The sequence below is a fragment of the Haliotis asinina genome, chromosome 11 (assembly GCF_037392515.1).
Source record: "Haliotis asinina isolate JCU_RB_2024 chromosome 11, JCU_Hal_asi_v2, whole genome shotgun sequence".
NCBI classification, from domain to species: Eukaryota; Metazoa; Mollusca; class Gastropoda; order Lepetellida; family Haliotidae; genus Haliotis; species Haliotis asinina.
In genome coordinates, this window is record NC_090290.1 from 13,215,335 (window position 1) to 13,350,152 (window position 134,818).

Consider the following 134,818-nt stretch of genomic DNA (forward strand, 5'->3'; position numbering starts at 1 on the left):
AATGGTTTTCTAGTAAGTGAGTGAGTGTCAACCTGTGAACGAAGGACAGTTGAACAACTAGAATATCACAATGTGAATTAAACTAGCATGGGAAGTTAAAAATAATATCACCATTTGGACAATACAATTTAAAAACAGGCTATAGATCGCCAACAACACAGGATAGATCACCATACTAGGGACCATGGGGACTTACAGTGCCTCTGCAATGGTTTTCCAAGTGGCCGCGATTTCATTGTCACATGCTTGAACGTTATTTGCAGTTCACATATGGTATCTGGTAGCATCGCAACATCATCAAGTTTGTATTCTACCGGTGGGTATGAATGTTTCCATCTGTCTCTATATTTCCTTACAGTTACAAAATATTTACCTAGTATAATTACATGTAATGTTACTCGTAAACTTGTTGTCTGATGAATATATGTGTAGAAATCTCACTTTATGGCACGACAGATGTTATGCACAAATTTTTCACAGGACGAGTAGTATATACAATGGGGGTTTTGGCTCACTTTCAAGAAATGTCTCTACAAAGCCTTATTTACTAAATAAGGCTTTGGTTGGGACCTTAGCTCTTGCTACTATTACCCCTACTACAAAAAGGTTGGGTGCCTATGTCACGTTTATATCGATGAAACAGTTTAACGTGAACCGCCTACGATCTCTTTGGTGTTCATAATAAAGGCTTGCTGGGCTTTTTGTATCCCCTGTGCTATGTACTTTTTTTTCTCGTCCTCGCTGATAGCAGACTTACGAGACTTGGATCGAATATCTTGTTTCATTCCGTTATATTTTTTGAGTTCAGAGAGGATTGAACGAAACTCCTCTTCTGAGATCTTACTATCAGAGAGTGCCGTGGAAATACGCTCACTCACTGTGTTCAGCTTTGCTTCGGCCAGAACCCTGATCTCGTCGTGTTTCAATGCCTTACGATGCAGTCTGCGTGATACCAACTTAAGCGCCAACCCTAACACCCCCGCTATCCCAGCTGTTATTTCAAAACCTAGCACTATAGGTGCAGCCACGATGGTGGTTAACAACCCAACACCTGCAGCCCCTAGTCCCATGCTGGTTGCCGTAAGGGTAGTGTCAGCCCCGTCCACGATATTGAAAGCTCTATTGTACTTCTTACATAGTGCTTTCCGCGTGTCACGGTCTTGTTCTAGTTGACGTTTCACATCACATAACTGCCTCAAGCGGAACCCATCTACGGTTTCCAACGTCTTCGCTACTTCCTCTACGACTGGGTACAGACCCATCCTATAATATATATTATGAAAGATATTTTAATTGGGTTTCAGTTAATACTCTATCAATGTATTTGAAGTCTACAAGATTTAGACTATTAGTCAGGGTAATAGGTGAGAGGCTAATAGACTTTCCTGTTGTAACAAAAACCCCACTGAGGCTTATTAAGCGGTTTATAGGACCCATGGTATCCTGTTGTATAACAAAATGGCAATATTGGTATATATGTTGTTGGTCATACCAGTGTATTGACACCCCGGGTAAAATTTGGTGTACTCTTGAGATGTTTTCATTTTCTACAGGCAAAAAGAAGACTTCTATGATGAGCGTGAAAGGGGGGTATATTCTATAAGTATTATAGCTAAATGTTAATTTATTTTTTGATTCAGACTTTAACCCTATTTTTTTCCTGTCCACAATAATTATCATGTGTAATTCCCTCTCCGGAATGAAATCCCCAGGCCAGATACCGTTGTTCCTAATCTTAGAGACCAACGTATTGTTTAATGTGATATAAGGTGAGGTGAGTGTTAAGTTGATCAACCATTTGGGCTCTTTAAAATCTAATAACGACACCCGTCTGTACACGTTGTCTTTGAAGTGCAGGATATATAAGGCGTCTTCCTCACCAGGCTGATCGAATCCCTCCGTATCTCCTAGGTCGTTAAGCGTAGTGTTGGGACGATGACTGGTCATTATTATACTATTACGATATAATTTCCAACTGGTTTTTTGATAATAGTTCAGGGGTGAACTTCATACCCATGAAGTGTATGTTGGCAGGCAGGAAGATATTGGTTAGTGATATCTTGTTTTCCACGATCACGTTGACCCCCTGCAGACTGGTGTTGGAGTCGGAACCCACCCGAGTTTGATCCCCTTCACGATCTCGATATTATCCCGATGGTTCCCCTAGGTAGACTTTGATGATCAGTGTTGAGTTTGCCGGTAGACTCTCTAGTATAGTGACCACGCCTTCGAATTCAGACACCAACTGCAATTTCACGTTTTGTATGGCCGGTTTACTCGATAGCATGTGGGCTGCCATAGTGTTGAGTGGGCTGACGACTACGCTACGTCTCTGAGTTGGGACGTAAGCCACTATCAGGGTTTCATTGTTCACGACTTTGTTTAGGTGGTTGTCTTTGTTATCCGTGAACACGTAGGGAGAGACGAGTCTAATATTGAGAAACCAGTCGTCGTTATCGGGTAACAACACCCACTTGTCATCTTCGGTGAAGACGAGCATATATGGTTTGTTTTGGACGACGGTAGTGCTCTCAACATCGTCTAAGTCGAATAGTTTACCCCCGAACGATGGGTATATTATCCAGTTATTATTACCGGTGTTGACAAGGGCGTACTTAGTGTTGACTTTTGCTCTTGCGGTATCTACTATATCACTTAGGGCTCCACCGGAGGGGATTTCAACGCGTTTGTAAATGTTGTTTTTCAGTTGAAATGCGTACGATGTACCATCTACTCCGGGAGCGTCGAAACCGCGCGTGTCTGCGAGGTCGGAGATCCCGATATTAACACATTTTTTCACCCCGGGTCCTTGTGCGCTGGTCATTTTATATGAAGCGTTAAGCTGAGGTATCCTATATTTACAGGATTATGATTTATATCTAACACCGATATTGTCAGCTCAGGTATGTTGCCCTGGGTTAATCTCTTATACTGCCGTGGTGAAAACGACTCGGTTCTACCGTCGTTGAATTTCTCAGTTTTCACCGGCACTGCTCTCAGTATAGTGGAAGGGTGACCTCCTTGAATGTTGTACGTTGTGCTCACCTTGACCTGACGTGTTATCGATCGCGTGCGTCAGCTGAACGGCCTCACCGCTCGTTTTTCCTGGAAGTGTTATGTACATATTATAATATATAATTCATATATTATAATATGGATTTAGCACACTTGAAAATCGTGGTGAATGCAGATGGCATGGGGTTTAAAACAGCCTTTATTAATATCTTTGAAAACTATATCGTGTCCGTTAATAACGCGCAGGCGGTGGTAAACTGGAATCAAAACCCAATGCAGTTTTGGCAGAACCAACTCAACTTTGCTGTGTGGTGTGCGACGACAGGGTCGGGTGTGACACTGGACTACGGTATAGACGAACTGAGTAAGGCAGTCATTTTGTTTCATATTTATTATCAAACGAGACGAATATTGAAGGAAATAAGTGCTCCTCTTCCCCAAGATAAAGCGTGGAGTATGACGAATAACCCCTATGATAAACGCGCTTATGAACGTGTTTGTGGGGAGTTTGAGATTCCAACGAATAAAGACTTTCGCCTTCCTGGTGTGAACCATGGTCTCGGTATAGTTCTCGTGTACTTCTACAGGTCCGGAACATATCAGGCTGGTTCTAAAGATGGTTCATACAACCCACACCGTCATACATTTACAGGCCCCACAACGAATGAACAGATCCATGTCAGCTGTATAAAGCAAACCAATCCTGATGCAGCCACAGCCTGGACTAAAATGATCTCAAAAACATCGAAAGAATTCACTCGTGCTGGTACAATACGCTTGAACGACTCGATTCGAACGTACGTGTGGGCGCTGTTGGGTGCGCAGTCTATGACGCGTTCCAACATCCTCGGTAAGGGAACTGCTTACGACGCTCAGAAACAGTTCGTTTCCAACGTTGAGGATGCTATCAATTCTCCAGTTGATCTCCCGCGGGCCATCGAACGCTACCAAAACGTGTTAGAATACGCCAGATCGAAAGTCAATTACGTGTTCGGCGTGGGGTTGTACATGGCTCCGAGTGATATGCAACTGAGAGTAAAAAAAGTGGTGGGTTATAACAACAAAATAGTCATAGCCACGAAGGATCAAAAGTTGGGTATCAACCCCGATATTAACACCACCTATATCCCACACATCCCACCACGTGAAACGGGTATAGTGGCGCCACCCCCGGAGTCTAAAGTTCAACCACAGGAGGTGGCCCCCCATATTCAGGCCTCCTATCAGCAGCATATTGATAATAAAACGGCCCTGGTGGTTGGTGGGGTAGCTTTGGGACTTATTTGGTTAAAGATTTTTTAGCCGCTACGTACACCAGACCCGCCACGGCGACGATGGCTGCCCACAGGTTTTGACTGAGCCACAAGGCAGTTTTAGACAGAGCGCTCAACAACCACGAGACGATGCTACCCAGGATGCCGGGAAGGGCTTCGGCGGCTTTACCAGCCAGTTTAGCTAGGCCTTCCCCGAGTTTTTTTATCCAGTCTTTAACACCACCGCCTGTGGGAGTGGGAGTTCCCCCGCCGGCAGGTGTGGGGGTTCCCCCTGTCAGTGACACCACCAAGGTTGATATGATGAAACCAAATGCAGTCAGAATGCTGGCGATGGTGATCCCTTGCTCCCGGAACAATATCCGAATCCTGTCTGCTAACGTGGTGTCTCGGTAGAGGACTTGATTGATGGTTTCCCGCACACGGTTGACCTGGGATCGAAGCTTTTCTTTGTAGCCGGACGCTGTCTCCAACCAGACCTGCCTTTCATCTTCCAAATTACGTATTCGTTCCTCGATGGTGGCTTTCATAGACTCGTCCTCAGTTTCACCGAGTTTTTCCTTTTCACGGGCGATGTGGTCGTCTATCTCACTCACTTTGGCCGTGCTTTTCCAGAGCTGGCCACGAATGGTTTGCATCAACAGGTCCAACCCCTTCAGTTCCCGAAAGGTAATTTCGAGGCCTGGGAAGGGCTTGTTCTCGTAGTCGGCAAACACCTTTTCAATATTATAAGTCATGTTTTGAACCGATGTGGCGTCCCTGATGACTTCCAGATCTTGATTGACCTTCGGGGGGATCTTCTTCGGTCGCGTGCCACCGTACTCTGTGAAACCTAGTTCATCTTGGACAAAGCCAATATTATGGTTTTTTCTCAGTGTTGATAAAGCAAGCGGTTTTCTCGTTGTTTGATAAAAGAGATTGATCTCCGGGTGATCCTTCAAAAACAGCTTACCCTCGTCATCAACGGTAAACTTGGTATAGTCCTTTACCAACGGCTTGATTTTGTCTCTTTCTGCAACTGCGTTGTAATAAGCGTCGACGGCGCCCCTCAAGAGTGTGGTCCTTGGTGAGATCTCCTGCTCGACAGCCGGCTGTAGGCTGAATGAGGTCTCCTGATCGGCCCCTGTATCATCCATAGTATCATCCCACATCTCCCTCATAGGTATGTCTTCATCCATTATTTAGTATTAAAAATATATTTCATATATATATAACAATGTACGGCAGAAAATTAGATCCTTTCAGAAGATTGAGAGAGCCATTAGGAGCCAGAGCCGTGCGTCAGTCGGTGACCATCACCAACAATCCCAGCAAGATAGACCAGAATCAAACTCTGCTGGTTAGATTTCCAAACCTTGGTGAGAATGACCTCATTGTACCAGGCACTGTTCGACTGGCGTTCAATATCACGTTGACCTCCGACAACGACAAACGCGAGCTAGTGCGGAACGTGGGGCGAGCCATCATCAAGAAAACGACCGTCAAGATCAGCGGTAACGAGGTGCTGAGCATCGACGACAGCGACGTGTTTCACTGCTACAGGGATCTCTGGAAAAGCGAGGGAGAACGAGTCAATGATGTGTACCAGGGTATCAGCAAATCAACCCGGGCGCGCATAGGGTATGTCTTCACGCAAGAACAGCAAGACAAGCTATCGGACGGTGAAAAGGCCATCGCTCGAGCATACGGGAATCGATTCTGCGTGCCGCTCGACTTCGAGTTGCTCACGGGACACGCGCCGTTTTACCAGGCCGCGCTGGGTGATAGGCTCGAATACGAGCTCACGTTTAACGACTATAGCAAAGTAGTGCGTACGCCGAACGGTGATGAGGCCAGTTATGCCATAGACAACATCTCTCTGGAGTTCGACATGGTCACTAGCCCGGAGCTGGCCAGGCAGGTTCGAAGCCAGTACTCTGGGAAGATGGCTATCCTGTACGATCGCGTACTGAGGCATAGATCAGTCGTGCGAGATAAGAGCGACACTGTGTGGAATATCAACCTGAACGTGCCGGCGCGATCGATGAAAGGTATCCTGGTCGTCCCCGTGGAGTATTACGATCCATTCCGGAGGGACAGCGAGAAGTTTTTCAACCCCGAGATTGAAAAGGTGGAAGTGACCATCGAGGGCGTGCCCAACCAGCTGTTCAGTCATGGTATGAGGCCACACCAGCAGTGGGATGAGATAAAAAAGCTACCAGTGGGGGATTACATAACAAAGGACCTGGACCTCGGCTCCGTGCAGATCGATGAATACCTGACCACCAAGTACGCCCTATGGTTGGACATGCGATCCACGGATGATGATAAACTGCACGGTAGCGGGCGCCGTATAGATAACGGCAGCGAAGGGATAACCATCCAGATTACCAAGAAGGCTCAAACCGCTGGTAAGTTGAAATTATATCTGTAGGTTATTATGGACGCGCAACTTAATATAGACAATGGGAGATTCGTGCAAGCCATCTACTAGTGGGGGGTACCCACAACTACCCACTGACCCACACTGCGCCATAGTGTGCGGGCAGACTGGCTGTGGGAAGACCGTTTTCGTGTTGGATATGTTGGAGGGTTACTACAAGGATGTGTTCGATAACATCGTTATCATGTGCCCTACTCTGAGCATGAATAAAACGTACGCGCGACCTTGGGTGATGACGGACCCGGACGTACACAAAATCGACCCTGGAACACGCCTGCAGGACTGGTTGAAAGCTCTTCACGAGAAATTTAAAGGGGAACCGACGCTGTTCATACTGGACGACTGCAGCGCTAATCGCGAGATAACAAAAAAGAGAGACATGCTATCGTACCTGGCCTTCTCCGGCCGGCATGCAAATCACAGCGTCTGGGTGCTAACGCAGAAGTTCAACTCGGTGTTGAAAGACCTCAGGGAGCAGACGCGATGGGTGGCCTTATTTCACTGCAAGGACAGGGATTCGTTCGAGGAGTGTTTGAGAGAGAACGATGTGATGAGCAAATTAGAACGGGAACGGGTGAAGAAACAGCTCGCTGAAACTAAACACGCTAAGCTCGTACTAAAAACCGACCAACCAGTAGCATATATAGTATGCTAAAGCTAAGCAAAGCTAAGCAAAGCTAAGCAAAGCTAAGCAAAGCTAAGCAAAGCTAAGCAAAGCTAAGCTAAAGCTAAGCAAATGCTAAGCATATATAGCTATGATATTCGAAGTGTTTGTCGTGTGCAACTTAACCTTCATTTCTCTGTGTTTTGTCTGCATCGGGTATTATATAGTTAAAACTAAATCTTACTTGTTATATTATAAGATGGAGTGTGAGGAATTGCTCGAACAGTTGGGGGTCTCCCCCACGCCGCCGGCAGGTCCCACTGTGGGATGTACCCCCAAGCGAGAGAAACTGGTGGCGTTGGCTGTTGGTGGCAAAGCCAAACATTACTTTGGAGACTACACTCCGGATAAAATTCACAAAATGTCAGCCGAAGAAATCGATAAGCTGTACGCTAGATACGAGTCCCGGCTCGGAGCAGAAATGACAAAGACAATAGGATCGGCTATGACCCAGATATACACCGGTATTGTGTCATACTTCCTTCCCATTCCACCAGAGCGCCGACTTTACCTGTGGGAGGACCTAGATAAAGACCCTTTTAGAGAAAGAATAATAATAATAGTATAGATGGATGCTGCACAGGAAACCCCAGTGGAAACAGTGATGGAGGAGACCCCAGTGGAGGTACCCCCAACAGTGAGTCCCGAGGTGACGGTGGAGACCCCTTCAACAGTAACCAGACAGAAGAATCCTAAGAGAGTAGCTGCCGGTAAAAAACGGTGGTGTAACCAACATAAAGTGGCCAACCCAACCCGACTGTTGTTGGCTGTAGGTGTAACTGCTGCCTTGGCTATCTCGTGGTTATACGTGGGGGTACCCTCCCACAGTGATCCACCACCCAACAGTGAGCCCCCCACCCACACGGTAGACCCGCATATCATGTTATAATTTTAATATTTTTTATCATATACATAATGTCTGAGGGGAAAACGTTCGTCAACGACGCATACCACGCCACAGTGGTCGCCAGTCTAGCTGTAGGGTACGCTCGGTTGACTAAAATGGTGCTTAGACAACCAACTATCAAGCTAGATTTCACCCTGCAGGATATGGGTATGCTCATAATGAACCTTGGTATGGCGATGGCCACAAAAGACATCCTAGTAAAACAAGGAATAATACCTGATAATATAATGAAATAAATATAGGGATGGCCACGATAGCTATGATGGTCGGTGGGGCGTTAGTGAATGCCCTGGCATTTTCCGGGAGTAATTTCCTCTTCTCGAAACTACGAGATGATCACGCGGCTGAAATACAGGAAGAAAGGAAGCGGCATGATCTCGCTACTGAGAAATTACAAAGAGCACAGGCCAAGTACGCTAAAAAACGTCTCCAGAGGATCGATTTTATTAACGAACAACTCACGCGTGAAAACCATGCCGTTCAAACATTCAACGATGTCGATGAAGCAATGAAAGAATACTACCTACTAACTGGTAAACAATTGGAACCGCTCAATAAACCCACACTCGCTCAGTACTACACACCATCCAAGGGGCAAATGAATCGTGAACTGGGCTTCATAGTGTTGGGTATAGCAGCTACTGCGTTGGTTGCGAAGCAATTAAATTAAAATACCTATATAAGTAAACATGAGACCCGCTCCATACCGATGCGAATACATACTTATGGGGAAGACCGAGGCCTGTGGTAGGAAATGCAGGAATCAGGGGTTCTGTTGTTTCCATATGGGAAGTCCTAACTACACGTGTTCTGTGTGTGGTATCGGGGTTAAAGGACACTACTGTCTATGTAAAGCTCACGGAGCGAACGTAGTCAGACATCAACTCATCTACGAGAATAAAAAAGGCTACATAAAAGAACGTAGGCGACTGCTCAAGATAGACTCCAATTACAGTGCGTGAAAGGGTTACCTCCCTTTACTGTGAAGCAATTAGACATTGGTTCTCTTAGGTGTAAACACTATGTCTACTGTACGCGAGCTGAAGCGGGTCGCAAAACAGAGAGGTGTGATCGGGTATTCTCGAATGCGGAAGTCAGCATTGTTGAGATTACTAGGTTTAGAAGCCCCTCCTACGGTAACACAATTAAAAGCTCAAGCAAAACAGCTTGGATACACGGGTTATTCAAACCTGGGGAGAGCCGGGTTAACCGCATTGTTATCACATGCCCCCGTAGCAAAACCTCCCACTGTAAAACAACTGAAAGCCGAGGCACACGATTTGGGTTTAGGCGGGTATTCCCGTATGAGAAAACCACAGCTTGTAGAATTATTACGACAGAATAGAGCTATTGACCTACAGTTCGTGCGCACTGAGCGCGCTGTAGGTAACTATTTGAGAGGTTGGCGCATGCACGTTGATAGAAACATAGACATTACAGATATCAAGCCTCTGATAGCTGATAAGGTCAACCAGGAACTAAATAACCTAGGAAGTATCAAGTTTCAGATCACAGTGAAAATGTCGCTCGATAAGCAGGTTGGGAGTACCACTGAATATGTTCAGCCTTACTTCCGAGGTAAACAAGAGGTCGTCACACATACAGAGACCATTGACGCATCAATCGATACCAGTTTTCAGCAGATACGAGAATACCTAGAACGCTACACACACTTGGGGTCCGGGTGGGCTGTAGATAAAATCGATAATGTCTATCTAGACATAGCTAACTACGTGCCGTTCAGAGGCGGGTCATACCTAGCCTTGCCTCCCTACTATAGGAACAAACATGCCATAGTAAACGTTAAGAATAAAGGAAACGATTGCCTGAGGTTAGCTATCAGGTCAGCCTTATTTCCAGCTGGCGCTAATTCAGATAGGCTTTCTAGCTATCCCTAAGACGATGGGCTCAATTGGGATGGTATAGATGAACCCACCCCCATATCCCAGATCACTAAAGTAGAAAAACAGAATAATCTGGCTATAAATGTCTTTGGACACGAAGGTAACACAACAATAGTACACAGGGTCAGCCCGGTGAAGGATCGCCAAGTTATCAATATATTCATGATCCAGCGAGGTGACAAGTATCACTACACGTGGATAAAACACTTTAGCAGGCTGTTGTATGACCAATCGGCACACAGAGAAAAGACCCACTTCTGTGAACGATGCCTACATGGCTTCACACGAGCTGATTTATTAGAATCCCACCGGGATGATTGTCAAGGTGTGGGGCAGACGGCCATACGAGTCGACATGCCTAAGGAAGGTGATAATATCCTAAAATTCAGTAACCACAAGAACCAAATGTCTGTGCCTTATATCATATACGCCGACTTCGAAGCCTTTGTTGTGGGTGGGGATTCCACCAGTGGTGCCTTCACCCACAAGACACAAGAGCATAAAGCCTGTTCGTTTGGATACATTGTCGTCCGTTGTGACGGGGAAACGAAAGCTCCGGTAGTGTATAGGGGCCCTGACGCGGCTGAAAGGTTTCTAAAGTGTTTGCAGGTGGAAGAAAAAATTATTAGGAATGCATTGTATAGAATCGCTCCCATGCGTCTGACCCGAGTCGACAAGCTAGCTCACGCTAGTAGCACTAACTGTCACGTGTGTGACTCACCACTTAACGGTGATTCGGTGAGAGATCACTGTCACATAACTGGTAAGTATAGAGGCGCCGCTCACAGCGCGTGCAACCTCAAGCTTAAAATCAACCCTAAGACAATAAACATCCCCGTTGTCTTTCACAACTTGAGAGGGTACGACTCACACTTGATCATGCAGGCCATCGCGAAAATCGATGGTAATATAACGTGCATCCCCAACAACATGGAGAGATACATCTCCTTCAGCTTAAACGGACTTGGGTTCATTGACTCGTTTCAGTTCCTCCTGTCGTCACTCGACAGTCTGGTCAAGGCCAACAATACCTTCCCTATCACCGATCGATACACAGACGCCGAGACTAGACCCCTGCTTATGAGGAAGGGTGTGTACCCCTATGAGTACATGGATAGTTGGGTCAAGTTCACCGAGACCAGACTACCCCCTATTGACTGCTTTTATAGCAAGCTGAATGAGGCGTCCGTCTCACGAGATGATTACTCGCACGCGACTAACGTATGGAATAAACTGGGTTGTAAGAACCTGGGTGATTATCACAACCTGTACTTGAGGACAGATGTACTGCTGTTAGCCGACGTGTTTGAGACGTTTAGGCGGACGTGTTTCAAGCAGTATAAACTCGACCCCGCATGGTATTACACCAGCACAGGTCTGTCGTGGGACGCCTTGCTTAAAAAGACCGGAGTTAATTTGGAATTGCTCACAGATTACGACATGCACCTATTCATTGAGAAAGGCTTGCGAGGTGGGATTTCCATGGCATCCAAACGATACGCTAAAGCAAATAATCAATACGTGAAAGGTTACGATCCTAACAAGCCAACCAATCACATTCTCTACCTCGACGCAAACAACCTGTACGGCTGGGCCATGAGCCAGTATCTACCTACAGGGGGATTCGAATGGGTACCCCACGTTGATGTTATGGGGGTTGCACCAGATTCGAACAAAGGGTGTATCCTCGAGGTTGACTTAGAGTATACCAAGGAATTACACACATCACACAACAGCTACCCCCTGGCCCCCGAACGTATGAGGGTTAACCCAGACTGGATGTCTGAGTACCAACATAACTTGTTAGGTGGGCATGTGACAGACGTTGAAAAACTCGTGCCTAACTTAATGAATAAGACCAAGTACATCGTTCACTATCGCAACCTACAGCTGTACCTGTCGTTGGGTATGAGGCTGACCAAAATACACAGGGTGCTCATGTTCGACCAGAGTCCATGGATGGAGCCCTACATCAGAATGAACACAGACCTACGAAAAAAAGCCACCAGTGATTTTGAGAAAAATCTCTACAAGCTCATGAACAACTCGGTGTTTGGTAAGACTATGGAGAACCTGAGGAAACGCGTGACCGTGAAGCTGGTTCGGTCGAGTGAGGAAGACAAGCTCAGGAGATTGATAGCCAGTCCGGCATTCAACCGTAGTAAGATATTCACAGACAACCTGGTTGCCCTACACATGAAGAAAAGCCACATAAAATTCAACCGGCCTGTTTACGTGGGGATGAGCATCCTCGATTTATCCAAACACCTGATGTACGACTTTTACTACAACGAGCTCAAGAAACAGTACGGCGACAGGTGTGAAGTGCTGTACATTGACACGGATTCCCTGCTGATGGAGATTCGAACCGAGGACGTGTACGAGGACATGAAAAAACACCTCGATTTATACGACACCAGCGACTACCCTAAGACCCATGCCATACACAGTACGGTAAATAAAACGGTCCTAGGTAAGATGAAGGAAGAGTGTGCTGGCACGCCCATAGCCGAGTACATAGGTTTGAGACCTAAGATGTACTCCATACTGAAAGCCGACAATAGTGAGATCCGGAAGGCTAAGGGGGTTAAGAAGTATGTGGTGAAACAACACATCAAACACGCCAGATTCAAGGAAGCCCTGTTCAAGACCCGTACCTTTAGACATAAAATGAACACACTTAGAAGTGATGGACATAAGATATACGGACTGACTATAAACAAGACGTCCCTGTCGCCTATGGACACGAAACGTTGGATAGCTATTGATGGGATAAACACATACGCGTATGGACATGAAAAAATTTGAGGCTATTTACTACAGCCCGCGTGGGTACTGGAAAGGAGCTAGCGCAGTAGATAAGCTAGCTAAAATAGCACGAGTACCCCCGGAGGAAGCCAAAGCGTGGCTTGAAAAACAAGCCCTGTGGCAGATCTATTTGCCGGCACCACGCTACGTGTCTAGAAGGAGGTTCGGTATTAACATACCTAATAGCTTTCACCAGGCAGACCTACTGTTCCTACCCCACGACAAGAGGTACAAGTATGCCTTAACCGTAGTGGACGTAGCCAGTCGTTACAAGGAAGCCGAACCCTTGACCACGAAAGATTCGGCCCAGGTAGCCAGAGGATTCGAACGCATATACAAACGCAGCCCGCTGACGTGGCCAACAGAGCTGCAAGTTGACCCCGGACGGGAGTTCATGGGTGCCGTGTCACAACTGCTAGCCAAACACGATACAAAGGTCAGGCGTGGCACGGCTGGAGCCCATCACAGCCAAGCCATAGTTGAGAGATTTAATAGGACTTTGGCTGAGCGCTTGTTCGGCTATCAGTATGCTAGGGAGATGGCCACCCCTGGAAAACGATCGACTGAATGGGTCACGAGGTTACCCAAGGTGGTGTCGGCAATCAACCATGAAGTTACCCGTCTCACCGGTAAGAAACCGGCAGACGCTATCAAACTAAAATCAATAGTTGCAGAGTCGGCCGCTCCATTGCGTGGGAAGGAGAAACAGATACCAGATAGGGCCCTAGTGAGGTATCTATACCAGCCGGGGGAACACGAGGGTGATAGCCGTAAGCGGGCCACCGATCCTATATGGTCAGTCAAAACTTACAACATAGATAAAGTGGATATGAAAGCCGACGAACCTAACTTGTACTACTTGAGGGATGGGCCGGGTAGGGGGTTTGTAAGAGAAGAATTATTGATCGTACCGTACGGCACAGTGTTACCTCCTACCAACACACGGTAATAGTCATCGATATAAACGTGACATTTGGGGTAATAGTAGGGGTAATAGTAGCAAGAGCTAAGGTCCCAACCAAAGCCTTATTTAGTAAATAAGGCTTTGTAGAGACATTTCTTGAAAGTGAGCCAAAACCCCCATTGTATATACTACTGGACGTAATCCGCATGTGTGATTGCTGGATTAATTAATACTTTTTTTAATAAGCTAATTATGATGTCTAAACATTTCTGTAATGTGCAGTCATTTCTAAGATTATTGTGCATTTTCAGGTCTTGTATCTGACTGTATGGAATGGTCTGAATAAACCACACTTCACCCTACAGAGAGTTACGTGATTTCTGATGTATTTCTCAATCACTAAAAATGTTTTAATTTTTCTTATATGTATTGTTTTCGTCACGATATGGCTGAGATATTGCCGATATGACGTTAAATATTAACTCACGCACTCATGTGATGTATTACTTAGCGACTTAACACGCTCTCACATGTTGCCGTGTAAACGACTACACCGACTGAGCGTGATGTGCATGACACCCGTGCAGTGTTCTGCAAGCATGATCCCCGTGTAGTGTGTGTGACGTACATGATCCCCGTGTAGTGTGTGTGACGTGCATGATCCCCGTGTAGTGTGTGCGACGTGCATGATCCCCGTGTAGTGTGTGCGACGTGCATGATCCCCGTGTAGTGTGTGTGACATGCATGATCCCCATATAGTGTGTGTGACGTGCATGAACCCCGGGTAGTATGTGGCGGCCAGGGTCGACGTCTTGTGTATATGTATTCCATGCAAACGGCTTGGCATGACTTTTAATTCTCGGCTGAATTGTTCATATTCTGGTTTTGGAATGTATTTTTAGAGTTCTGCTCTTTGCCTAGAGTCTTACGCGCAGAAGGCGATGGCTCATGGACCAATCTGGTGGATTAATTACTTAGAATTCTTCTGCTGGCGTATATCATCCGGGCATCCTTGGTGCTGCAAGCTGGAGGCCCGCTTGCTTTAGCATTGTCCTTGCGATACTCCGTGGGGGTGGGGTGCTCGGATGATGAACCATATTACACTAACCATGCCTTATGAAATCCCAAGAAGAAAACAAAACGTCCACTTGATATTGACCCTGTTGATACTGACTACAGACCATCTGCATCCATTTAGTATTGGCCGCGTTTCGTTGTGATTGAGACTCCTGACAAGACACCGTTAAAGCTGAACCCCTTTGCTGTATCCAAAGGTATTCAAGGTATAGCTGGCGATGTTGAAACATTTGGACGCTTGCGTTCGGGTGCGCTGCTAGTTGAATGCGGAAAAAGGCAACAATCAACCAAACTGATGAACACTGAATCTTTCGTGGGCTCTCTCCTCACAAAACCTTGAACACGAGTAAAGGTATTGTTAGAGATCGGGATCGATTGTTTGATGATATGTTGGATCTTGATACAGTATCAGGAATGAAGGATCAAGGTGCGTTCTATGTCAAACGCTTTTCAACTCGGAAAAACAATGAAACCATCAAAACCAATACATATCTGTTTACTTTTTCCTCTCCAAATGCACCCAAATCAGTGAAGGCAGGCTACTGTAACATTCAATTTGATACCTACATCCCCAACCCGCTCAGGTGTTTTAAATGTCAGAAATATGGACACGGTATAAGTACTTGCACATTGTCTGTTGTGTGTGCTGACTGTGGTGAGAAAACACACACAACAGAAGATTGTGACGGTGATTTTTAAAAATGCACCAACTGCTCAGGCGACATTCCCCATTTTCTAAACAGTGTCCTATTTGGAAAGAGGAAATGCAGATAAACAGAATAAAGTTTACTCTAAATATCTATTTTTCTGAGGCAAAAATAAAAACACTGGTAAAGATATCTGATCTTCCATAAATTTATGCTACAGTAGCACAAAGATCATCTGATGAGATGAAAAAGTAAACAGGTACGTATTCACTTTGGTGCTTTCGTTGTTTCGCAGTGTTGAAAAGCGCTTAACATAGAGCACACCTTGATCCTTCATTTCACATCCTATATCAAGGTCCGACATATCAGGAAACAATTGATCCCGATCTCTAACGATACCTTTACTCGTGTTCAAGGTTTTGTGAGGAGAGACCGTGACCGGAATGCCCACAAGAGATTTAATGTTCATCAGGTTGGTAGATTGTTGCTTTTCCCCGCATTCAATTAACAGCGCACCCGAACGTAAACGTCTAATGTTTTTCACATCCCCTACAATACCTTGAATACCCTTGGATACAGCAAAGGGGTAAGTTTTATCGGTTTCTCGTCAGGAGTCTTAATCACAAGGAAACGTGGCCAATACTCAATCGATGCAGACGGTCTATGGTCAGTATCAACAGGGTCAATATCAAGTGGACGTTTTGTTTTCTTCTTGGGATTTCATAAGGCATGGTTAGTGTAATATGGTTCATCATCCGAGCTCCCCACCCCCCACGGAGTATCACAAGGACAATGCTAAAGCAAGCGGGCCTCCAGCTTGCAGCACCAAGGATACCCGGATGATATACTCCAACAGAGGAATTAGAAAGAATTAATCTACAAGATTGGCCCATGAGCCACCGCCTTCTGCGCATAAGACTCTAGGCAAAAGTTCAAAGCTTCAAAAATGCATTTTAAAATCAGAAAAGCTCAATGAACAAATACGCCAAGACCGAAAATGAAAGTCCAAATAAACATTTGTGCAAGGACATATATATATACCTATATATATATATATATATATATATACTTCATGCACAGGGCTTGGCATGACCAGCCGATTGGTTGAACCGGGCCCATTCAACCACCCGTCTAGGCGAAGTCAGGACCAAAGTGGTGTATTGAGCAACAGGAACACGGTCACAGGCCCATGTTACCCTCAGCCTCCAGGATCCCTTCCTCCGCCGACACAGGACCGGAACCGACGGCAAACGGGTTGGTGGACCAAATACCCCCCCCCCCCCCCCCCCCCCCCCCCGGGTCTACTAATGGGGCTTCGGCGAGCTCTTGGCGTTATCCAGCACCCACCACGAGGAGGTGGCTCGCCACGGGTGCCGGTTTCTAATGAAAAGTTGTGGGACGACCAAAGTAAAGAATAACAATTCCAGTGAACAACATCATGAGCATTGGTCTGCGCAACTGAGAACCGATGTTGTGTCAACCAAGTCAGCGAGTCTGACCACACAATTCCGTTAGTCGCCTCTCATGGGTTACTAAAGGCCTATTCTACCCCAGACCTTCACGGGTGGGTCCCTCTTCAAGGGTGCCAGTAATGCTAATAGCTCTAGGCATATTGACTATATCAAGTTACATAATAATAGCAGTTATAGGTGAAGTATAAAAACCTCTCAGCAAAGGAGAATAAGCCTTTCTCCCATTTTAAAACTAGTAATTAGATCTAAAACATCTTAACTATACATCCCCATGGTTCCTAGAGTGGGTATCTACTTTCAGTTGTTGGCGATCTATAGCCAGGTTTTATATTGTACTGTCCAATAGTGCTATGACTTTTAACTTACCATGCTAGTTCTAAATAACCGTGATTTTCTAGTTGTTTTACGGTCCTTCGTCGACAGGTTTTTCATAACATGCAGTTATTCATGCATGTTTTAAGTCAAGTTTGTTCTCGTCACGATATTCCCGATGTCACGTTAAATATTAACTCACTCACTCCTAACCAATATGAATTGACTGTATTCATATCTAGAATATACAAATAGGTTATATATGAACTAAAGTAAAATCACCAAGCTAGTGACCATGGGGACGACCCGTTGATGCCTGTATGGACCCTTACTTCACCCCTTCAGTCATCGCCGATTGCAAGCAAGTTTAGCTGAAATTAATAATAACAAAAATACTACGAGTTGTTCTACCATGTTTAATAAAATTCCACTATATATTTATGGAGCGTATTGTACAAAATGTATATAATAATTCCATTTCTTTAAAAAAAATATTAAATGATAATTTATGTCTCAAAACGCCCCTAATTGTTTTGACGCTGATATGTTTGTCACTTGTGATTAAAAAAATAATATGATCACAAAAATAAAGATATCCTAAGCAATTCAGACCATCTTGTGTTACATGTATATTATAAATATTTACAAAGAGGCAGTAAATGAAGTAAGAATTATTCCAGTGTTTAAACTTCGATACCAGTTTGTGTCAAACACAAAAACGTAAATGAAACACAGACTCTTTGTATTGTCAATTTCAGACAAGGGTGAAAGATTTATGTACTTAATTCGACCTCGTTTGGCAGCAAATCAATCAGGTAAATTATCAGGTAAATTCCTCAAAGGTTAGGGATATCAATTGACTGACCATCTCTACATATTGATTGGCATTGTGGCTTTAGACGCCACTTAAGCGAGATTGTCTACTTTGTGGCACCCAGTGATGGACATCCAGGTCTCCAGTGTTTTGTGGCTCTTGTATTTGCAGCGTTTAGTGTTCATAGGTCACTGCCCATTCGGTGGACACCTCCAGACTTGGTGTCAATAGACGACCTGTTTGTACACCAGATGGTGGTCTCCAGACACTGGTGTCGAGCTGTTGATCCACTGGTAACATTTATACCATCTGCGTCCATAGCGTACGTCTTGTCACTTTCTTGACAGTCGTAGTTGCTCACACCCCAGTAGAGCCTCTGTTGGCACTCCGACATGACGCAGAGGTATAGGAGTGATGTTTTCAAACTGCTTCCAAAATTATTGTTTATTCTTATGGCTGCATTTTCAACGTTCCGCTGTAAGCAATGTAAACCTACCATGACTGACGGAGTTGCTGCTGTCATTATCAGAAACACTGGCATCAAGCTGTGTCTGTTGAAATGTGCGGAAAATGGTCTATGTTCAAGTATTCAGTACAATACTGGCACTTTGACCTGCCGTTTATCAAGAGTTGAATCAAGGAAGACCAGGACGAAGGGAGGGTACGTCAATCTTGCGAAGAATCATTCAGATGTAAGTAAGTGTCACCGTTTAAATACGAAAACTAATCATTATCAAGTGTTGATGAATCTCACATATAGATTGTATCAGGAATTCTCGAAGAAGATCATTTTTCGACGACGTCGCATTGGCCATACGCGATATGCTCACGGATACCTGTTAAAAAGTGAGGATTCTCCGTTTTGTATCCCTTGAAAGGGATACATGATTGAATGTGTAACCTTCAAAAGATCTTTCTTATAATGTCAATCGTCATTTAATAATTGAAGTTTTATAGCAATTACTACATAAATTTTGAATATGTTTTGTACATAGATAACGTGTATTTTAAGCATGGTAGTATAAATTAGTAACTACTATCGTTAGTGGCTGTACCTCAAAGGGGGTCGAAGTAACGTAAAATCATTGTCCTCCTGAGAGGGTACGGAAGTCCCCACAAATTTCAAAGTCAGTGTTGCTCAATGTAAGAATGTAAGTCCCCATGGACCCTCAAATGGTGATCTACCCTCAGTCTTTGGTGATGCATAGCCCGTGTTTTATCTTGTTTTGTCCTGAAGGTGTTTTCAGTTTTACCGGTCCACACTCGTTTTAATTGTAACTGTGATTTTCTAGTTGTTTTACTGTCCTTTGACGACAGGTTTTATTAATATACATATGTTCCATTTCAATTTCAAATCTGTTCTCGTCGCGATATGGCTGAAATATTGCCTATATGACGTTAAGTATTAACTCACTCACTCTTCGTTCACGAGATCGTAACCGTCGAAACTGGAAAATGCGTCGTACAAAGGGTCAATCTACGATACTTGCAATCTATGGCCTGTTTTTATAATGTATTGTCCGAATAGTGATATTAGTTCTAACGTTTCACACTAGTTTTAATTCCATTTGTGATATTCTAGTTGTTTTAGTGTCCTTTGTTGGTGTTTATAGTAGAAATATATTTCATTTAAATATTAAATGTTCTCTTCATGAAATGGGTGAGATATTGCCAATGTGACGTTAAATATTAACTCACTCACTCACTTAATATGCTTTACATACTGAACACAAACAAGTACAACGTCTCAGTGAAACTCACTGACACTGACCAGAGATCTGAAAAGAGAAATACCAGCAGGAAGGAAAGGCAATTAGTGCGCACGAGACATGTCCAGTTTCAGGTTGAATAATCTATCCCTCAGTCTACATTCTGCATGTATATTCACAAAACATCAGGCTACGCCAAAGATTATTAATATATTTGAGGAAACAAATATGGTAACAATATGTGAGGTTATGAGTCATTCTCAAGATCCGTGCATTTGCTGTCTCCGTGCACACTCCACAAGAAGTGAACCACTGTGGAGGCGGGTGACGTTGTTTACTTCACTGCAAATGCCAGAAATGGCCTTTGAAATGGCAAACGGATTTAATTTTATAGGAAGGAAATTAGTAGCCCTAGTGACTAGAAATCGTGGCCAGGAATCACAGTCAGAATGTTGTCCAGCTGAGGGATCCAGATCCTCAAAACGTGTTTTCTTGTCACAATGAGTTGAACCAGCATGTGATAACGCCATGGCGAAAGTAAATGATTCAGCACCTCTGTGTAACCAGCCGATTGATAGAATCGGGCAATTTCTATCACCCGTCTAGGTGAAGTCAGGGCCAATACAATATGAACACCGACTATAAATCGCCAACAACAGAAGGGAGATCACCAGACTGGGGACACTGGAGCTGTGACTCATTAAAAAATGTTAAATTGAATAGGAAAATAGTTTGTGGTTTTTTTCCCAATTTGTCTACCTCAAAGTGTAGAATAAACTGTGATAAAGTAGCTACCATAAAAAGTATTAATTTTAACTGAAGTTAACTGATTTTGACGACATAAACGTGCAAGAATTTTGAGAATGACTCACATAAAAACAAAACATAAAATGAGACTTCTTTCTCCTGTTTGCAGGTACCGACTAGTTACAGGTCATCCAAGCCGTGTACTGTTGGGCAAAGACGTTTGAAGACTCGATCTGGAAAGTCTGTCTGTGTGAATGGTAATTTCGGGTACATTTCGCTTGTCTCTCATGCACTCTCTAGACTGGGTTGGACGGTATATACCTAACTCGCTGACGTGATTGTCAGTGTTATAGCATATGTCATGCCAATGCTCACAAGAAACGATGCATGGTTTTAACCTTACACTTGAGGCCAGTGAAACCTACTTTACCGTACATTTGTGGTCAGAGCTAAAAGCAGGGGGCTGCACGTTCACTTTGCACATTCACAGAAATATTCTGAGCCGGAAGTTCAAACTGATCTTCAGACCAACGCTAAGTATACGGAACAACAAACTTATCGTACACCTGAGACGAACGCTACCTTTTGTCACTACAGCTGCACTCCATCTACAATCCTCGCCACGTGTAGTCTGGTGATCATTCTTCAGTTGCTGGCGATCTATAGCCTGTTTTTTATATTGTATTGTCCAAATAGTGATGTTAGTTTTAACTGTCCACTCTAGTTTTAAATCTAATTGTGATAGTCTAGTTTTTCACTGTCCTTTGTTGACAGTTTTTATAATATTCATATATTTCATTTCAGTGTTAAATGTCATGATATGGCTGAAATATTGCCGATGTGACGTTAAATATTAACTCACTGACTCATCACTTCTTATGTAGTTCAGCACTGTATACTATTGTTCCAAACTGTACAATGGATCCAAAGAAAAAAATACTGTTATATCCAATAGCGGACTTTCGTCATGTTCACAGAACAAATTATGGAACGAATAATGCCATTAATTTGATTTGGACTAAATGGATTACTTAAATGAAGAGATCATTAATCCTCTGATACACGTCCAGGGTTGTCGTTTAAGAACTGAAGCAAATATGATGTGAAGTGCACTGATAAAATGTGTAACAGGTTGGATTAACGGGATGCAACATTTATTGCCACAGTAAAGGTTTCAGATAACGCTTTGTGGTAGACATGTGGAGGGCGTTTTAAAAAATGCTGCATATCACAGACGAAAAGTATTTCCTATTTTATTTTCCATAGCAATATAGACGTATCTTTTTAGATTTTTTTAATAGGGTTCAATATCGTTTAATCGTTGAGATTTTAAAGAAATAGAGTAGAGTGATTGATACATTTTGAACGATGTGTTTTGTGAATATCTAAATGATATATTTTAATCGGCAAACTCAGTCAGCAACTACGATAGTTAGCGGCTGTAAAGGGGGTTAAAATGAATTGTCCTCCTAAGAGGGCACGTAAGTCCAAAAACATTCAAAGTCAGTTCAGTTCTACACACCATTTTAATCGTAGAATATTTATTGTTTCATTACGCTAAATACCTCTACAATCGCCAAAGGATGACGGGATGGTATAAATCATGCTAGGTAACCAAAGTACTGTAAGTCCCCATGGTCCCTAGAGTGGTGATCTACCTCAGTTATTGACGATCCTCAGCCTTCCTTTATATCATATTTTCCTCATTTGCAAACGTATTTTAGATATATATGCTAGTTTAATTTCTTGTTACTATGACATACTAGTTTTTTACCATATACTTTTAATTACTGCGTGTATAGTTAATTGTTCCCGTCATGCTATGGCTCAAATATTGCCAGTGATAAACTGTAACTCACTCACTATTTCCTATTTCCCTGTTTACAGTTCGTCCACTATCGTTTAGACCTGAATGTTTTCAGGAACCCAAATAACTATTGAATTTCCAATTAAATTCTAGGTTTATGACAAAGCAGAGTTCCGTGCAAATTTATGTAGTTAAATTATTCAGTGAGTTCGAAAGTTAAATTGGAAACATACCTGCAATTCACTGAAAGTAATCCAAAATAATTTGTTGTGATAATTATGGGCTTTTTGAAATGTTTTAAATATCTACAATCAGAAAACCACAGACTTCTATTTTCAAAAAACACCCCCAGTGCCATTGTTCGATCGCAATACGAGGGATACTCGTCAGATGTAAAAGACTTTGCATTGGATCTTACCATTTTGCTGCTTTTAAGCCCCCCAAAATACTGTATACACAGGTGCTTGTTTTCAAATTCGGCTACAAACTGACGTCATTGTGTCATTATCACATAACATCCACAGATGACAAAGAAAATGTCCCTGGGGAGTCTCATCAACACATAGGTTCCAAGCAGGAAGCATTTCTGAACAGCCCTCTTCACGATGCCTGCATGAATGGGAACTTGACTCGAGTCATACGCATCCTGTCCGAGGGTCTGATCGACGTCGACAGGAGAGAGGGGAATCACGGGAAAACACCACTCATGGTGGCAGCACAGCTGGGAGATTGCAGAATATTTCGCTTTCTTATTAGGAAAGGGGCTAACAAGTCACAAGTGGATAATGATGGTAATAACATCCTTCACTGGGCCTGCAAGGGTGGACATGTGGGTATGGAGGAGTGTATACTCCCACATTATCGCATTAACATTAACAATAAAAAGGTAACCCCACTTGTACAAGCTGCATTTCGGGGATACAGGGACGTTTGTGAGTTCCTCGCGTGTATGGGTGCTAACGTGTCACAAGTTGATGATGACGGAGACAGCATCCTTCACTGGGCCTGCAAAGGGGGATTCCTCGGTATGGTGAAGTATCTCCTTTCACTATGCAATCTTGATATTAACTGTCAGGGAAAAGGTGGTAATACACCTTTGATGTACGCTGTATTGTGGAGACGTAAAGACATTTGTGAGTTCCTCATGAGTATGGGAGCCAATATGTCACAAGTTAATGATAACAACAACAACGTCCTGCACATTGCCAGTATGTTGGAACGATTAGACGTGATGAAGAGTCTTCTGTTACAAGGCAGTGTTGATATTAATAGCAGGGGAATGCACGGAAAGACAGCATTGATGAATGCAGCGTATCATGGCAAAAGAAAAATGTTTGATCTACTAGTGAGTCAAGGTAGTATGACTAACTTAGTGGATGACGACGGTCACACCATCCTTCATCTGGCCTCTCTAGGTGGGCATGTAGAGATGGTGAAGTACATCCTCTCGCAGAACATGACCGACATTAACGCCCGAGACAAGGATGGGAAAACAGCAGCCATGATAGCAAAGTTACGTATTTAATTTCACGGGAATGTCTAATGAAATAATTGAAGCTTATGGGTGCATATCATGCATCGTGATATGTTAGCTCTTACCAATAGCAGCAGAATGTGACGGACATTCACATTTGATGACAAGAAGGTAACCAGAAATCATGTTATATCGTTTCGGTGATTTCGGATTTGGGGTGAGAAGGGATTGAGGTGGGGGTTTTGGGGAGTTTTCGTGTTTTCCGTTTTCCGTTACTCCCCATCAGTTATTTTTTTAATTTTTCTTTGTGCACGTAGCGCAGGATAATGTGTTGCCGATACAGTCAGCGGGGAACATGTAACCGATATTGATCACACTTTAGTATTGTCTTAGTTGTTGCTTTCTGCCAGATGTGAAGGATTTCGTGCTGTTAATATCACACATGTAACATGATGACGGCTAAATATCTTGAAAGCAACAAATAACTGTTCGAATCCCACAGCTGTCGCATGTGGAAATCCCAGCATCCACAGACCTATCAGCTATGACATCACAGTGCAGACATATTCTACGTTTTACTACTTTTTGGTACATTCAGCATGCTAATAGTGTTATTCTCTTTGTAAAACAGACGGAACATAGTGTATTAAGTTGCTTGGGGTGTCCTACATCCTTTCTTGCAGACCAAATCCTCCCAAGATCGCCCAAGGATCGACTGTCCAAGAGTGTCCATCCAAACCCATGGCTGCACATCATCTTGCCACAGCCGTGGAGACGGCACAACGCATCCCTGAATTTCTGGGTAAACTGTCAGAAATCGACTGCGCGAAGTAGGCATTAGACATTAGTCCCAAGTTGAACTTTCACCATAAATTCATAAAACTACATCTATTTACAAAACATATCGATCAGAATTTGTCAATCAATTATGGCTGATTATCATAAACTGATAATTAAAAAAAAGATCCTTCGTTGATTTGACAAGAAATATCTTCGTGTAACAGTTTGCTTAATTGCTTACAATTTACTGATGCTTACTTGGGTGTCCCACTGCTTTTGCCTCTGATAATGAATATAAAGTTCTGATAAGATCGTACAATCACAATATGGAATAAGAAGTGGTGTCACAGGTTTGTTAAGTGTTTCCTCACCAGCAAACTCGGACACTGACTTGATAACAAACAGAGGATGGCGTCGTACTAACCAGTAGCAATGTCGCTATATAATTCAATCATTTGAATTAAAGGTGGAAGTTTGCAAGAAATGTTTAGGACAGATCTGTTATCCGGTAATCTTGAAGTTTTTGTTCTGTATATAACGAAAGTGGCTCGTGCTACCCCGATGCCTTCCTTGGATCATGTGTAAATAAGGAATTGTATGTGTTTACTTTTGAAATGATTAAATTCTTCTTTACGTTGTAATGCGTTGGTTTCGGACAGTTAAAATGTGGCTAATGCTAGGTCGACTTTTGGCCTAAACAATTGCTTAGGAGGAGAGGAAAGAAAGTGAGAAGCAGCTATATTTCAGCACAATCCCAGCATCAGAAATACTTGGTTGAATTCTTAGCCCTATAAGCGGAACAAGAGACGATTTCCTGCAGTAAAAATAGAGTGAGTGAGTGAGTTGAGTTTTACAATATTCCAGCTATATGGCGGCGGTCTGTAAATAATCGAGTCTGGACCAGACAATCCAGTGATCGACAACATGAACATCGATCTGTGCAATTGGGAACCGATGACATGTGTCAACCAAGTCAGCGAACCTGACCACCTGATCCCGTTAGTCGCCTCTTACAAACGGGGACCGTCACGGGTCAGTAAAAATAGAGGGGATTGGAGGTCAGTTGTATGCATGGTTAGATTCGCTAGAATATTTTCTACGGCGTCGTGTAAGAGATGGCTCATCAGACTCAATGTTGAGACTATCAACATATGAAGTTATAAAGGACCACAGATAAAGTGGTGGACAGAATCTAATAGTTTTAAGGTACTTTCACGTGCGTCACTATAGTCAAGTTTAGATTGAATTAATGATCTACATAGCTGTAGGAGGGTAGTTTGATCCCCTTCCCAATTTAAAACTCAGCGACATGAGAATAGTGATTATTGGAGCTAAAATTTAAAACCACCTCGTTAGTATCTCAGCAATATCTTGACGAGAACATTTTATTTATTAATATTAACATCAATGAATTTAGAAGATAGAAGGACTTAAAAACTACTAGCGTATCACGGCTCTTAACTTAAAACTAATATGCTATCACGAAAAGATAGAGACAAACAGACTCCAATACGATATGGAACCTGTAAATCACCAGCGACTTAAATCTGATAATAATACTAGGGACCATGGGGACTTACAGCACTTACGGATTCATATTAAGTCTTCAACAGCTGGCCATTTAGCTAAATTAAGCGGAAATTAAAATGACAAAAATACTCCGTTTAGAAAATCTGGTAAATTCATATTGTCACGAGAATTGATCTAGGCACTTGCATTACGATGACAAAGTGAGTGGAATTACACTAACCATGGCTTATGAAATCCCAACAAAAAAATCCAAAACGTCCACTTGATATTGACCCTGTTGATACTGACCAGAGATCGTCTGCAACGATTGAGTGTTGGCCGCGTTTCATTGCGATTGAGACTCCTGACAAGACACCGTTAAAGCTGAACCCCTTTGCTGTATCCAGTGGTATTCAAGGTATTGCTGGGGATGTTAAAAACATTGGACGCTTACGTTCGGGTGCGCTGCTAGTCGAATGAGGAAAAAGGCAACAATCAACCAACCTGATGAACATTAATTCCCGTCACGGTATCTGCTCACAAAACCTTGAACACGAGTAAAGATATCATTGGAGATCGAGATCGATTGTTTGATGATATGTCGGACCTTGATATAGTATCAGAAATGAAGGATCAATGTGTGCTCTATGTTAAGCGCTTTTCAACACGGAGAAACAACGAAAGCATGAAAACAAATACGTACCTGTTTACTTTTTCATCTCCAAATGCACCCAAATCAGTGAAGGCAGGCTACTGTAACATTCCAGTTGATACCTACATTCCCAACCCGCTCAGGTGTTTTAAATGCCAGAAATATGGACACGGTGTAAATACTTGCACATTGTCTTTTGTGTGTGCTCTCTACGTCAAGCGCTTTTCAAGGAGTCAAACCAAAGAGATCTGACCTTCCAGAAAGTTATCCTACAAAAGCAAAAACATCACTTGTGTACAGCTCTAAAATTAAAAAATCATCCGCCAGCTGCCAAACTACCTTGACTTGGGTCAGTTGTGACTCTCGACAGCGTTTGTACCGTGCTATATCATCTCAGACTGACTAATCACTTCAAAACAGTACACCAAAGTCTTCTTCTGATCACAAATCATCATCATCTCATTCAAACCCAAAGTCTCAATCGACAGCTGATAGTCAAAAAACGGTGAAAAGTAAACCTAACCCCAAGCCTGATGCTTCAAAACAACAAAGTGGCAGAGTCCGAAAAGGGTCACAAAATAGAAGTCAGTTGTACATCAAGTATGGGTCTCTTGAAGACATGGACGTATCTTAAAACGTCCATTCTAGGGCACATAGCTTCTCGTCCTCCAAAAGAGTGCGGGGTAGATCCCCAATAAATCCCCCCAAAAGAAAGTTTATTCCAATAATATTGTACAGTGGAACTGTAGAGGATTGAGGACATGAATTACAGCTATTAGTCCAAGATTTTGCACCTTCAGCGATATGCCTCCAAGAGACATATTTAAAACAAACAGATACATTTGACCTTCGCCATTTTAATGCGTATCACTGCTTTTCACCTCCGGGTGATAGGGCCACTGGCGGATCATCCATTCTTGTCAGACAAAATGTTATCCATAGCCCTGTTTCACTTATTACTAATATGCAGGCTGTTGCAGTGAGAATTACTTTACACGTAGCGTTCACACTATACTGTCTCTATATCTATCCGTCTTCGACTTTTCACAAAACCGATCTTCAAGCTCTATATGACCAACTCCCGAAGCCCTGTATTATAATGGGAGATTTAAATGGTCACAACCCACTCTGGGGCAGTGTAAATACAAACCCTAAAGGTAAATTGTTGGAGGACTTTTGTTCTGACAACGATTTATGTATTTATGATGATGGTTCCAACACATATTTACATCCTGGTACAGGGACTCATTCTGTTTACGACTTGTCATTGACAAATTCATAACTACTAAATGAATTCGAATGGTCAGTCCACGATGACCTCTGTGGAAGTGACCATTTTCCTACTATACTAAAATCTGTAACTTCATCTCATGTTCCTCCATCATCAAGGCGGAATTTTAAAAAGGCTAACTGGGCTTTATACGAAACACTGTGTGCTGAAAAAATTAAAGCTGAACGTTTTATGGACGTTCCTGATGCTAATAAATGCTTATCCGATGAACTGAATTCCATAGCTGATGAGTGTACACCATATTCCTCTTCAGTTCCACATATTCGAAGCTAGGAAGGTAAGGAAAAAAGCAGAACATTATTTCCGTTCCCATCCTATGGTGCATAATTTAAATACATTTAAAATTTTAAATGCTAAAGTGCGGCGTACTTTTAAACAGAGCAAACGCCAGTCTTGGCAAAATTATGTATCCAAAATAAATTCTCGGACATCAATGTCCAAGGCATGGAACATGGTCCAGAAAATAAAAAGTAAAAGTACTAAATCTAGTGTCCATCATCTGAAACATGGAGATCAATTACTTACAACTTAATCAGATATTGCAAGTAAACTGGGTGAAACCCTCGCTCAGCACTATTCCTCTTCTAATTATGTACCTAACTTCCAGCAGTATCAAAAACAAGAAAAGAAAAATATTAATTTCAATTCAGATAAAGGGGAAGATTATAATGAAACATTTTCTATTCATGAGCTCCATACTGCTCTTGATCAAGCTCATAATACTGCTACAGGGGCCGATAACATACATTATCAATTCTTGAAGCATTTACCAGAATCCTGCCTAGAAACTCTTCTAAATATTGTTGATGATATTTGGACATCACTTGGACCTGATCATACCGATGCGTCCAATTATCGACCTATTTCACTACCTAGCTGTGTTTGCAAGACCATGGAACGCATGATAAATAATCGACGTGTTTGGTACTTGAAAACTAATCACCTTATCAGAGAGATACAATGTGGTTTCCGTAAAAACAGAAGTACAGTCGATCACTTAGCGCGTTTGGAATCAGTTGTGACAAACGCACTGATTAATAAACAACACGCTGTGTCTATCTTTTTTAATCTTGAGAAAGCATATGACACAACCTGGAAATATGGCATTTCAAGAGATTTAAATGACCAGGTCGTTTGCCTGAATTCAACTTTGTAAATAACAATTTCAAGTCCACGTGGGTTCTACCTTGTCTGATCATTACAGCCAGGACGTTCCACAAGGCAGTATATATATTTTGTTTGTCACACTTTTTAGTATAAAGATAAACAGTTTATCAAAAGTTTTAAACGATTCAATTGATGGATCATTATTTCTGGATGATTTTAATATTTCTTGTTGTGGTAGAAATATGCATACCATTGAACGGCAACTGCACTTGTGTTTAAACAAGATGAATAAATGGTGTCTTGAAAACGGCTATAAAATCTCTAAATCAAAAACTAATTGCATACATTTTTGTCGTAAATATAAACCACATTAAGACCCTCAAATGTCTCTAGATGGCACGCAAATTAAAGTTGTGAGGGAAGCCAAGTTCTTGGGTCTAATCTTTGATTCACACTTAACGTTTTTACCACATATTAAATCCCTCAAAACTAAATGCCTGAAAGTCCTTGACTTCTTGAAGGTGGTTTCAAATTCTAAATGGGCAGGTGATCAAGCTACCCTTTTCAATCTATATCGAGACCCGTGAAGGTCCCGGGGTAGAATAGGCCTTCAGCAACCCATGCTTGCCATAAAAGGTGACTAGGCTTGTCGTAAGAGGCGACTAACGGGATCGGGTGGTCAGACTAGCTGACTTGGTTGACACATGTCATCGGTTCCCCATTGCGCAGATCGATGCTCATGTTGTTGATCACTGGATTGTCTGGTTCAGACTCGATTATTTACAGACCGTCGCCATATAGCTGGAATATTGCTAAGTGCGACGTAAAACTAAACTCACTCACTCACTCAATCTATATCGATCACTCGTATGCTCTATACTCGATTATGGCTCCATCCATTTTGGAGCCTGCAAAAGCAACCTTAAACTTCTTGATTCTGTACATCACCAAGGTTTAAGACTTTGTCTTTGGTCTTTTAGAACTAGAACTTGAAAGTCTTTACGTTGAGGCTGATGAACCATCTCTAGAGCAGAGACGTATAACATTAGCTTGACAGTACACTACTAAATTATACTCTAATGAATGTAACCCTACCTATAACTGAGTTTCAATCCAATCTTCTCTTGTTCTGCCTCTAGACATAGAATTAAGGCACCCGTGAACGCCCACCTCCCAGTGGTGGGTGCTGGCTAACGCCAAGAGCCGTTCACCTCCATTGTGGACCCGGGGGGATATTTGGTCCACCAACCCATTTGCTGTGGGCTGCGGCGCTGTGTCGGTGGAGGAGAGGGTCCTGGTGGTTGAGGGCATGGGAGCAGGACTGTTGTTCCTATTGCTCAACACACCACTTCGGCCCTGACTTCACCTAGACGGGTGGTTGAATGGGTTCGGTTCAACCAATCGGCTGGTCATCCTAAACCCTGTGCATGTAAATGTTGTTTCACAAATTTGAGAAAATATTTAAATTTTTGTCTTGGGTTCATGATGATTCATTTGTATTTCGATTGTACAATTCCAATTTCGTAACTTGCCTAGAGTCCTATGTCCAGAAGGCAGTGGCTCATGGGCCAATCAAGTGGAATAATTACTTTTGTATTATTCTGCTTTAGAGTATCATCCGGCTATCCTTGGTGCTGAAGGAAGGAAACCCGCCTGCTTTTAGCATTGTCCTTGTGATACTCCGTGGCGGGTGAGGTGTTCAGATGATGAAACAATATACGTAAACTTACCACCTCTTACGAAACTCCCGTCAATAAAACAACACGTCCTCTTGATACTACTTTTCCTGATGTTGAAGACCAAGGACTGTCCACATGCATTGACTACTGGCCACGGTTTATCGTAATTGATACCACTGACAACACTCCGTTAAAGCACAACCCTTTTGCGGTATCAAAAGGCATACAGGGCATCGCAGGTGATGTTAGAAACGTTAAACGTTTACGAACAGGTTCTTTGCTTGTTGAGTGCAGTAGGAGGCAAGAGGCAACCAATCTCCTTTCAACAAAATCATTTGTCTGCATTCCAGTGTCAGTCTGTCCTCACCGTACTCTTAACACTAGTAAGGGTATTGTGAGAGACCGTGATAGACTATTTGCTGGTATGCTGGAAATATTGACATTGCGGCAGAGATGAAGGACCAAGGTGTGTAATTTGTCAAACGTTTCACTACCCGAAGAAACAACCAGATCCAACAAACCAACACCTATTTATTTTCATTTGCCACTCCAACGGCTCCAAAATCAAAAAAAAGGCCGGCTACTGTCACATCAAAGTGGAAACTTTTATTCCTAATCCACTCAGATGTTTCAAGTGTCAAAAGTATGGTCACGGTGTAAATTCCTGCACACAGTCTGTTGTGTGTGCTCACTGCGGTGAGAAGACCCACACAACAGAAGATTGCGACAGTAAGTACAAGAAATGCACCAATTGTTCAGGAGATCATACGTGTTTCTCAAAAGAGTGTCCGATTTGGAAGTACCAGATGGAAACAAACAACATAAAATTTACTCAAAATATCAGCTTTGCCGAAGCGAAACAACTTGTTCAAAGATGCGACCAACAAGAAACATATGCTTCTAAAACAAAAACATCATCTGAACCATCCTCTAAGGCTTCTAAATCTTCTTCAGCTGCTCAAACAAACTTGACTTGGGTGCACACCGATTCCCCAGAGGTTTTTTCACCCGCTATTTCCACTCAGACCGCTGACCTACTTCCTCGCATGTCGCAATCAGGGCCAGCTTCGGATCATGATTCGTTCATCACAGTCACCTACATGGTCTCAGTCTTTGTCAAATGTCCAACACAGTCCTAAAGGAAAAAACTAAACATATGCCTGATTTTTTTGTGGCAGAGCCCTAAAAGGGTCTGAAAACAGAATTAAGCAATTAACAAATACGGATCACTTGAGGACATGGACGTGTCCGAAAACGTCCAATCAAGAGCGCACAGCTTGTCGCCCTAAAAAGAACTGCGGAGTAGATCCACAATCAACCCGCCCAAATCCATTCCAAAAATGTTGTACAGTGGAACTGTAGAGGCGACCAATTTCAACGAGATACAGTTACTTGTCCAGGGTTTTGCACCATCGGCTTTCTGTCTCCAGGAAACCTATCTGAAGCAGACAGACACTTTTGATGTACGTCAGTTCATTGTATATAATTGTTTTTCACCTCCAGGTGATAGGGCCACTGGAGGGTCTTCAATTCTTGTTAAGCATCATGTTATTCATAGTCCTGTAACACTCACAACTAGTCTCCAAGCTGTTGCTCCAACTCTTAACGTTACCTTTACGCTATATGCTCTTTATATATTTCACCTTCTCCAGCACTCCAGCAGTCTGATCTTCAAGCTCTCTATGACCAGCTTCCTAAACCTTGTATTATAATGGATGACCTCAGTGGCCATAACCCGATTTGGGGTGGTACAAATACAAACTCTAAAGGTAAAATACTGGAAGATTTTAGAGCCAATAATGACTTGTGTATATACAATGATGATTCAAGCAACTGGCACCTACTCGTCTCCGGATCTGTCTCTTCCAGACTCTTATCTACTAAATGAATTTGAGTGGTCAGTCCACAATGACCTCTGTGGAAGTGACCACTTTCCAACTATCTTATATGGAATCCGAAAAGGGACATTGTCGCGTTGTCGTTTGTCGCCCTCTCACAAACAAGCAAAATGAGGCAAAAATTAACCAAAGCGCGACAATACGACAACGCGGCATTTCGCCTGTTTGTCGCATTGTCGCGATGTCGCGTTTCGAATAACATTTCCCCTGTTCCTCCAATGTGCGACAGGCGACATAGCGACACTTTTTAAGGTTAAAATATGTCGCGTTGCCGCATTGTCCCCCTATCTATGATGTGTAAAAAAAGCCTAAACATTTACTAAAACGCGACACGCGACAATCGACATATTGAAATGTCGCGTTGTCGCGTTGTCGCGTTGTCGCCCTTTCCGATTACCGATGCGCATGCGTAGAGAGTAAATTATAGTACGCATGCGCAGGAAAAGTTAAACTCTATTTCACACTTCAATGGTCCTTTTGCTACTTCCAATGGTTTTTAAAATGAAGTAGTGCTTGAAATGGCAGTTGGACTGCTTTTCTTGAACTTAATACAAATTTTCATTGTTGGTTTGAAAATTATTTTATATATAAATGTATTAAATTTTAGTGAATGAAGTGTGTTTTAGCAGCAAGACAAGACAAATATTTGCGCGACTTTTCATTGTAATCACGGCACATGTTTCCTTGTCATTCAAGGCGGGGCAATTTGCTGTGCAGATTAATGTTTTTTTGTCACACCAGATAGCTATTATCATAAGTTCGAATCCCAGCACCATACACATTAATCACTTTGAACATTTCGCTGATATATTGTTAAAATTCAAGCCACATCGGCAGAAACATCAGGTCGTGTCCTCGAATGGGTCACTGTGTTCCATAATGTGGCTCCTGACACAGTTTCATGGTACAGTCCTGTCTGACGCTGATGAATTTGTTCGAGATCTGCCTCTGTTCAGCCAGCAATGGATGGATACCAAGTAGAATGAGATATTACTTAACCACCCGACACCTCAAAGACAGTTTAGGTCGGCTTTGAACGTGATAATGGGAAAACGCCATACAAATGGACTGTTATCATTGTGATATACTATCTCAAGAAATAAACGCGTAGAAGAGAAATCTGTTGAGAAAAGTTTCAAACGTGTATAACTCGTCCATAAATAGATTTTAGTGCGTGAATTTTACATCAGTAATGAGTGCATGTGCTTTAGAAGAAGGTAATGTCTATAAAACAAATAAAAAATAAGCCAAGACGTTGATGACGACGTAGCACGACCCTGACGTCGGGTTTTCTGGTTCTCAAACGAATCAGTTTCATCCTGTTCCGTACAGTTTGACCTGACATCCTCTGAAGCCCAGGTGCCCTGGCTGTTGTGCTCTCACCCGTGGGAGTACCATCACGCAACTGTAGTACCCGCATGTACCTATCTGAGCTGCAGTGGTAACTCTAGGTCTGCCTGAAAGGGGGCGGTGATTTCTTATAACCGTTTGGCTGCAACGAGCTGCAAGTCATTATATCTTGCTCGGACTAACATTCAGACGCCTTTCAACAGAAGAGTTGTGAAAATGCAAATCGCCTATGCGTTTCTTTTGGAGGGATGGTTTATTAGAAACGATGAAATAGCTTGGTAGTGTTGCGTACCATTGAAGTGCCAGAAACCAACTCTCCCTCCCTCCCTCCTACTCTGCGACGCTCCACTGCATTCCACACCACACCTCTCGCTCTCCCCTCCTCCTCCTTCACTCCCCCGGCGCTCCGTTCTACTCCACTCCACCCTAGCCCACTCCTCTCCGCTTCGCTCCACACCACTCCTCACTCCTCCACCGCTGCACTCTCTCAGGTTTGGGAAGCTTCGCAAATTAGCAAGGTATTTCAATACAATAATGTGTTGTCATGTCTGTTTTTAGTTCTATTTGAATCCTGTCTTATTAACCCTGCACATGAGATAATTCACAATATATCTCATACCTTTCTCATATGGATACTTGATCAAGTGATACTTATGTACTTGTATCGTTTCATGCATGCACCTACTGAATCATAATATTCTTCAGCAAAATGGACAGTTTGAATACGCCATTAACCACGCACCCTTAACCCACACACTACACGGCAAATTGGATGTTCATTTATCATTGTTCTGAGTTCGAATCACGGGTATCTCAGCTCTTAAAAAGCATATAAAATAATCATGCTTGTGATAGTTTTTGGATTCCGCCGTAACTAATAACACGCGACAACGCGACATTTTCACGAAATGTCGCGCTTTGTTAAAATTTTGACCAATGTACGTATTGTAGCTTAATGACTAAAACGCGACACGCTACAATGCGACATGTTGATGAGTGAGTGGAGTGGAGCGGCGAGAAGAGTGAGAGGGGTGACGGAGGGAAAGATGGTTTCTGGCACTACAAGTGTACGCAACTCTACCAAGTGATGTCATTGTTTCTAATATCCTACTGCTAGCAGTCCATTTGTATGGCGTTTTCCCATTATCACGTTCAAAGTCGACCTAAACTGTCATTGAGGTGACGGATGGTTAAGTGATATCTAATTCTACTTGGTATCCATCCATTGCTGGCTGAAAAGAGGCAGATCTCGAAAAAATTCATCAGCGTCAGACAGGACTGTACCACGAAACTGCCAGGAGCCACATTATGGAACACAGTGACCCATTCGAGGACATCACCTGATGAATTGGCCGATGTGGCTTGAATTTTAACAATATTTTAGTTTTTCACAACCTGTAATCACAACGTGTCATCGAAATCTCCAAAGTGATTAATGTGTATGGTGCTGGTATTCGAACGTATGATAATAACTATCTGGTGTGACTAAAAGACACTGCTCAGCAAATTGCCCCGCCTTGATTGACAGGGATACAGTGCGCCGTGATTACAATGAATAGTTGCGCTACTAATTCGTTTTGCTGCTAGAACACACTTGACTGGCTAAATCCATTTGCAATATGTAAAACAGTAAAGAAAGATTTGCATTAAGTTCAAGAAGAGAAGGCCCATTGCCATTTTGAGCACTACTTCATTTTAAATACCATTGGAGGTAACGAAAGACCAGTGAAGTCTGGAATAGAGTATAACATTTTCTGCGCATGCGTAGATTAATTGACTTTCTACACATGAGCACCGGTAACAAAAAGGGCGACAACGCGACAATGCGACATACATTTTGTCGCATTGTCGCGTGTCGCGTTTCAGTCAGTTTGTTAAATGCATACTATGGTCAATATTTTAATAAAGCGCGACACGCGACAGTGCGACATCGCGACATTTTGAGGAAATGTCGCGTTGTCGCATTGTCGCGTGTCGCGTTTTAGTGAATTCTTACCTACCTTAGATAGGGCGACAATGCGACAACGCGACATATTTTAACCTTAAAAAGTGTCGCTATGTCGCGTGTCGCACTTTGGAGGAACAGAGAAAATGTTATTCGAAACGCGACGCGCGACATCGCGACAATGCGACAAACAGGCGAAATGTTGCGTTGTCGCATTGTCGCGCTTTGGTTAATTTTTGCCTCATTTTGCTTGTTTTTGAGAGGGCGACAACGCGACAATGCGACAACGCGACAATGTCCCTTTTCGGATTCCATAATCTTATCAGCAATTAATCCATCTGATTCTCCATCTTATACAAGATGGAATTTTTCCAAGGCAGACTGGTCGTTATTTAAAACGTTATGCATATCTAAACTACGGCAACAGTGTTTCCGTGATGTAACTGATTCTATTCGGATATTTTCTGACACTTTAAATGAAATAGCTGATGAGTGTATACCAAGGTCCTCTACTGCTCCACGTGTACGGAGGCCATGGTTCAAGTCCGATTGTAGGCAAACCACAAATGCGAGGAAAAAGGCAGAAAATTATTTCCGCCATCATCCAACTGTCCACAATTTGAAAAAAAATTAAAATCCTCAATGCGAAAGCCCGTCGTACCTTCAAACAAAACAAACGGCAGTCTTGGAGGAAAACGTTTCCAGGATTAATTCGCGCACGCCAATGTCCACGGTATGGAACATGGTACAAAGAATTAAAGGTAAAGGTTCAAAATCTTCAGTTCACCATCTCAAAGATGGTGATAATTTAATTACTGACAAGTCTCATATTGCAAATAAAATTAAAGAAACACTTGCAAAAAATTCTTCATCGGCAAATTATGTCCTCAGAAATATCAGAAACAACAGAAAAAGAAAATAATTTTGAATCAAATAATGGTGAAGATTATGATGAAGTTTTCTCATTACATGAGTTATATACATCTCTTGACCAAGCTGATGACACTGCAGCAGGTGATGACAGTATTCATTATCAGCTACTGAAACATTTGCCTGAAACATGTCTGGTCACACTTTTAGATATATTCGACACAATATGGACGTCTGGAACATTTCCTTCTTCGTTGCATAATGCCATTGTAGTCCCAATACCAAAACCTGGCAGGGATCATACAGATCCGTCGAATTACAGAGCGATATCTCTCAGTAGCTGAACCATGGAACGTATGGTGAATAATAGATTAGTTTGGTATCTTGAAACCAATAATCTTATTACAAATATTCAATGTGGTTTCAGGAAAAATCGCAGTACCATTGATCATTTGGTTCGCTTAAAATCCTTCGTTAAAAATGCAATACTAAATAAACAACAAGCTGTATCAATTTTCCTTTGATCTTCAGAAAGCTTATGATAACACCTGGAAGCATGGTATTTTGAAGGATTTACATGACTTTGGATTGAGAGGCCGTTTGCCTCTTTTTATATCAGAGTTTTTAAAAGACAGGCAATTTCAAGTCCGAGTAGTACTGAGGAAATATTATCTTTTCTTACGAGCGAAGCTAGATTTTGTGGCAATCAGAAGAAGTATTTGTAGTGTTTTGATTGCAATTGCTACTCATTATGATTGGCTTATACAGCGTGGTTACAGGTCGAGAAGGCCACATTTCCGGAACAGATACCTTCAGTTGAGGTGTCTTCCCCGGCAATAGTTACGGTTGAGTGAACATCGAATGTGGCTCTCACGGTTATGCTGTCAAAACATATTCAGTGATTCAAACCCGTTACCGTATTTAGCAAAGCAAGGCATGTTTCCTCAGAATGTATTTCAGATTACAACATGTTTATTTCTATAATTTGCACAACATTATACACTAATCGTTATATTTATTATATAGAACCATAACACATAATGATGAGCACATAAGCAGTATCTCCTCACATACAAGAAGTGTGGCTAAGGTCAGTCATTTAAACTGTAATTGCAATTTCCATTACAGAAAGTATAACCGATATAAACTACCGATCAGAAAGGTTTATCAGTATCCTAACACCGACACATCTCCACCAACCCACCTTAGACCTACAGCATCCCACACCCTCTCCCTCACACACCGGCACACACATGCTCTCTACCATACACATATGGCTCTGGCCAGTAACCCAATATTTGAACATTATAAACAGACGTGTATGTTATTAATAAATTTGGGCAATATAGTCATTTTGTGCTGTGCAAGAAGCCACTTATATGTGTTACAGACAAACAAAATTGATTAAGTGTCAATTAAAGAGAGGACGCTATTTTACAGGTTATGGCAATCCATTAACTAAATAACGTATTGGAAATGTTCCTTTACCGGCTACCCGAAATGTGGCCGTCCCGGCAATAGCCGTTTTGAAAATGTGGCTTTCCTGGCTTGTCACCTACAGCGTTTGGCAAATGAACACATGGGATTAGAAGATGTTTTTACAGAGGTAAGTGTCTTCATTCTTCATAGGGAAAGGATACATACATGCATACATACATACATACATACATACATACATACACACACACACACACACACACACACACACACACACACACACACACACACACACACACACACACACACACACACACACACACACACACACACACACACACACACACACACACACACACACACACACACACACACACACACACACACACACACACACACACACACACACACACACACACACACACACACACACACACACATACATACATACATACATTTTTTTCTAGCCTTGGCGAATTTCGAAACAGAATTTGAAAACGTTACTGTTTATTATTGCCTAGAGTCGTATCCCAGAAGGCGGTGGCTCATGGGCCAATTTGGTGGAATCATTAATCTTTTAATTTTTCTGCTGGAGTATATCATCCGAGTATCCTTGGTGCTGCAAGCCGGAGACCCGCTTGTTTTTAGCATTGTCCTTGTGATGCTCCGTGGTGGGTGGGGAGCTCGGATGATGAACTATTCAACCATAACCATGGCTTCTCAAATCCCCATTGCAAAGAAAAAACGTCCACTTGACAATGATCCAGATGATAACGACCAAAGACTGTCCACTTCCATTGATTACTGGCCACGTTTTGTCGTGATTGAGACTCTAGATAACAGCAGACTGAAGTTGAACCCTTTTGCGATACAGAAAGGCATACAAGGAATTGCTGGTGACGTAAAAAATATCAGACGTTTGCGTTCAGGTGCGTTGCTCGTTGAATGCAACAGAAGACAACAAACTACTAACCTGATGTCTACCACCACATTCGTCGGCATTCCAGTATCAGTATCTCCACATAGGACACTTAACACAAGCAAAGGAATCATCAGGGATAGAGATGGATTATTTGCCGACATGTCTGAATTTGATATTGTTTCAGAAATGAAAGATCAAGGGATCGCGTACGTTAAGCGTTTTACAACACGTAAAAACCAGGAGACCATTCAGACTAATACCTACCTCTTTTCATTTTCCTCTCCAACAGCTCCCAGATCTGTAAAGCCAGGCTATTGTCACATCAATGTAGACACCTATATACCCAATCCATTAAGGTGTTTTAAATGCCAGAAGTTTGGTCATGGTGTTAGTACTTGCACATTGTCTGTTGTGTGTGCTCACTGTGGTGAGAAGACACACACAACAGAAGATTGTGACAGTGACTTTAAAAAATGCACCAACTGCTCAGGTGACCATTCTTCATTTTCTAAACAGTGTCCAATTTGGAAAGAACAAATGGAGATAAATAAAATCAAATTTACACAAAATTTATCTTTCTCTGAGGCCAAAAAACTAGTAAAAAGATCTGATCTTCCAGAAAGTTATGCTACAATAGCAAAAACTTCATCGGGTTCTAGCTCTAAAACAACATCAACCACAGGCTGCCAAACTACCTTGACCTGGGTCAATTGTGATTCTCCACAGCCTTTGGGCACTGCTATATCATCACAGACTGAGGAATCACTTCCTAGTACCTCAAAGTCGTCTTCTGATCACAAATCATCAGCATCTCAGTTACATTCAAAGTCTCAATCAACAGCTGATAGTCGACAAACGGTGAAAAGTAAACCGAAGCCAAAGCCTGATGCTTCAAAACAACAAAGTGGCAGAGCTCCCAAGGGGTCACAAAATAAAGTTCAATTGTTCAATAAATACGGGTCTCTTGAAGACATGGACGTTTCTGAAAACGTCCATTCTAGGGCACATAGCTTGTCGCCCTCCAAAAGAGTGCGGGGTAGATCCCCCATAAATCCCCCCAAAAGATAGTTTATTCCAATAATATTGTACAGTGGAACTGCAGAGGATTGAGGACAAATTTACATGAATTACAGCTATTAGTCCAAGATTTTACACCTTCAGTGATATGTCTCCAAGAGACATATTTAAAAAAACAGATATATTTGACCTTCGTCATTTTAATGCATATCATTGTTTTTCACCTCCGGGTGATAGAGCCACTGGCGGATCATCCATTCTTGTCAGACAAAATGTTATTCAAAGCCCTGTTTCGCTTGTTACTAATATGCAGGCAGTTGCAGTAAGAATTACTTTACATGTAGCGTTTACGCTATGCTCTCTTTATATTTCGCCGTCTTCGGCGTTTGCCAAAACCGATCTTCAAGCTCTATATGATCAACTCCCGAAGCCCTGTATTATAATGGGAGATTTAAATGGGCACAACCCACTCTGGGGTAGTGTAAATACAAACACTAAAGGTAAATTGTTGGAGGACTTTTGTTCTGACAATGATTTATGTATTTATAATGATGGTTCCAACACATATTTACACCCTGGTACAGGGACTTATTCTGTTTACGACTTGTCACTGACAAATTCATAACTACTTAATGAATTCGAATGGTCAGTCCAAGATGACCTCTGTGGAAGTGACCATTTTCCTACTATGTTAAAAGCTGTTACTCCATCTGATGTGCCTCCATCATCAAGGCGGAATTTTAAAATGGCTAACTGAGCTTTATATGAAACACTGTGTTCTGAAAAACTTAAATCCGAACGTTTTATTGACGTTCCCGATGCTATTAAATATTTTTCTGATGAATTGAACTCCATAGCTGATGAGTGTATACCAAAGTCCTCTGCAGTTCCACATATTCGAAAACCATGGTTCAACGATGACTGCAAACAAGCTAGGAAGGCAAGGAAAAAAGCAGAACATTATTTCCGTCGCCATCCTATGGTACGTAATCTAAATAAATTAAAAATTTTAAATGCTAAAGCGCGGCGTACGTTTAAACAGAACAAACGCCAATCTTGACAAAATTATGTATCTGAAATAAATTCTCGGACACCCATGTCCAAGGTATGGAACATGGTCCAGAAAATCAAAGGTAAAGGTACTAAATCTACTGCCCATCATCTTAAACATGGAGATCAGTTACTTACTGATAAATCAGATATTGCAAATAGACTGGGCGAAACCCTCGCTAAACACTCTTCCTCCTCTAATTATTTACCTAAATTCCAGCAGTATCAAAAACAACAAGAAAAGAAAACTATTAATTTCAATTTTGATAACGGGGAAGATTATAATGAAACGTTTTCTATTCATGAACTCCACACTGCTCTTGATCAAGCTCATGACACTGCTACAGGAGCTGATAACATACATTATCAACTCCTGAAGCACTTACCAGAATCCTGATTAGAGACGCTGTTATCAATATTTGATGATATTTGGACTTCCGGGAAATTTCCTTCTTCATGGCGTGATGCCATAGTAGTACCCATACCTAAACCTGGACGTGACCATACGGATCCATCTAATTATCGTCCGATTTCATTAACTAGCTGTGTTTGCAAGACCATGGAACGCATGATAAATAATCGACTAGTTTGGTACTTGGAAACAAATAACCTTATCACAGATATACAATGTGGTTTCCGTAAAAACAGAAGTACTGTCGATCACTTAGTGCGTCTAGAATCATTTGTGAAAAATGCACTAATCAATAAACAACATGCTGTGTCTATCTTTTTTGATCTTGAGAAGGCATATGACACAACCTGGAAGTATGGTATTCTGAGAGATTTACATGATTTCGGTTTGCGAGGTCGTTTGCCTGAATTCATAGGCAAATTTTTAAATAACAGACAATTTCAAGTCCGAGTGGGTTCTACCCTGTCTGGTCATTACAATCAGGATCAGGGTGTTCCACAAGGCAGTATTTTGTCAGTCACACTTTTTAGTATAAAGATAAACAGTTTATCAAAAGTTTTGAACGATTCAATTGATCGATCGTTATTTGTGCATGATTTTAATATTTCTTGTCGTGGTAAAAATATGCATACCATTGAACGACAACTACAGTTGTGTTTAAACAAAATTAATAAATGGTGTCTTGAAAACGGCTTCAAATTTTCTAAATCGAAAACTAACTGTATCCATTTTTGTCGTAAATATAAACCACATAAAGACCCTGAACTATCTCTAGATGGCACACCAATTAAAGTTGTGAAGGAAGTTAAGTTCTTCGGTCTCATTTTTGACTCACACTTAACGTTTTTTCCGCATATTAAATCACTTAAGACTAAATGCCTGAAAGCACTTGACTTACTGAAAGTGGTTTCAAATTCAAAATGGGGAGGGGATCAAGCTACCCTTCTCCATCTATGTCGATCTCTCGTGCGTTCGAAACTCGATTATGGCTCCATCGGCTATGGTGGAGCCCGCAAAAGCAACATAAAACTATTAGATTCAGTCCATCATCAAGGTTTTAGACTTTGTCTTGGCTCCTTTAGAACTTCACCTGTTGACAGCCTGTATGTCGAGGCTGACGAACCATCTCTTGAGCAGCGACGTATAAAATTAACTTTACAGTATGTAGCAAAACTATATTCAAATGAGTCCAACCCTGCATATAACTGTGTTTTCAATCCCCTGTATGAGGATTTACACATAAAGAAATCTTCTCTTGTTCCGCCTCTTGGTTTAAGAATAAAACCACTTATTTCTGCTGCCAGCATTGAGCTGGAAAACATAGCTCCTTCCCGTCTTCTTTCTTTTCCTCCTTGGCAGTTGGTTAGGCCACAAGTTGTCCTAACATTGACTTTTAAAAAATCAGAAACGAATGAATTACAGTATAAACAAGAATATAATCAACTGAAACATAAATATACCAATTATAAATCCTTATTTACAGATGGGTCCAAGGGCGGTGGCGCAGTTGCTTGTGCCACTGTCATTGGATCCAGAACAATATCTTCTCGATTACCCGATAATAGTTCTATTTTTACAGCAGAAGCTAACGCCATATTAACAGACTCCCTTTCTTGTCTTCAGGCTATTAAAACTATTTCTTGTAAACATCCACTTTTAATAGAAATTATTGAATTGTATAATAATCTTGCCACTGGCCAATACGACATCGTCTTTTGTTGGTTACCCAGCCACGTAGGTATTTCCGGTAACGCAATGGCCGATCTTGCTGCCAAGGCAGCACTCAACAAATCTGTGACACCACTTCTTATTCCATACTCTGATTATAAAGCCAGCATTAGAACTTACATCCGTGATCTGATGCAGAAGAAGTGGGACACCCAAGTGGGCATAAATAAATTACATGCAATAAAACCCTATATTGGTTACACCTACTTGGGTTGTCAGTCCAGATTTGAAGAGGTCATCATGCGGCGATGTCGTATTGGCCACACAAGATGTACACATGAATACCTTTTGAAAGGTGAGGATCCTCCGTTCTGCATCCCTTGTGATGAAAGAATCACAGTCAAGCACATCTTGCTTGACTGTGTTGAGTATTCCATTCCAAGGGATCAGTATTTTAATTCACATACTATGAAGGATCTTTTTAACAGTGTTAGTCCTCATTTAATTATTTCATTTTTAAAGGAATTAAATTTGTTAACCGAACTGTAAATAGATAAATATTTTAAAATTGGAAGATTAGATTAGTAACTCAAATCGTTAGTGGCTGTACCCTCAAAGGGGGTTGAAGTACCGGAAAATAATTGTCCTCCTGAGAGGGTACGTAAGTTCAAAAACATTTGACGTAAATTTCAGTTCTCCAGCTTTTTAATCGTAGAATAAGTGTGTTTTTACTTTATGGCTAGATTTGTCTAAATTGCTAAGAGCTGAAGGGATGATGTAAATCCAGCTAGGGTCCATGCAGGAAGCAAATGTACTGTAAGTCCCCATGGTCCTTAGTATGGTGATCTACCTTCAGTTGTTGGCAAGCTATAGCTCATTTTTACATTGTACTGTCCTCTATAGATACATTGTTTTAGGTCTATTGACTAGTTTTATATTCTATTCTGTGATATTCTAGTCAGTTTTACTGTCCTTCGTTGACAGGGTTTTACAATGTCCGTGTTAGTAATTCATTTGTATTTTTATAATTAATCGTTCTCGTCACGATATGGCTGCAATACTGCCGATGTGACGTTAAATACCAACTCACTCACTCAGTACATACATACATACATACATACATGCGGACATTCATACATACATACATACATACATACATACATACATACATACATACACACACATACCTACGTACGTACGTACGTACACACACATACATACATACACACACATACATACAGACATACAGACATACATACACACACATACATACATACATACATTGTACATACATACATACATACACACATACACACTCATACCTACCTACATACCTACATACCTACATACATTGTACATACATACATACATACATACATACATGCATACGTACATACGTACATACAAACATACAAACATACATACATACATACATTGTTCATGCATATATACATACATGAATACATGCATACATACATACATACATACATTGTACATGCATACATACATACATACATTGTACATGCATATATACATATATACATACGCACGCACGCACGCACGCACCCACACACACGTACATACATACATACATACATACATAAATTGTACATTCATATATGCATGCATGTATGCATACATACATACATGCATGCATATATTGTACATACATACATACATACATACATTGTACATACATACATACATACATACATACATACATACATACATTGTACATACATACCTACATACATACATTGTACATACATACATACATACATACATACATACATACATACATACATACATACATACATAAATTGTACATTGATACATGCATGCATGTATGCATACATACATACATGCATGCATATATTGTACATACCTACCTACATACATACATACATACATACCTACCTACATACATACATTGTACATACATACATACATACATACATACATACATGCATACATACATACATTGTACATACATACATACATACATACATACATACCTACCTACCTACCTACCTACCTACCTACCTACCTACATACCTACATACCTACCTACATACCTACCTACCTACCTACCTACCTACCTACCTACATACATACATACATACATACATACATACATACATACATACATACATACATACATACATACATACATACATACATACATACATACATACATACATACATACATACATGCAACCATCGTGAATAGTAGCTGGATAGTATATCAGTTACGGTATCGATACACGTGCATATACTTATTCTGTCAGATTGCGGTAAAGAGATAATTGAACACCTCTTTCGACCTTGAAATAACAGCCTCCGGTAGAATGCATGTGTAGTTAATTCCTTGTTGAAAGGTTTGTCTCGTAACGAGTGTAAAATAAACAGATGCGCTGTTGGGCCACTTGCTCTATTGAGTCACGCCCCTTTCTGTAATGTTTATGTGATGCCCATCGTCATAAATATTGTGCACGATTCAACTGCAAGTTTATACAATACAATGAATCATTCAGTGTCGAGTCAATCAATCAGCTTATTGCATGAAGACCAGTGGCCCATATGCAACATATATATGTATAGTATGTACAACATATATAACATATGGCACACGTTAGAGCGAATCTCTTCTCAAAATGAGCGCTTGATGAATAAATAGAGCTGTCTCATGTTGTAATAGGGATGCTTTACTTGAAAGTATTGAATAACGTTTTGTAGCATTCTTGTGTGATCGTAACCATGGCGGGATATACATCTGCCTCACATCAGTATATACAGGACAGATAAATAAAAAGTGAAATTCATTCTCAGTAGTGTTACAGAATGGACAGAGCCTTTGTGATTTTATAATGGATGAAGATTTTTCTTGATTGATATATAAGTCATTTCGACCAAGTCTCAGGCGTATAAAAGCATTACGAAGGTTTGTATTTCGTGAATTCTGTGATACTTGTGCAATAGTTCATTCCTATCAAGGTAAAGATTATATTTTCATGCACACCAAACCGTTATGGTTTATGTACTAGTTGTGTATGTAAATTGACTTGGTTATGTATGTCTCATTTCTTACATACAAAGAAGAATGCATACGTTGAATAAATAGAAATGTACTCGCCGCGAAAGGTCTACATGAGAAACTTGCAATAAAATTACTTGAAACGTTGCAATGCATGCTACGTATTCACACGTGCTTTCTTTCAACACATATCTGTATGGTACAATTAAACAATCAGGACTTGTTTGTACAACTAGACAGTTTCCTATCATCTGAAAACCTGCCAGGGAAGTCTGGTGTGATTTGCGTCAACTGGTCTTGGCCGAGCAAGTCGGGTAATCAGCGAGGGGTTCCAGGTGTTGAGTAGTGAAGTGTCTCTCGGGCTATATGAGTTAAGAGACCTTCGTTCTCGACGTTGTCAAACAGAAACTTTGCTACCTGTATGGACCCTAGTTGGATTTACACCATCCTCTCAGCTACTGGCGATTGTAAGAAATGCTAACCACATTTAAAATACCAGGATTTTTAGGCGTAGTAGTCTTGTAAGTTTAAATTTACTGTTGTTAAATGTTTTGGGACTCACCTATTCTCTAAGGACGTCACGATATGAAAATGTGGGTATAAAAGCGCTGAAATATTGCCGATGTGACGTTAAACAGTCACTCACTCCCATGGGTGAGTGAGTGAGTTAAAATTTAGAGTCACTGTGGCAATATATTTCAGCCATATCGTGACGAAAACAATATATAGATTAACAAGAATGAAAGATAGGTTATATAATCCTGTCAACAAAGAACAGTAAAATGACTAGAATATCACAGATATACAAGTAAAACTAGTAATTAATTCTAAACATTTACCTACAGGGGATAACACAATATAAAAATAGGCTATACATCGCCAACAACTGAAGGTAAATCACCACACTTGGGACCAAGGGGACTTGAGTAGTATTGACTAGTGAAGTGTCTCTCGGGCTAAATGAGTTAAGGGACCTTCGTTCTCGACGTTGTCAAACAGTACCTTTGCTACCTGCGTGGACCCTAGTTGGATTTACACCATCCCTTCAGCTGCTGGCGATTCTAGGAAAAATTACCCAAAATTAAAATAACAAGAATACTACATTTAAAATTCTGGTATGTTTACATTGACTTTGAACGTTTTGGGACTTACTTACCCTCTCAGGAGGACAATAATTTTACAAGAATTCAACCCCCTTTGAGGGTACAGCCACTAACAGCTCAAGTTCCTAGTCTAAACAACCAAACATTAAAATACATCTATCTATAAAACATATTATTCAGAATTCAACTAATAAATCAATTTCCTTTAAAAAAGCAATAATTAAATGAGAAATAACTGTGCTAAAAAGATCCTTAACTGTTTAAACAGTAAAATATTTATCCCTTGTGATGGAGCACTCTCATGGAAACATCAAACAATTCCGCCATAGCAAAGGATTCATCTGCGGCCCTTTATAAATACATATATAGTCTGGTTCATAATTATTGAGAATTTTTCTTCTTACTTTGAGCTATCCTAACACCTCAACTGATTCACTGATACTTAAAACTAAGTTATGGTATAAGGGAGGTAACTCATCTTGGCCTACTGAGTATAGTACACTTAGAGTTACCTCCCCTGAATTTTCAGCAGACGTCATTTTCCTCAGCACTGTCAACAATGTCTGCTGAAGATAAAAGAAGGTTGATTTTTGAGTTGTGCAATCAAGGAATTGATGATGTAAATACATTGGCAGAGAGAACAGGAACTCCTCTTTCTACTGTGTATAGGATTAGGAGGAATTTTAAAGAGGGAAAGGATTTTGGGCACCAGAAAGGAGAAGGGAGACCCAGAAAATTGACTTCTCAGATCGCGTCCGGCTGGGAATTTTAGCGTCTAAAAAGCAAAGGGCAAGCATCTCCAACATCAGGTATGAAATGATAGAAAGGGGATCAACAGTTGTATCAAAATCTACAGTTAGAAGAAATTTGATTGATCTTGGATGGGAGAAAAAGACTGGAATTCCTCCTCCTCACATGAAACAAGAACATAAAGACAGGCGTGTTGAGTGGTGTTTGGCACATGAAAACTTTGACTGGGAAAATGTGATTTTTACTGATGAAAGCTCAATATGGGTATATCCCAATAATGTGAAAATATGGACAAAGTCTGCGTCAGCACCGTTGTATCGACGACCTAAATACAGCCCAAAGTTTCATGTATGGGGAGGGATATCCTTATTAGGAACGACCCCGCTGTGTGTGTTTGAGGGAAATCTGACAAGTCAACGCTACACTAACATATTAGATAATTTTCTCCTTCCAAGTGCACATGTGTTTTATGGAAATGACTGGATTTTGCAGCAAGATAATGATCCTAAACACACCGCAAAACATGCCAAGCAGTGGTTTCAGGAGAAAAATGTGACTGCATTACCATTTCCTGCATATAGTCCTGACTTAAATCCCAATTGAGAACATTTGGGGGATGATGAAGGAATGTGTGAATCAAAAGGGGTTGACAAAAATTGAAGACATGAAGAGAGAAGTGGTCCGATACTGGGACAGCATAACTCACGAGACACTAACCTCTCTGATAGGAAGTATGCCTACCCGTCTTAGACTGTGCCGTGAAGCTCAAGGAGACTTGATAAAATATTAAATTGTTACCTACACAACATGAAAAGGTCAGTTCACTTTCACAATACATTCAATTTTATCTGATTTGTTCTCGTTTAATAATATGAAATGCTTTAGCTATTCTCAATAATTTTGAACCATACTGTACATGTCCCGAGTGTGGATGATAAGTATTGAACAGTTTTTGTTAGGCTCAGGAAACGACCCTGACCTCCTTTTCATTTAATCTATATTGCTTCCATGGAAACAATGAAAAAAAAATAATGTGCATTCCCGAAATAACAAAATAACTACTTCATTATCTGTTTGAAACAGCTGCTACGTTTTCATGTCAAGTGGTGCTCCAGAAACGAAATGCTTATCGATGTGCAAGTGGACAGACGGATAGACGAGGTGTCCACAATGTCCAGCCAGAACGTGTGCCAAGAGGAATAATAACATGACATCATAAGTGCCATACATACATGTCATTAGAGTTAATTGTCACATTATACTGTAAGTAATCTCTAACAGATCGTGATGAATAATCCCTAAATCTTCACTCATGCCACTGGACAGCCCCGCGAGGCAAGAAGGACATACATGCGAGCATTTCTTGTATGCTTTGCTATCATGGCTGCTGTATTCCCCTTCTTGTTTCTGGCGTTAACGTCACTAATGTTCTTCGAGAGGATATGCCTTACCATCTCCACACGTCCACCTAAAGAGGCCAGATGAAGGATGGTATTACCCTCTACATCCACTAAGTGAGTTAGACAACCCTTACTAACAAGTAGATCAAACACGTTTCTTTTACCATAATAGGCTGCTTTCATTAGTGGTGTCTTTCCGTCGTGTTCGCTGCTGTTAATATCAACAGTGTCTTGTGACAGAACAGTCTTCATGACATCTAATGCTCCGTATCTGCAGCCCCAGTGCAGGACGTTGCTACCAAAATCATCAACGTGTGACAAATTAGCTCCCATACTCATGAGAAGTTGACTAACGTCTGTGTGCCGACACAAGACGGCGGCCATCAAAGGATTCTGGCCGTCTTTCCCCCTACTGTTAATATCAACACTGCACTGTGAAAGTAGATACTTCACCATATCCAGATGCCCCCCTCTGCAGGCCCAGTGCAGGACGGTGTCGTGGTCCACATTACGTTGTGACACATTAGCTCCCATACACACGAGGAACTCAAACACGTCTCTGTATCCCCTAAATGCAGCCTGCATAAGTGGGGACACTTTATTATTATCTGTATGAACATCATATAGTGGTAGTACACACTCCACCATACCCACATGTCCGCCCTTGCAGGCCCAGTGAAGGAAGTTCTTGCCACCATTATCCACCTGTGAAATGTTAGCCCCTTTTTCGATAAGAAAGTCAAATATTCTGCAGTGTCCCTCCTGTGCTGCCACCATGAGTGGTGTTTTCCCCTGATTCCCATCTCTACTGTTGATGTGCACCAAACCCCCGGACAGGATGCGTTTCAGTCGGGTCAGATTTCCCCTCCTGCAGGCATTGTGAAGTGGGCTGTTCGATATTGGGTCCTTCGTGATAATTTTAAGCTGAGGAGATATTTCAGGGATGTTCATCACATCTGTGGAGGTATGTATGATAATTACATTATGACGTCAATAGGTTAGAGTCTTCTATTGCTAGTGCTGAGTTTAGTTTTTCGTCGCACTCAGCAATATTCCAGCTATATGGCGGCTGTCCGTAAATAATTCGGCCTGGACCAGACAATCCAGTGAAAAGGGTACATTCCCAAATATTCAAAGTAAATCTAAACATAACATTATCTTTGGCAGCGGAATATGTGTTGTTTTTCATTATATATCATGTTTTTATGTTGTATCTTCTTCTATACAGTTTTTATGCTCTTCAAAAAAAACAGAACCTATACATGCTACTTTGGAGTTTACTTATCGAGTGCATATAACACCATTGTTCAATTACAGTAAATTCATCATTTTACTAATTCAAAAACATGATTATCCAGAAAGTGTTTGATGAAGCCACACAGGAATTTGGTCAGAGTAAAATGTTAGTCTCTCGTGTGGCCACCATGAGCATAGATGACTTTTTGGCAGTGGTGATCCAAAGAAAAAAAGAAGATGGTGTCTTGATGAATGTTTCGATTCTCTGGCTGAAATGCTGAGTGCAGTTCATGTAGTGTCTGTCGCGTAAGCATCGATCAAGGGTATCCCATCGACTTCAAGGGGGAACAAATCAGGTGATCTAGAAGGCCAAGGTAACACCTGACCATCGTTTTCCTGCAGTAAGTAATGTCAAACACGTGCAATGTGAGGTCGAGCATTGTCATGATCCAAAGATTAACCGTTGACATTGATCAGTGAGTGAGTGAGTGAGTGAGTTAACATTTAACGTCACATCGGCAATATTTCAGCCATATCGTGACGAAAACAATTTGTATAAGAAGTTAAACATTCTAGTAATTAAAGCAGACAATACAATATAAAAAAAACCCGGACTATAGATCGCCAACAACAGAAGGTAGATCACCATACTAGGGACCATGGGGACTTACAGTACCTTTGCTACCTGTGTGAACCCTAGTTGGATTTACACCATCCCTTCAGTCTTTGGCGAGTGTAGGAAATGCTAGCCAAAATTAAAATGACAAGAAAACTACAATTTAAAGCCCGGTAGATAGAAATTTACATTGCATGTTTTTGGACTTACGTACCCTCTCAGGAGGACAATTATTTTACAATACTTCAACCCCTCTTTGAGGGTACAGCCACTAACAGTCTAAGTTACTAATCCAGACCACCAATACTACAAAAATATCTATTTGCAATTCATTTAACAAATCCATTCTTTAAAAAGGCAATAATTAAACGAGAAAAGATATTGGTAAAAAGATCCTTCATAGTACATGGTCTAGAATAGGTATCCCTTGTGATGGAATATTCAACACAGTCAAGCAAGACATGCTTGACAGTGATTCTTTCATCCTAAGGGATGCACCTTTATGCAAATATTTATGTGTATATCATGTGTGGCCAATACGACATCGTCGCATGATGACCTCTTCACATCTGGACTGACAACCCAAGTAGTTGTAACCAGTATAGGGCTTTATTGCATGTAATTTACTGATATCTACTTGAGTGTCCCAATTCTTCCGCATCAGATGACAGATGTAAGTTCTAATGCTGGCTTTGTAATCAGAGTATGGGATAAGAAGCGGTGTCGAAGATTTGTTGAGTACTGCCTTGGCAGCAAGATCGGCCATTGTGTTACCAGAATTGCCAACGTGGCCAGTAGCAAGATCATTATACAATTCAGTCATTTCCATTGTGTTTAAGAAAGATTATATATTGTGTATGTTTACGGTGTCGTCCAATATATTTTGGGTTGTTAATATGACGCTTCAGCTGTAAAAATATAGCTGTTATCAGGCAGTCGTGAAGATACTATTCTGGATCCAATGCCAGTGGCACAAGCTACAGCGCCACAATCCTTGGACCCATCTGTAAATAAGGGCTTAGGTGCATTATATTGACTGAATTCTTGTTTATGTTATGATTACACGATCTTGTTTATGTTGCAGTTCATTAGTTTCTGACTTTTTAAATGCGGACAATGTTAGGTCCACATGGGGCCTAACCAATTGCTAAGGAGGAGAAGAAAGAGCTATATTATTCAGCTCAATGCAGCAGCAAAAATAAGTGGTTTTATTCTTAGAAAAAGAGGAGGAACACGACACGATTTCTTTTTTGTATAAATCCTCATAGAGAGCATTTAAAACACAGTTACATGCATGGTTTGACTCAATGGAACATGATGATTTATCAACCTCGACGTAGAGGCTGTCAAGCCCGTGTGGACCCGGGACAGAATGTGTCCACAGCACCCCATTGCTTGTCGTAAGAGGCGACTAAATTGGGCAACCTGTTTGCCGTGGGTTGCGTCCCGTGTCGGTGGAGGACGGGATCCTGGTGGTTGAGGGCAGTGGGGGCTTGAACATTGTTCCTTTTGCTCAACACACCACTTCGGCCCTTACTTCACACCTAGACGGGTGGTAGAATCGGCCCGATTCTATCAATCGGCTGGTCACGCCATGCCCTGAGCATGGACAATTATACGTCAGTGTTCATATTGATATTTCATGTGGTTACTATGGAAACCATGAAACTATTACTATATCACACTTTTGCCTAGAGTCCTATGCCAGCAAGGCGGTGGTTCATGGGCCAATCTGGCATTAATGACCTCCGGGCTCTGTTTGTCATCAGGTAATTGTCTAGGGTCGGACCAGCCTGACCTCTACTCTGTTTGACTATTATAGCTACCTGCGTCCTTCTTGCTGGAGTATAGCATCCTTGTAGCCCTGGTTTTGTAGTTGGCTTCCGCTGCAATTCCGTCCAAATTGACACTCCATGGTGGGTGGGGAGCAAGGGTGTCGAATATATTTTTCATTATGGCTACCCAACTACCTACTGGTTCCAGATCAAAAACTAAAAGAAGGCACATTGATAGTGATGCTGCAACATCTTCTGCTGAGGAATGCATAAATAGTATTGATTCATGGCCACGATTTCTTGTTGTCGATGGAAGTGATGGTACACCCCTCAAAGTTAATCCTTTCGTTATTTCAAAATCTATTTAAGGCATTTGTGGAACTGTTAAAAATGTTACACGTCTCCGGTCGGGTTCTCTTCTAGTTGAATGTGCAAGGAGGCAACAGTCTCAAAATCTTCTCAAAGTTCATCATTTTGCCAACACTGAGATTGTCGTATCAATCCACAAGACCCTAAATGCATGCAGAGGCATTGTACGTGATCGTGCAATGTGCCTCTCAGATATGTCTGAGATTGTGTCCGAAATGAAGTCTCAAGGAGTACTGTCTGTAAAACGGTTTACAAGGAAAGAAGGTGACAAAACCATAAAAACAAACAGCTACCTTTTCACTTTTGCCCTTACAAAGATTCCACCTTCTGTGAAAGCAGGATATTTCAACATCAGTGTGGATGTGTACATACCAAATCCACTCCGTTGTTTCAAATGCCAACAATTTGGTCATGGTGCAAGATCTTGCAAAAACACCCAGGTATGCTTCCGGTGTAGTAAAAACCATGATGGCACAGACTGCACTGATAACATCAAGTGCGCAAATTGTAAGGGTGAGCACATGAGCTCGTCAAAGGCATGTCCTTCTTTCGTGAGACAGACAAAAATTTTGAAAGTCAAACACACAAATGACATTTCCTTTGCTGATACAAGGAAACTGGTTGATAATGAATTATCTGCTTCATCTACTACTCTCACCTATTCTGCTGCAGTCTCCTCATCCCCTCTCAAAGTTGATTCTGGTTGTCAAACTGCTATAAACTAGACCTCGGATGACCAAGTTATTTTATACCAAGTCAGTGCTGAACATACCAGCTTGTCGCCAGCATCATCACAAACTACTATTACAACAAATACTTTACCATTACCTAATACTACGTCTGAGCACAACAATCGTCAGGAACCTGAAAAGAAAACAATGTCCAAAAAAGAACAGAAACAACAACGACGAAAGGAAGCCAGGGCCCTTAAACATATTGAGATGCCTTTACCATTAAAAGTGCCTGTAGAGGTTCAAAACACTTATGAACCGCTAGCTATGGAGACAAGCCCTTCTCAGCCATCTCAGCTTAAAGGGACTTCGTCTCGTGCACGCTCTCCTACTGAGCCCCCATGAGTTGCTCTCATAATGTTATCCAGTGGAATTGCAGAGGCCTTAGAAACAATTTTAATGATCTTCAACTATTATCACAAGATTTTAAACCACCAGCTTTTAGTTTACAAGAGACATACCTGAAAAGTACAGATAGATTTGACGTGCGCCAGTATAACTCATTTCATTCGTTTTCACCTCCAGGTGATAGAGCCACTGGTGGTGCTTCTATTTTGGTGAGGCAGGGTGTTATACATAGCCCTGTTCCACTTCAGGCCGTTGCTATACGGTTTTCTTTACAAATAACGTTCACGCTTTGTTCCCTGTACATTTCACCATCTTCAGCTGTTCAGCCGTCTGATCTTCAGGAGCTATACGACCAACTTCCCAAACCTTGTGTTGTCATGGGTGATCTTAATGGACATAACCCTTTATGGGGAAGTACTGGTACTAACCTAACAATAAAGGGAAAATACTTGAAGACTTCATATCTAATAACAACTTATGCATATTTAATGATGGATCAGCCACTTATTTACATCCTGGTACAGGAACGTATTCTGCACTTGATTTGTCACTCTCAGATCCCGATATATACAATGAGTTTGAATGGTCAGTCCATGATGACCTTTGTGGAAGTGACCATTTTCCAACAATTCTCACAGCTATAAATCCTACTAATAACCCATCTGCAACTAGGTGGAATTTTAGTAAGGCCAACTGGCCACTATTTCAGACACTCTGCACTGAAAACTTAAATAATGACGTTTTTATCAATAGATCCGATTCAGGTATTCTCTGATAAACTGAAGATTATAGCTAATGAAACTATACCTAAGTCCTCTGCAACCCCACACGTTCGTAAACCATGGTTTAATGATGAATGCAAACAGGCCAGAAAGAACAGGAAGAAGGACGAGAAGTATTTTCGGCGACATCCTACAATCCATAATGAATTTAGACAAAGTTAAAATTCTAAATGTTAAGGCTCGCCGCGCCTTCCAGCAGAATAAGCGTCAATCTTGGCGAAATTATGTTTCCAAGATAAATTCCCGCACACCAATTTCAAAAGTGTGGAATATGATTCAACGAATAAAGGGTAAAGGTTGCAAATCAACTGTGCACCATCTGAAGGATGGTGACGATGTATTGACAGGGAAGGGTGATATTGCCAATAAGATTGGTGTAACTCTCGCCAAACATTCGTCTTCATCAAATTACGTCCCTGAGTTTCAGAAATACCAGAAACAGCAGGAGAAGAAAAAGATCAATTTTAACTCAGACAATGGTGAAGACTATAATGAACTATTTTCATTACATGAGCTATATACAGCCCTTGAGCAAGCTCATGATACAGCAACAGGTTCTGATGGTATTCATTATCAACTTCTGAAACATTTACCTGAATCATACCTGGAAACACTGCTAAATATATTTGACACTATATGGACTACAGGGACCTTCCCAGCTTCATGGCGTAATGTCATTGTAGTTCCCATGCCAAAGCCTGGCCGGGATCATACCGATCCTTCGAATTACAGGCCAATCTCTTTAACGAGTTGTGTCTGTAAAACCATGGAACGAATGGTGAACAATAGATTGACTTGGAAACCAATAATCTTATAACAAATATTCAATGTGGTTTCAGGAAAAATCGTAGTACCATTGACCATTTGGTACGTCTGGAATCCTTTGTCAAAAACGCTTTAGGAAATAAACAACATGCAGTATCGATATTCTTTGATTTGGAGAAAGCATACGATGCCACTTGGAAGCATGGCAATTTAAAGGATTTACATGACTTCGGTTTAAGGGGTCGTTTGCCTCTTTTTATCTCACAATGTTTAAAAGACAGGCAGTTTCAAGTCCGAGTGGGTTCAACCCTGTCTGACCATTATAATCAGGATCAGGGTGTTCCACAAGGCAGCATTTTGTCTGTAACACTTTTTAGCATCAAGATAAACAGTTTATCCAAGGTTTTAAATGATTCAGTTGATGGATCATTATTTGTGGATGATTTTAATATTTCTTGTCGAGGTAAAAATATGCATACTATCGAACGGCAATTGCAATTGTGTTTAAACAAAATAAATAGATGGTGTCTAGAAAATGGCTTTAAATTTTCTAACTCGAAAACTAATTGTATACACTTTTGTAGAAATTATAAGTCGCATAAGGACCCAGAACTACTTGTAAATGGTTCTCCAATCAAAGTCGTAAAGGAGGCTAAGTTCTTGGGTCTAATTTTCGATTCCCACTTAACCTTTTTGCCGCATATCAAATCACTAAAAACAAAATGCTTGAAGGCACTCGATGTATTAAAAGTGGTATCCAACTCAAAGTGGGGAGGGGATCAAGCAACTCTCCTACATTTATACTGATCACTTGTCCGTTCAAAACTCGATTATGGCTCCATCGTATATGGTGGAGCTTGCAAAAGCAGCCTGAAACTTCTTGATTCTGTCCATCACCAAGTTCTAAGACTTTATCTTAGGTCTTTTAGAACATCACCTATCGACAGCTTCTACGTTGAGGCTGATGAACCATCTCTTGAGCAGCGCCGTATAAAATTAACTTTACAGTACATTACCAAATTATACTCTAATGAATCTAACCCTGCATTTAATTGTGTCTTCAATCTCCTTTATGAAGATTTATACAACAAGAAATCTTCTCTGGTTCCACCTCTAGGGCATAGAATGAAACCCTTTCTTTCTTCAGCCGGCATTCAGCTGGAAAACATAGCCCCCTCCCCATAGCCCCCGCCTTCTTTCTTCTCCTCCTTGGCAGATGGTTAGGCCACAAGTTGACCTAACATTAACAACATTTAAAAAATCTGAAACTAATGAATTACAATATAAACAGGAATATAATCAAATGAAGCATAAATATAGCAATTATACATCCTTATTTACAGATGGGTCCAAGGACGGTGGCGCAGTTGCTTGTGCCACTGTCATTGGATCCAGAACAATATCTTCTAGATTACCAGATAATAGTTCTATTTTTACAGCTGAAGCTAACGCCATATTAACAGCTCTTAAATATATTCAAAGACACCCTAAACGTAAACAATATATAATCTATTCAGACTCCCTTTCTTGTCTTCAGGCTATTAAAACTATTTCTTGTAAACATCCACTTTTAATAGAAATTATTGAATTGTATAATGATCTTGCTACTGGCCAATACGACATCGTCTTCTGTCAGTTACCCAGCCACGTGGGCATTTCTGGCAACACAATGGCCGATCTTGCTGCTAAGGCAGCACTCAACAAATCTGTGACACCACTTCATATTCCATACTCTGATTATAAAGCTGCAATTAGAGCGTATATCCGTGATCTGATTCAGAGGAAGTGGGACACCCAAGTGGGTATCAATAAATTACATGCAATAAAACCCTATATTGGTTAAACCTACTTGGGTCGTCAGTCCAGGTTTGAAGAGGTCATCTTGCGACGATGTCCTATTGGCCATACGAGATATACTCATGAATACTTATTGAAAGGTGAGGATCCTCCGTTCTGCATCCCTAGTGATGAAATGATCACGGTCAAGCATGTTTTGTTTGACTGTGTTGAATATTCCATCACAAGGGATAACTATTTTAAATCACGGACTATGAAGGATCCTTTCAACAATAACAGTGGTCATTTAATTATTTCATTTTTAAAAGAATTAGATTTGTTAAATGAATTGTAAATAGACAAATATTTTATGATTGGAATTTTGAATTAGTAACTAAGATTGCTCGTGGCTGTATCCTCGAGGGGGGTTAAAGTACTGTAAAATTATTGTCCTCCTGAGAGGGTACGTAAGTCCACAAACGCTCAAAGTAAATTTAATCGTAGTATATGTGTTCTTTTAAATGTATGGCTGTATGTGCCTAAATTGCTAGCGACTGCAGGGATGGTGTAAATCCAGCTGGGGTCCATGCAGGTAGCAAAAGTAATGTAAGTCCCCATGGTCCCTTGTATGGTGATCTACCTTCGTCTTGTTCACTATAGTTAAACTGTTTTAGATCTAATCACTAGTCTTAAATGTATATCTGTGATATTTACTAGTGTTTTTACTGTTCGTTGTCAACGGGGTTTTATTTTCGTATATTCATTCATTCTACAATGTCAGTATTACTTGTTCTCGTCACGATATGCCTGCAAGATTGCCGATGTGACGATAAATATTAACTCACTCACTCACTCACTCACTCACTCAGAGGCTGTCAACGGGTGAAGTTCGAAAGGAAAGGGGCCAAAATTATGTCTTAGACCTTAATGATGGACAGAATCTAATAGCTTTAGGCTGCTTTTGCAGGCTCCACCATATACCACTGAGCCACAATCAAGCTTCGAACGGACAAGTTCATTGGTGTAGAAGGGTAGCTTGATCACCTCCCCACTTTGAATTATACACGACTTTCAGTAAATCAAGTGCCTTCAGGCATTTAGTTTTTAGGGATTTGATATGTGCAAGAAAAGTTGAATGAGAGTCGAAAATCAGATCTAGACCTAAGACCTTGACCTCCTTGACAGCTTTGATGGAAGCGCCATTTAAAACAGTTCAGGGTCTTTATGCGGTTTGTATTTTCTACAGAAATGTATACAATTTGTTTTCGACATTTAGAGCCGTTTTCAAGACACCATTTATTTATTGTGTTTAAGCACAGCTGCAGTTGCCGTTCAATAGTATGCATATTTTTATCTCGACAAGAAATATTAAAATCATCCACATGAAGTGATCCGTCAATTGAATCATTTAAAACCTTGGATAAACTGTTTATCTTGATGCTAAAAAGTGTTACAGACAAAATGTTTAACGTCACATCGGCAGTATTGCAGTCATATCGTGACGAGAGCATTCTTATAAAAGGAATCTATGTATATGAGAAAAATCTGTCGACGACGGAGAGTAAAACAACTAGAATATCACAATAAGAAATAAAACTAGCGTGAAAAGTTAAAACTAATATCCCTATTCAGACAATACGATATAAAAACAGGCTATATGGATCACCAACAACTGAAGGTAGATCACCATACTAGGGGCCATGGGGACTTACAGTACTTCTGCTACCTGCATGGTCCCTAGATGGATTTACATCATCCTCTCAGCTGCTGGTGATTGTATGCAAGATTAGCCATAAATTAAAATGACAGAAATACTACGGCTAAGAAAAAATGGAAGATCAAATTTGACTTCAAATGTTTTGGGACTTACGTACCCTCTCAGGAGGACAATAATTTTACAGTGCTTTAACCCCCCTCGAGGATACAGCCACTAACACTCTAAGTTACAAATTCAAACTTCCAAGCATAAAATATTTATCTATTTACAATTCATTCAGCAAATTTAATTCTTTTAAAAATGAAATAAGTAAATGAGAGCTAACATAATTAAAAAGATCCTTCAAAATTTGTGAATTAAAATATTTATCCCTTGTGATAGAATATTCAACACAATCAAGCAGGACATGCTTGACTGTGATGCTTTCATCACAAGGGATACAAAACGGAGGATCTTCACCTTTTAATAGTGAGTGAGTGAGTTATAATTTAACGTCACATCGGCAATATTTCAGCCATATCGTGACGAGAATAAACATGATTATACAGAACATGTAGATATTATAAAACCCGTCATCAAAGTACGGTAAAATAACTAGAGTATCACAATTCGAGTCTAAAACTAGCATATGAAGTTAAAACTACAGCACAATTTGGACAATACATAATATAAAAGTAGGCTATAGATCACCAACAACTGAAGGTAGATCACCATACTAGGAACCAAGGGGACTTACGTTACTTTAGCAACCTGTATGGCCCCTAGCTGGATTTACACCATCCCCTCAGCTGCTGGCGATTGTAGGAAAATGTAGCCGAAATTTAAAAAGACAAAAATACTACGTTTAAAATACTGGTAAGTTTAAATTTCACTTTGAAAGTTTGTGGACTTACGCACCCTTTCAGGGGGACACTAATTTTACGCTGCTTTAACCTCCTTTGAGGGTACGGCCACTAACAATCGCAGTTGACAATTCACACTACCATGTTTAAGATATCAACTTTCTATTTACGAAACATATTATTCAAAATTTATCTAATAATTCTATTTCCTTTAAAAATTCAATGATTAAATGATAATTAACATTAAAAAGATCCTTCATTGTTTTGACAGTAATATATTTCTCCCTTGTGATGGCAAAATCAATACAGTGAACCAAGATATGCTTGACCGTGATTGCTTCATCACAAGGGATACAAAACGGCGGATCCTCACCTTTAAGTAAATATTCGTGTGTATACCGCATATGGCCAATACGACATCGTCGCATAACGACCTCCTCAAATCTGGACTGACAGCCTAAGTAGGTATAACCAATATACGGTTTCATTTCATGCAATTTATTGATACCCACCTGGGTGTCCCACTTCTTTTGCATTAGATCACGGATGTAAGTTCTAATGGTTGCTTTGTAATCTGAGTATGGAATAAGGAGTGGTGTCACAGATTTATTGAGTGCTGCCTTAGCAGCAAAATCGGCCATTATGTTCCCAGAAATGCCCACGTGGCTGGGTAACCAACAAAAGACGATGTCATATTGGCCAGTAGCAAGATCATTATATAACTCAATAATTTCTATTAAATGTGGATGTTTACAAGATAGATTTTTAATAGCCTGAAGACAAGAAAGTGAGTCAGAAAAGATTATATACTGTTTATGTGCAGGATGTCTTTGAATATATTTAAGAGCCGTTAGTATTGCGTTTGCTTCTGCTGTAAAAATAGAGGTATAATCAAGTATTCTGGATAATCAAGATTGTTCTGTATCCAATGACAGTGGCACAAGCTACTGCGCCACCATCCTTGGACCCTTCTGTAAATAAGAATTTGTGTTTATTATATTTATGTTTTAATTGAATAGATTCTCGTTTATAATGTCATTCATTAGTTTCTGATTTTTTAAACTCTGTAAGTGTTAGGTCAACATGTGGCCTCACCAACTGCCAAGGAGGAGAAGAAAAAAGCCGAGAAGGAGAAATAGTCTCCAGCTCAATCCCAGCTGCAGAAATGAATGGTTTGATTCTTATCCCAAGAGGTGGAATAAGTGAAGTTCTTTTATTATACAAATCCTCATAAAGAGGATTAAAAACGTAGTTATGGGCAGGATTGGATTCATCAGAATATAACTTTGTGATATATTGTAAAGATAATTTGATACGGCGAAGTTTTAAAGATGGCTCATCGGCCTCAACGTAGATACTGTCGATGGGAGTCTCAGACCTTGGTGATGAATCGAATCTAATAGTTTTAGGTTGCTTTTGCAGGCTCTACCATATACTATGCAGCCATAATCAAGTTTTGATCGGATAAGAGATCTGTATAAAGGAAGGAGTGTAGTTTGATCCCCTCCCCACTTTGAATTGGACACAACTTTTAATAGATCTAATGCCTTCAGGCATTTATTCTTCAGATACTTAATATGTGGTAAAAAAGTCAAATGTTTGTCGAAAATCAATCCCAGAAACTTGGCTTCCTTTACAACGTTAATTGGAGAGCCATCCAAAGAGAGTTTGGGATCTTTATGAGGCATATATTTCCGACAGAAATGTATACATTTGGTCTTTATCTGTGAAAATTTGAAACCATTCTCAAGTGACCATTTATGAATTTTGTTTAAACACATCTGCAATTGCCTTTCGAGGGTATGCATGTTTTTACCACAACATGAAACGTTAAACTCATCCACAAACAATGACCCATCTATTGAGTCATTTAATACTTTCGAAAGACTATTGATTTTTATACTATACAAGGTAACAGACAAAATACTACCTTGTGGAACTCCCTGATCCTGATTATAATGTTCAGACAGGGTTGATCCAACGCGAACTTGAAATTGTCTGCCTGCTAAGAACTGGGATATAAAATTAGGCAAACGGCCTCTCAAACCAAAGTCATGTAAGTCTCTCAAAATACCATGTTTCCATGTTGTATCAGGCCTTTTCCAGGTTGAAAAAGATTGACACAGCATGCTGGTTATTTACAATGGAATTTTTAACGAATGATTCTAGACGAACCAAATGATCAATAGTGCTTCTATTTTTCCGAAAACCACACTGAATGTTAGAAATAAGATGACTGGATTCTAGAAACCATACTAATCTATTATTGAACATTCGTTCCATGGTTTTACAAACACAGCTTGTTAAAGAAATTGGTCTATAGTTAGATGGATCTGTATTGTCTCGGCCAGGCTTAGGTATTGGTACAACAATGGCATGACGCCACGAAGGAGGAAAGTGTCCTGTAGTCCAAATATGATCAAAAATGTTCAAAAGTGTCTCAAGACAAGCATTGGGTAAATGTTTCAGGAGCTGGTAGTAGATATTATCTGCTCCAGTTGCCGTATCATGAGCTTGTGCCAAGGCAGTATTCAGCTCATGCAGTGAAAATACTTCATTATAGTCTTCACCATTTTCGGAATGAAGGTTGAGTTTCAACTTTTCTTGATGAGTTTTATATCTCTGAAACTTCGGAAGATAATTTGATGAAGAAGAATGACTAGCTAAAGTTTCACCCAACTTGTTGGCATGTGAATTTTATCTGTTAACATATCATGTCCATCTTTAAGATGATGAACGCTAGAATTTCTACATTTGCCCTTGATTCTCTGTATCATGTTCCACACCTTCGTCGTTGGCGTGAATTAATTTTTGACACAAAGGTCTTCCACGACTGACGTTTACTTTGTTTAAAAGTACGCCGAGCCTTGGCATCATTTATTTTTACGTTATTTAAATTGTGAACTGTAGGGTGTCGTCGAAAGTACTTCTCTGCCTTTTTCCTGCTCTTCCTTGCCTGTTTACAATCATCAGAAAACCATGGTTTGCGGCAATGAGGTTTAGCAGAGGACTTGGGAACAGTTTCATCAGCGATATCATTCAGTGTATCCGAGAACAACTGAATAGGATCAGGAACATTTACAACAATTTCAGATTTCAATTTTTCTGTACAAAGTGTTTGAAATAAAGGCCAGTTGGCCTTATTAAAGTTCCACCTTGTTGCAGGTATGTCATCAGTCGGATTTAAAGCGGAGAGAATTGTCGGAAAATGGTCACTACCACAAAGGTCATCATGGACCGACCATTGAAACTCGTTATAAATATTTGGATCTTAGAGTGATAAGTCAAGTTGAGAATACGTTCCAGTTCCAGGATGTAAATATGTGGCTGATCCATCATTAAATAGGCATAGATTATTGTTAGAAATGAAGTCTTCAATGACTTTGCCTTTATTATTAATATTAGTACTTCCCCACAAAGGATTATGTCCGTTCAGATCACCCATAATTATAGAGGGTTTGGGAAGTTGGTCAAATAGATTCTGAAGATCGGACTGCTGAAGATCTGAAGAAGGGGAAATGTACAAAGAGCAAAGCGTAAAGGTTATCTGAAGAGTAAGACGGACGGCAACAGCCTGAATATTGGTTTTAAGAGGAACTGGACTATGAATAACACCCTGCCTCACGAGTATAGAAGCACCGCCCGTGGCTTTTCCATCGGGAGGGGAGAATGAATGAAAAGAATTGTACCGACGCAAATCAAATCGATCTGTACTTTTCAAGTACGTCTCCTGCAGACTAAAAGCTGATGGTGTAAAATCTTGTGATAATAACTGTAATTCATTAAAATTGTTCCTGAGGCCTCTGCAATTCCATTGTATTAATTCCATAAAAACTGCTTAGGGCGCTTCAACTGGAGATCGTGAGCGCGTGGCAGCGCTACCCCTACACCCTGTTTGTGACGAGTTATGTCCATGTCAAGCGGTTCAAACAGATTTTGAACCTCCACAGAAGGGGTTAAATGAGAAGACTCTTCTAAATGCTGAAGGGCTCTGGTCTTTCTTCTCAACTTTTTCTTTTCTTTATTTGTGAGTTTCTCAACGCTCTGAGTATCTTGAGTTAAATTAAAATCAGATATTTGTCCTGGCTGACTGTACTCAGTTTGTGAAGCTGATGATCGCTGAAAATCTTGTGATGAGTGAGTGGCGTCATCTAAGGTTATTTGAGAATCCTTTATCCAAGATATTTCAGTCTGACAAGATGTTTTGAAACGAGGGTAGCTTTTTTGACAGAAGAGGGAACAGGAGAAGACACTGTGGCAGAATAGGTAGGAACTGTTTATGTTATGGTTATGATTGAGCCTGAATCAGTTTCTTTGCTTCGAAGTATGAGATATTATTATTGCACTTCAGTTTTAAGATTTTGTTCTCATACTCATATTTTGGACACGTTTTCGATGATGCCATATGCTCACCACTGCAATTGGCACACTTTATCTCATTAGTACATTCAGTGCCTTCATGGTTTCCACTACAGCGTGAGCATACAGCGTGAGCAAGATCTTGCACCATGTCCAAACTTTTGACACTTGTAACACCGGAGTGGATTTGGTACATATACCTCCACTCCAATATTACAATACCCAGCCTTTATGAATTTTGGAAGAGTTGTCAGACCAAACGTGGAAAGATAGGTATTTGTTTTGACTAAAGTTGATTCATGTTTTCTGCTGAAACGTTTAACAGAAGTAACTCCCTGATCTTTCAGTTCTGCCACAATCTCATCTTCTGTCATATCGTACAAACAACGTGCCCTGTCTCTAACAATACCTCTACAGCTGTTGAGAGTTTTGTGAACAGAAACAACAACCTGGCTGTTTACAAACTGCTTTACTCCCAGCAGATTGACAGATTGTTGCCTACGTAAACATTCAATCAAAAGAGAACCATTTCGTAAACGCGTGACGTTTTTTACCTCTCCACAGATACCTTGGATGCCCTTGGAGACGGCAAAATGATTGGTATTTAAAGGATGGCCATCAGAACTTTCAATGACCAAAAACCTTGGCCAGGAATCATGTGTGAAAGTAGATATCTCTTCATCGGATGAACAAGACATATGACGACGTTTGCTCGTTTTAGATGAACCAGAATGAGCGTTTTTAGCCATGGTGTATTAGTGTAATTCAACAACCCTGCCCCCCACCCGCCATGTAGTGTCAACAAGGACGGTACCGCAGTGGAAACCAGACTGCAACACCGGGGTTACAGGGATGTCATACTCCAGAAAATACAGACTTGAAAAGCCATGGTATCTTAAAGAATAAGTGTCAGACTGGTTCGGCCCATGAAACTGTTCTTAAGAACACGGAATTCAGAGGTCTGTATAACCAGATTGACCCATGAACCACCGCCTACTGGCATAGGACTCTAGGTAAGTAAATGTATCAATAATTTGTACACTAGATTTTAAAATGACCAATACCCGAAAAATGTAAGTGCAAAATGTAAGCACTTTCTATGCACAGGGCATGGCGTGACCAGCATATTGATTGAATCGGGCCCATTCAACCTCCAGTCTAGGTGAAGTCAGGGCCAAAGTGGTGTGTTGAGCAACAGGAACACGGTCACAGGCCCCTGTTACCCTCAACCACCAGGATCCCTTCCTCCACCGACACATTGCCGCAACCCACGGCTAACGGGTTGGTGGACCAAATATCCCCCCTGGTCCAATACGGGGAAGTCGGCACGGGTGCCGATCCGTCAGTTGAATGCTTGGATAAACTGTTTATCTTGATACAGAAAGCGTTACAGACAAAATACTACCTTGCGGTACACCCTGATCCTGATGATAATGGTCAGACAGGGTAAAACCCTTGAAACTGCCTGTCTTTTAAAAACTGTGATATCAAAGGAGGTAAACGACCCCTTAAACCGAAGTCATGTAAATCCTTTAAAATGCCATACTTCCAATTGGTATAGTATGCTTTCTCCAAATCAAAGCATATCGATACTGCATGTTGTTTAATTACTATAGCATTTTTACAAAGGGTTCTAGACGTACCAAATGGTCAGTGGTACTACGATTTTTCCTGAAAACACATTGAATATTTGTTATAAGATTATTGGTTTCAAGATACCGGGTTAATCTATTGTTTACCATTCGTTCCATGGTTTTACAGACACAATTCGTCAAAGAGACTGGCCTGTAATTCGAAGGATCAGTATGATCCCGGCCAGACTTTGGTATAAGAACTGCAATGGCTTTATGCCATGAATTTTGGAAGTTCCATGTAGTAAATATCATATCAAATACATATAGCAGTGTTTCCAGGCATGGTTCAGGTAAATGTTTCAGGAGCTGATAATGAATATCATCAGCCCCTGTTGCTGTATCATAAGCTTGCTCAAGGACTGTAAATACCTCGTGTAATGAAAATAGTTCATTACAGTCTTCACCTTCGTCTGAGTTAAAATTGAGTTTTTTCTTCTCCTTCTGTTTCTGAAACTCGTAATTTGATGAAGACGAATGTTTGGCGAGAGCTTCATCAAGCTCATTGGCAGTGTCAGCCGTCTCTGTCAATACATCGTCACCATCCTTCAGATGGTGGACAGTAGATTTGGAACCTTTACAATTTATTCGTTGAATCATATTCCATACTTTTGATACTGGTGTGCGGGAATTTATCTTAGACACATAATTTCGCCAAGATTGACGCTTTTTTTGTTTGAAGGTGCGTGAAGCCTTAGCATTTAGAATTTTAGCTTTGTCTAAATTATGGACTATAGAATGTCGCCGAAACACCTTCTCGGCCTTCTTCCTGTTCTTTCTGGCCTGTTTACGTTCATCATTTAACCATGATTTACGAACGTGTGGAGTTAGGTATAGTTTCATTAGTTATATTCTCCCGTTTATCAGAATCGGATCCAGAATATTGACTAAAAGGTCATTTTTCAATTTCTATGTGCACACTGTCCGAAATAATGGCCAGTTGGCCTTACCAAATTCAGTCGTAGCTGGGTGATCTGTCGGATTTATAGCTGTGAGAATTTTGTTGGAAAATTATCACTTCCACAAAGGTCATCATGGACTGACCATTCAAAATCATTGTATATATCGGGATCTGAGAGTGACAAATCAAGTGCAGAATACGTTCCTGTACCAGGATGTAAATAAGTGGCTGATCCATCATTAAATATGCATACGTTGTTATTAGTTATGAAGTCTTCAAGTATTTCCCCTTTATTGTTAGTACCAGTACTTCCCCGTAAAGGGTTATGTCCGATAAGATCACCCATGATAATACAGGGTTTGGGAAGTTGGTCGTATAGATCCTGGATATCAGACGGCTGAACAGCAGAAGATGCTGAAATGCACATGTACACAGAACAAAGCATGAAAGTTATTTCTAAGGAAAGCCGTACAGCAACAATCCGAAGATTGCTTTTAAGTGGAACAGGGCTATGAATAACGCCCTCCCTCCCAAAATAGAAATGTCACTAGTGGCTTTATCACCTGGAGGTGAAAACGAATGAAATGAGTTATACTGACGAAAGTCAAATCTATCTGTCTTTTCAGATATGTCTCTTGTAAACTAAAAGCTGGTGGTTTAAAATCTTGTGATAATAGTTGAAGTTCATTAAAATTGTTTCTAAGGCCTCTGCAATTCCACTGGATATCATTATGAGAGCGACTCATGGGGACTCAATAGAAGAGCGTGAACTAGACGAAGTCCCTTTATGCTGGGATGACTGTGAAGGGCTTGTCTCCATATCTAGCGGTTCATTGGTGTTATGAACCTCTACAGGCACGTATAATGGTTAGGGGAAGTCAGTATGTTTAAGGGCCCTGGCTTCCTTTCGTCCTTGTTGTTTCTGTTCTTTTCTGGACATTGTTGCTTTCCTTTCAGATCCATAGTGAAGGTTTTGTTCAGGCATCAAATCTGTTTGGGTGGATGCTCCTGTAGCCTCATCAGGAACTGTATACAGAATGTTCCGCTTTTCTGATACCCAGGTTATGGAGGTCTGATACTCGTGATCAACTGTTGGACGGGAGGTAGATACTACAGGAGAGTATGTTTTTGGTTGGGAGATTGCATATGTGACTGGTAAAAGTTTCTTTGCCTTAGCAGAGGATATATTATTGTTTTAGTTTGAGAAATAGGGCTTGTTGTTCAAAGACTGAACATGATCGTGATGAGGACATATGATCTCCTTGACAGTTTGCACATTTGATGTCATATCTGCACTCGGCATTCTCATGTTTTTCTCTACAACGAGAACATTGTGGGGAGTTCTTGCATGTGTTAGCACCGTGTCCTAACAGCTGACATTTAAATCACCGAAGTGGATTAAGGGTGACGGCTTCCACCTCAATATTAAAGTAGCCAGCTACTTTTGGTATGGTAGAAAGACAAAATGTGAACAGATAAGTGTTTGTTTGACAGTGGTGTCACTATCTTTTCTTGTGAATCTTTTCTCAGAAGTGACAATTTGAGATTTAAGTTCTGTTCCGATATCAACTTCCGTCATGTCAGAGAGGCATTTTGCTCGATCACGAACATGAACTCAACTCACGTGGTGAGACAGCAATTCATGTATTTGCAAACTGACGAGCTTTAAGAAAATTAATAGCCTGTTGTTTCCTGGCACATTCCAGCAGCAAGGAACCTGTTCTCAGACGGGTAACGCTTTTCACTTCGGCGCATATTCCTGCAATAGCTTTTGATATTGCGGAAGGGTTAGGTTTTAATGGTTGTCCTTCAATTCCCCGTACAACCAGGAAACGGGGCCAACTCTAAATTTGTCTCTGATTCATTAGAAGGAGACGAGACAGTTTTTTTTTCTATATCTACATGCTTTCTCTTGGATTAATTATTTATTGTGATCGAGAACCAGAGAGTTGTTGGGAAGCCATAATGAATGGATGTAGATTCGACATCCCTGCTTCCCACCCACCATGGAGTGTCAACAAGGACGGCGTTAAAGGGGAAACCAATGATGAACCACCAGGGTTACACGGATGTTATACTCAAGCAATACAGACACAGTTAGCCAATATTGTCAAGCAGAATAAAAGTTGGTTCCATCCATGACAGTCTCCGAAGACAGTTAGAACTTGGAAGTCAGTAATGCCAGATTGGCCCAAGAGCCACCGCTTTCAGGCATAGTGCGATAGGCAAAGCAATATCATGAATAACTTGAATTTAGAATAGCAGAGACCAGAAACATAGATACGTGCCATGATACTAACTATGCACAGGGCCCGACGTGACCAGCCAATTGATTGAACCGGACTCACTGAACCACCCGTCTAGGTGAAGCCAGGGCCAAAGTGGTGTGTTGAGCAACAGGAACACGGTTTCAGGGTCCTATTGCCCTCAACCACGAGGATCCCTTCCTCCACCGACACAGGGCCGCAACCTATGGCAAAAGGTTTGGTGGTCAAAATATCCCCCCTGGTTCACAACGGGGGTGAATGGCTCTCAGCGTTACCCAGCACCCACCACGAGGAGGTGGACGTTCACGAGGACCTTGACGTTGATGACGGTAACGACGTTAATTTGAACTGGTCTTCTGTCCAGTAGTCTGTCTTCCCATCGCCATGCGCACACTGTCTGGTCACGTGACACATGTGGTCTCACCTTGGGCAAGTGAGTTTGTTTAAAATTGGCGCTGTTCACCTAGCAGAAAATGGGTACCCGGCGGCATTAGTCATGTACCCACTAACCTTCTAACACGTAACCGGCAGCTTGGGTTAACCGGGGTAATAATCAGATTGTTTCAGATTTGCATTGTACATGGAGTAATGCGCACGATAAATGGACTATTACTATTATGTTTTACAGATTAAAAATAATATGCAGTAGAAAGTGTTCGGGTGATCCTGGGACAGTCAAGACTCATAAGGCCTCATCATCACCTTCAGTTGCTAGGTGAACTAGCTTTTATGTTCATATCTGTGATAGTCTCGTGTTTTACTGTCCTTCCATGACAAGGTTTTACGTTCTCAATCTATTCATTTTGATATTGATATAAATTAATTTGTTCTCGTCATGATGTAGGTGCAATATTGCCGATGTGACGCTAAACATTAACTCAGTCACTTACACAAAATCAGCTCAGAGCCCTTGTCCCCTCTACGCGCAGCCCAGACAACGAATGGGACTTCTCCCAGATTCTCAGAAGGACCGCGCTCCCAGTGGAAAACCAGGGCGCTACCCGGGTCTGCGACAAGAGAGCAAGAGGTAACACACCAAGGGCACCAAGAACAATGGGGAACCTGATGTTAGTGAAATTGGGATGCAAACGAGACAGTTCAAAGGCAAGGTTTGAATATTCATCATGCTTTTACTCAATCTTGCCAAACACGTTGCTGTCAAAACGAACAGAAAATTCATCGGCTTTTTCAGAAAGGACTAGGTCAGGATTGTTGTCAGGAATTTTTTTCATTAGGCCTATTCCACAGATGTTTAAAAGCATCATTTAACGATGGGTCGCACTATAAAATAAAAGCAGCGTGACATTCCATGATGTCTATAAATATATGCTGTTTGTGCCAAGGAAGGGCATCCATTGACAAGGTGTTAGATAGTCTCTGTAAATTCATTGCATAATCGAATTTCATGGAAATAGTTTCTTTTAGAATCACATTTAGGCGATTACAAGGGTGAAGTGACTTGTCCTGAGCAGCAGGAAGGAAGCCCACAGTGTCACATTTGAGACCAACCGACTTCATCTTGGCGAGATGTTATCCATGTAGAGGAGATGGGGATCTGGGCTGAGGAGGTCCGGCATGGTACCCCTCCTCTTTATTGAGCAGAAATATCAAAGGATGGTGTTTGGAGACAGGGGAACAGTTTTTAGTACCGGTTTTGAATGCCATCAGGCCCAGGAGCTGTATTAGATTTGAACATTTTTATAACATTCCTCGAGCAATTTGGGGAGTTGTATCAAACAAACGACCTCGTTATTTTCTCGTGCATTGCCTAGTCATAATCACTGGCCCATGGCCCAGGTTACAGTTGCCTGGTATAAAACATAACTGTTTCCAGAACCTTTCATTGGCCTCCATGGGAGGCCGTTATCATGTTCACATTTTCAATTATCATTATTTTCGTTGCAGTCCAGGGATTTGGATTGTTGTGGATGATGCGGATATGTCGTTTGAACGAAGATGTCTCAACCGGATGTAGTCATCCTGGGGGCGGTGGAAGCAACTGTGGGTCGACCTGACCTGGGTCTGTCAATAACATTCCCAGTATTGTTGCATCGGGTCCATAGGTTTGAGATGGCCTGTCTGGGACCAATGAAGTGCCTTACCACCTTGCCACGTCATACCTGTCCTTGCCAACGACCGAGTGAGTAAGTGAGTGAGTGAGTTTTACACCACCCCCCCCCCCCCCCACCCCCCCCCCCCCCCCACTCAGCAATATTTCATCTATATGGTAAATAATCGCGTCTGGACCAGACAATCCAGTGATCAACAACATGGGCATCGATCTGCGCAATTGGGAACCGATGGCGTGCCAACCAAGTCAGCGAGCCTGACCACCCGATCCCGTTAGTCGCCTCTTACGACAAGCACATTCGCCTTTTATGGCAAGCATGGTTTGCTAAAGGCCTCTTCTACCTCGGTACCTTCACGGGTCCCGACGGCGTTGTGTCATTGAGCTGTCAGTATTTCCATTTTCTTGTCGTCTCTAGTGGTTCAAAGAACTGAATGTTGAGTACCATTGATGTGGCTTCTAATGCATACGGCACCCGTGAAGAGCCACCTCCTCGTGGTGGGTGCTGGGTAACGCTAAGTGCTCTTCTCCCGTGTGGATCCGGGACAGAATGTGTCCACAGCACCCCATTGCGGGTCGTAAGAGGCGACCGAATTGGGCAACCTGTTTGCCGTGGGTTGCGTCCCGTGTCGGTGGAGGACGGTAGTCTGGTGGTTGAGGGCACTGGGAGCCTGAATCGTGTTCCCTTTGCCCAACACACCACTTCGGCCTTTACTTCACCTAGACGGGTGGTAGAATCGGCCCGATTCTATCAATCGGCTGGTCACGCCAAGCCCTGTGGTAAAATTATGTACCCTTATACAATAATATGAGTAATGTAGTATACCATTTTTAAAGTCTTGGCGCATTTTTCAAACTCTATTTCAACTCCTCAAATTCATGTATATTTTTGCCTAGAGTCTTATGCCCAGAAGGCGGTGGCTCATGGGCCAATCTGGTAGATTAATTATTTATAATTCTTCTGCTGGAGTATATCATCCGGGTATCCTTGGTGCTGCAAGCTGGAGATCCGCTTGTTTTTAGCATTGTCCTTGTGATACTCCGTGGTGGGTGGGGAGCTCGGATGACGAACCAATATAACCTGAACATGGAATACGAAACCCCCTCAAAAAAGACCAAACGTCCACTTAATCATGATGATGAACCACAAACTTCAAAACAAACAGAATATTGGCCACGTTTTCTTGTTGTAGAGGCTAGTGACAAGACACCTCTGAAACTGAACCCATTTGCAATATCAAAGGGTGTTCATGGCATAGCTGGCGAGGTTAAAAACATCAAAAGATTGAGATCAGGCTCTTTGCTGATTGAATGCAGTAAAAAACAGCAATCTGTTAACCTTCTGTCAATCACTTCGCTTGTCGGTGTTCCAGTTTCAGTCACTGAACACAGAACTCTCAATACCAGCAAAGGAATAGTACGTGATAGAGATCAGTTGTTTGCAGACATGACTGAAAGTGAAATAGCTTTTGAAATGAGAGACCAAGGTGTGTTATACGTGAAAAGATTCTCAACCAGGAAAAATTCTCAAACTCAACTCACTAACACCTATCTCTTTTCCTTTTCAGCACCAACTGCCCCCAGATCAATTAAAGCCGGCTACTGTAATATCAATGTTGATATTTTCATTCCAAATCCCTTACGATGTTTTAAATGTCAAAAGTATGGCCATGGCGTCAATTCCTGTACAAGACCAGTTACATGTGCACACTGCAGTCAGCAGTCTCATACAACTGAAGACTGTGATAGTGATATCAAGAAATGTACAAATTGTTCAGGAAATCACTCATCCTTTTCCAAAGACTGTCCCATCTGGAAACAACAGATGGAAATCAATAAGATTAAATTTTCCAGAAACATCAGCTTCTCTGAAGCTAGGAAACTTGTCGAATCTAATGATGGTACAGATTCCTATGCATCCGTTGTTAGTGCAGCTTTGAAACCTAAAGTAACAACTAAATCTATAGACTGCCAAACAGATCTCACATGGATCAGCACAGAAGCACCTGGGATTTATACTAGCGAACAGGCCACACAAACTACTAAATCACTTTCAGTCACACAACATCACTCTCAAGCTCAGCCACAGTCGTCATCTCTGTCTCAAGATCGTTCAAAAGGACAAAAACCTCAAACTCAGCATAATGTTAAACCATCCAAGCCTAAACCAACATCAGAATCATCAAAAGGACAACAAAATTCGAGAATTTCAAAGGGGTCAAATAACCAGATCCAACTTTTCAATAAGTTTGGATCACTTGAACAGATGGATGTTATGGAAAACATCCAACCGAGGGCACACAGCGTTTCGCCCTCAAGGAGAGTGCGGGGTAGATCCCCAATCAATCCACCCAAATAATAATGTTTCCGAATACTCTTATACAGTGGAATTGTCGAGGACTGCGGACCAACTTCAATGAATTACAATTATTGGTCCAAGATTTTAAACCGTCAGCTTTCTGCCTGCAAGAGACTTATTTAAAGCAGAACGATACTATAGCTTTGCGCCAGTTCCAAGCATACCATTCTTTTTCTCCTCCAGGTGAAAGGGTCACTGGAGGATCTTCAATTCTTGTGAGGCAAGATGTTATCCACAGCCCTGTTGTGCTTAAGACTAATCTTCAAGCTGTTGCTGTGCGTCTGACACTTCACGTTGCTTTCACTCTCTGTTCACTTTATATTCCACCATCTGCAGCTCTCCAGCAAGCTGATCTTCAAAATCTTTATGATCAGCTTCCAAAACCATGTATTATCATGGGGGATTTGAATGGACACAATCCACTCTGGGGAGGTAGAAATACTAATACTAAAGGTAAACGACTGGAGGATCTCATCACTAATAACGACCTGTGTATATTTAATGATGATTCCCATACTTATTTGCATCCTGCTACTGGCACCTACTCTTCTCTTGATTTGTCTCTAACTGATGCGAACCTTTTCAATGACTTTGAATGGTCTGTTCACAATGATCTTTGTGGGAGTGACCATTTCCCAACTATACTTTCAGCAGTAAATCCATCTGATACTCCACCATGTACAAGGCGGAATTTCACAAAAGCAAACTGGTTGATGTTTGAAACTTTATGCACAAGCAAACTAAAACCTGAATTGTTTAGTGCTGTTGTAGACCCCATTCAGATATTCTCTGATGTTTTGAATGAAATAGCTGATGGATGTATTCCAAAGTCCTCTGTCAGTCCACATATAAGAAAACCATGGTTTAACTCGGATTGCCGACAGGCCAGAAAAGCGAGGAAAAAGGCTAAGAAATATTTCCGCCATCACCCAACTGTCCACAACTTAAACAAATTTAAAATGCTCAATGCAAAGGCACGTCGTACCTTCAAACAAAATAAACGACAATCTTGGAGGGACTATGTCTCCAAGATTAATTCACGTACGCCAGTGTCCAAAGTATGGAACATGGTTCAAAGAATTAAGGGCAAAGGTTCAAAATCTGCTGTTCACCATCTTAGGGAGGGTGATAATGTACTTACAGACAAATCTGAGATAGCCAATAAAATTGGCGAAACTCTCGCCAAACATTCTTCATCGGCAAATTATGTCCCTGAGTTTCAGCAATATCAAAAACAACAGGAAAAGGCAAAACTTAATTTCGACTCAAATAATGGTGAAGATTATAATGAAGTGTTTTCATTACATGAGCTGCATACTGCACTTGAGCAAGCTCATGACACTGCAACTGGCGATGATAATATACATTACCAGCTACTGAAACACTTACCCGAACCTTGCTTGATAACACTTTTAGATATCTTTGATCAAATATGGACATCTGGAGAATTTCCTCCTTCATGGCGTACTGCCATCGTAATACCAGTACCTAAACCTGGCAGGGATCATACAGATCCGTCAAATTACAGGCCAATATCTCTCACTAGCTGCGTCTGTAAAACCATGGAACGTATGGTGAATAATAGATTAGTTTGGTATCTTGAAACCAATAACCTTATAACAAATATTCAATGCGGTTTCAGGAAAAATCGTAGTACCATTGACCATTTGGTACGGTTAGAATCCTTTGTTAAAAATGCTATGGTGAATAAACAACATGCTGTATCAATTTTCTTTGATCTTGAGAAAGCTTATGATACGACCTGGAAGCATGGTATTCTAAAGGATTTACATGATTTTGGTTTGAGGGGCCGTATGCCTCTTTTTTATATCACAGTTTTTAAAAGACCGGCAATTTCAAGTCCGAGTGGGTTCTACCCTGTCTGATCATTACAATCAGGATCAGGGTGTTCCTCAAGGTAGTATTTTGTCTGTCACTTTATTTAGTATTAAGATCAACAGTTTATCCAAAGTTTTAAATGATTCAATTGATGGATCATTATTTGTGGATGATTTTAATATTTCTTGTTGTGGTAGAAATATGCATGCTATTGAACGACAACTGCAGTTGTGTTTAAACAAAATAAATAAATGGTGTCTTGAAAACGGCTTTAAATTCTCTAAATCCAAAACTAACTGCATACATTTTTGTAGAAAATACAAGCCTCATAAGGACCCAGAACTATCCTTAAATGGCACTCTCATCAAAGTTGTAAAGGAGGCCAAGTTCTTGGGCCTAATCTTTGTTCTCCCATTTAACTTTTCTGCCGCACATTAAATCTCTTAAAGCCAAATGCCTGAAGGCACTCGATTTGTTGAAAGTTGTTTCCAACTCGAAGTGGGGAGGGGATCAGGCGACCCTCTTACACCTATATCGATCATTAGTCCGTTCTAAACTTGACTATGGTTCCATTGTATATGGTGGAGCATGCAAAAGCAACCTGAAACTTCTTGATTCTGTCCATCACCAAGGTTTAAGACTTTGTCTTGGTTCCTTTAGAACTTCACCTGTTGACAGTCTCTACGTCGAGGCTGATGAGCCATCTCTTGACCAACGCCGTATAAAATTAACTTTACAGTACATCACAAAACTGTATCCCAATCAGTCAAACCCTGCATATAACTGTGTCTTCAATCCTCTTTATGAGGATGCTTTCAACAAGAAATCTTCTCTTGTTCCGCCACTTGGACTCAGAATTAAGCCGTTTATTACTGCTGCCGGCATTGCGCTGGAAAATATAGCTCCTTTTCGTTTTCTTTCTTCACCCCCTTGGCAACTGGTTAGACCACAGATCGATCTAACATTAACATCATTTAAAAAATCAGAAACTAATGACTTACAATATAAGCAAGCATATCACCAATTAAAAAGTAAATATAACAATTACAAATCCTTATTTACAGATGGGTCCAAGGACGGTGGCGCAGTAGCTAGTGCCACTGTCATTGGATCCAGAACAATCTCTTCTAGATTACCTGATAACAGCTCTATTTTTACTGCATAAGCAAACGCCATATTAACTGCTCTTAAATATGTTCAAAGACACCCTAAACATAAACAGTATATAATCTATTCAGACTCTCTCTCTTGCCTTCAGGCTATTAAAAATATTTCTTGTAAACATCCACTTTTAATTGAAATTATTGAATTGTACAATAATCTTGCTACTGGCCAGTGCGACATTGTCCTTTGTTGGTTACCTAGTCACGTTGGCATTTCTGGTAACACAATGGCCGATCTTGCAGCTAAAGCAGCACTCAACAAATCTGTAACACCACTTCTTATTCCATACTCTGATTATAAAGCTGCAATAAGATCTTATATCCGTGATCTGATGCAGAAGAAGTGGGACACCCAAGTGGGTATAAATAAATTACATGAAATAAAACCTTATATCGGTTATACTTACTTGGGTTGTCAGTCCAGATTTGAGGAGGTCATTATGCGACGATGTCGCATTGGCCATACGAGGTATACTCACGGTTATCTATTAAAAGGTGAGGATCCTCCGTTTTGTATCCCTTGTGATGAAAGAATCACAGTCAAGCATGTCCTGCTTGACTGTGTTGAATATTCCATCACAAGGGATAAGTATTTTAATTCACGAACTTTGAAGGATCTTTTTAATTCTGTTAGTTCTCATTTAATTATTGCATTTTTAAAAGAATTAGATTTGCTAAATGAATTGTAAATAGATAAATATTTTATGCTTGGCAGTTTGAATTAGTAACTTAGAGTGTTAGTGGTTGTATCCTCGAGGGGGGTTAAAGCACTGTAAAATTATTGTCCTCCTGAGAGGGTACGTAAGTCCCAAAACATTTCAAGTAAAATTTGATCTTCCATTTTGTCTTAGCCGTAGAATATGTGTCATTTTAATTTGTGGCTAATCTTGCTTACAATCACCAGCAGCTGAGGGGATGATGTAAATCCAGCTAGGGACCATGCAGGTAGCAGAAGTACTGTAAGTCCCCATGGCCCCTAGTATGGTGATCTACCATCAGTTGTTGGTGATCTATATAGCCTGTTTTTATATTGTATTGTCTGATTAGGAATATTTGTTTTAACTTTTCACGCTAGTTTTATTTCCTATTGTGATATTCTAGTTGTTTTACTGTCCGTCGTCGTCATATACATTCCTTTTTTAAGAATGCTCTCGTCACGATATGGCTGCAATACTGCCGATGTGACGTTAAATGTTAACTCACTCACTCACTCACTCTAATGCATACAGTCATAGGCTTCAGCTAAGGGTGATGCACAATTTCATCGTTTTAGCTGTTCACTACAGACGTGAGAGTAACGTTACGGTTTTGTTCCTTACTTTTTTCAAACGTTTTGTCGTCGCCACCCATTCAGCATGGATTCATTTGCGTCAGGTGATATTCCAGTTGTTTTACTGTCCTTTGTTGAAAGGCATTAAATAATTCATATGTATTTATGCTGAACTTCATTCTTGTTTTAATAACAAATATTGCCGACGTGACTGTAAATCCTCACTCACTCTCTCGAAATGCACGAGAAATCTCCATGATAGCTTTAAGCTGGATATATTAATGGCTACCAAATAACGATGATAGGTGAGCGAAAAGGTGATCGTATCCAGAAGAACGATGAACGTGGTGTCTCCTCCCTGACGTTCATTGTAGATCAAGTGCAGTTCTAGCGACGATGGGTAGGGGATGTCTCAGGTGTAAGGTAAACTTATAAATGCCTGTATTTAGTGTTGTTCTAAAGTCCAGTTGAAATTGTGGGTCCAAATATTTAGAGTTGCTGTAATAGTCCAATGGTTAATGGTCCATTGTGATTGTTAGTCTAACGTAAGCTACAAGATCATATAGTTATGACAAGGATTGTCACAACAGAACGTTAAGGATCGAGTGTTGTCCAATCTTGTCTATGGGATTTGATAGGAGAAATGCTTAAAGAGCACATGCCACGCAAAACCCGACTTTGCAGATTCTGATACCTTTCGGTATGGACTCACATGACCAAATTATCGAAAATGGTAAATCAGCTAACAAGGTTGAAGAAAAAACGCGACTAAAAAAAATGCAAAATACGATTTATTAAATTCACCCCCAGCTAGGGGTGAATGCTGCGCACATTATGCATGGGGTTGGTGGGTTGCAAATACAATTTTCACGAAAGTGCAGCATTAGAAAACTGAAATAGTTTAATTCATGCCTATAGAAACATGTTGATTGTGATGAGCAGCCTCTGTCACAGACAATACTCAGTGTCTGTTGTATTGACACCTATGTGTCTGCCGGTCTGTCTGCTAAAGACAATATACAATACACAACCTATATCACTGACCACTGAATGGCTCATGCACCTGTCCCTGTTACAGAGCAGGTAGATGTGGTACTTGTAGACATGACATCTTAGGATGTGTGCTGCAATTGATTGCAAACAAGCTACATCTATTTTCCACGGGTGACTGGATCGGACGGAAACCGGTGCATACGCGGATAGTCAGTTTCAAGTTGTGCTTTGTACTTGGACGAACAACAGTTTCCAGTCACACAGTAGTTCACCTTCTAATTATTTGGTGAATGGATTGAACGCAAATGCAGAGAAAGAGGACGTATATACAAAACCCAACATCTCCTTTTTATACACACACCTGAGCGTATTCGTTTTCAAAATAGGCATTTTTTCCTGAGGAACGTTTTTCCTAGACAAATTGAGGACTTTTCTTATAGTACTTTCTTTCCTAAAACTTTTATCCGGACACCTCAACAAACGAACCAGCCAATGAAAACTTTTTGTTACACTAAAGTGCACGCGCACCCGGTCTGACTGGGTTTGGTATCCCGGCTGCTTCGTTTTGAGGGTAGTAAACACCAGTACAACATTGAGCACTTTGGGTTGGCGATGGGTACGCTTCTAATTTTCTCTAGCTGTTTTCTCCCATGTGGACCCGGGACAGAATGTGTCCACAGCACCCCATTCTTGTCGTAAGAGGCGACTAAACTGGGCAACCTGTTTGCCGTGGGTTGCGTCCCGTGTCGGTGGAGGACGGTAGTCTGGTGGTTGAGGGCAGTAGGAGACTGAACCATTTTGCTCCTATTGCTCAACACACCACTTCGGCCCTTACTTCACCTAGACGGGTGGTAGAACTGGCCCAGTTCTATCAATCGGCTGGTCACGCCAAGCCCTGAGCTACAACCATGTAATGCTCAAAATTTATAAAACTGTTGCTTTGATTTTTCATGCTTGGCTATTTTGAAATTGTTAGTTCAAACCCATCATTTTATGTATGTTTTTGTCTAGAGTCGTATACCCAGAAGGCGGTGGCTCATGGGCCAATCTGGTGGAACTATTAATCTTTTAATTTTTCTGCTGGAGTATATCATCCGGGTATCCTTGGTGCTGCAAGCTGGAGATCCGCTTGTATTTAGCATTGTCCTTGTGATACTCCGTGGTGGGTGGGGAGCTCGGATGACGAATCATTACCACTTAGCAGGGAATACCAAACCCCAAACAAAAAAAACGAAACGTCCACTTGACATTGATTATGATGAACAGCGACCTTCGAAATCTGTTGACTATTGGCCTCGTTTCCTACTTCTTGAGACTCTTGATCAAACTCCATTAAAGCTGATTCCGTTTGCTATATCAAAAGGTATCCACGGAATAGCAGGAGAAATAAAAGATGTGAAACGCTTGCGTTCAGGATCTCTGTTGCTTGAATGTAATAGAAAACAACAAGCAACCAATCTGCTGTCCACTGAAATGTTTGTTGGAGTTCCGGTTAAGGTGTCTGCACATAGAACTCTGAACACCAGTAAAGGTATTGTAAGAGATCGAGACCGTCTATTTGCAGATATGACTGAGTTTGACATTGTATCGGAAATGAAGAATCAAGGAGTGATAGATGTAAAACGATTTTCAAGCCGGAAGAATAATGAGGTTGTTCCAAATAACACGTACCTGTTTTTGTTCTCTGCACCAAATGCACCCAAATCAATCATGGCAGGTTACTGCAATGTTAACGTTGATTTGTACATCCCCAATCCTTTGCGGTGTTTTAAATGCTAGAAATATCGACATGGTGTGAACACTTGCACATTGTCTGTTGTGTGTGCTCACTGTGGTGAGAAAACACACACAACGGAAGATTGTGACAGTGATTTTAAAAATGCACCAACTGCTCAGGCGATCATTCGTCATTTTCTAAACAGTGTCCTATTTGGAAAGAGCAAATGGAGATAAACAGAATAAAGTTTACTCAAAATATCTCCTTTTCTGAGGCAAAAAACTGGTACAGATATCTGATCTTCAAGAAAGTTATGCTACAGTAGCAAAAACACCATCTGAGTCTAGCTTTAAAAGAACAAAATCATCAACAGGCTGCCAAACTACCTTGACTTGGGTAAATTGCAACTCTCCACAGATGCTATACCCTGCTCTATCATCACAGACTGAGGAATCACTTCCTAGTACATCCAAGTCTTCTTCTGATCACAAATCATCATCATCTCATTCACACTCAAAGTCTCAACCGACAGCTCATAGTCAACAAAATGTTAAAAGTAAACCTAAGCCTAAGCCTGATGCTTCAAAACAACAAAGTGGCAGAGCTCCTAAAGGGTCACAAAATAAAATTCAATTGTTCAACAAATATGGATCTCTTGAAGACATGGACGTTTCCGAAAACGTCAATTCTAGGGCACATAGCTTGTCGCCCTCCAAAAGAGTGCAGGGTAGATCCCCAATAAATCCCCCCAAAAGATAGTTTATTGCAACAATATTCTACAGTGGAACTGCAGAGGACTGAGGACTAACTTACATGAATTACAGCTATTAGTCCAAGATTTTACACCTTCAGCGATCCGTCTGCAGGAGACCTATTTAAAACAGACAGATACTTTGGATCTTCGTCATTACAAAGCATATCATTGCTTTTCACCTCCAGGTCATAAGGCCACGGGAGGATCTTCCATTCTAATCAAAGACAACATTATCCATAGCCCCGTTTCACTTAATACTAATCTTCAGGCTGTTGCAGTACAACTAACTTTGCACGTTGCCTTTACATTATGCTCACTCTATATCTCTCTGTCTTTGACGTTTGCCAAAACCGATCTTCAAGCTCTCTATGACGAACTCCAGAAACCCTGTGTTATAATGGGAGATCTGAATGGGCACACCCGCTATGGGGTAGTGTAACTACTACCGCTAAAGGTAAATTGTTGGAAGACTTTTCTTCTGACAATGATTTATGTATTTATAATGATGGTTCCAACACATATTTACACCCTAGGACAGGGACCTATTCTGCTCTTGACTTGTCATTGACAAATTCAGAACTACTAAATGAATTTGAATGTCAGTCCACGATGACCTCTGTGGAAGTGACCATTTTCCTACTATTCTCAAATCTCTAACTCCATCTGATGTTCCTCCATCATCAAGGCGGAATTTTAAAAAAGGCTAACTGGGCTTTATATAAAACACAGTGTGCTGAAAAACTTACACCTGAACGTTTAAGTGACGTTCCCGATGCTATTAATGTTTTTTCTGAGGAACTGAATTCCATAGCTGATCAGTGTATACCAAAGTCCTCTGCAGTTCCACACATAAGAAAACCATGGTTCAACGATGAGTGCAAACAAGCTAGGAAGGCAAGGAAAAAAGCAGAACATTATTTCCGTCGCTATTCTATGGTGCATAATTTAAATAAATTTAAGATTTTAAATGCTAAAGCACGGCGTACTTTTAAACAGAACAAAACAATCTTTAAACAATCTTGGCAAAATTATGTATCCACAATAAGTTCTCGGACACCTATATCCAAGGTGTGGAACATGGTCCAGAAAATCAAAGGTAAAGGTACTAAATCTACTGTCCATCATCTTAAACATGAAGATCAATTGCTTACTGATAAATCAGATATTGCTAATAAACTGGGTGAAACCCTTGCTAAACATTCTTCCTCTTCTAATTATGTACCTAAATTTCAGCAATATCCAAAACAACAAGAAAAGAAAACTATTAATTTCAAATCTGATAATGGGGAAGATTATAATGAAACGTTTTCTATTCATGAACTCCATACTGCTCTTGATCAAGCTCATGACACTGCTAGTGGAGCTGATAACATACATTATCAACTCCTGAAACATTTACCAGAATCCTGTCCGAAAACTCTCCTAAATATTTTTGATGATATTTGGACATCGGGTAACTTTCCTCCTTCATGGCGTGATGCCATAGTAGTACCAATACCTAAACCTTGACGTGATCATACGGATCCATCCAATTATCGTCCGATTTCATTAACTAGCTGTGTTTGCAAGACCATGGAACGCATGATAAATAATCGACTAGTTTGGTACTTGGAAACAAATAACCTTATCACAGATATACAATGTGGTTTCCGTAAAAACAGAAGTACTGTCGATCACTTGGTGCGTTTAGAATCATTTGTGAAAAACGCGCTGATTAATAAACAACATGCTGTCTCTATCTTTTTGACCTTGAGAAGCCATATGACACAACCTGGAAATATGGCATTCTGAGAGATTTACACGATTTCGGTTTGCGAGGTCGTTTGCCTCAATTCATAGGCATTTTTTTCAATTTCAAGTCCTCGTGGGTTCTACCCTGTCTGGTCATTACAATCAGGATCAGGCAGTATTTTGTCAGTCACACTTTTTAGTATAAAGATCAACAGTTTATCAAAAGTTTTAAAGGATTCAGTTGATGGATCGTTATTTGTGGATGATTTTAATATTTCTTGTCGTGGTAAAAATATGCATACCATTGAACGGCAACTACAGTTGTGTTTAAACAAGATTAAAAGATGGTGTCTTGAAAACGGCTTTAAATTTTCTAAATCGAAAACTAACTGTATCCATTTTTGTCGTAAATATAAACCACATGAAGACCCTGAACTGTCTCTAGATGGCACACCAGTTAAAGTTGTGAAGGAAGCTAAGTTCTTGGGTCTCATTTTTTACTCACACTTAACGTTTTTACCGCATATTAAGTCACTTAAAACTAAGTGCCTGAAAGCACTTGACTTGTTGAAAGTGGTATCAAATTCTAAATGGGGAGGGGATCAAGCTACCCTTCTCCATCTATATCGATCTCTCGTGCGTTCTAAACTTGATTATGGCTCCATTGTCTATGATGGAGCCTGCAAAAGCAACTTAAAACTATTAGATTCAGTCCATCATCAAGGTCTAAGACTTTGTCTTGGCTCCTTTAGAACCTCTCCTGTTGACAGTCTATATGTTGAGGCCGATGAACCATCTCTTGCACAACGCCGTATCAAATTATCTTTACAATGTATCACAAAACTATACTCTAACGAATCTAACCCTGCATATAACTGTGTCTTCAATCCTCTGTATGAGGATTTATATATCAAAAAGTCTTCTCTTGTTCCACCTCTTGGGCTCAGAATAAAGCCGTTTATTGGTGCTGCTGGACGATATAGCTCCCTTCCGTCTTCTTTCCTCTCCCCCTTGGCAGTTGGTTAAACCACAGCTGGATCTAACATTAACTAAATTTAAAAAATCAGAAACGAATGAGTTACAGTATAAACAAGAATATAATCAATTGAAATATACATATAACAATTACAAATCCTTATTTACAGATGGGTCCAAGGACGGTGGCGCAGTTGCTTGTGCTACTGTCATTGGATCCAGAACAATATCTTTTAGATTACAAGACAATAGTTCTATTTTTACAGCAGAAGCGAACGCCATATTAACAGCTCTTAAATATAGTCAAAGACACCCGAAACGTAAACAATATAATATATTCCGACTCTCTTTCTTGCCTTCAGACTATTAAAAATATTTCTTGTAAACATCCACTTTTAATAGAAATTATTGAACTGTATAATACTCTTGCTACTGGCCAATACGACATCGTCTTTTGTTGGTTACCCAGTCACGTAGGTATTTCTGGGAATGTGATGGCCGATCTTGCTGCAAAAGCAGCACTCAACAAATCTGTCACACCACTTCTTTTTCCATACTCTGATTACAAAGCCCACGTTAGATCTTATATCCATGATCTGATGCAGAAGAAGTGGGACAGCCAAGTGGGTATCAATAAATTACATGAAATAAAACCTTACATTGGTTATACCCACTTGGGTTCTCAGTCCAGATTTGAAGAGGTCATACTACGACGATGTCGTATTGGCCATACAAGATTTACCCATAACTACCTGTTAAAAGGTGAGGATCCTCTATTTTGTATCCCTTTTGATGAGAGAGTCACGGTCAAGCATATTCTGCTTGACTGTGTTGAATTCTCCATCACAAGGGATAGATATTTCAATGTCAGAACCATCAGGGATCTTTTTACGTCTGTTGATTCTCAGTTAGTTATTGTTTTTTTAAAAAGAAATTGATCTTTTGGTTGAATTGTGAGTAATATGTTCTGTAAATAGATGTATTTAAATCATTGGTAGCTTAGATTAGTAATTTGTATTGTTAGTGGCTGTACCCTCAAAGGGGGTTGAAGTATTGTAAAATTATTGTCCTCCTGAGAGGGTACGTAAGTCCAAAAACATTCGATGTAAATTTAAGTTTACCAGGTTTTTAATCGTAGTATTCTTGTCATTATAAATTTGGCTAGCATTTCGTACACTCGCCAACACCTGAAGGGATGGTGTAAATCCAGCTAGGGTCCATGCAGGTAGCAAAGGTACTGTAAGTCCCCATGGTCCCTAGTATGGTGATCTACCTTCTGTTGTTGGCGATCTATAGCCCTTGTTTTATAATGTATTGTCTTCTTTAATTACAATGTTTTAGTTTTTCATGCTGGTTTTATATTCATGTCTGTGATATTCTAGTGTTTTTACTGTCCTTTGAGGACAGTTTTTTGTATTACACATATATTCCATTTCAGTGTTAAGTTCCCGTCACGGTATAGCTGAAATATTGCCGATGTGACGTTAAATGTTAACTCACTCATTCACTCACTCTAGCTGTTTTCTTTGCATAATCGGAAATGTGTATTACATATCATGAACAAACTATAACTGTGTCTTAATTATGTTTGGGATTTTTTTTCGTTTGTTTTTGGTGTATGTAATCTTAAAATACCGACCACTACCTTGCAAACAGGTGGCCTTTCCAGATCGAGTCTTCAAACATCGTTGCCCGAAACTGCACTTGGGTGAACAGGAACCAGCTGATACCTTCCAATAGTAGAAAGAATTGGTGTTATGTGTTTTTACAAAGCTCATTTGTAATTAGGACTTCGTGCCTTTAGGCACTAGACCTGTTGTAATCATTTGGAATATGTTTTACAGATTATTATGTTTTCTAGATTACAAATAGTATGCAGAAGAGAGATCATCATCAGCTCAGGGCCCTTGCCCCTTCTTGCCCAAACAGCGAACGGGACTTCTCTCAAGAAACGCTACTTAGTCGAACCCACCAAGAACGTTGCGGAAAATATGTAGACTCCCCAACACTGCAGCCATCTGAATTACCCGGTGTGTCAGAAGGACTGTACTCCCAGTTGAGAACCCGGACACTACCCTGATCTGCGCCAAGAGATCAGGAGATACCAAACCGGGGCACCCGGAGCAACGGGGAGCCTAACGACAGTGTACTTGTGATGCAAGCGATACATTTGAAAGGCGAGGTCAATCACTCTTCCCACTTGTAACTTGACCGATCGATTCATCATTAGTAACCTTGTCACGTATCAAGTGAAGGGTATTACATTTGTCGAGTCCAAAAGTCATGCCATTCCATTTGTAAAAAACTCAACAAGGAGAATCTGCTCTTAAATTGGTAGCAAGGAGCTCGATGTTAACCTTGGGAAGGACATGGGTAAGAAGCGTTCGAGATCTGTGCTGAGGAGGTTTGGCATGGTAACCCTCCTCTTTATTGAGGTATGTATGTCAAAGGATTTAAACAAAGACAAAAAGCAAATGATTGTGTTTTATTCTTTACCATAGCAAACCTTTTTGATAATATATGGAGAATTGACTTCAGTACCAATGAGCGCCATGTTTACATACAGGGATAGAATATTTAACCTAGGAATGGTCATGCTATTTGGGAACTGATTACCTTTCCTTCTAGTCCAAGAGATAAGGCCTTATTTATTTACCTTAGAGGTCCAAAAGGTTTGAACACTGGTTCCTATGGAAAAATGTCTGAATTGTCTGAATATGTCAGTCTTACGAGTCAAAACTTGACCAATTTTTCACTAGAGGGCGCTGAAGTCATGACTCAGCAGTTTTTTCACCCACTACCCCACCACTGGAAACTTTCATTTTTTTTAAATATGAAATAAAAAGAAAGGGTAACATATTGCATATCATATGAAAGCCAACACCTTTCCTTCCTTGCTAGTGTTTCTCTTTTTACTAAAGAATATCTTGTCTGTTTGGACAATTCAAAGTAACGGAGTTTCACAAAGATGGTTAACTTGTTTTGTGTTTAGCATGAGAAGTACAATAATTATTGCTAATTATCGATATCAGTCCGGAAAGAAACAATGGCTTTGAGTAGAAATGTTATATCATCAATATTTGAGATTCATATAAACACTAACGATTAGTCCGGAACAAACCAATGACGTAGACAAGAGATGTCATGTCATTATTGAGAGGGGTTTTATGCCCGTACCCATCACAAGGGATGAATATTTCAATGTCAAAACTGTTAAGGATCGTTTTACCAGTGTTAGTTCTCATCTAATTATTGTTGTTGTTTTTTAAAGAAATTTATTTCATGATTGAAGTTTGATTAATATATGTTGTAGATAGATGTATTTTAATGATTGGTAGTATAAATTAGCCACTGGTATTGTTAGTGGCGGTATCCTCAATGGAGGTTAAAGTGTCGTAAAGTTATTGTCCTGTAACGGTGTGTAAGTCTCAAAACGTTCACAGTATAAATTTTGCTTACCCGGTTTTAAACGTAGTATATTTGTTCTTTTAAAATTTGGCTAAACATTCGTACAATCGCCAGCGGCTGAGGGGATGGTGTAAATCCAACTAGGGTCTATGCAGTTAGCAAAGGTACTGTACGTCCCCATGGACCCTGGTATGGTGATCTCTACCTTCAGTAGTTGACGGTCTATCGCATGTTTTTATATTGTATCGTCCTCTATAGTCAAATTGTTTTAGATTTAATTACTAGTTTTAAATATGTGTCTGTGATAGCCTGGTTGCTTTACTGTCCTTGGTTGACAGATTGTCTTTATATGTTCTCGTCACGATACGGCTGAAATATTGCCGATGTGATGTTAAATTTTAGCTCATCACTCACTCACTCTTACTTACATCTGAAAGACTCCTTGCAAAGCTGACAAACCCGTCCTTCATCTTGGTCTTCCTTGATTCAGTTCCTGATACACGACAGGTCAAAGTGTCAATATTGTACTGAATACTCAAGCATTGACCTCTTTCAGCACATTTCAACTGGCACAGTTTGATGCCAATGTTCCTCATAATGACAGAACCATCCCTTTCAGTCGTCGAGGTTTTACACTGCTTCATGCGCGGTGCTGAAAATGCAACCATCAGAATAACAGTTGCTTGGAGGAACAGTTTCAAACAGTAACTCACATACCTTGATATCATGTTGAAGTGATTTCACCTGTTGTCAACAGGACACGATCAGGTTGACTATTTTCACCAAAGTGTGGTGGCCACCTTCGCACAGCATACTAAACAATGTACACAAATGTCTGATGTTACAGTAACCACAAGACTATTTTCACCAATGTGTGGTAGCTACCTTCACATAGATGGCCACACATTTCTGATTTTACCATGGACAGTTAACACAAGACTCTTTTCACCAGCATCTGCACACAGTGTAGGACACCAGTGTCTGGAGATTGCCACACGTGTGTGGGGCACTAATGTCATGAGATTACCACACGTTGTAGGACACCAGTGTTTGGAGACCATCGGGTAGACAAACAATACAGGTGTATTGACAACTGTGTCTATGACTTTGAACGATCCAGCAAAGTCTTCGACAAACGTGGCAACTGAAGGAGGGATATGTTACGGCAATGAACACACGTCGAACAACTCAAGTGTCGTCAACAGATTTTACGGGCACGACGAATAATGTGATATATATGTAGAGTACGACAGTCCGTTTTTCCTTACAAATCCAAACTTTACACAGCTTAACTGCTGATGCAAAATGCCTCCTAACTACATTTAGACAAAAGATGGTATCTATGCCCTAAGTGTAGCTCCCTTTCTGCGACCTGCATAAATATTGAAAATATAAGAGAGCTAGTTCCCCGGTCCGACATAGATCGATGCTCATGGTGGTCTAGAGTCTAGTAACATACTGCCAGAAAATTACTCAAATCACCGTTAGAAAGTGGATGAGTGACAGTGAGTGAGTTACAATTTATCGTCACATCGGAAATATTGCAGCCATATCGTGACGGGAACATGTAATTGGTTTACATAATAATTGATGGTAAATTATGAAAACCTGTCATCGAAGGGGAGTAAAACCGACTAGAATATCACAATATCAAGAAATAAAACCAGCATATATCTCTAAAATAAGAATTCAAATCATGACAATGCAATATAAAAAGGGGCTGAGAAAGGCCAACAACTGAAGTAGACCACCACTCTACGGTAGTAAGTCCAACTTTCAAAGTCTTGATCAACCATACTTTTTAATCCTAGTAGTTTTGTTATTGTAAATTCTGGCAAAATCTTCATACCCTCGTCGGCGCAGAAGGGATGGTGTAAATCCACCTAGGGTCCATTCACTATTGTCCAAATAGAGATATTAGTGTTACCTTTCCACACTAGTTTTGATGTGATTGTGATATTCTAGTTGTTTTATTGTGCTTTGACGACAGGTTTTTCTACAATACACTTATTCCATTTTAATGTCAAAGAGTCCATGCAGGTAGCAAAAGTACTGCAAGTCCCCATGGTCCCTAGTATGGTGATCTACCGTCAGTTGTTAGTAATCTATACCCGTTTTTTTATATTGTATTGTCCTCTATAGATAAATTGTTTTAGGTAAAGTTACTAGTTTTACATTCTTTTCTGTGATATTCTAGTTGTTTTACTGTCCTTTGACGACAGGTTTATTTATGAAATACATATCTTCCATTTCAGTATTAAATGTCCTCGTCACGATATGGCTGAACTATTGCCGATGTGACGTTAAATGTTAACTCACTCACTCACTCATTGCATTGTTTTCTATCCGTTAAAAGGGTTCCATTGAGCTATTAAACTATCTATAGCTATTGAGCTAGGATTGTTTTCTCTATTACCGTTCCAAGATTGATGGTACATATGGGTATCACATTTATTAGAAACACAGGTGAAAACCACATATATCTACAACGAGCAAAGGCCACATTCACGATATACAATCACAATAGGTTTTTATTGTCAGGTCGACCATTTTCACGGCCCACAGATCAACCGTCAGCTTCGATGAACGAGGTGACGTTCAAAGGGTCTTCTGGCAAAGACTTTGGCTTCTAATAACCAATTGCGCACTGTCGGTGCAGTCCAGGAATTTGCATTCTTGTGGATGATGCGACCATGTCATTTGAACGACGATGTCTCAACCTGATGTAGCCATCCCGGGCGGCGGTGGTAACTGACCTGAGTGTGTCATTATCATTCCAAATAGTGTTGTATCTGGTCCATAGGTTTGAGATTCTCTGTCTCGACACGCTGAAGTGCAACCTCATATTGCGACGACGCCCATCCTTGTAAACAGGTGATGGTGTTGCGTCGTTAAGATTCTGTGTCCTCCTGAGAGGGTACGTAAGTCAACAAACATTCAAAGTAAATTCAAACTCTCCGCCTTTTTAATTGTAGTATATGTGTCTAAATGTATGTCTAGATGTGCCTAATTGCTAAGGACCGAGGGGATGTAAATCCAGCTAGGGCCCATATGCATAGAGGAAGCTAATGAACTGTAAGGCCCCATGGCCCCTAGTATGGTGATCTACCTTCAATCGTTGGTAATCTGTAGCCTATTTTTATATTGTATTGTAATATATAGTTCAAGTATTTTAGATTCAATTGCTAGTTCTATATTTTTATATAGAACTGAATACTGTCCTTTGTTGTACTGTCCTTTGTTGACAGATTTATAATTTATATATGATTCTTAATATTTTATCACTTGATTTATTTACGATATGGCTATGATATTGCCGATGTGACTTAATTCATTCACACACTCCTTGAGCTTCTGTGAGTCTTTTCATTCTATAGTCGTCATACAGCAATGCATGTGGAGTACCATTGATGTGGCTTTTTAAATCTTAGTCCCATGGTCCCTAATATGGTGAACTACCTTCTGTTGTTGGCAGTCTATAGCTTTTTTCTATATTGTATTGTCCAAATAGTGATATTATTTTTAACTTTCCATGCTAGTTTTAATTCTAATTGTGATATTGTAGTTGTTTTACTGTCCTACGTCAACAGCTTTTTATGATATACATTCCATTTCAGAGTTAAATGTTCTCGTCACGATATGGCTGAAATATTGCCGATGTGACGTTAAATATTAACTCACTCACTTTTAAATCTTAGTCATAGGCTTCAGATCATTGCTATACACAATTTCATTGTGCACGTGCATTTCATGGACGTTAATTGTACCGATTCGCTGCTGACGTGAGTGATACGTTATGTTTTTGTTCAACGTTTCTTATTTTCAAGCGTTTGGTCGTCGGTACCCATGCCCCTTCATGTTGGTACTTAGCATCGGTTGGTTTGTGTCAAGCTTAAAATTCAAACTGTAAACGTTCTTGTTTGAAGAATATATATCATTCGCCGCTATGCATTGTGTCTTGGATTTGCATCGCATATGGTGACCTGGTTTCTTTAGCAACCAATGAAAGAAATGAAGTGTCATGTTGCCAATAAATAAATATGTCCATGCATTTTCACACTGCAAAAGTGTGTCCCATATATGGACGTGAACTTAAATCAAGTAATTTATTAGGCTTAGATGGCGGAAGATCAACCTCGTAAATCTTAAAATTCACTCATGTGATTTAAAAGCTTTCATGGAATAAAACCATACTGGCTTTTGTATGAATCAGTGTGTATTAACAAATTGAAATCTGAACATTTCATGGGCATTCTTGATCTCATAAAATGTTTTCTGATGAACTAAACATGCATCAACACATGACTTTTGTCAACACAGGCATCCTACATGTCAACACACACGTTACACATATCAGCACAAACACATCCCACTTGTCATTACACGTCACACCTTTTACCATACATATACTGTCTGTGAACACACACACACACGCACGCACGTACACTCACACAGACACACACATCAAACCTGTCTGTCACAAACCACACTTGTCAACAAGCACATCACAGCTATTACTCACATCACCCCCTCAACACATACATCACATTTCTCAATACACACATCACACTTGTTACACAATAACCTCTTCTTGAATAAAACAAGAGAAGCGTCACCAGAAGATCCTATCCTATCTATCACGTCTCGAAGCAATTATGACACCTGTCATTTCACGTCAGAACTTTCAACATACGCACTACATCTTTCAACTCTCCAGTCGACACACACATCACACCTGGCAATATACAAATCACACCCTTCAACAGAAAAATCAGCACAAACACATCACATCTGTAAACACACTTCACACCTGTCTGTCACACATCACACCCGCCAACAGATAAGACAGCACAAACACATCACACCTGTCAACACACTACAAACATGTAAAGATACGCATCACACATGTCAACATGCACATCACACCTGACGTTTTTCAACACAGGCATCCCACACGTCAAAACACACATCAGACCTTTAACTGCACATATTACTTCTATCAACACAACCATTTCACCTGTCAAAGCACACATCACACATGTCAACACACATTACACACCTTCCAACATACACTACACATTTGTTAAGATACGCATCCCACCTGTCTACAAACAAATCAGATCTGTGAACACACACACTTCGCACCTGTCTGTCACACATCACACCTATCAACACATATATCACACCTATCAACACACACCGCACTTGTCAACACAAACATCAACACACACACTTCGCACCTGTCTGTCACGCATCACACCTGTCAACAAACACATCACAGCTGTCACCCACATCATCCCTCTCAACACATACGTCACATTTTTCAATACACACATCACACCTGTCACACAATATCCTCTTCTTGAATAAAACAATAGTTGAAACTGAAATAAAAAGCATCTTCAGAAGATCATATCTTTCACTCCCAACCAAAACAATTCATCAAACTGTCACATATAATGCTTTTTAGTGAGAGAAGTTCTAGTCTTTCTGTACGACACCTAGTCAGCTATCAAACCAATACCTTGGAATTTAGATTGTTATATCACATATACATGAGCACGAACCACGATCAAAACTGATAGACACGGAAAGGCGTATATATTCTAGAAGACCATAAGTAGTAAAAGATATCAACCTGTTTTGTGTGCACTGCTTTATGAAAGAATGTTTCTTTCTTAGTATTTTAGAGATATAATCTGTGCGTCATTACCCGGCTTTCAACACACTAAACACACCTGTCAACACGCTTCTCGACACTCACATCACATCTGTCACGTCAGACCTTTCAACACAAGTACTACACCTTTCAAAACTCCAGTCCACACACATATCACACCTGTCAACACACACATCACACCTGTAAATATACACATCACACCTGTCAACAGATAAGTCACCACACACACATCGCATCTGTCAGCACACTACACACCCATCAAAACACCAATCACATCTGTGAACACACACACTTCACACCTGTCTGTCACACATCACACCACACACATCAGACCCGTCAACACTCACACTACACCTGTCAACACACACATCACACACTCACATAACACTTGTCGGCACACTCATCACACCTCTCAACACATACATCACATCTCTCAATACACACATCACATTTGCTACACGATATCCTCTTCTTGAATGAAACAATGGTTGAAACTGACATAAGAAGAATCCTTAGAAGATAGCAAATCCAATCTTCCCCTCTCTGCCAAAACAATTCATCTGACTGACACTTATTGTACCTTTTATTGAGAGACGGTTTAATCTTTCTGTACAAGAGTTAGTGAGCTATCTATCCAAAACCTTACACTTAACTTTGTTATATCAGATTACATGAGCACGAGTCATAATCAAAATTCTAGAAGGTCAAAAGTAGCAAACGGCATCAGTTGCAAACCTGTTCTTTGTGCACTGCTTCCTGAAAGAAGATTTATTACTTTCAGAAATATGACCTTTACGATATTACATGATTTTAAACAGAGTTAAAGATAGAGTTATCGACGCCATGGAAACAGTAAAACAAGTCATAAAGAAAACACTTTGTTGACTGGGGCTCAGTCACCTGGGCCTTCACCTACATAAGTTTTGGAATGGGCATGGTTCCAGTATTCGGTTGTTCATGCAATACCCTGTGTTACCACGATATGATGCTACACAAAAAGTGATAAAGAATTATTGCATGATATTGATATTGTCAAAGAAGATCACCCGATTGAGTTCCCATCCTTGATCGGTGCTAAACATACATGTATATCCAAGTGCATTCATGGTTACCCCATAACATGGTACAAATACACGTGTTTCACATTCACCTTTGAAGACAGTTACAAGACAAATATATACTTTGAAACAAATCATCAATGTCTAACACATCTAATGTTTTACTTCAGTGTAATTTTAACAGTGAAGACAATGCATGAAATTGTGTCTTCTATTTAAGAGGAAAAAATGAAATAATTTAAAGCTATCCAGATTATTAGAACCAGATTTCTAGAGACTTCCTTAAGATTTTCAAATGTTCAGCCAGTATATCTTTGGAATATATTCAAAGAAGCGTCTACTTCGCGTGGTCATTTATTCTTTTCAAACTTGGCACAGCATAATTTACATGTATAATGTTGCTTGCTCTACTGCTTTCAAACTCAGAACTCTGTCATTTTTTCTGTTCCCTCCAAATACGAGGGCAAAGAGGACCAGTCTGATGAACCGACACTCGGTACCTTTCTTTGACAAACTAAGGCACCCAAGCAACTGTATACGCTATGCTGTGATTTTTGTTCTATCAGAACAATGGAAAATCACGGCATTATCATATTAAAGAATGCTCCGAAAAGAAAGAAAAATGGACGTTTGTCCATTGTGACGTCACAGCTGACCAATCTCCACTGAGATTGCTACTTTCAAGACAATATTAACATGTCATCAATATCTGTTACTAAACTTACACGAGGTCATCAATATCTGTTGCACATTAAATTGCACTTTCTCCTTCAAATCAGGAAACAACAACAACGACAAGGGTCATCAACATCGGTTACCCGTTCGGCATTAACTGCAGGGTTCCCTTCACTCATTGCAAAACCAATCACTAAAACTGAAACAAGTAATAAAAAGACGATAAGTCCGAAGTCCCTACAAATCCGAAAACAACCGAAATCATCTATTTTGATGTGAGGATTTCTATCTAATTTATGCGTCGATATACTGCATGGCATATTTCACTCACGACTCCATAGAACGGATAAAGCATAAAACAACAATAACATCCTGCTACAGGGAATAGCTAACATGTCACACTGCATAATTCAACCCCTAAAGCTATATTTATGTTACTGGGCAACCCTGCGAGACAAGAAAGTTATACACGTGAACATATGTACCCTTTGTTATCATGGCTGCTGTTTTCCCCTCCTTGTCTCTAGCGTTAATGTCAGTCATGTTCTGCGAAAGGATGTGCTTCACCATCTCCATACGTCCACTTAAAGATGCCAGATGAAGGATGTTTTCTCCCTTGTCATCCACTAAGTGAGTTAGACCACCTTGACTAACAAGTAGATCAACCACTTTCCTTTTGCCGTAAAACACAGCATTCATCAACGGTGTCTTTCCATGCATTCCCCTGCTATTAATATCAACACTGCCTTGTGAGATAACACTCTCAATCAGATCTAATCGTCCGTATTTGCAGCCCCAGTGCATGACGTTGTTACCAACATCATCAACTTGTGACACATTAGCTCCCATACTCACGAGGAACAGACCAATGTCTGTATAACCCCACAATGCAGCGGCCATCAAAGGTGTCTTGCCACCTTTCCCCCTACTATTAATATCAAGACTATTACGTGAAAGAAAATACTTCACCATATCTATATGCCCCCCCTCTGCAGGCCCAGTGCAGGACGGTGTCTCCGCCTTGATCAGTCTGTGATATATCAGCTCCCATACACACGAGGAACTCACTAACGTCTCTGTATCCCCAAAATGCAGCCTGCATAAGTGGGGTCATGTACCTATAGTTTTTGTCAACACCATATCTTGGGAGTAAACACTCCACCATGTCCACATGTCCTCCCTTGCAGGCCCAGTGAAAAATGTTCTTACCATCATTATCCACATGTGACTTGTTAGCTCCTTTTCCGATAAGAAAAGAAAATATTCTGCAGTGTCCCTCCTGTGCCGCCACCATGAGTGGAGTTTTTCCGTGACTCCCTTCTCTACTGTCGATGTTGACCAGACCCTGGCACAGGATGCGTCTCACTTGCCTCAGGTTCCCTTTTCTGCAGGCATCGTGAAGTGGGCTGTCATCCTTGTCAACTTTATGCTGAGGAGATTGCTCAGGGAACATCATCTCATCTGTATGTAGGTATGTACAATAATGATGGAATGACGCCCGTTAGCCAATACAACATCGTCTTAAAGTGACTTCGTCACATCGCATCTGGACTTAGACTTAAAATATATAGTCGCAATGTTTTGGGTTTTTCTTGTAAATTTCAAAAATGTATGACGGTTAGTTACAATACCACTTTCTTGCTATGGGTAGTCTAACGCAAACTGTAAGATCATATAGTTATGGCAAGAGAAGTCATAAAAGTTCGAGTGTGGTCCAACCTAGTCTGTGGAATGGATACGAGACCGACCATTACCTTGCAAGCAGACGGACTTTTCAGATCGAGTCTCCAAACATCGTTGCCCGAAACTGCACATCTTGGATGAACAGGAATCAGCTGATACTTTCAGGCAGAAGAAAAAAGTTATGTTTATTTTACATATACCTCATGTATTATTTTCATCATATTTCCTGTTTATGTTCTTGTTCTTTAGCATAGAGAAAAATATGTTGATAAGTGTTCTTTTACTGTGTGGCTAGATGTGTCTCAATTGCTAACAGCTGAAGGGATAATGTAAAACAAACTAGGGTCCATGCCAGAAGCAAATGTATTGTAAGTCCCCATGGTCCTTAGTGGCACCCGTGGTGAGCCACCTCCTCGTGGTGGGTGCTGGGTAACGCCAAGAGTGAGTGAGTGAGTGAGTTATTATTTAACGTCACATCGGCAATATCTCAGCCATATCGTGACGAGAACATTTAATACTAAAATGAAATATATGTCTATTATAAAATCTGTCAGCGAAGGAAAGTAAAATAAATAGGATATCACAGAGTAGAATATAAAACTAGTAACTATACCTAAAACAATTTATCTATACAGGACAATACAATGGAACAATGGGCTATAGATTGCTAACAACTGAAGGTAGATCACCATACTAGGAACCATGGGGACTTACAGTACTTTTGCTACCTGCATGAACTCTAGCTGGATTTACATCATTCCCTCAGCCGTCAGCAATTTGTGAAATCTAGCCATACAATAAAAAGACACTTATTCTACGATTAAAAACCTGGAAATTTTTTTTCCACAAACTGGACTGTTTTCGGACTTACGTACCCTCTCAGGAGGACAATAATTTTACAATACTTCAACCCCCTTTGAGGGTACAGCCACTAACAATTCTAGTTACAAATCTAACCAACCAATAATTACAATCCATTTATTTACAGAACATATTATTAAAAATTCAACCAAAAAATCAATTTCTTTTAAAAAACCTGTAATTAAATGAGAACTAATGTTTGTAAAAAGATCCTGTACAGTTTTGACATTGAAATATTTATCCCTTGTGATGGAGAATTCGACACAGTCAAGCAGAATATGCTTGACCGTGACTCTCTCATCACAAGGGATACAAAATGGAGGATCCTCACCTTTTAAAAGATATGAATGAGTATATCTAGTGTGGCCAATACGATATCGTCTTAAAAAAACCTCTGCAAATCTGGACTGACAACCCAAGGAGGTGTAACCAATATACGGTTTTATTTCATGTAATTTATGTATACCTACTTGGGTGTCCCACTTCTTCTGAATCAGATCATGGATGTAAGTTCTAATGCTCGCTTTGTAATCAGTGGATGGAATAAGAAGTGGTGTCACAGATTTGTTGAGTGCTGCCTTAGCAGCAAGATCAGCCATTGTGTTACCGGAAATGCCTACATGGCTGGGTAACCAACAGAATAAGATGTCGTATTGGCCAGTAGCAAGATTTTTATATAATTCAATAATTTCTATTAAAAGTGGATGTTTACAAGAAATATGTTTAGTCGCCTGAAGACAAGAAAGAGAGTCTAAATAGATTATGTATTGTTTACGTTTAGGGTATCTTTCAATTGGAATAATCTTTGAATATCTGGAATTCTAGAAGATATTGTTCTGGTTCCAATGACAGTGGCACAAACTACTGCACCACCGTCCTTGGATCCATCTGTAAATAAGGGTTTGTAATTGCTATATTTATGTTTTAATTGATGATATTCTTGTTTATATTGTAAGTCATTTGTTTCTGATTTTTTAAATGATGTTAATGTTAGGTCAACTTGTGGCCTAACCAATTGCCAAGGAGGAGAAGAAAGAAGACGCGAAGGCGATATACTTTCCAGCTCTATACCGGCTGAGTGAGTGAGTGAGTGAGTTTAGTTTTACGCCGCACTCAGCAATATTCCAGCTATATGGCGGCGGTCTGTAAATAATCGAGTCTGGACCAGACAATCCAGTGATCAACAACATGAGCATCGATCTGCGCAATTGGGAACCGATGACATGTGTCAACCAAGTCAGCGAGTCTGACCACCCGATCCCGTTAGTCGCCTCTTACGACAAGCTATACCGGCTGAAGAAATAAATGGTTTAATTCTGTGCCCAAGAGGTGGTACTTTGTTATACAAATCTTCATAAAGCGGATTGAACACACAGTTATAGGCAGGGTTAGATTCATTAGAATATAATTTAGTAATGTGTTGTAAAGACAATTTTATGCGACGTTGAGTAAGAGATGGTTCATCGGTCTCAACGTAGAGACTATCAATATGTGAGGTTCTGAAAGACCCAAGACAAAGTCTTAAGCCTTGATGGTGGACAAAGTCAAGAAGTTTAAGGTTGCTTTTGCAGGCTCCACCATATACGATGGAGCCATAATCGAGTTTCGAACGCACGAGTGATCGATATAGAGGTAAGAGGGTTGCTTGATCCCCTCCCCACTTTGAGTTGAAAACAACTTTCAACAAGTCAAGAGCCTTCAGGCATTTAGTTTTAAGGGACTTGATATGAGGCAGAAATGTTAAGTGGGAGTCAAAGATTAGGCCTAAGAACTTGGCCTCCTTTACAACTTTGATGGGAGTGCCATCTAGAGATAGTTCAGGGTCCTTATGTGGTTTATATTTTCTGCAAAAATGTATACACTTAGTTTTGGATTTAGAAAATTTAAAGCCGTTTTCAAGACACCATTTATTTATTTTGTTTAAACACAGCTGCAGTTGCCGTTCAATAGTATGCATGTTTTTCCCACGACAAGAAATATTAAAATCATCCACAAATAACGATCAATCAATTGAATCGTTTAAAACTTTTGATAAACCATTTATTTTTATCCTAAAACGTGTAACAGACAAAATACTACCTTGTGGAACACCCTGATCCTGATTGTAATGACCAGACAGGGTAGAACCCACTCGAACTTGAAACTGTACGTCATTTAAAAAGTTGGCTATAAATTGAGGTAAACAACCTCGCAAGCCGAAGTCATATAAATCTCTTAAAATACCATATTTCCAGGTTGTGTCATATGCTTTTTCGAGATCAAAAACAGCGAGATAGACACAGCATGTTGTTTATTAATTAGTGCATTTTTAACAAATGATTCCAAATGCACTAAGTGATCAAGAGTACTTCTGTTTTTACGGAAACCACACTGTATATCAGTTATAACGTTATTTGTTTCCAAGTACCAAACAAGTCGATTATTTATCATGCGTTCCATGCTCTTGCAAACACAGCTAGTTAATGAAATCGGACGATAATTGGACAGATCCGTATGATCACGTCCAGGTTTAGGTATTGGTACTACTATGGCGTCACGCCATGAAGGAGGAAAGTTACCCGATGTCCAAATACCATCAAAAATATTTACGAGAGTTTCCAGACAGGATTCTGGTAAATGTTGATAATGTATGTTATCAGCTCCTGCAGCAGTATCATGAGCTTGATCAAGTACAGTATGGAGTTCATGAATAGAAAACGTTTCATTATAATCTTCCCCATTATCGGAATTGAAATTAATAGTTTTCTTTTCTTGTTGTTTTTGATACTGATGGAATTTTGGTACATAATTTGAATAGGAAGAATCACTTCCTAGTACCTCAAAGTCTTCTTCGTCTGATAACAAATCATCATCTCAATCAAAGTCTCAGTCTACAGCTGATAGTCAAAAAACGGTGAAAAGTAAACCGAAGCCAAAGCCTGATGCTTCAAAACAACAAAGTGGCAGAGCTCCTAAAGGGTCACAGAACAAAATTCAATTGTTCAATAAATACGGGTCTCTTGAAGACATGGACATTTCTGAAAACGTCAATTCTAGGGGCACATAGCTTGTCGCCCTCTAAAAGAGTGCGGGGTAGATCCCCAATAAATCCCCCCAAAAGATAGTTTATTCCAATAATATTGTACAGTGGAACTGCAGAGGAGTGAAGACTAATTTACATGAATTACAGCTATTAGTCCAAGATTTTACACCTTCAGCGATATGTCTCCAGGAGACATGTTTAAAACAAACAGATACATTTGACCTTCGTCATTTTAATGCATATCATTGTTTTTCACCTCCGGGTGATAGAGACACTGGCAGATCATCCATTCTAGTCAGACAAAACGTTATTCAAAGCCCCGTTTCACTTAATACTAATATGCAGGCTGTTGCAGTGAGAATTACTTTACATGTAGCGTTTACGCTATGCTCTCTATATATTTCAACGCCTTCGGCGTTTGCCAAAACCGATCTTCAAGCTCTATATGATCAGCTCCCGAAACCCTGTATTATAATGGGAGATTTAAATGGGCACAACCCACTCTGGGGTAGTGTAACTACAAACACTATAGGTAAGTTGTTGGAGGACTTTTGTTCTGACAATGATTTATGTATTTATAATGATGGTTCCAACACATATTTACACCCTGGGACAAGGACTTCTTCTGCTCTCGACTTGTCACTTACAAATTCAGAACTACTAAATGAATTCGAATGGTCAGTACACGATGACCTATGTGGAAGTGACCATTTTCCTACTGTATTAAAAGCTGTAACTCCATCCAATGTTCCTCCATCATCAAGACGGAATTTTAAAAAAGGCTAACTGGGCTTTATATGAAACACAGTGTGCTGAAAAACTTACACCTGAACGTTTTATTGACGTTCCTGGTGCTATGAAATGTTTTTCTGAGGAACTGAATTCCATAGCTGATGAGTGTATACCAAAGTCCTCTGCAGTTCCACATATTCGAAAACCATGGTTCAGTGATGAATACAAACAAGCTAGGAAGGTAAGGAAAAAAGCAGAACATTATTTCCGTCGCCATCCTATGGTGCATAATTTAAATAAATTTAAGATTTTAAATCCTAAAGCGAGGCGTACTTTCAAACAGAACAAACGCCAATGTTGGCAAAATTATGTATCCACAATAAATTCTCGGACACCCATGTCCAAGGTATGGAACATGGTCCAGAAAATTAAAGGTAAAGGTACTAAATCTACTGTCCATCATATTAAACATGGAGATCAGTTACTTACAGATAAATCAGATATTGCGAATAAACTGGGTGAAACCCTCGCTAAACACTCTTCCTCTTCTAATTATGTACCTAAATTCCAGCAGTATCAAAAACAACAAGAAAAGAAAACTATTACTTTCAATTCTGATAATGGGGAAGATTATAATGAAACATTTTCTATTCATGAACTCCACACTGCTCTAGATCAAGCTCATGACACTGCTACAGGAGCTGATAACATACATTATCAACTCCTGAAGCACTTACCAGAGTCCTGTTTAGAGACGCTCTTATGTATTTTTGATGATATTTGGACTTCAGGTAAATTTCCTTCTTCATGGCATGACGCTATAGTAGTACCAATACCTAAACCTGGACGTGATCATTCGGATCCATCCAATTATCGTCCGATATCGTTAACAAGCTGTGTTTGCAAGAGCATGTATCGCATGATAGATAATCGACTGGTTTGGTACTTGGAAACAAACAACCTTGTAACTGATATACAGTGTGGTTTCCGCAAAAACAGAAGTACTCTTGATCACTTAGTGCGTTTGGAATCATTTGTTAAAAATGCACTAATTAACATGCTGTGTCTATCTTTTTTGATCTCGAAAAAGCATATGGCACAACCTGGAAATATGGTATTTTAAGAGATTTACATCACTTTGGCTTGCGAGGTCGTTTGCCTCAATTTATAGCCAACTTTTTAAATGACGTACAGTTTCAAGTTCGAGTGCGTTCTACCCTGTCTAAACAAAATAAATAAATGGTGTCTTGAAAACGGCTTTAAATTTTCTAAATCCAAAACTAAGTGTATACATTTTTGCAGAAAATATAAGCCACATAAGGACCCTGAACTATCTCTAGATGGCACTCCCATCAACGTTGTAAAGGAGGCCAAGTTCTTAGGCCTAATCTTTGACTCCCACTTAACATTTCTGCCTCATATCAAGTCCCTTAAAACTAAATGCCTGAAGGCTCTTGACTTGTTGAATGTTGATTCCAACTCAAAGTGGGGAGGGGATCAAGCAACCCTCTTACCTCTATATCGATCACTCGTGCGTTCGAAACTCGATTATGGCTCCATCGTATATGGTGGAGCCTGCAAAAGCAACCTTAAACTTCTTGACTTTGTCCACCATCAAGGCTTAAGACTTTGTCTTGGGTCTTTCCGAACATCACCTATTGATAGTCTCTACGTTGAGGCCGATGAACCATCTCTTACTCAACGTCGTATAAAATTGTCTTTACAATACATTACTAAATTATATTCTAATGAATCTAACCCTGCCTATAACTGTGTGTTCAATCCGCTTTATGAGGATTTGTATAACAAAAAGTCTTCTCTTGTACCACCTCTTGGGCACAGAATTATACCATTTATTTCTTCAGCCGGTATAGAGCTGGAAAGTATATCGCCTTCGCGTCTTCTTTCTTCTCCTCCTTGGCAATTGGTTAGGCCACAAGTTGACCTAACATTAACATCATTTAAAAAATCAGAAACAAATGACTTACAATATAAACAAGAATATCATCAATTAAAACATAAATATAGCAATTACAAACCCTTATTTACAGATGGATCCAAGGACGGTGGTGCAGTAGCTTGTGCCACTGTCATTGGAACCAGAACAATATCTTCTAGAATTCCAGATGACAGCTCTATTTTTACTGCAGAAGCAAACGCCATATTAACAGCTCTTAAATATATTCAACGACACCCTAAACGTAAACAATATATAATCTATTCCGACTCTCTTTCTTACACCTATTTGGGTTGTCAGTCCAGATTTGAGGAGGTCATTATGCGACGATGTCGCATTGGCCATGCGCGGTATACACAGGAGTACTTGTTTAAAGGTGAGGATCCTCCGTTTTGTATCCCTAGTGATGAAAGAATCACAGTCAAGCATGTTTTGCTTGACTGTGTTGAATATTCCATCACAAGGGATAACTATTTTACATTACGAAGTATGAAGGATCTTTTTAGTAATGTTAGTTGTCATTTAATCTTTGCGTTTTTAAAAGAATTAGATCTGTTTCAGAACTTGTAAATAGATAAACATTTTATGATTGGAAGTTGAATTAGCAGGTAACATTGTGAGTGGCTGCATCCTCGAAGGGGGTTGAAGTACCGTAAAATTATCGTCCTCCTGAGAGGGTACGTAAGTCCCAAAACATTTGGAAACAGATTTAATCTTCCACATTTTTAGCTGTAGTATATGTGTCATCGTAATGTTTGGCTAATCTTGCATACAGTCGCCAGCAGCTGAGGGATGGTGTAAACGCAGCTAGGGACCATGCAGGTAGCAGAGGTACTGTAAGTCCCCATGGCCCCTAGTATGGTGATCTACCCTCTGTTGTTGGCGATCCATGGCCTGTTGCTATATTGTACTGTCCCAATAGTGATACTATTATTGTTTTAAGTTTCCACACTAGTTTTAATAATAACTGTGATAATCTAGTGGTTTTACTGTCCTTCGTCGACAGGTTCTTCATAATATGGATATATATTCTTTTTGTCACGCATGTTCTCGTCACGATATGGCTGCAATATTGCCGATGTGACGTTAAATATTAACTCACTCACTCACTCAGGTTCGTTCCTTGTTGCTTTTTCCCGCATTCGACTAGCGGGGCACCCGAACGCAAGCGTCTAATGTTTTTTACCTCTCCAGCAATACCTTGAATACCCTTGGATACAGCAAAGGGGTTCAACTTTAACGGTGTCTTGTCAGGAGTCTCAATAACAACGAAACGCGTTCAATATTCAATCGATGCAGACGGTCTATGGTCAGTATCAACAGGGTCTATATCAAGTGGACGTTTTGGTTTTTTTTTTGTTTGGGGTTTCATACGCCATAGTTAGTGTAATATGGTTCATCATCCGAGCTCCCCACCCACCACGGAGTATCACAAGGACAATGCTAAAGCAAGCGGGCCTCCAGCTTGCAGCACCAAGGATACCCGGATGATATACTCCAGTAGAAGAATTGTAAGAAATTGATCTACCAGATTGGCCCTTGAGCCATCGCCTTCTGGCACAAGACTCTAAGCAAAGTTCATATGATCATATTTCACAATACTGAAATTTACAGATTAACAATAGTGCCAAGACCAAGTAGAAGAATTACGAAGAATTAATCCACCAGATTGGCCCATGAGCCACCGCCTTCTGGGCATAAGACTCTAGGCAAAATTCAGAAATTCAAATACATTCCAAACCAGAAAAGTCGATGAATAATTCAGCCAAGACCGAAATTAAAAGTCCAAATAAAATTTGTGCAATGACATTTTTATTTAATCCATGCACAGGGCTTGGCATGACCAGCCGATTGGTTGAATCGGGCCAATTCAACCACCCGCCTAGGTGAAGTAAGGGCCAAAGTGGTGTGTTGGGCAAATGGAAAGCAGTTAAAAGCCCAACTGCCCTCAACCATCAGGTTCCCGTCCTCCACCGATACGGGACGCAACCCACGGGAAACAGGTTGCCCAATTTAGTCGCCTCTTACGACAAGCAATGGGGTCCTGTGGACACATTCTGTCCCGGGTCCACACGGGAGAAGAGCACTTAGCATTACCCAGCACCCACCACGAGGAGGTGGCTCTTCATGGGTGCCGGGTAACGCCAAGAACTCGCCAAACCCCGTGCTGGTCGCAAGGAGCGGCCGAACTGGGCAAGCCGTTTGCCGTGGGTTGCGTCCCGAGTCGGTGAAGAACGGGATCCTGGTGGTTGAGGGCAATCGGGCCTATAACCATGTTCTGTTTGCCTATCACACCACTTCGGCCCTTACTTCACCTAGACTGTTGGCTGAATGGGCCCGATTCAACCAATCGGCTGGTCTTTCGTGTTCTTTAGCATAGAGAAAAATACTTTTTGATAAGAAATAACTTAGCATTTACTCCAGTGGGCACCACGTTAAGGTAGCAGGGACAGGATATTGAACTTGGCATGCTCTTTCGACACTAATTCCTCATTACTCTTTCCCTCATTACACGTGTTTCTCTTTTCACAAGAACGAGTCTTGTCAGAGGGGAACACTCAAAATAAGCTCCTTTTGGCTAAGACGCTTTACTTGTTTGTACTCGGCAAAAATGCAAGAACAACGTCAGAAATTCACTTCATGATCTTGTTGTGACTTTCAAGTTCTCGTGAACTTTCAGGTTAGCATCAATTTGCCTTTGCTCCGCTTCAAAGAACGCGTGATATCATCAATATGTGAGATTCATGAACACGACAACAAAACAATGGTGGAGACAAGATTTGTCACGGCATTATTGATAGGGTTTGATACCCTTACTTACACCTGAATGATTCCTTGCAAAGTTGACATATCCTTCCTTTGTGCTGGTCTTCCTTGATTCAGCTCTTGATAAACGACAGGTGAGTGTGTCAATATCGTACTGAATACTCAAGCACTGACCTCTTTCAGCACATTTGAACTGGCACAGTTTGATGCCAACGTTCCTGATAATGATAGCACCTTCCATCTCCGTCGTCTGAGAGTTGCAATCCTTCATGCTATATGTTGAAAATGCAACAATCAGAATAAGAGTTACTTGTAGGAACATTTTCACACAGTCACTCACATACCTTGGTATCATGGTGGAGTACTAACAGAGGGTCGCCTGTTGTATCTTATTGTAAAAATACTATCACAAAGTCAACACATCCAATCACCTTGAACACTCTTACTGATAGACACTGGACACTGTTCAGTGGACACCAATGTCTAAAGATAACCGTGGACTTCAAACAGAAGGCACAGTAAATACAAAACTATTTCACCAATGCCTGGAGACTACCGCTGTGTGGACACACAGCACAGGTCTGTTGACACCTATGGCCATGACTTTGCTCACTACAGCAGAGTATACGGCAAACTCTAGACGCAGAAGACCAGGTACGTTAATATCAGGCGTTTACAACTTTCACAGACACAGTGGCTTACTCTTTGAAGAGAAGGTCAATCTATCGTTCCTAACATATCAGCTGTTCACATTACTCTGAACCTGATTGGTTTACTGCTAAATGCCTCGTAGCTAGGACATATTTTTCATATATTCCATGTCTGAAACTGACAATAATACGAGTGGTGGCTTGTATTTCATTTTCTCCTTTTGGCACAAATTGGTATCCAAGCTCAGATATTAACAACTTTGTATGAATGTTGAAAATATAGCAGAGTGAGCTGCCCAGTCCTCCCTAAATTCGGTGGCAACTAACGGATTGAAATGCTAGCTGCCACCATGTACGTCATCGTATCTCCAGTATTAGCATCCTGATGTTGTCGCATGCTCAATTATTTCCATTCTAACATGTCGTCCTTAACTGATAAAGCCCCAGAGTCACTTCACTGCTCAACACCTGGAACCCCGTGCTGATTGCCTTGCTCGTTGTGGCGAGACTAATAAGGGCTATTCACTGCTGATATCACTGGCAGGTTTCGGATATTACAGGAAACTGTCTCGTCATACGAGCAAGTCCTGATTGTTTAATTGTGTTGTAAAGATATATGTTGAAGGAAAGCAGGTGTGAATACATATACGTTAGGTATTTTATTGCACTTTCACCTGTAGACCTTTGGTGGAGTGTACATATGTATTTTCTTAAGATATGTATGTATTCTTTGTATGTGAGACATGAGACAAATACTTAAGCAAATTGTTCCTCTCATATCATTGTGTGAGGATAAATACAACACATTCAATGGCAGTAAGGAAGAATTTACGAACATGCTTAATAATCTTCTATACAAGAAGCGTTTTCGCTGATAACTTGCTAGTGTATACTGAATATTTTAAGGAAAGTACTAATACGCTATGATTACACGATGCCATTTCAAATGCAACATATGTCATGTTGCCATTCAGAAAGTGGTCAAATAAAACATATGTCATGTTTGGGATTTCACTTTCTCAGTAAAGTACAGATTTTAGTACTTATTGGTTCAGTCCTATCCGAGATTCGAACCCGCACCCTCAGAGTCAGGAACCTAAATGCCAGCACACAAAGTCAACCGCTTAGCCCGCTCAGCCACCACGACTTCCGCACCCAAAAGAGTGCGGGGTAGATCCCCAATACCCAAACCTGGACGTGATCATACGGACGCATCCAATCATGCCTGGGTAGAAACCCTCCTGGCTTCCACTCCTGTCCATCCACCGTGAAAACACAGTTATATCCAGGGTTGGACTCATTAGAATATACTTTTGTTACATACTGTAAAGCTAATTTTAACACACACACACACACACACACACACACACACACACACACACACACACGTTCGCACACACACACACACGTTCGCACACACACACACACGTTCGCACACACACACACACACGCACGCACAAATACACACTTAACACCTGTCAACAAACACATCACAGCTATTACCCACATCACCCCTCTCAACACATACATCACATCTCTCAATACACACATCCTCTTCTTGAATAAAACAATAGAAGCATCTTCAGAAGATCATATCTTTCACTCCCAACCAAAACAATTCATCTCACTGTCACATATAATGCTTTTTAGTCAGAGAAGTTCTAGTCTTTCTGTACGCTAGTCAGCTATCAAACCAATACCTTGGAATTTAAATTGTTATATACATGAGCACGAACCACGATCAAAACTGACAGACCCTAAGTAGTAAAAGACATCAACCTGTTTTGTGTGCACTGCTTTATGAAAGAATTTTTTTTCTTAGTTTTAGAGATATGGTCTTTGTGTCATTACCATTCTTTGGACAGAGTTGAAGTCAATCTTCATCATCCCTTTCAACACACAAAATAAACCTGCCAACACATCACAAAAAACACGTCACGTCTCCAACCAGACATAACACCTGTCGATTCACGTCAGACCTTTCAACAAACACACTACACCCTTCAAACCTCCAGTCGACACACACATTACACCTGTCAAGACACACATCACACCTGTCAACATGCATCATGCTGTCCAAACACACATCACACCTGTCAAAATACAAATCACACCTTTCAACAGAATACTCAGCACAAACAAATCTGTCAGTACACTACACGTCAATACACACATCACATTTGTAAGCACACACAACTGTCTGTCACATATCATCCCTGCCAACAGATACGTCAGCACAAACACATCACACCTGTAAAGATACACATCCCACATATGGCAACATATACATCACACCTATCAACGCATGACGTTGTTCAACGCTGGCATCCCACATGTCCAAACACACATCACACCTATCGACACAAAAGGTATCATATCTGCCATTGCAGTCACCACACCTATCAACACAAACGCATCACACCTGTCATTACACACACCTGGCCTTTTACTGCACACATTACATCTATCAACACAACCATTTAACCTGTCAAAGCACACATTACACACCTGCCAACATACACTACAGACTTGGCAAGATACGCATCCCATGTGTCAACAAACAAATCACATCTGTGAACACGCACATTTCACATCAACGTCAATTCACGCAGACCTTTCAACACACTCACTACACCTTTCAAACCTCTTGTCAACACACACATCACACCTGTCAACACACAAAATATATACACTTGTCAACACACACAACAAATGTTAATCTTAACAAATGTTAATATACACATCACACCTGTTAACAGATAAGTCCCCACAAACACATCGCATCTGTCAGCAACATTTGTCAGCACACTCATCACACCTCTCAACACATACATCACATCTCTCAATACACACATCACACCTGTCACACAATATCCTCTTCTTGAATAAAACAAACTGAAACTGAAATAAGAAGAATCCTTAGGAGATAGCAAATCCAATCTTCCCCTCTCTGCCAAAACTATTCATCTGACATGAGCACGAGTCACAATGAAAATTCTAGAAGGTCATAAGTAGCAAACGGCATCAGTTGCAAACCTTTGTTGACTGGGGCTCAGTCACCTGGGGCTTCACCCACATAGGTGTGGGAATGGGCATGGTTCCAGTATTCGGTTGTTCATGCGATATCCTGTGTTACCACGATATGATGCTGCACAAAAATGATTAACAATTATTGCATGTTATTGTCAAAGACGGTTATCCGATTGAGTTAGAAAAATGTAAAATTTCCATCCTTGATCGGTGCTAAACATGCATGTACATCCACGTACATACATGGTTGCCCCATAACATGACAAAAATACAAGTGTTTCACACTCACCTTCAAAAGACAGTTCCAAGAGAGTGAGTGAGTTAATATTTAGCGTCACATCGGCAATATCTTAGCCATACAGTTCCAAGACAAAATCCTTAAGAACAAATCATGCATGTCTATGTCTATTACATCTTTATTTATTTCACTCTGATTTTCACAATGAAAACAATGCATGAAATTGTGTCTTCTATTTTGTATGTTAACATTAAGAGGAAAAATGAACTAATTTAATGCTATATAGATATATGATTATTTGAACTAGATTTTAAAAGACTCCCTTGTCAAATGTTCAAAAAGTTTATCTTCGGAATATAATCAGAAAGGCGTCTACTTCGGGTAGTCATTTATTCTTTTCACGGCATACTTTATAACGTTCTTGTCGTGTTTGCAAAACCAAGAATCTGTCATATTTTCTGTTCACTTAAAATACGAGGACCAAGAGGACCATGAGGACCAGGCTTACGAACTGACATTCGGTACCTTTCTATGATAAAGTAGCACACCCGAAGCAACTGATTTCAAGACAATAGCAGTAATCAATATACGTTACTAAACGTACACGAGGTCATCAATATCTGCTAGCTGTTGCACAGACACTGCACGCTGTCCTTCCCATCTGGCAGAAAACAACAACAACGGCAGGTGTCATCAATATCGGTTACCTGCTCGTCATTAACTGCACGATTTCTTTCACGTATTGCAAAAACAATCGCTAAAACCGTAAAAAGTAATGAAAAGACGTCTAACCCCGAAGTCCTCACCAATGTGAAACTAGCTGAAATCATCTATGTTGAAGTGAGGATTTCTATCTAATCTATGTGTCGATATACTGCATGGCATACTTTACTCACGACCTCACAGAACGAATACGCCTGAATAATAATAACATCCTGCTATAAGTAATCCTTATTGTGTCATAATGCATGGGCAGTCCTGCGAGACAAGAAATTTATGCACGCGAACATTTGTACCCTTTGTTATCATGGCTGCTGTTTTCCCCTCCTTGTTTCTAGCGTTAATGTCAGTCATGTTCTGCGACAGGATGTGCTTCACCAGTTCCCGACATCCACTTAATGAGGCCAGATGGAGGATGTTTTCCCCCTTGTTATTCACTAAGTGAGTTAGACCACCTTGACTAACAAGTAGATCAACCACTTTTCTGTTGCCACAAAACACAGCATTCATCAACGGTGTATTTCTGTGCACTCCCCTGCTGTTAATATCAACACTGCCTCGTGAGAGAATACCCTTCAGCAGATCTAATTGTCCGTATTTGCAAGCCCAGTGCATGACGTTATTACCAACATCATCAACTTGTGACAAATTAGCTCCCATATTCACGAGGAGCAGACCAATGTCTGTGCGACCCCTCATTGCAGCGGCCATCAAAGGTGTCCTGCCACCTTTTCCCCTACTGTTAATATCAACACTACACAGTGAAAGTAAATACTTCACCATATCCAACTGCCCCCCTCTGCAGGCCCAGTGCAGGACGCTCTCTCTGTTTGGATCGGTCTGTGATACATCAGCTCCCATGCACAGGAGGAACTCACTAACGTCTCTGTGTCCCCAAAATGCAGCTTGCACAAGTGGGGTCATGTACTTATCGTTAATGTTGACACCATATTGTGGGAGTACACACTCCACCACATCCACATGTCCTCCCTTGCAGGCCCAGTGAAAAATGTTCTTACCATCATTATCCACATGTGACTTGTTAGCTCCTTTTCCGATAAGAAAAGAAAATATTCTGCAGTGTCCCTCCTGTGCCGCCACCATGAGTGGAGTTTTTCCGTGACTCCCCTCTCTACTGTTGATGTCGACCAGACCCTGGGACAGGATCCATCTCACTTGGGTCAGGTTCCCTTTTCTGCAGGCATCGTGAAGTGGGCTGTCATCCTTGTCAACTTTATGCTGAGGAGATTGCTCAGGGAACATCATCTCATCTGTAAAGGTATGTACAATAATTATGCAATGACGCCCGTTAGCCAATACAACATCGTCTTAAAGTGACTTCGTCACATCGCATCTGGACTGAGACTTAAAATTTATAGGCGCAATGTTTCTTTAAATTTTAAAAATGTATGACGTTTAGTTACAATACCACCTTCTTGTTATGGGTAGTCTAACGCAAACTGTAAGATCATATTAGTTATGGCAAGAGAAGTGGCGTTCATAAAAGTTCGAGTGTGGTACAACCTAGTCTGTGGAATGGATAAGAGACCGACCATTACCTTGCAAGCAGACGGACTTTTCAGATCGAGTCTTCAAACATCGCTGCCTGAACCTGCACATCTTGGATGAACAGGAATCAACTGATACCTTCAGACAGAAGAAAAACGGAATGGTGTTTTTACAGATACCTCATTTATTATTTTCATCATAGTTCCTGTTTATGTTCCTATTAATTCGTAGAATAAGTGTCATTTTACTGTATGGCTAGATTTGTCTAAATTGCTAACAGCTTAAGGGATCATGTAAATCCAACTAGGTTCCATGCCGGAAGCAAATGTACTGTAAGTCCCCATGGTCCTTAGCGGCACCCGTGGTGAGCCACCTTCTCGTGGTGGCTGCTGGGTAACGCTAAGAACTCGCCAAACCCCCGTGCTGGTCGCAAGGAGCGGCCGAATTGGGCAACCCGTTTGCCGTGGGTTGGGGCCCGTGTCGGACGGGACGGGATCCTGGTGGTTGAGGGCAATCGGATGTATAACTGTTCGCCTAACACACCACTTCGGCCCTTACTTCACCTAGACAGGTAGTTGAATGGGCCCGATTCAACCAATCGTCTGGTCATGTTTATGTTTGTGTTCTTTGGCATAGAGAAAAATACTTGTTGATAAGACATAACTTAGCATTTAGTCCAGTGGGCACCACGTTAAGGTAGCAGGGACAGGATACTGAACTTAAGAATAGGTATGCTCTTTGGGCACTAATCCCACATTACTCTTTCCCTCATTACTCGTGTTTCTCTTTTCACAAGAACGAGTCTTGTCAGAGCGGAACATTCAAAATAAGCTCTTTTTGGCTAAGATGCTTTATTTGTTTCTACTCGGCTAAAATGCAAGAAAAACATCAGAAGTTTACTCCATGACCTTGTTATGACATTCATGTTCTCGTGAACCTTCAGGTTAGCATCAGTTTGCCTTTGCAATATCAATAAGTTTTGAGTCTTGAACATAGTTCATACCCAGGTGTCACAGCCTATGGTACGACATTGAACCTTGGGGCGTAGCTGATGTGATATATAAGTTTTGGTATCCTACTCTCAGAAGTTATTGACCAAAAAACATTGACAGAAAGAGACCCCCCTCACGACAGTGAAAATGAATAAAATTGAGTATGGAGCAGTAATTAAGTGTTTAGTTCGTGAAGGAAACTCGGCGAAGAACATTGAAGAAAGGCTTCAAAGTCAGGAAAACATTGACAGAGTGCATAGACTTGTGCTAGAAAATCGTCGAATCACACTCCACGAGTTAGAGGAGACCACAGGCATTTCACACGGATCCATCGAGACAATTCTTCATGAACATGTCTAAGGTGTGCGCAAGGTGGGTGCCAAGTGAATAAGTGAGTTAATATTTAACGTCACATCGGCAATATCTCAGCCATATCGTGACGAGAACATTTAATACTGAAATGAAATATATATATATCTATTATAAAACCTGTCAACGAAGGACAGTAAAACAAACAACTAGAATATCACAGATGAGAATATAAAACTAGTAACTATACCTAAAACAATTTATCTATAGAGGACAATACAAGATAAAAATGGGCTATAGATTGCTAACAACTGAAAGTAGATCACCATACTAGGGACCATGGGGACTTACAGTACCTTTGCTACCTGCATGGACCCTAGCTGGATTTACATCATCCCCTCAGCCATCAGCAATTTGGGAAATCTAGCCATGCAAATAAAAAGACACCTATGCTACGATTAAAAACGTGAAAGTTTTAATTTACTTTGAATGTTTGTGGACTTACGTACCCTCTCAGGGGCACAATAGTTTTACAGTACTTCAACCCTCTTCGAGGATACAGCCACTAACAAGCACAGTTATCAATTTAAACTTCCAATAATAAAATATTTATCTATTTACAATTCTGTCAATAAATCTATTTCTTTTAAAAATCCAATAATTAAATGAGAACTGATATTAGTAAAAAGGTCCTGCATACTACATGATTTAAAATAGGTATCCCTTGTGATGGAATATTCCACGCAGTCAAGCAAGATATGCTTGACCGTGATTCTTTCATCACAAGGGATACAAAATGGAGGATCCTCAACTTTCAAAAGGTATTTATATCTGGTGTGACCAATACGACATCGTCGCATAATGACCTCTTCAAATCTGGACTGAAAACCCAAGTAGGTGTAACCAATATAGGGTTTTATTTCATGTAATTTATTTATACCTACTTGGGTGTCCCACTTCTTTTGCATCAGATCACGTATATACGATCTAATTGTAGCTTTATAATCAGAGTATGGGATAAGAAGTGGAGTCACGGATTTGTTGAGTGCTGCCTTGGCAGAAAGATCGGCCATTGTGTTGCCAGAAATGCCTGCATGGCTGGGTAACCAACAGAAGACGATGTCGTATTGGCCAGTAGCAAGATTATTATACAATTCAATAATGTCAATTAAAAGTGGATGTTTTCATGATAAATTTTTAATCGCCTGAAGACAAGAAAGAGAGTCTGAATAGATTATATATTGTTTACGTTTAGGGTGTCTTTGAATATACCCAAGAGCTGTTAATATGGCGTTAGCTTCTGCTGTAAAAATAAAACTACTATCTGGTAATCTAGAAGATATTGTTCTGGATCCAATGACAGTAGCACAAGCAACTGCGCCACCGTCCTTGAATCCACCTGTAAATAAGGATTTATAATTGTTATATTTATGTTTCAATTGATTAAATTCTTGTTTATACTGTAATTCATTGGTTTCTGATTTTTTAAATGTAGTTAATGTTAGGTCAACCTGTGGTCTAACCAACTGCCAAGGGGGAAAGGAAAGAAGACGGAAAGGAGCTATACTGTCCAGCTCAATACCAGCAGCACCAATAAACGGCTTTATTCTGAGCCCAAGATGTGGAACAAGAGAAGACTTTTTGCTATATAAATCCCCATAAAGAGGATTGAACACACAGTTATATGCAGGGTTAGATTCGTTAGAATATAGTTTTGTGATATATTGTAAAGATAATTTGATACGGCGTTGTACAAGAGATGCTTCATCAGCCTCAACGTAAAGACTGTCAATAGGTGAAGTTCTGAAGGACCCAAGACAAAGTCTTAGACCTTGATGGTGGACAGATTCAAGAAGTTTAAGATTGCTTTTGCAGGCTCCACTATAGACGATGGAGCCATAATCAAGTTTAGAACGAACGAGTGATCGATATAGATGGAGAAGGGTAGCTTGATCCTCTCCCCATTTAGAATTTGAAACAACTTTCAACAAGTCAAGTGCTTTCAGGCATTTAGTTTTAAGTGATTTAATATGTGGTAAAAAAGTTAAATGTGAATCAAAGATAGACCCAAAAATTTGGCTTCCTTCACAACTTTAATGGGCGTCCCATCTAGAGACAGTTCAGGGTCTTTATGTGGTTTATATTTACGACAAAAATGTATGCAGTTAGTTTTCGATTTGGAAAATTTAAAGCCGTTTTCAAGACACCATTTATTAATCTTGTTTAAACACAACTGCAATTGCCGTTCAATGGTATGCATATTTTTACCACGACAAAAAAAATTAAAATCATCCACAAATAACGATCCATCAATTGAATCGTTTAAAACTTTAGAAAAACTGTTGATCTTGATGATAAAAAGAGTGACATACAAAATACTGCCTTGTGGAACACACTGATCCTGATTGTAATGATCAGACAGGTTAGAACCCACACGGACCTGGAAGTGTCTGTTATTTAAAAACTTCGCTATAAATTCAGGCAAACGGCCTCGGAAGCCGAAGTCATGTAAATCTCTTAAAATGCCATATTTCCAAGTAGTGTCATTATGCCTTCTCAAGATCAAAAAAGATAGACACAGCATGTTGTTGATTAATCAGCGCATTTTACACAAATGATTCTAGACGCACTAAGTGATCGACAGTACTTCTGTTTTTCCGGAAACCACATTGTATATCTGTGATAAGGTTTTTAGTTTCCAAATACCAAACAAGTCGATTATTTATCATGAGTTCCATGCTCTTGCAAACACAGCTTGTTAATGAAATCGGACGATAATTGGACGGATCCGTATGATCACGTCCAGGTTTAGGTATTGGTACTACTATGGCATCACGCCATGACGGAGGAAAGTCACCCGATGTCCAACTATCATCAAAAATATTTAGGAGAGTTTCTAGGCAGGATTCTGGTAAGTGTTTCAGGAGTTGATAATGTATGTTATCAGCTCCAGTAGCAGTGTCATGAGCTTGATCAAGAGCAGTATGGAGTTCATGAATAGAAAACGTTTCATTATAATCTTCCCCATTATCAGAATTGAAGTTAATAGTTTTCTTTTCTTGTTGTTTTTGATATTACTGAAATTTAGGTATATAATTAGAAGAGGAAGAATGTTTAGCAAGAGTTTCACCCAGTTTATTTGCAATATCTGATTTATCAGTAAGTAATTGATCTCCATGTTTAAGATGATGGACAGTAGATTTAGTACCTTTACCTTTGATATTCTCGACCATGTTCCATACCTTGGACATGGGTGTCCGAGAATTTATTTTAGATACATAATTTTGCCAAGATTGGCGTTTGTTCTGTTTAAAAGTACGCCGTGCTTTAGCATTTAAAATTTTAAATTTATTTAAATTATGCACCATAGGATGGCGACGGAAATAATGTTCTGCTTTTTTCCTTGCCTTCCTAGCTTGTTTGCAGTCATCGTTGAACCATGGTTTTCGTATGTGTGGAACTACAACAGCTATGGAATTCAATTCATCAGAAAAGCATTTAACAGCATCGGGAACGTCAATTAAACGTTCAGGTTTAAGTTTTTCAGCACACAGTGTTTCATATAAAGCCCAGTTAGCCTTTTTAATATTTCGTCTTGGTGATGGAGGAACATCTGATGGAGTTACAGCTTTTAACATAGTAGGAAAATGGTCACTTCCACACAGGTCATCGTGGACTGACCATTCAAATTCATTTAGTAGTTCTGAAGTTATCAATGACAAGTCAAGAGCAGAATAGGTCCCTGTACCAGGGTGTAAATATGTGTTGGAACCATCATTATAAATATATAAATCATTGTCAGAACAAAAGTCCTCCAACAATTTCCCTTTAGTGTTTGTATTTCCACTACCCCAGAGTGGTTTGTGTCCATTTAAATCTCCCATTATAATACAGGGCTTCGGGAGCTGATCATATAGAGCTTGAAGATCGGTTCTGGCAAACGTCGAAGACGGAGAAATATAAAGGGAGCATAGCGTAAACGCTACATGTAACGTAATTCTCACTGCAACAGCCTGCATATTAGTATTAAGTTAAACGGGGCTTTGAATAACGTTTTGTTTGACTAGAATGGATGATCCGCCAGTGGCCCGATCACCCGGAGGTGCAAAACAATAATATGCATTAAACTGACGAAAATTAAATGTATCTGTTTGTTTTAAATATGTCTCATGGAGACATATCGCTGAAGGTATAAAATCTTGGACTAATAGCTGTAATTCATGTAAATTAGTCCTTAATCCTCTGTAGTTCCACTGTACAATATAACTGGAATAAACTATCTTTTGGGGGGATTTATTGGGGATCTACCCCGCACTCTTTTGGAGGGCGACAAGCTATGTGCCCTAGAATGGACGTTTTCAGAAACGTCCATGTCTTCAAGAGACCCGTATGTATTGAACAATTGAATTTTGTTCAGTGACCCTTTTGGAGCTCTGCCACTTTGTTGTTTTCAAGCATCGGGCTTTGGCTTCGATTTATTTTTCACAGATTGTTGACTATCAGCTGTCGATTGAGACTTTGAGTGTGACTGAGATGATGCTTTGTGATCAGAAGAAGACTTTGAGGTAATAGGAAGTGATTCCTCAGTCTTTGATGATATAGCTGGGTAGAAAAGCTGTGGAGAATCGCAATTTACCCAAGTCAAGGTAGTTTGGTAGCCTGTGGTTGATGTAGTGTTAGATTTAGATCCCGATGATGTTTTTGCTACTGTAGCATAAGTTTGTGGAAGATCAGCTGTGTTTACCAGTTTTTTGGCCTCGTAAAAAGAGATATTTTGAGTAAATTTGATTTTATTGATTTCCATTTGCTCTTTCCAAATAGGACATTGCTTAGAAAATGCAAAATGATCGCCTGAGCAATTGGTGCATTTTTTATAATCACTGTCACAGTCTTCTGTTGTGTGTGTCTTCTCACCACAGTGAGCACACACAACAGACAATGTGCAAGTATTCACGCCATGTCCATATTTCTGGCATTTAAAACACCTGAGCGGGTTGGGGATGTCGGTATCAACTTGTATGTTACAATAGCGTGCCTTCACTGATTTAGGAGCATTTGGACATGAAAAAGTAAACAGATAGGTATTAGTTTGAAATGTTTCATTGTTTTTTCGGGTGGAAAAGCTGTTCACATACAGCACACCCTGATCTTTCATTTCTGATCCTATGTCAATTTCGGACATATCAGCAAACAATCGATCACGATCTCTGATGATACCTTTACTAGTGTTCAAGGTCTTGTGAGCAGAGACCGTGACCGGAATGCCCACGAAAGATTTCATGTTCATCAGGTTCGTTGCTTGTTGCTTTTTACCACATTCAACTAGCAGCGCACCCGAACGCAAGCGTGTAATGTTTTTCACCTCCCCATCAATACCTTGAATACCCTTAGACACAGCAAAGGGGTTCAGTTTTAACGGTGTCTTCTCAGGTGTCGCAATCACAATCAAACGTGGCCAATATTCAATCGATGCAGATGGTCTATGGTCAGTATCAACAGGGTCTATATCAAGTGGACGTTTTGGTTTTTTGGTTGGGGTTTCATACGCCATAGTTAGTGTAATATGGTTCATCATCCGAGCTCCCCACCCACCACGGAGTATCACAAGGACAATGCTAAAGCAAGCGGGCCTCCAGCTTGCAGCACCAAGGATACCCGGATGATATACTCCAGTAGAAGAATTACAAAGAATTAATCTACCAGATTGGCCCATGAGCCACCGCCTTCTGGGCATAGGACTCTAGGCAAAATTCAGAACTTCAAATACATTCCAAAACCAGAAAAGTCAATGAATAATTCAGCCAAGACCGAAATTAAAAGTCCAAATAAAATTTGTGCAATAACATATATATATAATCCATGCACAGGGCTTGGCATGACCAGCCGATTGGTTGAATCGGGCCAATTCAACCACCCGTCTAGGTGAAGTAAGGGCCAAAGTGGTGTGTTGGGCAAATGGAAAGCAGTTAAAAGCCTAAATGCCCTCAACCACCAGGTTCCCGTCCTCCACCGACACGGGACGCAACCCACGGCCAACAGGTTGCCCAATTTAGTCGCCTCTTACGACAAGCAATTGGGTGCTGTGGACACATTCTGTCCCGGGTCCACACGGGAGGTGGGTGCCAAGAATGCTTACAGATGAAATGAAGCAAACAAGCGTCACCATAAGCAATTCCATGCTAACCAGATACAGCCAGAATCCAGAAGATTTTCACTTTAGGCCAGTAACCTGTGATGAAACCTGGATCCACCACTATGATCCGGAGAGCAAAGAAGAATCCATGAAGTGGAAACATGTCACTTCTCCCTGGACCAAAAAGTTCAAAGCCTCCAGATCAGCGCAGAAGGTAATGGCGACAGTCTTCTGGGATAGCAAAGGCGTCATCCACATAGATTACTTAACAAAATGAAGAACAATGAATGGGGAATATTACGCTAACTTGTTGAGGAAGGGCGACAGTCAGTCAAGGAGAAGCGCCGGGGCAAGATCGGACGTGGTATTCTTCCACATCAAGACAATGCTCCAGTACACATCTCTCGCGTTGCAGCCGCTGCTGTCCAGGAATGCGGGTACGAAATCTTGCCGCATCCTCCCTACTCTCCAGACCTGGCACCAAGTGATTACCACCTGTTCCCAAATCTCAAGAAACACTTGCGTGGTCGTAGATTTCGGGATGATAATGAGCTTATTGCTGCTACTGAGGCTTGGTTTGAGGACCAAAATGGCCTACAGAGATGGCATCAGCGCCAGGCAGAAATTTAAAGCAGAAAAGATGGAACAAGGGTCTTCACAAGGTTACTATGTTGAAAAATAAATGTGGTTCATACCAATATTTTATGTTTTTCTATGCAAGGCTCAAAACGTATTGACATCCCCTCGTCTCATCAATATTTGAGATTCATGAACACTAATGATTAGTCTGGAACAAAACAATGGCACAGACATGATTTGGCATGGCATTATTGATAGGGTTTTATACCCTTACTTACATCTGAATGATTCCTTGCAAAGTTGACATATCCTTCCTTTGTGCTGGTCTTCCTTGATTCAGCTCTTGATAACCGACAGGTCAGTGTGTCAATATCGTACTGAATACTCAAGCACTGACCTCTTTCAGCACATTTCAACTGGCACAACTTGATGCCAACGTTCCTGATAATGATAGCACCTTCCATCTCCGTCGTCGTAGAGTTGCAATCCTTCATCCTACATGTTGAAAATGCAACAATCAGAATAAGAGTTACTTGTAGGAACATTTTCACACAGTCACTCACATACTTTGGTATCATGGTTGAGTACTAACAGAGGGTCGCCTGTTGTATCTTATTATAAAAAAACTATCACAAAGTCAACACATCCAATCACGTTGAACACTCTTCCTGATAGACACTGGACACTGTTCAGTGGACACTAATGTCGAAAGATAACCTTGGACTTCAAACACAAGGCACAGTAAATACAAAACTGTTTCACCAATGACTGGAGACCACGACTGGATAGACAAATAGCACAGGTCTATTGACACTTATGACCAAGACTTTGCACACTATAGCAGAGTATACGGCAAACTCTAGACGCAGAAGACCAGGTACGTTAATATCAGGCGTTTACAGCTTTCACAGACACAGTGGCTTACTGTTAGAAGAAAGGCCAATCTATTGTTCCTAACATATCAGCTGTTCATATTACTCTGAACCTGATTGGTTTACTGCTAAACGCCTCGTAGCTAGGTTATATTTTTCAAATAGTCCATGTCTGAAACTGACAATAATACGAGTGGTGGCTTGTATTTCATTTTCTCCGTTTGGCACAAATTGGTATCCAAGCTCAGATACTAACAACTTTGTATGAATGTTGAAAATATAGCAGAGTGAGCTGCCCAGTCCTCCCTAAATTCGGTGGCAACTAACGGATTGAAATGCTAGCTGCCACCATGTACGTCATCGTATCTCCAGTATTAGCATCCTGATGTTGTCGCATGCTCAATTATTTCCATTCTAACATGTCGTCCTTAACTGATAAAGCCCCAGAGCCACTTCACTGCTCAACACCTGGAAACCCATGCTGATTGCCTTGTTCGCTGTGGCAAGACTAATAAGGGCTATTCACTGCTGGTATCCCTGGCAGGTTTCGGATATTACAGGAAACTGTCTCGTCATAAGTCCTGATTGTTTAATTGTGTTGCAAAGATATATGTTGAAAGAAAGCAGGTGTGAATAGATATCATATATGTAACGTAATTTATTGCACTTTCTCCTGTAGACCTTTGGTGGCGTGTATATATGTATGTATGTATGTATGTATGTATGTATGTATGTATGTATGTTCTTCAGATATGTATATATTCACAACAAATTCAATGGCAGTAAGGAAGAATTTACGAACATTCTTACTGAATATTGTAAGGAAAGCACTAATACGCTATGATTACACGATGACATTTCAAATGCAACATATGTCATATTTGAGATTTCATTAAAGTACAGATTCTAGTACTTTTCTGGTTGAGTCCCATCCGGGAATCGAACCCGCACCCTCAGCGTCAGGCACCTAATTGCCAGCACACAAAGTCATTCGCCTAGCCCGCTCAGCCACCACGATTTCCGCGACTGGCGATTAGGTGACTGACTCTGAGGGTGCGGGTTCGAATTCCGGATGGGACTCACACAAAAAGTACTAGAATCTGTACTTTACTGAGAAAGTGAAATCCCAAATATGACATATGTTACTAATACACTAGTCTGTGACTTACATGGAACAGATTCACAGTTTGTTCATCTAGACTTATCGCAGAAAATATACGTTATCATACGAACATGCGTGTATGCATATTGTATAATACTATTCCTTGCACATATATAAGACAAAGGGTCATGGGATGGGGCGTGATCAAAGTTCCCGAATAGAACGTTTTGTATCTCAACTGTTCAATATGGTGGCTGATTTGTTATCTATGATCAATGGTATCATGAGACACCTGTCACAGAAGAAACGAGAGGTGATGGGGCGTGGGCTAAATTTCTGAAGAGCACGATTGGTCGCTAGACAGCATGGATACAGATTGATTATTCGGTAGATAACAACACTTTGGCGAGATTACTTTTCCTTAAAGCCGCTCACCCCCGTTGTGAACCCGGGGGCATATTTCGTCCACCAACCCAATTGCCGTGAGTTGCGGCCCTGTGTCGGTGGAGGACTGGATCCTGGTGGTTGAGGGCATGGGAGCAGGACCAGTGTTCCTATTGCTCAACACATCACTTCGGCCCTAACTTCACCTAGACGGGTGGTTGAATGGGCCCGGCTCAACCAGTCGGCCGGTCACGCCAAGCCCTGAGCATTACTATATGTTGAACCAAAAATTGAGAATTGTAATATGTGTATTATTAGGTCATGGCCGATTTTTCGACCTTCTGAATTTCAGTTTTACAAATTCATGTTTTTGCCTAGAGTCGTATATCCAGAAGGCAGTGGCTCATGGGCCAATTTGGTGGAATTATCTTTTCATTCTTCTGCTGGAGTATATCATCCGGATATCCTTGGTGCTGCAAGCTGGAGGCCCGCTTGCTTTAGCAATGTCCTTGTGATACTTCGTGGTGGGTGGGAAGCTCGGATGATGAACCAGATTACACTAACCATGGCTTATTAAATTCCACTAAAAAGTCCACTAAAAATTGACTCTGTTGGTACTGAACAAAGACCGTCGGCATCGATTGAGTATTGGCCGCGCTTCATTCTGACTGAGACTCCTGACAAGACACCGTTAACGCTTAACCCCTTTCCTGTATCCAATGGCATTCAAATTATTGCTGGGGATGTAAAAAAAACATTAGACGCTTACGTTCGGGAGCGCTGCTAGTTGAATCCGCGAAAAAAGCAACAATCAACCAACCTGATGAACATTAAATATTTCGTTGGCATTCCGGTCACGGTCTCTGCTCACAAAACTTTGAACACATGTAAAGGTATCGTTAGAGATCGTGATCGAATCCTTGATGATATGCCGGACCTTGATACAGTATCAGAAATGAAGGATCAAGACGTGCTTTATGTCAAGTGTTTTTCAACTCGGAAAAACAACGAAAGGGCCAAAACCAATACGTAACTATTTACTTTTTCATCTCCAAACGCACCCAAATCAGTGAAGGCAGGCTACTGTAACATTCAAGTTGACACCTACATTCCCAACCCGCTAAGGTGTTTTAAATGCCAGAAATATGGACACGGTGTACCTACATGCACATTGTCTGTTGTGTGTGCTCACTGTGGTGAGAAGACACACACAACAGAAGATTGTGATAGTAATTTTTTAAAAAGCACCAACTGCTCAGGCGACCATTCTTCATTTTCTACACAGTGTCCCATTTGGAAAGAGCAAATGGAGACAAACAAAATAAAACTTACTCAAAATATCTCTTTTTCTGAGGCAAAAAAAAAAATGGTAAAGAGATCTGATCTTCCAGAAAGTTATGCTACAGTAGCAAAAACATCATAGGAGTCTAGCTCTAAAATAACAAAATCATCCACAAGCTGCCATACTACCTAGACTTGGGTAAATTGCGATTCTCCACAGCTTTTCTACCCTGCTATATCATTTCAGACTGAGGAATCACTTCCTAGTACATCAAAGTCTTATTCTGATCACAAATCATCATCATCATCATCATCATCATCTCAGTCACTCTCAAAGTCTCAATCGACAGCTGAAAGTCAAGAAACTGTTAAAAGTAAACCCAAGTCTAAGCCTGATCCTTCAAAACAACAAAGTGGTAGAGCTCCAAAAGGGTTACAAAGTAAAATTCAGTTGTTTAACAAATATGGGTCTCTCAAGGATATGGACATATCTGAAAACGTCGATTCTAGGGCATATAGCGTGTCGCCCCCCAAAAGAGTGCGGGGTAGATCCCCAATACCCAAACCTGGACGAGATCATACGGACGCATCCAATCATGCCTGGGTGGAAAACCTTCCTGGCTTCCACTCCTGTCCATCCACCAATTAACTACTGGCTTCCTTTGCCATACTCTTGTTGTTCCTACCTGTACATAAATAGCTCGTTGTACTCCATTGTTTCATTCACAGAAGTACGAGTATACTTCAAAACGTTGCGACTCTCCACAATGAAGAAGTTGTCATCCATAAAAAAACACGTGCCCATAATTCAAATAAATTTTAAATTTTAAATTTTAAATGCTAAAGCACGGCGTACTTTTAAACAGAACAAACGCCAAACTTGGCAAAATTATGTATCCAACATAAAATCTTGGACACCCATGTCCAAGGTATGGAACATGGTCCAGAAAGTTAAAGGTAAAGGTACTAAATCTACTGTCCATCATCTGAAAAATGAAGATCAATTGCTTACTGATAAATCAGATATTGTGAATAAAAGGGGTGAAACTCTACATAAACACTCTTCCTCTTCAATTTTTGTACCTAAATTCCAGCAGTTTAAAAAAAAAACAAGAAAAATAGAACTATTAATTTCACCTCAGATAATGGGGAAGATTATACTGAAACATTTTCTATTCGTGAACTCCAAACTCTTGATCACATACATTATCAACTCCTGCAGCACTTAACAGAGCCCTGTTTAGAGACGTTCTTATATATTTTTGGACCTCTGGTAAAGTTCCGTCTTCATGGTGTGGCGCTATAATAGTACCAGTACCCAGACCTGGACGTGATCATACGGACCCATCCAATTAGCGTCCGATTTCTTGAAATAGCTGTTTTTGCAAGACCATAAAACGCATGATAGATAATCGACTTGTTTGGTACTTGGAAACAAATAACCTCATAACAGACATACAGTGTGGTTCCCGTGAAACAGAAGTACTGTTGATCACCTCATGCAACTGGAATCATTTATGAAAAACGCACTAATTAATAAACAACACTCTGTGTCTACCTTTTTGATCTCGAAAAAGCATATGACACAACCTGGAAATATGGCCTTTTAAGAGATTTAAAACATTTGTTAAAGTGAGTGAATGAGTTAATATTCAACGTAACATCGGCAATATATCAGCCATATCGTGACGAGAAAAATTAATACTGAAATGATGTATGTATAGTTTAAAAATCTGTCAACGAAGGACAGTAAAACAACTAGAATATCACAAATGGGATTAAAACTAGTATTCAAAGTTAAAACTAATATCACTATTCGCACAATACAATATAAAATCAGGCTATAGATTGCCAACAACTGGAGGCAGATCACCATACTAGGGACCATGGGGACTTAGAGTACCTTTGCTACCTGCATGGACCTTAGTTCGATTTACATCATCACCTCAACTGTTAGCATTTTAGACATATCTAGCCAAAAATTAAAAATACACATATGACACGACTAAGAAGAAAGGAAAGTTTAAATTTACTGTGAATGTTTTTGGACTTACGTACCCTCTCAGGAGGACAATAATTTTACAATACTTCAACCCCCTTTGAGTGTACAGCCACCAACAATTCAAGTTACTAATCCAAACTACCAATAATTAAAATACATCTATTTACAGAACATACTATTCAAAATTCAACCAAAAAATCAATTTCTTTTAAAAAACCAATAATTAAATGAGCAGTTAAGCGGGTAAAAAATCCTTAATTGTTTTAACTGTAAAATATTTATCCCTTGTGATGAAGAATTCAACACTTTCAAGCACAACATGCTTGACCGTGGCTCTCTCATCACAAGGAACACAAAACGGAGGATCCTCAACTTTTGAAAGGTATACATGAGTATACATGAGCCTTTTTTGGCCAATACGACATCGTCGTAAAATAACCTCTTCAAATCTGGTCTGACAACCCAAGTAGGTGTAACCAATATACGGTTTTATTTCATGTAATTTATTTATACCTACTTCAGTGTTCCCCTTCTTTTGCACCAGATCACGGATATACAATCTAACTGTAGCTTTGTAATCAGAGTATGCATTAAGAAGTGGTGTCACAGATTTGTTCAGTGCTGCCTTGACAGCAAGATCGCCCATTGTTACAAGAAATGTCCACATGGCTTGGTAACTAACAAAAGAGGATGTCATATTGGCCAGTGCTCCGTTGTTCAAAACAACCTTATCTCTAAGGTCAACCTTATCTCTAAGATTTCAACCTTAGACCTTTACTAAGGTTAGCCTCCCGTTGCACGAAACAACCTCAGCTAAGGTTAACCTTAAGTTACGGTTGATAACTAAGGTTGGTTCGACCCAACCTTAGCGTCTCTAAGGTTGGAAAGGGAATATGGCGGCTGCTTTTATTTTGAGGAAGCAGAGAGTGTACAGAAATGGGAATGTCAAAAATAGCATATTAATGATCACTGATATCAAGTTTTCATGAAAACCAGTTATGATAATTCTGAAACGTCGCCGATGAACCAAGGATTGGTTGGGATGTTTTCGAAAAAACACTTAGTGCTCTTTCCGCCATATTGGATAGTGTTTACAAAATCACGTTTCGACAAGGCCGATATTGAGAGGCCCATTATATCACGTATACTTCATAGTCTGCTGCAACAAATGCATCATTGAATTCTCTACACATCATAGAATAAAATTACAAATGGTCTTTGTCACCAACACCAACTGTCTACATAAAACGAACGGGAATGAACGCGGTGCTCGAAAGACTGTGCGTTTAAAATGTAAACATAGATAGAATCCGATTTTACACTACGTGGCATTTTCGGAAATTTTCCAGCATCCAGCGTGTAATCATTACTTACAATGGTTAAGTACGCCTAGAATATTAAGTTGAAGAGTATCGCAGCAAGAAATAGCAACTTAAAAAATATACAATGCAATCATTTAATGATTCATTGGCAAGTGTCAAAGTTTCCGTGCAACGTGACGCCATGACTGACGTAAAACCAAGCAGAACGACAACGGTACACAGCAAAAATAACCTGGTTTCCGCAGTGCGGAAACCTGATGGAAAGTGGACTGAAACTTAAGTTTCCACCAAGAATCCAGTGAGTTTCCGTTCTTTTACACTGAGTTTCCGCAATGACGGAAACTGTCAATTACCCACTTTCTAAGGGTTTCCGCACGGTATCCGTTACCCATGCTCCAACAAGTTTCCGTTGAGTTTCAGTTAAGTTAGAGATCCATCAGGTTTCCGCAGGGTTTCAGTCACCAAGACTCCATCAGGTTTCCGCAGAGTTTCAGTTACCAAGACTCCATCAGGTTTCCGCAGAGTTTCTGTTGCCAGAAAACTTTCCACAGCATTTCGTTTACTCGGGTTCACAGGAGTCATTCAATGTGTGTCATTGCATATAACATTCTTGTTACTTCTGGTTGGCAAAGACAATATAAGGAGTTTGTGTACAATCACGTATACATAAAGAAAAACAAAAGATACAATAAGATTCACTGTTTTATTTTCAGACAAATATGGATCAAACATATATCTAATAAATAATAAAAAGATATAGCACTAGATAACAGATCAATATTTGTCACTTATGACAAAAATATTTCTGAAAACATGCTATAACAGTTGCATCCCTTGACTCCTCCTGCACCTCCTCACGCTGACAGAGAAAAACACACCCCAGTCAGTCAATGCTAAACATATAATAACACACACCATGCAGTACAATACAACAATGAAATAAAATGCAATAAAGAACTTAGATTACATTGAAAGTACAAAAAATGCATTTAAAGTAAATAAAGGTCTCTTGGAAAATAGATAAAAATTAAGATTGAATAAAATTGTATTAATTGAAATACAATCAGAATATCAAAACTATTAAAGTTTTACATTGAGAATAATTCAAATTTAATTGATCACAGATAAAATTACGTTCATGTGATCGACTAGCTATTTACTAGCCCACTTGGGCATCCTTGAGCGGATATCTCTGTCATTGTGGTTGGATGCCGCATCCTGGTCTTCATGTTGGCCTTAGCTTTGGTGGTGGCGTTGAAAATTGTGGCTGAGTCCAGTGCAGACATCTTGAGTTTAGATTCCCAGGTAAAGGGGTAAGAGAGCAATGAATTGGCATCTTCTTCATCACTCACAACTGGTGAAGTCATTTCCAAGGTAAGTATAGTTGAAACCCTTTCCTTTCGTCGATCTGGCCAGTCAATAGTTTTCAGGCTTTGCAATTTTCTGAAAATTAAACAAAAATCAGTCAACAGATAAACTATAATGCCAAGATGGATTGCAAATTATTAAAAAGGAAGTGTCGTGAAAAATTATTTACTTCATTAATCACCCCGACACAAGTTAAGCAGTTCATCACATTTAATGACATATCCTATTTTCTTATGGACACACAATCTGTTGCTCGGAAGTGACATGAAGTCACTGAAGTGTAATAACATGTTTATATATCACCATTAACTGACTTGATTCTTATGTTATGATTTATGAAATTATGATCTGAATCATGTGTTACATATCTTAAGAATGTAAAAAGCAATAATCTGTCACACATTGTAATGAGAAGAATTGTTACATGTTATTATTCGAATAGATATACTTACGGATTTCATTCTTTTGTGGTTTTTTTTGGTTTTTTTTGCTGCTGTTCTGTGTGACACTTTCTTTCCGGTTTATTGTCTACTGAGATCATCACGCCTGTTCCGCCACACTCTACAAAGCGCTTCTGAAAATAAATGTTTAAAGTACTATACAGCATGTTTCACACATTTTAGTTCATCTGTTAGGCAAAGGTATTTATATATGCCATGCTGGCTTGGTTACTGAAGTTAACATCCATAAATCTGTCTTTACACTATTATTTAAATCATTAACTATTTATAATGACAGGCAGGTGAGTGAAAATTACCTTCACAAGATCCTATTGACCATCCTTGGTCGTGATATAGTCACTTGTTTCTTTGACTACTATATTCATAGAGTCCTCGTCATCGGCTTTACTGAAATAAAAACAAATGTCATTTTTCTTGCACTTCATTCAATCATGCATTCAACACAATGTCTATTAAAATTAACGATCGTCAGTGAAAATTATACAACCAAGTAAACTGGTTGAATAACTGAGTAAACTGGTTATAACTTTGAATACATATATTGTTCTGAAAGTTTACCATTTTGTAGTTAAATGATTTAAAATAACTTCCAAAAAGGCTAACCATCCTTTGTGTTATTTCGTGCAAATTCTATGTACATCCTGTTTGCCAAAGTTATGCAACCGGTAAGTGAACAACTGACATAAAGATCATGATAAAAGAAGTTTAGTTATATCACATGACATAACCTTGCAGCAATTAAGCATTGTAAAATCAAGGGGTCAGTTTGATGGCAATTTCACACAGGTGTAATGTTAAACTGATTTAGTTTACCGGCTATTCAAATCCATTTGCAAATGATACTTTCATGTACTTTTCATTTTGAGAAAACGTACGTAGGGAAGTGAATTAATGAAATATTCAAAGTGAAATTACCTAGTAACATGAGCACATACCTTCGATAGACAAGGGTGATCCTCCAGGAGCAGTCGTGTCCAGATTTTTCTCACAACAGCCTAAAAGATTAAATCAAATACGTTAAATATAACATGAATTTAGTGTTTGCCTCAAATAGCTCAGAAACACATCTGACCCCTCTGAGCGAATTTGGGGGTAAACAATTTCATTTCACTAATGATCCAGGATTGCATTTAATAAATTACACCGAAATGTTGCCATTGTAAAAGCCCATCATTTTTATCATTCTTTAAAATATATCTGAATTGGTGAAATACATCTTGCAATACCCAGTAAACCCATGAGTGAACCACTACATATGGCGGATCTTTTTGATGCAGATCGTAATTCATCCCCCCCCCCACACACACACACACACTTTTTGTACAAGTGTTAACCGAGTTGCAACGCTAAAATTTGCAAACTATTAACAGGAGCACTAAAATCAAAAGTCTGCCCCTTTAAACTTAAATAAATACTTGTGGTTAGTACTAAGATAGTTAATTACAAATTCAAGCTTGGTGTATTCTATACCATGTCGATCTATTGAAATGGAATATAAACAAACTTATTTTTCAGGCCTATTTTACTTAGATTTAACGATAACATTTAAAAATAATACGAGCGAAAATATACATTCGCGGGATAAACTTTATAATCTATCCGGATTTCTGTCATTAACGCAATATTTCTTTAAACGTTATTTACAATAAAATACCCTCGGTCTTACCTGACACATCCGAGGTACTCCGAGTTGCTCGCATCCGTTCTCTGCTTTCTTCTCCAAGTCGCGAATTCTTTCGTCGAGTGCTTTTGGGGAAAGTGAGGTGGCCATGGCAAAGTTTACACGACGCAGCCATCTTATGCTTAAAGTTTTGAAAAATAATTGCCAGGAAAACAAATTTGTTCCTACCCGCCAAACAAGATGGCGTCTCGCTAACACTCACGGGAAATAGACAGTTTTGTCATTGTGTTTTTTTAAATAAATCTAATGTGACCATTTGACAGTAGATTTCCTCGTTCTACAACAAAAGAGGAAGGTACACCCTGTTGTGAGTTGTTTTGTTAACAATTAGATAGTCTCGCGTGGACGTGATCCTGTCGCCATTCGTTTATTTGTTTACATTGCCGACATCAAAGGGGAGTGTGAAAAGTGGAATTCAGCGGATTGAATGTAAGTACTCAAAGTGACAACAGTGAGCAGTTATGGTTTTAGCAGTCTTTTCATCGCATTAGCGTCACTGATTGCTTTTTCTCAGTGTCAAGCATCAATATGTAGACCTTGTGATTATTAACAGTGATTAATTGTGAAAACATGTTCACCTTACTTTAACATGCCCGAGCGTCATGAGTCCTACTGATTTAGCACTCATGGGAAACTTTATTGTGGCAAATAAGTTATTTTCTAAAATCCTGTCAGGAGAAGGTAGTATCCGGATATATTTCTGCTGGATGGACCCCCCCCCCCCCCCCCCCCCCCCCCCACGTACCATGTAAGTAATTTACGCACTGTGCTCACAACATGCACGGGGGTTAGAAATATTAACATTGTTTCTTCTTTTCAGTTATACACCCAGATCTACTCTCCCTATCTACCCTTTAAGTTAACTTTACTACTATTACTAATATAATTTGGTGATGTGTCACAATTTCTTTGAAACCTTAATTCATTTGTCAATGTGAATGAAGAATGAAGCACAATCCCACTGACCCTTTGGCTATGATTTGTACATGCATAATTTCTGTAGACTATTCGTGGCACTTTCTGCTGCAGGGACACAGTTCTTTGTGGACATTGCGACATTAATTGTCAAGAAAAACAGCCTAAAATCACGAGAAATACGTTTCTGAAATATGGTTGGTTTCTACAATATTTGTTTTAACATGGGTACTCAGAGATATTCCGCATATATGTCTTCGTTATATCTATTCATATAATCTGTACTCCAGAAATATTTCAACCAAGTCACATCATACATTTATCAGTTCATCAAATTATCTAGTATCTTATGTTCTGTGTCAGTTCTGTGTATCCAGTTGTACCAGTTAATCAGTTTCATGGTTTGATATTTGTTTTATAACCATTAAAACCTTGTCCATCAGTACATGTTGCATGTGTTAGCCCTACAATGCATTGACATTATCATCACACCTCAAGTTTCATATTTCTGAAAGAATCGTTGTGTCAGTTATTTGATTTACAGATATGGATTGTGGACCAACAAACTCGGAGAATGATGCCCGGTAAGGGAATCTCTTTTATAACAATATTATTCATATAGCTTTATAATGAAGCTGACACTATGTTAATGCATACAACAAACCTTTTTGACCTCACTCAAAGTGTAACTGTACATGGACTCAAGCATAATATATACATATATTTTAAATTCCAGGAGAAATACGGCTTTTCTGTCCTCACTGCCAGACGTCTGTTTCAAGAAAAACACGTTATCTCCATCTCCGTAACAAGATGTTTGTTAGTTTGTAAAGATTTTTCGGGTGAATGACAAATGTTTCATCAGGTTAGTCATCAAAGAATTTTTAGATTTCACTAAAAATCAAGTTTGCACTGTCACTTTGCTATCCATGTTTAATATATTTAATGTATGTATCATACATGTAACTGTAATAACTGAAAGTGAGCAAATGGTAATACGTATTTAATATTTGTAATACATGTTATCTCCATTATCATATATATTGCTGTGTTTCATTCATTGAATTGTCTCTCAGTTGAATTGATGATTCAAACTGAATGTCCTTTTCCTTTCCAGGCACTGACAGTGACCAAGATATTAACAGCACATTCAAGGTTTGCGAGCTATTACCACCACAATGTGAGAGCCTGATTGATTCGGATTCAGATGTTTCGCCAGATATTAACCAGGACTCGCATACACCAACAAACATCTACAGAAGAACAAAGCACTTTGTGTACTGGTTAGCTCGTCTTCATTCAGTGTGCCTACTTCCTGAGCAATGCTTGTGTGCAGAGAATTCTGTTACTCTTCTCTGAGCGCCCCAGTTTCTTAATACAGCGAATTGTGTACTACTGCAACTGCCCTGTTGCATTAAAATGTGAGCTTTTCTAAGAAATGAAACAGTTGGATCATAATATTTCCAGCGTTTGTTTTTTGTTCAAATAAATATGTAATAAATATAACAAGATAATACAACATATTTCAGCTTTCTAAACCAAGCGAACTCTCATTGTCATCTTCCTTGTACAGAAACCTAGCGGAAACCTACATTACCCAAGATCCACAAGGTTTCCGCAAGACCAGAAACTTACTCACTCCAGCTATAAAGGTTTCAGTAAACTGAAACTAAATGGAAACTTCCAACTACAGTTTCAGTTGACGGAAACATGACGGAAACTAAGACTTGTTAGTTTCAGTTGTGGAAACTATGCGGAAACTCTCATTGCGCGTTTCCTGAAACTGAAACCTAGCGGAAACCTACATTACCCAGTATCCATCAGGTTTCCGCAAGAACGGAAACCAAGTTATTTTTGCTGTGGTACTTATCGGCATTTCTGGCTTCTCCCGTCATTTGCATTGAAAACGATAAAAACATATAACAAAACACAGATACTCAGAATAATTCTGATTACTTACATCTCATATTTATGTTCAAAAGATCCCTGAATCAAGGCAAGAGTCCTCGCAAAATCCAATGTACCCTTGTCAGCAAAGCCGCCATTTTGAAAGAAATCGGTCATAGGTAGTGATGTCACACGTCAACATTGTTGCACATATTAGGCAATTTCTTTGAGGTGAAGGTTGGTTGAGCAAGAGTAAACACAATGTTCATATCATTCCGATTGCACTTTCAGTATTGTGATGTATAACTTGCGTATTTTGACCAGGTGCCTGTTTGTCAAAAACGTTCTGAAACATATTTTGATAGCAACTAGGATATCTAACTCAATATTTATACGAAAACTGCTTAAGAATATATAACAGGTCATGTCTTAATTTAGACAAACCTTACGTACACAATCTAATAGTTCTCTCTTTTTACCTTTCATTACATTCCTATGAAGAGAAATAACATAATCATAAATGTTTATATCCTAAATGAATAATCATTTACGCTAAATTGATGCCAGGCAGGTGCACGTGTTGCTCACAATAAGATACGTGGTAAAACCGTCTAATTGTTGGTATATTCAGGACACTATTTCGTTTTGTCTAAAGTGTGTTGAATTCTGGCATAGTAGCCGAGACCTTTGACATATTCTATGGAAATTAGGTGAGATATATACAGCAAA

General features: G+C 40.3%; 2 protein-coding genes across 2 annotated transcripts; both read right to left on the reverse strand.

Moving 5' to 3' along the window:
- Positions 1–49,738: 49,738 nt before the first annotated feature.
- LOC137255279 (serine/threonine-protein phosphatase 6 regulatory ankyrin repeat subunit A-like) lies at positions 49,739–106,925 on the reverse strand. The gene is made up of 8 exons (XM_067792732.1): positions 106,810–106,925; positions 105,986–106,130; positions 96,843–97,062; positions 96,119–96,460; positions 88,645–88,872; positions 67,986–68,090; positions 67,183–67,350; positions 49,739–50,784 (listed from the first exon to the last, which is right to left on the reverse strand). The coding sequence occupies exons 1-8, from the start codon at positions 106,923–106,925 to the stop codon at positions 49,739–49,741; spliced, it is 2,370 nt and encodes a 789-aa protein (XP_067648833.1).
- A 4,270-nt stretch (positions 106,926–111,195) lies between these two features.
- Positions 111,196–121,308, reverse strand: LOC137255280 (ankyrin repeat, PH and SEC7 domain containing protein secG-like). The gene is made up of 3 exons (XM_067792733.1): positions 121,093–121,308; positions 111,589–112,531; positions 111,196–111,233 (listed from the first exon to the last, which is right to left on the reverse strand). The coding sequence occupies exons 1-3, from the start codon at positions 121,306–121,308 to the stop codon at positions 111,196–111,198; spliced, it is 1,197 nt and encodes a 398-aa protein (XP_067648834.1).
- Between the last annotated feature and the right edge of the window lie 13,510 nt (positions 121,309–134,818).

Bases quoted from the DNA above. Each gene is read 5' to 3' on its own strand.
- LOC137255279 (XM_067792732.1), bottom strand. From the start codon at position 106,925: ATGAAGGATTGCAACTCTCAGACGACGGAGATGGAAGGTGCTATCATT. The intron at 97,063-105,985 runs GTAATGCTAAGT...CAATCTCCTCAG, and splicing joins CTCCTCGTGGTGGGTGCTGG to CATAAAGTTGACAAGGATGA. The intron at 67,351-67,985 runs GTACTGGTACTA...TAAATTGTAAAG, and splicing joins ACATAACCCTTTACGGGGAA to GTTCCAAATCTACTGTCCAC.
- LOC137255280 (XM_067792733.1), bottom strand. From the start codon at position 121,308: ATGAAGGATTGCAACTCTACGACGACGGAGATGGAAGGTGCTATCATT. The intron at 112,532-121,092 runs GTAAGTAAGGGT...CAATCTCCTCAG, and splicing joins TTGCAAGGAATCATTCAGAT to CATAAAGTTGACAAGGATGA. The intron at 111,234-111,588 runs GTACAAATGTTC...GTTTTCTGCCAG, and splicing joins AGCAGCCATGATAACAAAGG to ATGGGAAGGACAGCGTGCAG.